This window comes from Lontra canadensis, unplaced genomic scaffold (assembly GCF_010015895.1).
Source record: "Lontra canadensis isolate GAN:19392208 unplaced genomic scaffold, GSC_riverotter_1.0 scaffold63, whole genome shotgun sequence".
Taxonomy (NCBI): domain Eukaryota; kingdom Metazoa; phylum Chordata; class Mammalia; order Carnivora; family Mustelidae; genus Lontra; species Lontra canadensis.
Window position 1 is genome coordinate 1,459,306 of NW_022631057.1, and position 141,775 is coordinate 1,601,080.

The following is a 141,775-nucleotide window of genomic DNA, read 5'->3' on the forward strand; positions in this document are numbered from 1 at the left end:
GAGGCTTGTGGAAAGGAAGTCTTTGGTCAGGATGGCCTGGCTCTGTGTCTTGGGGTGGAGTAGCTTTTCTTGCCCTCGGTCACCCGGAGTTCAGAGTGCCACAGGACTGTTCGAGGACAGTGTGAGGTCCCGAAGCACGCCCACTCAGCGGTCCCAGGGCAGCCAATCACAGCACAGGGAAAGACCCAGCACCGCGGACCTCTGACCTCGGCTCTCACCAGTGTGGGTCTTTTGAAACCCTCGGGTACCTGCTCAAGGGACATGTCAGTGTGCCCTCCCCTTTGGCTGCTGTTTCTGTACCGTCCTCCCAGAAACTCCTATCTCCAAAGCCTCTGCAACTCAAGCAGGTTGTTCATCTGGCACTTTCCTATTTTTTGAGAACTGATTTCCCTGCCCCTCCCTGTGGTTTTACCTTTTGCTCTAGGATCCTGTCTTCACCCGGTGGGTTCTGGATCTCTGCCGACTTAATTCTGCTTCTCCTGACTTTCATGCCTGTGGGCATTGGTGTCCTCAGTCCTGTTTGACCTTTGCGAAAATTCTCTCTTCTCATTTGCCTTTTCTTTTCACATTAGCTCTGTACCAACCTCTGTTCCCCCCCACACCCTCCTTAAAAACTAGGATTTAGACACATTCTAAGTCTACCTAGAAAACTTCTAACAACTAAGAGAAGTTAGGTTTTTAAGAATTGCTGAGGGGGGAGGAACTAGCATGTTGGGATAGCCTGATTTCCCTGAGCATTCCCCATGACCTGGTGACTGTGTGGCGTGTGATGGAGATCTGAGAGTACTGAGATGTTGATAGGGAAGCAGAGTTGCTGGAAACATCCCCAGACAGGATGAGCCCTGTATCAAGGTGGGCAATGTGTTTTTTTCTGTTCCCTTAATGCTGCAAATGAGTTTGGTTTACATACTTCTCAAGAAATTAAGGGATGCTTCTGGGACTTGATTAGCATACATTCTCCAGTGCTGGAGATGGGGCAGTGTGGAGACGAATGTGGGTCCTTGGCAAATTCCTTGGACAGCAGGCAATGGCAGGGAGGCGGGGGAAGGTGGAGAGGATGGATTCTACCCTACGTGTGGCCCCCTGAGAGGGTAATGGGTCACCCTGAGCCACGGGTGCCTGCTGATGCTCTCACTAATAAGGCCTGGCTAGAAGCATCACACATGCTGACTTCTTTCTCTTAACACAGTTTCAGAGCCGAGCTCTGCAGCAAGTCAAGGAGCTACTGGATGTGGGGAGATGTGGCAATTTCTATTTATTTTTTATCTTATCTTTTCACGATTTCTATTTTTGTCTATGCTTTATGTTACTAAATATTACATGCATATATTATATAAATAGTAACTGTATATCTGTTAGAAATCTGTACGCCTAATCATCTTTTAATAATGAAGTATGCGATCCCAAGTTTTGGCAGCCACAACTTGGGAGCATCTTTGAAGCTTGGGGGTGGGTTTGCGATGCTGGCCTAGAGCAGGCCAGCCAAGGAGAAAGGCCCAGCTTGTGTTAACAGATGTGGTGGCAAGGTGGGAATTAACTGTCCCTGAGAGGGAGCTCTCCAGGAACAGCAGATGGGATGAGTCACTGTCTCTGAGGTCACCCTGGGGCTCCCTGCTACCTCTTATCTAGGGTCTTCCATTATACTCTTAACTGAGTAGAGGGAATCATAGTTCCTCAGAGTGGAGTTTAGACAGGCAGGAGCCCAGGGTGCTCTTCAGCATGGGGGTGGGGAGGGGGTGGGGGGAGGGTGGGACTAAATTAGACCTTGGAGGTGGTCGGTGGAACTGGATCCTGTCACCAAGGTCAGGAACCTGGCATCTAAGGAACGGTGTCCTTCTGCTCTGATTGTGGATTTCTTTGTTTCTGTCGAGATTTACATTTGTGACAAACACTTCTGGTTGCCTCATAGACCCCAGTTTTGTTGGGGGTAAGTGTGGGCTCAGCTGAAAGTTCCATTTCTCAACCTCTCTTGAAGGGAGGGGTGGTCACACAACGTGACTCAAGCCCAGAGGATGTGAGCTGAAGTCCTTAGATGCGGCTTCCCAATTTGCCGTTTATCAGGGGGCAGATTCTGCTGGTGTGCCTCCTTCACCCTTCTCCTTTCCCTTCCCTGAAACAGCATGATGCTGAGTTAGAGCCACTCTCTTGTAACTCCACAGTGACAAGGAGGAGGATGGATAGTTGAGTGGAAAGAAGGAAGGAGCCTGGCTCCCTGAGGCCCTGGTCGGCCCCTCTTAGACTACTTGTTAGGGGAGGAAAAGTAATTTCTACTTGATTGAGCCACCTTCAGTGGGGTTTTCTGGTATTCCCAGGGAGGGCAGTGCTAGTGAATGTGCTAGTGAAAAGAGAGAGAGAGACTGAGAAAAGTCAATTTTGGGACTTGCACACAGTTTAGGCTGTTGACTTCATGCAAAATGCTGACTCCCTGAGAGTTCAAGAATGTGAGTATCCCCTGTCTTTGGGAGCCCTTGCTCCCGCAGCCTCCCCAGCAATGGTAGAAGCTGAGCTGTTACTTTCAAGTCCTTGGAGGAGGGAAGAGGCTTTGAGCTGGGCCTTTAAGAATAACTAATTCTGTCAAGAATGTGGAATGGGAAAGTCAGGACGGGGTGCTGGAGCAGGCTGTACAGGTTTGGGAGAGCTGACGGTGCATTTCTCTTCTATTACACATTCAGCGATATGACCCCGGGGCTTGAAATTGACCAGGGTGAGAGTATCTACATCAAGGAAGCAAGCAAATGCTTCTTTTCTCTCTCTTTCTTTTTCAGGAGAGCCAATTGTTAAACATTTACCAACACACCCTTGGAAAGACCAAAGGTTTAGTTTATTAGTTACATAAATATTGTTACATACCTCCTCTTGCTTTCCCCATAAGTGAACAGAATCAGGGAGCAGCTGATTTATACTAAACATAGGCTGAAGTGTGCCTTTAAGTCTAAGAGAACCCTGAAAGTTCAGGCTGAAGGCAAAACTAATTGGAAGCTGGCTCTGGCTATAAATTTGTCATCTGACCACGTTTCTGTCTCAATGCTTACCTCCTTTCCTCCTGATCAGCCTCCCACCCTCATCCTGTTGCAAACCTGGCTTCTTGCCCCATTTGTGACACATGCAGAGGCCCCTGATTCTGGGACTAGCATAACAGTTTACCACCCGCATCCAGACACTTGATGATCTTCTCTGATTCAGCACTAGTGTGCATATCCGTTGTGCTGTATGGTCAGAAATCTGACTTCACATTTTGGATTTCTTTTCTGGCACATAGGTGCAGTCAGGTCTTTCCTGTTCCCTTGCACTGAGCACAGTCTGGAAAGAATCTCTTTCTAAGAAAAGCCCAGCCATATTCACCCTCAGTGCTAGCTCCTTGTCCAGGTGGTTGGCAAGCTCAATGGATTCCAGTCTGTTCTGCTGCCTGGTCATTTAGATTAAGTGATGGGGAAAGGAAATTTCTCTGGTGCATTTAGTCCCATGTCTCGTGTCCTATTATCTCTTACCATGGAAACCCTGCATTTGGGGATGTTGAGTTCATGCTGGATATATCCCATCTATCCCTCCAGAACACTCTTCATTCTTTCCTACTGTGCTGTCCATGAGGAAGCTGACCTGTGTGGTTTATATCAGTCTGCTCCCTTGACCCTCTGGTTAGCTAAGAGAAAATATTAGCAAGAAATTGGAGGGAGGGAAGAGAATGAGGCTGGGGTGTTTATCCCCTCCACATCCTTCCTGCATAGTCCTAGCTGGGCTGGCGGCATCCGGTAACAATGTCGTAGCTCCTATTCTGTGATGCTCTGGGAATAGCTTCTATCTCTGGATTCTCATAACCGTTCTTTTTGTCCCTAAGCTGAGACTTACCACAAGACACTACCTTATCCCTTGTGATTGCACTAACCTTGTCCCCACTTTTGTAAGAAAACCCCTTTTTACTAAAGCCTACTAAAATTATCTAATTTGCCATCTTACCTGTTGGGGACCCAACCAATACAAGACTTTGCTGAGTTGTTAATATAGCTGATTTCTGTTTCCTGTTTGGTTGTAGTCAGGTGATGTCTGACAAGTGTTTGATAAATGTTTGCTGGATAAAGAAATGACGAAATGTGTAGTGGGAAGATGGAACTCCATTCCCTTCTCTCCAGATTTCTAACACACAGTGGAGAGTTCACACATAAAGTGGAGATGCCTGATGCAGTCTAAGGGCAATCAACATGTGTACGTTGTGTGGCTCAAGTTCCCAGGGACTTCCACTTCTGTGGTTTGCCCTAGTGATTTATACCCACCCAGGTATCCTCCCTCCCTGAGGAGCAATATAAAATAATATAAAAAGTATCTGAAATATACAATATGGTATGGACATGATGTCCATTAAATGGAGAACAGGGTGATTTCTTCAACTCAAGAACAATAAAAAGGTTCAGAACATGAGATACGAAATGAACACTGAAAATTTTCACTTGTGTGGTTTTAAAGGACCTTACTGAATGAGCTGAACTTAGAGCTATTAATCATGAATTTACAACATGGATATGACCTTTATTATAATTAATATTATATTGATCATAATATTATATATGAGGTAAATTTGATAGAACTACCTTTTAATTATACCTACGGTTACTATCTGTTTCACAACTGCAGGTTGCCGTGGTTCATGACATTCATTATAATTAGGTTTCTACTGTGCAAGTGTTAGAGGAACTCCTTCAAATTGTGAGATGTGATGTGTGATTTACGACTCTCTGGGACACCCATTTGTCTCTCTGGAGATGCCTTCCTGGATGGAGCTCAGATAGATATCAGGAAGAACAGTCCCAAAGCTCCCCTACCATGCTCCACCTGAAGGAAGTGCTTAGTTGTTGATAAATTTGTCCAAACTATAACTTCTTAAGGACAAGAATTCCAGGATCTTCCTCCCTGGATTTCCCAGCAGGAGATCTGTCCAGACTGAGTTGTCATAGTACACTTCCTCTTGACGCAGAGCTCCCCCTTTGATGATTTCCAGGGCACATTCTTCCTTTGGAGATGCATCAATGTTGATGATCCCCGAAACGGCCTTCATGGCTGTGTCTATAGAATGATGAGAGAAGAGTGGGGTTATCCAAGACCAGTAGAGTCTACAACATGGAAAGTCTGCAGACAGTAACAGCTTAAATCTGAGGGGCTGTTTGCCAGTGCTTGTTCTATAAGACCCACGGGGCCTCTCAGAAGACTGGGCCTGCATTTAGGGCCTGCTGTGCAAAGAGAGGCTTAGGGTTAATGTAGACCCTGTGTTCCTGGATGAAGATGTGGTGGGGGTGCGCAGTTAGAGGTGACTGAGAGAATTAAATCACGCTTCTCTCTTGAGTGTTTTAGTTGGGATGAGGGAGTAATATAGGGGAGCACAATGGGGATAGAAGTTATAGCAAGACCCAGTAGCTAATGGAAAATGTCAGTGGGCAAAGCCGAGTGCTGTATTTACGAATTACGATTTACGAATTTGTAAAAGGAAGAGATGGACAAGAATCCAGGCCTTTGCTTTCTGTCAACACGAACCACTTTCATTTTGGAAGGGAAGTTACTTTATCTCTTCCAAATTTCCATGTCCTTTTGGCATGGCTTCTTTTTCTCTTTCTATCCTCGTTTCACTGTGTGTGTGTGTTTTCTCTTGTTCAGTAACGACTCAACTTATTCGATTACTCTTTAAAGTTTTCTTATTGTACCTATTCTACATAAACTTGCATTTGGACTTACAGAAAAGTTGTAAAAATTGGGCAGAGTATCCCCTTATAGCCTTCACCGTGCTTCCCCTAATTATAACGTCATGCGTTACCACTGTACAAGTGTCCAGGTACGTTGTAATAAGGGCAATTTTACTAACTAAAACACAGACCTTATTTTTTTCACTAACATCCTTTTTATGTTCCAGGATCTTAGTCAGGATTAGACTTAGTAACCATTTCTTCTTTTCTCTCCAGTCTGTGGCAGTTCTTCATTCTTCCCTTGTCCCTCATGGCCTTGACACTTTTGAAAAGTATTGATCAATTGTTTTGTGGAATGGCAGTTTGGGTTAGTCCATTTTTCTCTCTTTTTTTAAAGAAAAAAAAAAAAGATTTTATTTTTCAGTGATCTCTGCACCCAGTGTGGGACTCAAACGTACAACCTTGAGAACAAGAGTCTTCATGCTCTACTGACTGAGCCAGCCAGGTGCCTCTGTCCATTTTTTTTTTTTTTCTGATGATGATTGGAGTGAGGTTATGCATTTTTGGCAAGAATATCACAAAAATGATGTTGTGTCCTCATTGCATTATATCAAAGGGTTTATGAGGGGCACCTGACTGGCTCAGTCAATAGAGCATGCAACTCTTGATCTTGGGGTTGTAAGTTTGAGCCCCATATTGGGTATAGAGATTACTTATGAAAAAAAAGAAGATTCAGGATATCAATAGTTCTTATTACTGGTGATGGTATTAAGAATAACAAACTTGTACTTAATAAGCCTCAGAGAGGACAGTAATGGCCATTGAGTGTTCCTGAGGACATAAAGGTTCAGAATAGGGTTAAGTGATGGGTCTCGTGTCACTCGGCACACTTGGTGGTCAGAATGGAAAGAAGTGTTGAAGGATAGTCAGAGGCTTCCCTGGTGACAAAGTGCTTCAGTAAGTGGAGACTGGTGCTCTTGCTGGCTTTTAGTCAATGACACATGAGTCAAGGACTTCAACGCTTCCTTTACTCACAGTGGTAAGGCAGGCTGTTTGTTCCACTGTCTTCACCTTACCTGTGTTTATGAGGCCGAGGATACAGAGAGTGATCGACACATTGACCTTGGTCACTGAATGTTCCATCCTGATAGAGGAGAAAAACCCATCCAGAGCAAACTTGCTTGCAGAATAGGGCGCAACAAGTGGGCTAGCCATTTTCCCTAAATAATAAGGAAATGGGTTAAGAAGGTGACCCATTTTGGCTTCTACAGAGAATGTCTTTGCTTTATCTGTAGTAGGACTTGTAACCCCTGTGGAGTCCTTTTACCCTCTGAGGCATAGTTTCTCTTTGCTCGTATAGAGGCTATCATGCTGTGTTGAATTTCTGAAAGAAAAAAGATTATTAAGATATCAAAGAAACTTCCCTTGAAGAGACTGGGGTGGAAGGTGGGGTGGGCTGCAGAAAAAGCTTCACTGAAGAAAGACGGGTTAGATTTTAGTAAGGGGAGTATATAAGTGGGACTACAAAAGAGCCATGTAATCCCACAGCCGCTAACTCTGCTACGTCTGACCCAAGACGGCAGAGATCTGAGGGTTTGGCAAGAGCTCTCTGCCAACACAGCAACCTATTATTGATTTTCTTTTCTAAACAAGGGAAATGAAAATCCTTGTCTTTACTTTTCTGCTTAAAACTGCTTTTCTTACTTTCATCACCCCGGTTCATTCTCAGTCAGTTTGGGGAGGGACATGTGGACATATGCCTGATAGGGTGACCTCTTCATTATACCCTATTCAAGAGGAGGGATTAGAAGGGGACTGAGACCTTGACTCTTTGCTGAGCAAAGAGTTATAACAGCTACTTTAAAATTTTTGTCTGCTAATTCTAAAATATGGGTCATTTAAGGATTGATCTCCATTGATTGCCTTTCCTCCTAAGTATCAGTCATATTTCTTATTCTTGTATGTGGAGTAATTTTGCAATGTGTTCTTGATGTTGTGAATGAAACATTATAGAGTCTCTGGATTCTGTCATATTCCTCCAAAAGTATTGATTTTTTACTTTTTTTTTTTTCAGGTGGAAATTTAACTTAGCTTACACCCCGTGTCTCTTGCAGTAGGTTCCAGCTAAAATCTCTGTTGAATTATTTAATCTTAATTGGTTTCTTGGTATCTACACAATCCATGAGTAATTCAGGGGATAAACAGAAGAGTTTATATATAAAATTTGGTACTGTTCCACTGTGGCTCTTTCCTTTCCAGTATGTTCCCCTATACTTTCTGGATGCTACAGAAACCCTAAACTCTTTTTTCTGGTTCTTCAAAGTAGTAAGATGGCAGTTGTCTATCCCAGATCAGATATGGTGTTAATTGTGGACTGCCCTTAGGCATAAGCTATAAAACTCATCTATTGTCAGTTCCCCGTTTCCCCCTTTCAAGTGTCAACAACTCTCCAGTTTTTGTCAGCTTTTGCTTTTTCTCTCCAGTGCTTTCAATGGTTGTTTTCTATATTTTGTCCAAATTTTGATCTGGAGCAGGCTGATCTGTTAGGTATCACTCTGCCATTATTGGAATTAGAAACTCTATAAGCTTACCAAATCAATGAAAGAAAATGACTTATTCAATAAAGATGCTAGGAAAGTTGGTTAACTCATTGGAAAATAATTATTAACTCCTTGTTCTATATCGTATATCCAAAAAATTCTAGATGGAAAGTATGGCAGACAGTGTTTTCCATTTCCCTCTTTTTAATAGTAGAATTTGATTTTTTTTTAAATCAGGACAGCAGTGTGTTCAGATAAAAATATTTATTTCCTCAAGATTCCCTTGATCTTTTGTATGGCAAATGATCTAGTTCTGGCCAGTGAGAAATCTAAGAGGGGGTTTCTGGAAAAGATATTAATTTCCTGATGAAATAGGTGGATTCAGGTTACATGCATTTTTAAAATTTTGCCTCTTTTCTTTCATCCTAAATGTACTTCAGATGTGATGCCTAGCATTGCAGTGGTCATTTGTGAACTTGAGGAAAAGCTACATATTAAGAATTATGGCACAGAAATGTAAAATGATTCTTAAAGATATAATAAGTCCATTAAACCAACCTTGAACTTATTCCCTGAGAAAAAGGAAGCCCTATTTAGTGATAAGTGATTATAAGTGGAGTTTTTGTTATATGTGCAGCAGAAAGCATCTTCTGACTGATAAAAAATAATTCAATCAGGAAAGAAGATAATATAGGTGGATATTTATCAGATCCTTGGTTATAAAAGATCATTCTAACAGAAAAGTAAAAAAAAAATGTAAAGGCAAAGAATATTTGATGATATAAAATGTAAAACTTCTATATGTGAAAGCAATAGCTATAATAACATCACTGTAAAGGTAAAGGGTAAATGAGAAACTAGAAAATAATTTAGAACAAAAGCTTAATATCTTTAATCTGAACTTCAATTCTTAATGTATTAACTCTTCAAAAAAATACAAACAAATCTCTCCAACTCCATTCTCAATCATGAGTTTTGGCTTGGAATTACTCTACAGTCAAGTTCCAGGAATGGGTGTGTGTGGCACAAGATGTCCAACCAGAGTATCTGATACCGCTTGGTTGTTGACTAGTCTAGGACTGGACCAAAGACTCCATCAGGGCTTCAGGACACATTGTTGGTTGCCTAACCAGAATTTAGTTCCCCTTTCTTCCTCTGTAACCGAACCCCAATTGATTTCATGTTTCTACCTGTTGTAGAGACTGCTAGCATGCTCTCAATATATCTTTTGTTCTTCTTCTTTAGTAGTGGAATCTCTGATGTGTGTCTGGGAAAATAATTATCTGGGATAAAATCCACATTTCTTAGCTTCTTTGAGCCAGATGTTGCCAAATGACTAAGTGCTGTCCAATGGGTTGTAAACAGAAATGTATCATGTGATTTCTGGAATATGTCCTTAAAAAAAGAAATCAGTCTCTCCCTTCCACTCCTTCCTCCTTCTTGGTGCCTAAAGGTAGATATGTTGGCTGTGGCTCCAGAATTACCTAAGATCATGAAGTAGAAGCCACATGTTGAGACTGGGAGAGCACTGAGAGAGGAGGGAAACTGGGCGACCATGGAGCCTCCCTCCTAGCCCTACCTCCAGGGTACTGCCTACCTCCAGACTGATTTACCTTTTGACTTACTTAATCTATTGCTGTTTTAAATTTTCTGCATTAGAGAGCTGAACCTAATCCTTACTGAGAGTCCTTACTTTTATGCTGCCCATGTTCCAAAGGAAAGTTGATAGCATCTCTAATGCTAGGGGTGGTATAATTGATTTAATCCAATCTCCTGGCCCATAATTGACACAGGAATGAGCATGTGCTCCATTTTCGACCAATGTCTTTTTTTTTTTTTTTTAAGATTTTATTTATTTGACACGCAGAGAGAGAAATCACAAATAGGCAGAGAGAGAGAGGGGAAGCAGGCTCTCTGCTGAGCAGAGAGCCCCATGCGGGACTTGATCCTAGGACCCTGAAGATCATTCCCGAGCCGAAGGCAGAGGCTTAACCCACTGAGCCAACCAGGTGCCCTCAACCAATGTTTTGAGGAGAATTTTGTTGGAGAGTCTGAGAAAATTTTTTATTCTTCTGGGAGAGTTTCTTAAAGTAGCCATTTTGTTTCTCTTCTACCAGACAATTTTGTGCATGGATATGGGGGCTAGAATTACTGCAGCTATCTCACTATCAGCCTAGGAATGAAGCCACACATGGAAGAGAGCGGAGTCAAGAGAATCTTGGGGATGTTGAGCTTGAGCCTCAACCTTCAATCTGGACTTCAGTTATGTCAAAAATGTTTTCTATTGTTTAAGCTAAAAATAGACCAAATTATTTATGAGAATAGCATAGTGGGGGCACCTGGGTGGCTCAGTTGGTGCTCAGTCAGTGGTCGACTGCCTGCAGCTCAGGTCATGATCCTGGAGTCCTGGGATCGAGTCCCGCAGCAGGCTCCTGGCTCCACAGGCGGTCTGTTTCTCCCTCTGACATTCCCCCTCATGCTCGCTCTCTCTCATTCTCTCTCTCTCTCAAAAAAATAAATAAAATATTTTAAAAAAGAAGAGAAAAGAGTAGCATAGTGGTTAAAAATATGAGTTCTACAATTAGATGATCTGAGTGTGAATCCCAAGTATGCCATTTCTTAGCTGTCATATGTGGATAATAATACTGCTAAGCTGAAATATAATATATTCAGCTCAAACTCTGGGATGTAGAAGTATTTAGTAAATGTGATCACTATTAGTATTCATATTTTAAATTGGTGAGAAAAGTATGAGTTATTCAAAAGATTATGTTGGGACAAATAGGCTATTTGGAGAAAAATACTCTTCTAATAAAAGAATTCAAATTAGAGAGTATATGTGGAAAGTAAAATAACAAAATGAGGGTCAATATGTGATCTCAAGGTAAGAGATACTTTTTTTAAAAAGACTATTTATTTATTTGACACAGAGAGAGAGAGAGAGAAAACAAAAGAAGGGGGAACAGCAGGCCAACTGAGAGGGAGAAGCGGGCTCCTAGCTGAGCAGGGAGCTCGATCATGACATGGGGCTCGATCCCAAAGCCCTGGGATCGTGACCTGAGCTGAAGGCAGATGCTTGACCAACTGAGCCACCCAGGTACCCCAAGAGATGCTTTTTAAAGCATGAAATCAAAGGCATACATTATGAAAGAATATATAAATAGGTTCAAATATATAAAATTTAAAAGGCTGTAGAGTTCTGGAAATGCTCACCATTGTCTTTTTTTTTTTTCTTTCACCATTACCTTTCTACACACATACCCTTCAAAAAGATTTTGCCTTCACAGTCATAGAAGAAGGTCAGGCCAGTGATAGCTAGCACGCACAATGGCTTGAACATCCATCATGGTCTCTCTCAAGATATTAAAATAAGTGATGCAAGGATTCTAATTAGCTGCTGTTGGATTTTGAACGAAAAAGTTGTGTAAGGTTGGGCCTGGGGTAGCCATTTCCAGCCTTGGAAAAGGATAAGCGAACAGACAAACAGCCATGTGGAGTAGACAAACAAAAAAATCACAAAAATGAAGATAATAGGAGCTAACACTTATTTAGCTCTTAGGTGCCCGTCTCAAGGCTGGACAATTGCCTGATGTTACAGAGTTAATGAGTAGGAGAACCAGGAGCCAAATCAGGATTCAAATTCGACTCTAGTGGCCCACAATTTCAAGCAGCAGGGGATAGTTCCTCAGAAGAAGCCACTGTTCTTTTTTATTTTATTTTAATCTCAGTAGAGTAAATGTATAGCTTTATATTAGTTTCAGGTGTCCAGTATAGTCATTCAAAATTCTATACATCACTGAGTCAGAAGCCACTGTTCTTTATCTGAGTATTTTTCCGAAGCCATTCCTGAGTTGGTGAAGATTCTCTCTGCTTGACAAGTAAGCCCCCAAATAGGCAAAATTTATGAATAGTGTTACTATTTTCCCTTCTAAGCTGACAGATGAGCTACCCATAGGGCTAGTCACTTCTAGTCCCTTTATGTTAGTTTCCTAGGGCTGCCATAATAAATTGCCACAAACTTGGAGGCTTGAGGCCACAAAAATTTATTTTCTCATAGTTCTGGAGACTACAAGTCCAAAACCAAGGTATCAGCAGGGCCATGTTCTCTCCAAAGTCTCAAGTGGAGAATTCTTCCTTGTTTCTGCAAGCTCCTGATGTTTGCTGCCAATCTTAGGTGTTCCTTGGCTTATCAATGCATCACTCTGATCTCTGCCTCCATTTTCACATGGCCTCTCCATTCTGTCTGTGTCTTACTTTTCTTATTAGGATACTTGCCATTGGATTTAAGCTCACCTATATAACCTGGGATGATCTCATCTTGAGATCCTTACCTTTATTACATCTGTAAAGACCTTTTTTCATATAAGGTCACAGGTTCCAGGTTGACATATCTGCTCGCTCTTCCCTTTGAGATGATAATAAAGATATTGACTGTATTATTTTATGTGTCTGTCCAGGTAGCAACAGGGATGCAGAAGCAAGAGACCATGTTAACCATAGTCTGAATTCCTATAACAGTGATTTTTGTCCCATTAAGGGAGCTTAGTGTATCCCACTTTCTGTCTTTAATTATGCCTTAGATTCTGCCAAAGCACAAAAATGATCTTAAATTGTTTTTCAGGAGAAAAGGAGAGATTTTTGGTGGTGGTGGTGGTGGTGGTGTTTTGTTTGTTTATTTGTTGTTCTCGAGAGGAGGATGAAAGAAAAGAGAAAGGGAAAGAGGAAGAGAGGAGAGAGGTAGAGAAACAGCCAGACATGGAAGAAAACCTCCTGGAAAATTCACCGGTAGAAGCATGGTTTAAAAAATTTTTTTAAAAAAAGACTTTATTTATTTGAGAGAGAGAGAGAGAGAGAGAGAGAACAAGAGCACACAAGTGGGGAGAGGGGCAGAGGAAGAGAGAGAAGCCGATGCCCCCACTGAGCAGGGATCCCGAGGCAGGGCTCAATCCCAGGACCCCAGGTTCATGACCTGAGCCGAAGGTAGACACTTCACTGACTGAGCCACCCAGGCGCCCCTAAAAAAATATTTTTAAATGATGAAGAAATATATTTAATTATTAGACAAGGGTTAAGATTGAACAAATTCTGTTGAAAACTCTTTAACCTTTACTAGGAAAACTACGCATGAGGTCAACTGCAACTGTCGTTCACAGTCATTATAACCAAATTTTATGTCTTAAATTTTGTGACCTGCTATTGATCTGCAAACCTTTAAACCAGTAATTCTCAAATTCATGGAGAGATGGGGCACCTGGGTGGTTCAGTTGGTAGAGTACACAACTCTTGATCTCAGGGTTGTAAGTTCAAGCCCCATGTTGGGTGTAGAGATTACCTAAAAATAATAAAATCTTACAAAAATATATGGAGAGAACCTACAGATTTGAGTCTACTCCCTTCTCAGAGTCTTCTAGTTTGTGTTCTGGAGTAGAGGACTGTGTTGACAGGTTCAGTAGGAAAGAAGGTCTTTATCCATAAAGCATATTTATGGTGGGCTTTAAGGGTGGGTGTGGGAGCAGGAGATGCATGGTGACATAAACTCATTGAACCTGATCTAGGAGCTCCCAGAAGAAGTGGAGAGGCAAGGTCTTTGGAAGGGGCTTCCTGAAATCTTATGACAGCAGCTGGGTAAACTATCATTAAATTATGAGTTACTGTGTCTCTTTAAAGCCCAAACTAGTGTGACCTGGCAAACCATGTGTCCCAAATCTAAACTGGATATTTATGTGAAGAAAGATATTGAACTAACCAGGAAAGTTCAAACTTCACCTTCAGGAGGTAGGCTGTGAATTCTGCTTTGATGAGAGAAGGTACAGAAGGGCCAGGGACACGTGGGAATGGCTTGTAGAAAGACTAGAGGTGGGGATGGGTCACTTATAAGAAGAAGCTGGTAGAACAAGAAAAATAATAACACAGTTCATTATATTTTCTTCTTTTCAAAAGTATAGGCTAATAAGCACTTGTCCAAAACCCATAGGGCCTGATGTGTTAAGGAATTCAGAATTATTTTTGGATTTTAGGAGGTGGTATGGGCTTTATGGTGTATACTACATAACACCCCCAGTAGTCTAAGGAGGCAGGTTATAAGTAAACACATGATTATTTCTGCACTAAAATATTTGAAAGTTTACACTGAGATAAAAGCTTTAAGTAGCTTCCCTTCAGTTCAAGTTAAACTAACTATAGATAATTAATTATAGGGGAAGATATCCTTAGTATTCAGAGCTCCTACCCCCCCCACCCCTAATCCTAACCCCCTACCCCTCACCCCCCAGCCCATACATTTTTTGGATTTTGGAGTTGCGGATAAAGGATTTTGTGAACCAGTCTAGGCTCACTAAAGAAAAGCTGAAACATATCAAAAAGTAGAAAAAAGAGAAAAGAAGGGAGAAAAATCTCCTAGGTGCTCACTATTCCAAAAACAACACTACTGCATTTCATTCAAGTCTGTTTTCTATTCACGGAGCTGTTCTTAAATTTTCCTGTATAACGCAGATACGCTTGTGTGAGGGAACCTCTGTGTTCTGCTATACGTGAAATATATTTAGAAGTTTCAGAAAGCTCAAAAGGGCAAGGCCCCTCTAAAAACCCAGATTTTTATTTTTTAGAAAGGTTCCATGAGTTAAGAGGCCCTGGCCAAGATGGAATAAATAACATGTAACAGGATGTTAAAAATTGACTTCTGTTCTAGTTTCAGCTGAGGTTCAAAGGCTGAGAGCAAACTGGCAAATGCCTTTGTCTTCTGAAGGAAGGTTCCAGACTACCTGTGCACTTACACAGCATGTGGTAACACAGATAAGCAAAAACCTGAAAAACCCCAAAACCAAAAATGTGTTTGCAGCATGTAGACCTTCATCCATCCTGAGGGAAGAAAGGGACTGAAGGCGCAGAGGCCAGAGGGCATGGAGTAGGAAGAGGATATTGAGCTGACTCGCAGTGACCTTCCAAGGAGAAGGGGTGGGACTTCCCCTCATGTCCATTCTTGTGAGAGAAGCTCCAAGGGCACCTCATGGAGAGCTTGTCCCAAGGAGTTTGAGGGGCATCAAGGACTGGGGTTTGACCCAACCCAAGAGGTCTGCTTACTATGGGCAAGGCCACTACAGAGCGGGTGCGAACTGTGTCATACAGAAGGGAAGGAAGGCTTCCTGTAGGAAGCTGGACATCCAGCCCCCCACTCGGCTTGCTGCCACCCTAGGGGCTTTGTCTTAACACTCATCCCTTCTTCCCCAGAGTCATTTCCAATCCTGCCCCAAAGAGCAGCCCCAAGTGGTGAGTGTATCCCCCTGTATTCCCACTGAACTCCCAGGGCCAGAGGGAAATACATCCCATAAGCACTCGCTGCCCAAATCACAAGAAGAACCAGCAGTGTTCCAGCAGGGGCTTCCTAAAGATACCCACAAAAACACCCCATGCAAGAGCCAGGTTTGGTCATGCTCCCAGCTCCGAGAGCATGAGCTTTGAACGTTTGCTGTGGCCAGAGCTCAGTGGTATATTAGCCAGGTGTCAGCCAAGGAAGGCCTTACCTATCCTGGACCTTCCTTCTTCCCTGTGCCCCCCTCTTTTCTTTTAAACTAGAGGGGCTAGAGGGAGCCTGGTAAGGGAGGAGGAGACAGGGAATAGGAGGAAAAACGGAACTCATCTCTCCTTGCTACAGCAGGCTCAAGCTCCATCAGGGGAGAAGCTTTAGTGAAATTACTCGTGACTGGACATTTTAATTACTGAAGTGAGACCTTTCTTGAGATTGGAGGCAGCCAGAGGATCTTTTATTAGCCTACAGCACTGCCCTCTGCCTGCCATCACACCCAGGTTCAGGGATGAGCTAACCCATAAGAATAAAGTTATTTTCTGATTGCAGACCACAAGATTCACTTGTTAACTACCAGTTAGAAAACAAAGTATGAGCTTAATGAAATCAAATGAACAAGTAAATAAATGTACTAATTTGCGTGAAACTGTCATGAAACTGAGGGGGTAGACGCCTGAGCCCTTCTGCCCAAGGGTAGGTTTCGTTTCCGGAGAGGGGAGAATGGATCCATCCGGGCAGAACAGATGTATGTTAGCTCGGTTTCTCTCCTGGGAAGTTTTAGACCGCTGAGAAACAGAGCTCTGGCGATCATATTTTCTGAAGAAAATATGGGACATGGAGTCTGACAAGTAAGAGTGCAGACTTTGTGATGAATGGGACATACTGTTTGCAATTAGCTCTGTCCCAGAAACGCTGGGACTTAGCCACCGTAGGAACAGCAAGAGCCAGAGGGCTGGCAGCTTAGCTATGTGCTGGAGCTTGTTAGTGGAGAAGAAGAGGTCAAAAGCAGGCCTCAGGGCTTTTGTTCATCCACTCCACACCCTCCATCCCCAACTGCCCCGCTGAGATTTTGAAATTACAGTATTTCCATTTCAAAGGCAGATTTTAAACTGAATTGAGAGCTCCAAAGAAAGTGTGCAGGATGGAAAAACTTCATTTCTGCCCGCCTTCAGACTCTCAGAGTGACCCCAGGCAAACGCGCCACATCTCCCACTGAGCGAACCCCAACACAGGGTTCACCATGCCTTGGTGGCTTCGAGGCTGGAACTCATCCCAGATCTGGCGCCTTTTATCCAGCTCTTCCTAAAAATATTTCCTGAGCTGGGCCCCTGAGGGTCTAACCTCTTTAGTTGTTTGGGTTGAGTTGGGCTATAAAGATAAATCCGTCTTTCTACTCCAGGCTTTGGAGAACCTGAGGTATCATTGTAAACATTGGGACGACCCACAGTCCCGTGGTAATTGAAGCAAAGGGAATGGATGGCGATGCCAGGGGGGTATGTTGAGTGAGAAGACAAGAGGGCTCAGAGTGGAAAGAATCTTAAGGAAACCAACAGTAAGACTTCAGGATAAAGAGAACTAAGCAAAGCATCCTGGGTGGCCAGGGGACACGACACCTGGGAGGCGGTGTGATTTGGCAGAACACAAAAGAGGAGTATATGGTATTGAAACAGTGCAAAATGTACCAGAGATAAGTAAGATAAAACCTGTTACCTAGGCTTTGCAAGAGGACTTTGGCAAGAGCTTTTCTGTGCAGGTACGGGGCCATGAAGCGTGGCTCCTCCTATTGTCCCGATCACATGAGCACATCTCCAGAGTAGATTTCAAGAGCTTGCACAGTTGCTATGCCCGACCATTTCCACTAGCATTACCTAATCACCCATATCTGGCCAAAATAGTTGTGCTTGGAGAAAGGAGAGTGATCATTGTCCTATGTGTTCCTCCACTGCGGATTAGGGAGGCATTTGCATTCCCATCATTAAGAGAGGCTTTAAGATTACTTGGAGAACTTTGCAAGCGTCCACTAGAGTTTGGGAACTAGTTGAGTGCATTGTGGGATCAAATGTACTGATGAGTATCTGGCTTCTCAAAAACCAAATATGGAGCCCGTGGAGGGGAGCTAGCCTGGGGGCACCTGCCCAGGGATGGTGGGGTGGACTGGGCCAAGAGGGATGGGCTGATCAAAGCCTTTGCGCTGACGAAGAAACCAAAAAGAGCAAGCTGCAGGAAACATTAGCACATCTCCTACAGGGGATCTCCAAGGAACCCACAAGAAGGCCCCACAAAATCCACTGTCATACCTCTTCCAAGTCACTAGATCCCTAGGATGGAGATTTTTTTTTTTTTTTTTTTAATAACTTCAAACTTAGAGTTGCAAGAACAGTACAAAGGACCTCTCCCTTCCCCTTCCTGAACCATTTGGGAGTAAATTGCTGTAATTGAGGTAATGCTGACCCAATGCCCCACGGCCCCTGAATATGTTAGTGTGCATTTCCTACACAGAGGGATATTCTGGGACTTAACCACAATGCAACTATCAAAATGTGGAAAGTAATTTATTGGTTTCCTAGACCTGCCGTAACAAATTACTACAAGCTAGCTGACTTAAGACAACAGAGGTTTATTCTTTCACAGTTCTGGAGACCAAAAGTCTGAAATCAAGGTGTTGGCAGGGCAGCACGCCCTTCAGAGGTTCTAGTGGAGAGAGAATCCTCCGTTGATTTTTCTAGCTTCTAGTGTCTGTCAGCATTCCTCATGGCTCTATCACTCCAGACTCTGCCTCTCTCTTCACACAGCTCTCTCCTTCCGGCCATGTCTTCTCATCTCTCTCTTATAAGGACACTTGCCATTGGATTTAGAGCCCAAACCAGGTCATCCAGGATGACCTTATCTCAAAATCCTTAACTTAATTACAGCTGCAATGACCCTTTTTTCAAGTAACATTACATATATAGGTTCAGGGCCTTAGGACATGGATGTATCTTTTTGAGGGTCACCATTCAACCTACTACAATATTTTGTAGGGTCGTACTTAAAATAAAAAACTTATTAATCAGTGTTAAGTGTACAGTCCAGTGGTATTGAGTACATTCATATTGCTGTGCCAATCATTACCAGCATCCATCTCCAGAGCTCTTTTCATCTTGCAACACTGAAACTGTGTGTATCCATTAACAATAATTCCCCATACCCCTCTCCTCCTAACCCCTGGCAACCACTATCCACTTTCTAATTTTATGATTTTGACTATTCTAAGTATCTGACTGTAATTATATAGTACTTGCCTTTTTGTGACTAGTTTATTTCACTTAACATAATGTCCTCAAGGTTCATCCACTTTGTAGGATATATCAGAATTTCCTTTCTTTTTAAGAATGAATTGAATAGGGGCGCCTGGGTGGCTCAGTGGGTTAAAGCCTCTGCCTTCGGCTCAGGTCATGATCCCAGGGTCCTGGGATTGAGCCCCACACTGGGCTCTGTGCTCTGCAGGGAGCCTGCTTCCTCCTCTCTCTCTCTCTCTGCCTGCCTATCTGCTTACTTGTGATCTCTGCCTGTCAAATAAATAAATAAAATCTTAAAAAAAAAAAAAGAATGAATTGAATATTTTCCTTTCTTTTTCTTCTTTTCTTTTCTTTTTTCTTTCCTTCCTCCTTTCCTTTCCTTTCCTTTCCTTTCCTTTCCTTTCCTTTCCTTTCCTTTCCTTTTTAAAAGATTTTATTTATCGTGGAAACTGGCTGGCTCTGTTGTTAAGCGTCTGCCTTTGGCTCAGGTCATGATCCCAGGGTCCTTCTCTGTCTCCCACTCCCCCTGCTTGTGTTCCCTCTCTCACTGTCACTCTCTGTGTATTTGACACAGACAGAAAGAGTATGAGCTGGCGGAGCAGCAGGCAGAGGGAGAGAGAGAAGCAGGCTGTCTGCTCAGCAAGGAGCCTGACAGGGGGCTCGATCCCAGGACCCTGGGATCAGGACCCAAGCTGAAGGCAAATGCCCAACTGACTGAGCGACCCAGGTGCCCCTGAACTGTATGTATGTACTACATTTTGCTCATCTACTCATCTGTTGGTGGACCCTTGGGCTGCTTCCATGATTTAGCTATTATGAATAATGTTCTATAAACACAAGTGTACAAGTATCTTTTGGGGTGTGCTTTCAGTTCTTTTGAGTATATACAAAGGAGTATAATTTCCAGATCATATGGTAATTCTATTTTTAATTTTTAATTTTTTGAGGAACCTCGATACTAGTTTCCATGGTGGCTGCACCATTCACCATTCCCACCAACAGTGCACAAAGGTTGCAATTTCTCTATATCCTCCCCAGGTCTTGTTGCTTCCTGTTTTTGTTTTTATTTTGTTTTGTTTTGTTTTATTTTTGATAATGACCACCCCAACAGTTGTTAGGTGGTATCTCATTGTGCTTGGATCTACATTTCTCTGATAATTAGTGATGTTGAGCATTTTTTCATATACAGTTGTTTATTCAGGTCCTTTTTTCATTTTTGAATATTATTTTTCTGTTGAGTAGGGTGGCACTTTAAGACTATGTAAATGCCGTGTTTCTTACTAAACTTTTACCCTCCAGTTTTGGCATCCATTGATGTTTTCTGGCTGAATTATTACTAATTTTTTTGAATTATTGCTACTTATTTCTAATTTCATCACTCCTCCTGTATTTCTCATTTAGCTTTCCACTATATGGAAATGCCTTCTCCACTCCCCATTTGTTTGTGTATTTATTTATCTCATCATGGAATTTAGTGCATCTTATGGGCTATAATCTGTTATTGTCATTATTTATTTGAACGTCCCAATGGTTCCAGGTTTGGCTAGTGGGAGCCTTTTAAAAGTTTCTGTGTCCTAGTAACATGTCCCTATTATTCTTTGGGTAGTTTTTTAATTGCTGGCACAAGATTTTCAGGTTCATCTTAAACCTTTCCTGGCACTGCCCTGGAATCAACCATTTCTCCAAGAATACTTGGCTTCTTTTAGTGGAGAATGATATTTAGAAACCAAGATCTGGACACTCAGTGTGCTCCCAGGTCCTCTCAGTAGACAGAGCTAGGGAATATATGCATGCATATATAGACATACACATCTGTATTTCCATATCTATTCATGGATTTTAAGAATGATTGTTTCATAGACACCTCCAGGACCAGTCCAATATCATAGGGTTCATTCGAATTTGTAACACTGACAGCAAGATCCATTATGTATTACTTCTTTGATGAATGCCCCTTGTATGTGATTATTCTGTAGCTATTTCTGAGCCCTCTGTGTGGATGCCCTCCTCATCCCATCTGGACTCTGGCACTTCCTACCAGGGCTCACGCGTGACCTCTATACTCCATGTTGGGCTGCCCTTAGCAGCACCTGTTGCAAATGTCCCCATTGCCTCTCTTACTTCTAACGCTCCATGCCAGGTGCCACACAGACACCCTTCTTGGCCCATCTGAACTCTGAAAGTTCTCACAAGGCTACCATTGCTGTCTCTCTTATGGATGCCCTCATCATCTCAGCTCAGTGTTGCTATCCCAAGTCAGGCTGCCACTGCCGCTCCCTGACACAGACCTGTCCGATCCTGCCCAAGTTGGACAACATGGGCTGGCAGAAGCAGTCTTAAAGGAAGATTACCCAAAGCCTATGCAAATGACTCAGACAGGTCAACCATCTTCCACCCTGCTTCTTTCCTAACTCTGTCCTCCCCGTGGCCTCACTGATTAAACCTGAGTCAATGATTGTGCCTCCAGGCTGGTAAAGTCACGAATAACTTCCGAGATTTACTTACAAAATTCAGGTGAACCAATCAGATGCCTCTTCTTTTGGGAGGGGGGCGGGAATTGGAGTTGGAGATTGAGTGACCGGGAGGTTTGGCCATGGGGCAGAAGTTCAAAGAATATTGAGAGCTGTTAGGCTGAGAAAGGGGCCATGGCAGCCAGGTTGAAGCAGGTGGCAAATGAAGCAGAGGCTAATGGAGAGAGGAGAAAGGGGAGCAGGTGTGCTGAGAAAAGCAGGTATGGCAGAGACACGCTATCTCCGGGAGATCTTGGCCTGGCCTTCATTCCAGGCAGCGTGTCTGCTACAATTGCCATAATGCCAGTGGTCTCCCCAGAGATGGGCTGAGACGGGTCTATGTCCAACGTGGGCCAGGGATCCGGCCCCCCTTCAAAATAATATTCTTTAAATATTGTTAACATTTAATGTTACTTTCTTTTCTGATGCTAGAAATAAAGGATTTATTATATGCACTTATCACATGGGAGTTCCTGAACCAGACAACTTTGTTGGAAAATAGCAAATAATTTAAAACCCATATAATAAAATGGACTACGCATTAATTGGATCCTGAACTTTCAGTCGATTGTGATGGCTGACTTGAGGCACACATGAGTGTTGGTAGCTTTGCTTGCAGATTGGTAGACAAGCTGAAAAAAATCCTCCAATACATGTTTTCCTGTGTACATCTGTGGCTGGATTGGTGGTTCTATCTTGAGAGATTCTCAACATTATGTCTGCTGAGTGAAATGACGGAAGAACTTCTGAGGCTACTGACACATTTTGCCAAATTGCTTTAGACAAAATGAACAATGAGGGACTAGACTTTTAAAGATCAGTGATGGAAACCACTTAAAAATAGTTTTTAAAAAATCATACTCTTCCCCACCAGGAGTATATGAGAGTGTCCAGTAGCTCCACAGCTACTCTGTGGAGGGAACAAAGTTCTCAGCAATTGACAGTTTTGTAGGCAAACAAACAAACAAAACAACAAAAATCAACCCTCCACTCCCACCATGGCATTTAGTGGTTTGAATTTGATAATGCAGTAGTTTTAAGTTACTTGAATTTGCTTATTTACCTGTGAAATGGAGCACAATCTCTATCCTACCCTTGCCCCAAATCCGCCATCATGGGAGGAGAGATATTTTGGTTCCACTTACCGTATAGGAGCCCAATCCCTTACTTTTATTTAAAAAAAAAAAAATTCTGATTTTTCTAATTATCCTAAAGCTCATTGTGCAAGAAACAGTTCTGAAGTCTGTAAAATGAAAGATGAAAGCCCTATCTTCTTTTTTTCTATAAAGATTTTTTTTAAATTTATTTGACAGAGAGACAGAGCATGAGTTGAGACAGAGGGAGAGGAAGAGGAAGAAGCAGGCTCCTCGCTGAACAGGGAGCCTGACGTGGGGCTCTATCCCAGGACCCCAGGATCATGACCTGAGCCAAAGGCAGATCCTCTTCACTGATGGGGAGCCACCATGCACTCAAAAAACCTCTTTAAACACAGTTGGGCTCATACTATATATAGTGTTCTCTAAATTACTTTTCTTTCAAGCACTATTTTTATAGTCAGTATGTATAAAAATTTACATAGTATTTCACTGCAATTTAGAAACCTGTCACTAGTGGTGAATATTCAGATTGCTTTCAGTTTTTAAATAACTATAAACAATGTAACGATCATTTACACTGAAGTGAGGGCTCTGCAGTGATGTCCCTAGCCTTGCTTTCCTTGTTCCCTATCAGAGCCCTGGCATCTGGCACTGTGTGTGGCTCAGAGTGGAGCTGCAATTCATATCCTTTTTTTTTTTTTTAAAGATTTTATTTATTTATTTGACAGAGATCACAAGTAGGCAGAGAGGCAAGCAGAGAGAGAGGTGGAGGCAGGCTCCCCGCCGAGCAGAGAGCCTGACTCGGGGCTCGATCCCAGGACCCTGGGATCATGACTTGAGCTGAAGGCAGAAGCTTAACCCAATGAGCCACCCAGGTGCCCCAATTCTTATCTTTTGAATAAATGAGAGAAAGTATTTTGTGAACACTTTTGCAAATGTGTGTAGAATAAATTTCTCAGATGTAAAGTTGTGCTCTCTCTCCCCAGACCTGTCTCATCTTGAAGTATCTTAAGTGGACTTCTACTTACTGAAATCAGTACTTGTTTCAGCAGGAATTCTCCTTGGGTCAAACCCAACTGTCTAAAGGTCTATATTCACACCATGTCAACTTCACTTTTCACTTTATTAATTTTATACTTAACTGAGTTTCAAAGATATGCCTTTGTCAACGTTTGCAACAAGAAGCTGCATATGAAATCAATTAGGTTATTTATTATTAGAAGAATTTTGCTAACATCTCGATGGGCAGAGGCATGGCAAAACAATTCACAGAATAGAAAATATAAATATCCTGTAAACACATGAAAATGTAATTAATTCACTATTGGCTGGACCTTTATTAAATATCCACTACATGCCATGTGCTGCTCTAGGAAATAAGATATAATGTAATAAAAAATGAACACCACTGCTCTCAAAGGGACAGGGACCTCACGTTTCATGTCAAATGAAACTTATCAGTACTAAACACCTTTTTCTTTTACCTACAAACTTGTCAATTGACAAAAATTTTGTGAACTCTGCAAAGTAGTTGTGAGAGGAATACTTGTGTCTATACTCGGGGTGGGAACGGGCCATGATGCTCATATTCATCTAAATTTGTTTTTATTTTTGTATATTTTAAAAGTCTAGTCTTTTATTTTTCCTTTCATCTAAAGCAGTTTGGAAAGAAGTACCAAAGGCCTTCAAAATGTTTCTATCATTTCATCCGGTAAATCTAGTACTAAGAATTTATTAAGGAAATAATCATCAGCTCAGTCACACGTTTACATAGAAGACATTTATTACAGGATTTTTAAAATAGCAAAACATTGGAAGGAACCTAAATGTTTGGCAATAGGAACATAATTGTTTTATATCTCTACCTTTATCTGGAAAGAAATTCTCCAAAATTTTGGGATGATTATGGATGATTTTTACTTTGAGTTTTACACTTTTCTTCTTTTTCCAGATATTCATAGAGTGTGTCTGTGTGTGTTTGATTTTTAAAATTATGAAAACATTTAAGAAAGTTGTTAGGGGCATTGCTCTTTTCATTACTTTCTGCATGTACTTTATGTCTTTTATGAGAAATTTATTTCAGATATTATTTGCTTCCTATAGTACCTCCTTCTTTTGAATATAATCTTATCTATATACTGACCCTCTTCTTTTTCTTTTTGTTAAGAAAATTCAAGAGGCAGGGGCATCTGAGTGGTTTAGTTGGTTAAGCGGCTGCCTTTAGCTCAGGTCATGATCCCGGGGTCCTGGGTTGGAGTCCTGCCTGCATTGGGCTTCCTGCTCAGCAGGAAGTCTGCTTTGCTTCTCCCTATTCTTTACCCCCTTCCTAACTTGTACTCTCTTTCTCCCTCTCAAATAAATAAATAAAATCTTTAAAAAAAAATTCAAGAGGCAAATTTGAAACTTAAGGACTGCATCTATGTAGAGTCTGATTTTGGCATTCTATTCTTTTCTTAAGATCTAGTTTTCTGTATGTATATTTTCAAGTAGGGTGTATTTGTTCTAAGCCTTCTCAAACTCCTCACAAGTAAATGTAAAGACACGATGGTAGAACTCTCCTCTTTTCACCAAGAGATGCACTGGAACAAAAATCAGTAGTCTAGCAGGCTTAAGTAGACACGAAGACTTAAGCTCTACCCAGCCTTTCAAGGGGGGAAAGGTGGACCAATGGTTGTCATGAATAGCATTATCTTGTTCACAACCTGTACTAAATTGTTAATGTCTTCAGCAAGAAATCATCTTTCCCCCTTGCAGATCTCGACTTGCCCCTTTTGCAGAGCTGGTACAATAATGAACCTGAGGACGAGTCCAACAGGTTCTGTCTCAGTCCTTCAGGTTTGCCTAAACACAACCTCTTGACTTTAGGCTAGCATGGCTCCAGAAATTTTTATGTCCAGGTTGTTGATTCTTTCTTGAATCTTTTTGGCCTTCCTCCAGACACTATAGATGACATATCTGTAAATGCACGTATCTCATTTCCCCCTGCCTCCCTCCAGTCTCCTCAACATAGTCCAAGTCTGCAGCACCACCTCCCTCCTGCCCACTTTACTACCTCTATTTGCATGTATAAACACTTCCACTCACCTTGGAAAGTGTGGTTCCTGAAAATTCTTTCTTTTTTTTTTTTTTTAAAGATTTTTATTTATTTATTTGACAGAGATCACAAGTAGGCAGAGAGGCAGGCAGAGATGGGGGGGGGAAGCAGGCTCCCCTCTGAGCAGAGAGCCCGATGCGGGGCTCGATCCCAGGACCGTGAGATCATGACCTGAACCGAAGGCAGAGGCTTAACCCACTGAGCCACCCAGGCGCCCCTGAAAATTATTTCTGAGGTAATTATTTAAGGGTAAAGATTCACCTTAGAAAAATATAAAATAATTGGGTGAGGGATAAATCACCCCTTACTACTCTAGTTCCTAGATCCCCTTTGCATCCCAAACCTTGACCTTGGCCTTCCTCTCCCCACCACACTCCAAGGCATATCCATACTATTTTGAAGCATCGCCTGCCTTTCAGGAAAAAGTGGGTATGCCGAGCTGAAGGCAGGGATGAGATTAACATCTGTATATTCTTGTCTTGATGCAAAACACCATTATGGGTATTCCAAATCCTGTTAGTTGATACATGTCATTGAGAAACCTGTTTTATTTTTTTCTTCCCTCTTTGTAATGTCGAATTCTTGAAGTAGTTTTAGACTACACAGGCAGCCCTTAACCCTCAAACAGGTTAAGGTCCAACAAGTGACTTCATACATTGGTTTGAGTTTTCCCACAAAAGCCTTGTCTTGTGAGGTATTTGCCCCTGCCTAGTCATCTCATAATATGCCTGAAATACTATACATCTATGTAAAAAAAAAAAAAAAAATATATATATATATATATATAAAGCAATGCTGGAAATGAGTAAACCAGAAAAGGAATAGATTTGAATAAGACTTTAAAAAGTAAATACAGAAAGTTAATTTTTTCAAAAGAGGATTTACTTGGAAAATAATGACTAGGTAACCAGAGACACTTAACAGAGCTGGCAAAGAGAGGTCTGAGCATTCAGGGGCCATTGGCAAGGTCCTCTTATTCCTTTAGTTTTCCATTTTGAATATTTAAAGAAACCCAGAATTGTATTATGTGCAGTTGCACTTCAAAATATGACTTACATTTTTCTTGATACAGAAGCATCAATATCCCTACACTTAATGTGGGCCTGGTGTGGTTAGCCTTGGTAGAATTTTAAAGCTAATTTTCCAAAATGTATTGGATAAGAGGAAGAGGAAAGGGTCTGGCGAGAACTGACAAGGATTTCATGGGAAGTGAGGTCCCTAGGAGGAGAAGGGGGCAGGAGGACTGCAGGATTTGTCTGTGAGTCCCGAGGGGCCGTAAAGGAGCGGCAGAGCAAGAGCCTTAGAAGCTGGATTCTGGCTGTCATGCGTGTGACTGATGTGAAGGGCCATTGTTAACAGGGTTCACAGAGCCAAGGGATATGAAAAGGCAGTGACCTTTACTTTTTGAAAATTGAACCTAAGTCAAGAAGACCCATTTTGATTAATGGCCGATAAACTTTTTCCAGATGTTTTCAACTGCTCTTTGCCCAATTCAGTGATTTCTTTTCCAGTCACATTGGAGTAGTAGTATCTCCATCTCCGTTTGCTTCACAAATACCATCTAGGCATTCTCCTTCTGTGCTTTCCCTTGCCCCACTGTGTCCCGCACTGCTGCCGGATGGAAGGGGTTTTGTCTTCATGACAGACCTCAAATCTGGAGAGATCAGGTCTGGAGTGTGAGTGTATAGTGTGCAGTAGACCCATGGGGTGGCCTGGAGGGACTCCCGCCTTCTGATCTTATATCAGATATAGATATGCCTTATCTTGGCATGGGTGATGAGGTGATGAGACACCCCTAGTTACTTGTCAACATCGGTGTGTTTTGTAGAACTAGAACCCCTGGTTTTCAGTTGGACACAAATCCACTTTGAATAAAGACCACAATGGCCGCCAGCTGTGGTAGAAGACTTTACAGACTTTCAGGTTGTGTCCTTCTCTCTCCATTTTCTGTAGCTAGAATTCTGATATGCTAATATCAGACCTGGACATACGGGTGAGGATAACGCCCTAGGGATGGCAGCTCTGAGACAGAGAGTTTCCTGGACAACTTTGTGGGACAGATCAACTGTATCAGTCTTAGACTGCTTACTGCAGGCTGTTCTATGAGAGGAAGGATAGATTTTGGTTTGTGTAAGCCAGTGTAAATGTGAGTATTTGTTATAGTAGCTCAACTCATCGCCAATCTAGCACGTGGTGGAAGGAGGGGAGACAAATCAATGTAACTAGATATTATATATATGTAAAAACTTGAGCAGTAGGTACCCCAAACATGGGTAGATGCGGACTGTAAGGAAATTCCCAGAGGCAGCAATAGTGTCTCGATGTTAAAGCACATATAAAGCTGAGGCTTTAAAGAATGTATTAAAAGTACAGGATTTCTAGGTAATGCAACACCTGGAAATGCCCTGGGGATAAAAAACAATCGCTTATCACCATAATTCAATAAATGATTGAATGCATTCCCTGGAAGGAGTGATTAAAAATCCATCCCAATACTCTTTGGCTGACCTTAGGATCAATTTGAGGATTAGCATCCCACATTTGTGGAATTCAGATTTTAAGGAGGAAGGATTAATGAATGTGTTTTCTGAATATTTAAAAAAAATACAGCATAGAACAGAAAAATTCTTCAGTTAGGAAGAGAAAGCAGTGTCTGTACTTTGCAAGTTCACAGACATGTTTCAAAGCAAACAGACTGAACTCTGAGCTATACAAACAGCAGATGTGAAGGGTAGTAGTTCCACTAGATTTCCATCTCTGAGTCCACACACTTTATGAAGCGACTTTTGGTAGGCATTGAAGATGTGTGGAAGCAGAAGTTATCAGACTTTCATCATGCCTTTGGACTTCTACAGGAATTCTTGCTCCTTCTGAGAACACTAAGACATTGTCTACGTTATAGAAAGTTCAATTTCTCTAGGCAAAGATGAAGCACACCCTTTGCCTAGAATGGGAATATTATTTAATCAACTTAAATCATTAAAGCCACCTAAACCATGACTGATGTGAGGGTTTTGGCCAATGCCCTCGGATGGATTGGGGATGTGCCCAGCACCCTCCCACTCAGTATGCATCCGGAAGCTCTCCTTCCTTTCAGCCTGGAGAGAGGCTGTGTCTGGGGAGGGGTGCGGAGTCTGTGTTGTCTGGGAAGCGCAGGGATGCATATCAATCCCTCCGTTTGGCGGGTAGCACAGACACACTGCCCTTTTATCCCGTCACTATGCGGGCCTTTCCTGTCCAGGAAATAAAATTCTTTACAACATCGATGGTGTTCTTAGTTACAGTAACAGCTCATAGTAGTTTGTGAAATACTTAAGAATTACAAAGTCTGCAGGTTATTTGTTTTTACTTTGCCAGGAACCACATTTAGAGTGCAGATTTTAATCCTGGTGTTTGCCACATCCTTCTGACTAATCAACAAGTAGGTGTGGGACTTCTCTCCTGGACTCGTGACAAAGCAAACTCCCGAAGCTGGAAAATCTCTAGCTCTTTATTGGGGATAACGTCTGATACTACCACCATCCAAAGAGTCAATGATCTTTCTTGATCATACAGTGTTCTCTTCATGAATATATCTCTGTACACACTCTCTCCCTACCCTCCTGGTGTTTCAATAGCACTCTTAAGGTAATAAGTTCAGATTCTGAAGAACACTCCCAATTTAGGCAGATCTGCTAATACAGTATTTGTTTCTGTTCTTCATTTCATTTTGCCTTAGCCTGACCCGCGTACCAACCACATGTATGTTAAAATATTCCACTTCTCAGTTTTACCTTTGTATCAACTAACTTCACCAGCCTATAGCTTTTGGTCATGGCAGAAGCAAAATCCTATCCATCGTGACCAGGTCTCTCCCTTAGGATCAAGATGAGCTGTATCTCCCCCAATCTCTCCATGTCCCTTTAGACTTCTGTTTGTAGATCACAAACCACCAAGTTTGTTTGAATTACTGCTCTTTCTCTGTTCCTTCCAGGAACCTTGTAGCCCATCTGCCTTGAACAGCCCCTTATTTCTTATGGTCCCACTTGTTCTTCACAGTGTCTCTTTCACTCAGCACACATGCTTCTCGCTGTATTGACACACTCAAGCCTCACACTCATATGCCTACGTCCTCATGCACAGGAGCAAGCCGTGAATCAGCTTTTGCTTAGTATCACTGAGAAGATTGATCGACTGGTTTATTGATTGATTTTGCACTGTGAACATTTAAAATTCTAGTTTATATAGTATTACTCCTCTGCATGGAAATGGATAACACTTCACATTCACTGCAGAGCCCCCAACACCACCACTGGCACGTCTCCCACTCCTGCCTTCCATACTGGTCTCAGCCCCACTCACCAGCCTTCGAGGAGACGACCACAATGCTTCCATTGCTCTGCTTCAGCATGGGCAAAGCAGCAACGCTCAGGACCACGTAACTGAGGAAGTTGACTTCCATGCTTCTGCGCACGAGGTGGATATCACCACTAAATAGATTCATAGAAGTGTTGGTGATGTGGTTGAGAATAAGCATGTCTAGTCCCCCTGCAAGAGATGGCTGTGTTGAGAGAAACCATCCGGGGGGATACCTTTCCTCCCATTCTCCCCCTCCCCAAAGCTCCCTGGTGACCCTTAGAACAGAGTCCAGAAGAGGAGGGAGGAGAAGCGGCCTCACCCATGAGCTTTCCAGCTTGGGCAACAAATTGCTCTGCAAAGGTCATGTTCTCCATGGAGCCAGCAATGTAGTGTGCAGAGGCTGCTCCAAGCTCCAGGCAGTGGGATACCACCTGCGGGGACATAGCAGCGATGGTGTCAGTCTTGGCTGCAGACTTTGGGGGCAATCTCTGAAGTAATGGGGGTTTAAATGGGAAGTTGCTCACAACCCTGTTTTGGTAAGAATGGTAGGGATATATGTGCACGAGTGTGAGTTCAGTGAGTGTGTGCGTTGCTAAGTGCCACCCGACACAATCTTGGCCCTCTGTCGGAAGTATTTCAGCGATGGTGTAAGTAAAGAAATCATCACTGTGCTGGAGTTTAAGTTCGTGACTTGTGCTTATGAGTTTCTGTGAATAGATGTATGTGAATCCATTCTTGGTGTGGATGCTAGTCTCCGTGTGAGTAGCCCTAAGTTTGTGAATGTTTATATCCTTGGGTAAGTCTGAGTATATGAGAAAGCATGTGTCTGAGAGTCTGAATGGGGATGAGAATATGAATTCATGAGTAGGTACTAGAATTTTGGTCTCTGAACACTTATCTATATATCCATGATCCCAAATGTAAATGTGTGTGCATAAGCATGTCTGTGAGAATAGATACATAAGTAGGTAGATAGATAGAGAGAGAGAGATGTGTTTGTGTGTGTGCATTGGAATCAAAGCTTAAATGCATTCTCTTTATATTCCTGTGGGTGTTTGAACCTGTGTATGTGTATGTTTGTTTGTAGGTGTGTCTGGCTGTGCCAGTTTCTGTGTGTTGGCATGTATATGTGACATGTGTCCGTGGGTGCAGAACCCTCACCTTCTTTAGTGTTTCTTTAGACCTTGCTGTCACCACCACATGGGCTCCCATCTTTGCCAGATGATAGGCCATCTGTTCTCCAATCCCCTTGCTGGCCCCTGTGACAATCACTTTCTTTCCTTGGAGCATCTCTGTGAAACCCAAAAGGAAGTGAGGGCCATACCCAAGCCAGCAGCAGTCTTCCTTCCACTCTGGATGTGGACAACCTTACCTCAACGTCTAAAGATTATGAGCCCAGACCAACTTTTCTCAAACTGCAAAATCAATGAAGGAACAGTTCAAGTTTTTCATAAACATGCTCTGAAACGGAGGCTTAGCTTGATTGCTCAAAACAAGCCTTCTTGCTGTCCTTCTTACAAATGTCCATAGACGGAGGCTTCAGCTAAGACACTGGAGTTCCAGACATTTCTGGACTACCCAATTTTACTCAATTGAAATAAGACTCAAAAAGTCATCAAAACACATGTGCTCATAGAAATTCCAGGGATTTTCCCCTCACTACTATTTAGTCATCAACTCCAGAGTCCTTTCTGGTCTTCCACTTATCAGTCCCTCCTTAGAGCCCGATTATCTGCCTGTGCTGTAAATTTTGGAATTACCCTCATTTTTTGTAGGGAATCTGAAATTGCTTTCCATGAAGGGTGCCAAATAAAGCATGGACTATTTGGCAGTCTGTTGGTGACATGCTTACCCCTCCCCACACTGCTGTTATCCATATCCTCCCATGTCTGGAAGACATAGAAATACAGTCCCACCTCAGGGTTCCTCTTGTTCAGCAACTTTGGGGTTCAGGAACTCATCCTGATCCTCAGAAACCCTCCAGCCACCCCTGTGTTTTTTATCTACTCCTCCCACATTAGATACATTGGTACTTACCTGGTCTGAATTCCTCATTCGCGGAATAATAGTAGTAGGCCAAGAAGAACCCCAGAATGGGGGGGAGATATTTTTTCATGAAAGCCATCAGACAGATACCTGGCCCGAGGAGCCCTGTAGGACACACAGAGAGAACCTACAGAGCTTTCTACAACCTCCTAGGCAGGCAGCAGCCTCCGAATTGTGACATCAGGGACGGGGGAGGCTGGAGTCGTCTCCGGCAGTGCTAGCCAATTTCCCTGTCAGAGCCGTGATTGGCTTTGGGTGGGTTCCCATTCGTCCCTGGCAGCCTGTGTGGTGGATTTCATAATGGACAATGTTTACTCCATTTCATTGAGCAAGAAGAGACTTCCAGATGGCCAAGCTCATGACTGTACAGAACTGGATTCCTGAACATCCCTACCCAGGGCCCATCTTCCTCTTAACACCATTTATGCCAAGAATCAACGGCTTTTCAAAAGTAGTATGTCAAAGGCAGAGAGAAAGTGTGTGCGGGGCTTCTGGGGAAATGTGAGTAATAGCAAATTCAAGCCAAATTCAAGCCCAATCTCACTCTTGGCCCCACCTCCCAGTCGGAAGCAATTAAAAATAACAGCACAAAACAGAAAAATAAGCTTAAGAAAAAAAATGTGCACATCTTGGGGGGGGGGGAAGCAAACAAGTCCTATAAGCCCCACACTCAAGTTCAATGAACAAGTATTACAACATCAAAGGGGAATGCAAGCCAGCCAGAACCCAGATGGCGGGAAACCCACGACCGGTTCAGGACTCTCAGGCAAGTGCAACGGAACGTACACTTATTACTTTAACAGCAAATAAAAGAAGAAATAACGAGTGCCAAAAACCAAAACAAAACAAAACAAAAAGGCACTACGCTATTAAATTGGGTCTTGTAAATGTTACAGAGGAACAATATACATGAAGATGTAAGGAAGAGGGGATCTGGCCCAGGAGCAAACAGAACTGGCACCGTTGAAGCAGAATTAGTCTGCAAAGCCCACATCCAGCTAAAGACTGATCTAGTAACAATCAAAGGGCCAGAGGGGGAAACCCTAGTAATTTAGAATTATAGAAATAACCACAGAAATATAGAAATAACCACTTTGGTATGTTTGTAGCAAGAATTCAGTAAGCAACTATCCTCCAAAAAGAGAATTTAAGATATATTATTGTTAAGTTTTTCAACTTCAAACCAACTAACCAACCATAAAAATTCCCCCATCACAGAGCAAATATAGAATTCTTCAAATTATAATTAGAGTTGAGAAAACCATGGTAGTGTTAGGATAAGAATGGGTACCCGCGTTTTGGGAGGAAGAATATGGGTTAAGGGTGGGGATCAGGGGATTCACACAAGATTAAGAGAAAGTGAGTTATAACCCCAAGTACAGTGTATGGAAACATGCACTGAGTTTTCACTTCAGAGTAAGGGAAAATAATTTAAGACCCAGAGGAGATGAAATAATTTGTCAACAAAGGCTCACAGCTGTGAAGTTCACTTCCTGAAAACAATGGAGATTTGACAACTGTTGAGGGCTAGCTAGAGCTCAAGGTTTATGGAGGACAAAATAGAAAAGAAAAAAAAGAAAGAAAATTCAAGTGGGAAATTACATTATATCCTGACAGAACTATAAGATATATATGCATAATTTTATAAAGGGCTTTATGCTGCCAAGACATGTTACAGACTAGACTCCATTTTCTTCTCCAGACGGAAGGAAATTTAAAGTTGTACTTTCTTAGTACTATCCTATTAATAGCAAAATTATAGAAAACAATGAAAAGTTACTTTAAAATATGATGCTGCTGAAATGGTGAGAAAGATAGACAGAGGGGTGCCTGGGTGGCTCAGTGTGGGTAAGCCTCTGCCTTTGGCTCAGGTCATGATCTCAGGGTCCCGAGATGGAGCCCCATGTCTGGCTCTCTGCTAAGCAGGGAGCCTGCTTCCCCCCCGCCCCCCTGCCTGCCTCTCTGCCTACTTGTGATCTCTCTCTGTCAAATAAATAAATAAAATTTAAAAAAAAAGAGAGAAAGTTGGACTGACGAGGGAAGTTTATTTTCTGATTAAAAAAAAAAAAAAAGGACTTTGGAGTGCCTGGGTGGCTCAGTCATTGGGCATCTGCCTTTGGCTCAGGTCATGATCCCAGGGTCCTGGGATCCAGCTCTGCCTCAGTGAGAACCCTGCTTCTCCCTCTCCCACTCCCCCTGCGGTCTTCCCTATCTCACTGTCTTTGTCTGTGGAATAAATAAATAAAATCTTAAAAAAAAAAAAGACTTTAAGATGCACTACAAGAAAGCATATTTAAGGAAAGCAAAAGTAAAGATAAAAGATAAAACTGCAGGGCGCTTGGGTGGCTCAGTTGGTTAAGCAACTGTCTTCAGCTCAGGTCAGGATCTTGGAGTCCTGGAATCGAGTCCCGCATCGGGCTCCCAGCTCCATGGGGAGTCTGCTTCTCTCTCTGACCTTCTCACCTCTCATGCTCTCTCTCAAATAAATAAATAAAGTCTTTTTTTTTTCAATAAAGATAAAACTGCAGGTGATAGAACATAAAACAAATCCATCAACTATTGCTGATTTTTGGCTGAACTAAAAAATGAAGTCCACATTGTGCTGCTCAAAAGACCCACGTAGATATAAACAGGCACAAAAGAAAACACAGTTTAATAATTAGTTATTCTGCTAGAGAATAAGGATACAGAGAAAGCATTCAATAAAGTAATTTTCATGAACTAGATGAAACAGGTTTTTGTTTGTTTGTTTGTTTTGTTTGTTTGTTTTTTAGATGAAACAGTTTTTATCCGGTAAAATGCATTTGTGAGAAACGAGGACACCATGTAACGGTAGATGATATATGAAGTCTTAGCAGTTCTCCAAATTTTGGGTCTTGGAATCCTTTTACAATCTTTAAAAATTACCGAGGCTCTCCATTTTTGTCTAGAGGCAGACCTTGGAGATACTACAGGTTCAATTCCAGACCCCCACCAAAAAGCAAGTATTACAATCAAGTGAGTCCAATGAGGTTTTTGGTTTCCCAGTACATGTAAAAGCTATGTTTACACTGTACCGTAATCTATTTAGCGTGCAATAGCATGACATCTTTAAAATATCTATACTTTAATTAAGTTCTTTATTGCAAAAAATGCTAACCATCCTCTGCGTTTTTCGCTAGTTTTCATCTTTTTTGCTGGTGGAGGGTCTTCCCTCAATGCGGATGGCCGCCGAGGGGTCAGGGTGGTAGTTGCTGGCGGTTGGCTGTGGCAATTTCTTCAAATAAGACAACTGTGAAGTTCGTCACGTTGATCGTTCCTCTTCTTGTGAATGACTTCTCTGTAGCACATAATACTACAGAAGGAAGTAGAACTTCCTTCAAAACTTGGTAGTCAAGACTCCGAAACCCTGCTGCTGCTTTGTCAACTAAGTTTATTTGTTGTTATTTCAAAGATCTTCACGGCACCGGGAATAGATTGCTTCTTAGGAGACCACTTTCTTTGCTCCCACATAACGAGCAACTCTTCCTCCATTAAGTATCCTCCTGAGATTGAAGCAGTTCACCCAGCCCTTCAGGCTCCACTGCTAATTCTGGTTCTCTTGCTGTTTCCACCACATCTGTTGTTACTTCCTCCACTAAAGTCTTGAACGCCTCAAAGTCATCCATGAGTGTCAGAATCGCCTTCTTCCAAATTCCTGTTAGTGTTAATATTTGAACCTCTCTCCATGAATCATGAGTGTTCTGAATGGTACTAGAATGGGGAGTTCTTTCCAGGAGGCTTTCAATTGACTTTGCCTAGATTCATCAGAGAAATCATTATCTGTGGCACTTATAACTTTGTGAAATGTATTTCTTTAAAAAATTATTTATTTAAGAGAGAGAGGGGGAGAGAGACAGAGACAGCATGGGCAGGGGGAGGGACAGAGGGAAAGGGAGAAGCAGGGAGCCCAATGTGGGGCTTGATTCTAGGACCCTACGATCATGATCTGAGCCGAAGGCAGATGCTTAAACAGACTGAGCCACCTAGGTATCCCAAAATGTATTTCTTAAATAAAAACACTTGAAGGTCAAAATTACTCCTTGATCCACGGGCTGCAGAATGGATGTCGTGTTAGCAAGCATGAAAACAGCATTAATCGAATTCTATGTCTCTATCAGAGCCCCTTGGGTGACAAGGTGTATTGTCAACGGACAGTAAGATTTTGAAAATCATTTCTTTTTTCTGAGTAGGAGGTTGCAACAGTGGACTTGAAATATTCTGTAAGTGGGTGGGCTGTCCTCCAGGCTTTGTTGTCCTGTCACCGGAGCACAGGCACAGTAGATTTAGCATCATTCTTAAGGACCCTAGGATTTTCAGAGTGGTAAATGAGCACTGGCTTCATCTTCAAGTCGCCAGCTGCATTAGCCCTTAACAAAAGAGTTAGCTTGTCCTTCGAAGCTTTGAAGCCAGGCATTGACTTTTCCTCTTTAGCTATGAAAGTCCTTAGGTGGAATCTATCTCTTCAGATAGAAAGCTGTTTTGTCTACACAGAAATCTGTTGTTTACTGTAGCCATCAGTAATTATCCTAGCTCAGTCTTCTGGGTAACTTGCTGCTTCCCCTTGAACTTTTAGGTTATAGAGATGGCTTCTTTCCTTAAACTTCATGAACTAACCTCTGCCTCTTCTGCAGCTTCCTCACCTCTCAGCCTTCATGGAATTGAAGAGTTTGAACTTCCATCCGGACCACTCATATCAGTAATAAGGCCGTTTCACTTTCTTAAGCAGCACCGTTCATTTCCTTCAAGAACTTTTCCTTTGAATTCACAACGGGACCAGCTGGCACGAGAACACCAGCTTTCAGCCTACCTTGGCTTTTGACTCACCTTCTTCACTAAGGTTAATCATTTCTAGCTTTTGATTTAGAGTGAGAGATGTGTAACTTTTCCTTTCACTTTTTCCTTTCACCTGAAAGGCCACTGTGGGGTGATTTGTTGGCCTAATTTCAATATTGTGTCTAAGGGAATAGGGTGGCCTGAGGGAAGGGAGAGAGATGAGGAAACAGCCAGTTGGTGAGGTGTCGGAACACTATTTATTAATTTCACCATCCTACATAGGCACAGTGTGTGGAGCCCCAAAACAGTTACAATAGTAACATGGAAGATCAGTTATCATAGACCACAATAAATATAATAATGAAAAAGTCTGAAACATTGTGAGAATTGTCCAAGTGTAACACAGAGACACAAAGTGAGCAATGTTGCTGGTAGACTTGCTTGATCCGGGGTTGATATAAACCTTCAGTTTATAAAAACACAATATCTAAAAATATAACACAACACAACACAACACAACACAGTACCTGCAAAGCAAATAAAGCAAAATGCAATAAGATGAAGTGTGCCTATATGTGGTTTTACTATTGATATTGATATATTAGAAATTGGGTCTGAGGGGGCACCTGGCTGGCTCAGTTGGTAGAGCATGTGACTTTTGATCTTGGGGTTGTGAGTTCAAGCCCCATGTTGGGTGTAGAGATTACTTAAACTTTTTTTTTTTTTTTTTTAATTACTGGAGGCTCCTTTAAAAGAAATTAGGACTGAGATTTTTTTTTTTTTAAAGTAAGCTCTGTGCCTAATATGGGGCTTGAACTCATAACCCTGAGATCAAGTATTCCATGCTCTACCAACTGAACTAGCCAGTCACCCAAGACTGAGAACTTTTTTCAACTCAAGAATATATAAGTGTACATGTATTATGCTTTGTATTATCACACATCCTGTAGCTTCTAGAAAACTTATGAAAGAATAAGAAAAAAAGCAAATGATGTCTTAACATATTATGAAAATAGTGGACCTTTCAAATCCCCAAAAGGGTCTCAGAGATGCATTACTGCCACACTTTGAACAGATTATGTAATAAACATTGATCCAAGGTATGTCCATATCTTCATGCCTGGTTCTCTTATTAGCTTATAAGCTCCTGGAGGATGTGGACTGGATCTTTTTGTCTTTGTTTCTTTCCATCTCCCCCTAACCCTGCTCCAAAATAGACATTCAATGAACTTTGCTGTTTTAGTATATCTGAGATGCTGCAGCAATGAGAAAATTGCTGTATTTCTGCAGCCTGATTTATCCAGGGAAATCACTGGGACTCAGCATTCTGGTTAGAATCTTTAGCCCCACTCCCTACTCCTTTTCTAGTGGTTCTCAACAAAATAACAATAAATAAATAAATAAAACAAAAGGAAATATGAATGTTTCACCTAGCAATTGTTTGGAGTCCTGTTTTCCCCATTCAAGTAAAATTCCTTTCACTGCCATGGCAACGAAGCTAGCTGTTCACTCCACTCCTTGATGCTGGCCCACATACACTTTAGAGCAGGCTTCCCATGAAATGCCTAAACACAACCTGGCAGTTTTAAAAAATGCAAAGTGGGTCCCTTTCAGCTGGAGGCACATGTCCCAGCCCAGCAAGGAATTCTGATTTGATCATTCTCACCTGAATATATGGGTCAAGAAGTAAGAAGGTGAGAAGAGCAGGACATTGAATGGGAAAGTAACTATAAGGAATGGGCCAGATCTGAAAGGACTAATATATTAGTGGGTGGTAGTACTGCGAGGAGAGGCAGCCAAAGAGGAATTTCCATGCATTTGGCACTTGGCATAAGATGTGGCTCATGAAAGGTGCACCTGTCATTTCTGAGGCAGCAGCAGCTATGGGGGCGTTTTCAGGACTGTTTAGGAGCTTTGTTAAGTGGCCTCTTCTTTTTGAAAACTAACCCCACCAGGGGAAGAGTGGGATGACTTCAGAGTAAAAGGTGGGTGAACCCTTTCATTTTCGAGATTCTCCCTTCCCTGGGAAAACACCGACAACATGCTGAAACAGGAAAGGAGCTTATCATATTAAAATGCATAAAATTCTCCCTTTCTCTTTACCTTTCCCACCCATCCAGTTTCTCAGGTCTGATTTTTTAGGAACTCAATCTGCGCATGGCTGCCACAATTTGTTCCAAGTTATGGACACAACCACCACTTTATATCATTTTATCTAATAACACAGTTTCCTTCTAATAGCACATTTCCCCCTTTCTTCCCCCCAACCTGCCCTGTATATCTAATGAGGTGTGGGGGAGAAGTTCTTTGTCAACCCTTCTGCATGACCCTGCTCCTAAGGGGCAGATTTTTCTCATCTTTTCTAACTAATGGCATCTCAAAGTCAAGGAAAATGAACTAGAGATGGGATAAACTGCCCTGTGTATGTTGTCCTGCCCTCACCTGTCACATATGGTCTGTGGCCAGGAGAATGTTGGGGCAGACTACCTGGAATCCATTTGTGTGGGAGAGCCAAGATCCTCTTGGGAAAGAACAGGTACCTGATGAGGCCTGAAGCGTGGTCTGATCCCTGTCCCTCAGTGGGAGTGGGGCAGAGACAATTCTAAACATGCTGTAGTTGCAGTTTTTCAGGTTTTTCCTTTGGCCTAACTCCCATGGATTTGCATCTGAGCATGGAGGAGAGATAGGGCCCACCTACAGTAAGTGAAAAAGTTATTCTCTGGCAACTTTGGTAAAGTCGTGGTAGCACATGAGGAGCAGTGGAAGAAGCCCACGCAGCTCACACTTTTGAGCTTTGGCCCATCTTGTGTTTTTTTCTTGGTCATTCAGTCCACCTTTCAGGAAGCACATCAAGGTGGCATGGCAGCCTCAGCTGGGTGGGTTTCTTTAGGGTTCACATGCCTTCAGCATTAGAGAGAAGCCACTTCCCTTTGGTGGGAAGCAGTTTTGCCAGATTAACAAATAGAAATACAGGACACCCAGTTAAAGTTGAACTGCAGAATATGTTTTTTAGGATATATATAATCAATAAATATATATAAACTATGGATATATGTATATATTTATACACACACAACAAATACATTTTGGGGCTATGTGTTAGAGAGGAAAATTTTTCCTCTGCTTTTTAAGGTTCTTCTAGCTGGTCTAAGAATCAAATCGACTTAAGACAGATTAACAGGAGAAAGTAAAAACTAAAGTTTAATAACATGTATGCCTCCTATATGCCTGGGAGAGATCCAGGGAAACTTAACACCCTGAAAAGGCTGAAGCTACCCCTGAAATACTATCTCCAGCTAAAGACAAAAGATGTTGTGTGTGGGGAGTCAGCTATAAGTTACCAGGAAAAGCATAGTAGTCAAGTGTAAGGTTATTATGCAGATTTAAGTCCCTGCTTTCTCCATTGATAACAGTTTCTAGAATATTTAGAGTCCTCTCCTTGCTCCTGGTACTGAAGGATACACCCTTACAAATCGAGATTTTTCCCTTATACGTGTAAATGTCTCTTACAAAAAGGTAACTTCTACTTGTTTTTCAGAGCTTCTCTTGTGCCCACAGTTTATTAAAAATAACCAAATTAGAATAATCAATGTGTGAAAAAGACATATCGTGGGGTGATACAATTTCCCTCCCTACAACAGAATGGGATATACTTATACTAAAACAGTATTCATTGTTTATCTGAAATTCAGGTTTAACTGGGCATTCTGTGTTTTATCTGGCAATCCCAGAAGTGGCACAGAGCTTTGGGAACACTGGGATACTGGGCCTTAGGTGTCAACAAAACATTCTTGACCATGGCTATTGATAGCAGAGGTCAGACTGCCTCATCCACTTTTACACAATGAAAACCAGCAGCCTGGCCATAGACAGCCCCCAAAAGGGCCCTAAGTAGGAAGGAGGAAAAAGGATATACATACCCTAAGGTGGCTGAAGGGAGATTTCACCTGCTAACATTTATTTAGTACTTACTATGGGTCAGGTCCTATGAATGAAAAGCAAATAAAATGCTTCCGAAGTCCCAGAAGAAGACAGACAGGGAAGTAAATGAAATGTATAAAGAGTTACTAGTGATATGATAGAAGTTTGTGGTGGAGGCTGTGGAGGACATGAAGAATTTCCTCTGCTCTTCAAAGTCATTCTAGCTGGACTCATCATCAAATTGAGAAAAGACAGATTAATGGGAGATTAATGTAACAGTTTTGTACATATGGGGAATCCACAAACATGGAATTCCAAAGACAGTGAGGCAACATGAGGCTTATTTGAGCTAAGGAGAGGGGTAGGAGTCTGAGGATACAAAAGATGGGGGGAATCATTAGCAGAAGGGTGAAAGGAGATGTTTGGAAAGCAAAGATTGCCCCATTATGAAGATAAATTTCTTAGGTAAAGAGGAATCTCCCCTCTAGCTCTCTTCTGGGTAGAAGCAGGGAGTTGAGGGGGAGATAAAGAACTTTTTCTGAATCTGCTGGGTTTTCACTGCTTTTAACTCAAAATAATGTTCAAGCCAAAGTGGCCCATCTTGGGGCAGTCCTCAGTTCCGTCCTCTGAAACTTTCCTGGCATTTCACACATTAAAAGTTGAGCCTATAGATTGTCTAAGCTCACTGAACCAGTCTCAGCAATAGGTCAGTTTAGTTAAAATCATTTCAGGAGGTGGTATTTGAGGTGTGTCCTCAAAGTTAGGCCTATGGTTCAAGCAATGAGGTATTAAATAAGAGGCATTTCGATGAAAACAAACAAGCAAAAAAAAATGGTTAATGACTGAATCAAGTTATAAACCAGTTTCTGAATTCTGAGGGAAAATTTCTCTGAGAGAAAATTTCTAGATGTCAAGCTTGAAGCATCTTCAAATAGTGTGACAGCAGCCAGTGACAGATTTTCCTGGTTTGTAGTTTGAATGTCTTCGGTGATATTTTTGCCCACAAAGCAGCAGGCATGAAGATTGCCTATATGTGAGCTGTTGTGGTGATTTCTCTGAAGTTTATATCAAGTTGTTTGTACTTGGTTTGCAGGACTTCAGGACAAACGGCATTTTAGTTCTGAAATGAATCTAACTCAGGATATGGGAGAAAAATAAAAAAACTTTACTTTGCAGGGTTGTAGCCAGGTATTGGAGGACACTGGAAGAAATCAGGTTCTGGTCTAGTTTATAGTGAACAGTATCAGAATCTATATTTGCTCAGGTCTGTTGTTGAAACCTATTTTCTCTCTACAGTCACCCCGATTTCTACCAAAGATAGCCAGACTAATAATTTGTTTACAAAATAAGTCTAATTTCAAAAACAAGCAAGCAAACAAACAAAAAACAATTGATCTGATTATTTACCTAAGTGCAGCAAGAATAGCAGTTGGCCACAAAGGCTTTTTAAAAACCTGCTTTGCGGGCACCTGGGGAACTCAGTGGGTTTAGCCTCTGCCTTTGGCTCAGGTCATGATCTCAAGGCCCTGGGATTGAGCCCCGATTCAGACTCCCTGCTTCCCCCTCTCTCTCTGCCTGCCTCTCTGCCTACTTGTGATCTCTCTATCGCTCTCTGTCAAATAAATAAATAAATCTTAAAAAAACAAAACAAAACCTGCTTTGGGGCACCTGGCTGGCTCAGTTGGTAAACTGTATAACTCTTGATCTCAGGATTATGGGTTTGAGTCCCATAGGGGTTGTAGAGATTACTTAAATAAATAAAACATAAAAAATAAAAACTTGCTTTGCTGAAAGTTTTCATGAGGTATCTAGATTGAATTCTTAATCTTTTGATGCCAGAGACTAAGTCAAATATTGTCATCAGACTTTGCCTGCAATACTTGTGGACTTGGGTTAATTCCTCTCTTCTTGAGGTCCCCCAAATATCCTGAGGTTCCTGTACCTGCCACAAAGTGACTTTACTCACCGAATAGCCTGCTGGGAACTCTGAAAGCAAGGTACCAGGCTGATATTTCCAAGGAACTTTATTGGCTCCATAAAGTCAGCCTTAGTTCCTTAAAGTTGTGGGGTCATATCTATGTCTGGTCTAAGTATGTCTCCCTAAAATATGAAATTTCAGTCAAAGTCTTGGAAATATAACCAATGTTTCCAATTTCCTTGTATCTTGTTACAAGGAGAACAGTTTCTTAGTAAACTTATGCAAGTAAATATATTGCCATGAAAATATAAAGAACACTCACTGAGAGCTTTTAAATTCTGGAGGGACAAGGTACGGAGGAAAAGATAAATGTTTCAATTCTGATTACAAATGTATAATTTCTCACACTGCTATAGGTGAGTCAGCTTAAGAGAAAAAGTTTCCTGAAATCTGGAAAAACAAAATATTTTAAAATGTCATCAATGGTGTAAACAAAAAGTCATAAAAATGATAGTTGTCTTCATTCAGTCCCCAAGTTGTTAACTCTTTGATTCCAGTTTTACCACTAGTTTTGGAAATTCTTACCTAGTTCAATTTTACGATCTTAAGGTTATCAGAAATGCGTACTCAGAATTTTTTTTCTCAGTCTCACTTAAGATGAAAAATACATTGGCAACAGCATTGAAATGAAACAGTAACTTTAAATGAAAAGACAAATGACCAGGGTTAAAGATCTGATTAGACTTCATTACAATGCAATGGACAGAGAAATTTGGTTATTTCTGTGACACACAACACTCCAAGAAGATAACATACCAGGACATCAGATTTCTAGGAGTTTCATACAATTTTTAGAACACTTAGTTTAATAAAATATCTATATAAATATAACCCAAGAGGGTTTAGTAACACTTATTTGACAATGCTTCCTATGTAATCTAACGTGCCAAATAAGCCTACTTAATTTAATTTCTTACAAAATCTTTGAAATGTTCCAGGAGTGCTCTGGTCAAAAGATTTCATTTTAGAATTTCATTTTGGGATCATAATTATTATGAAACATTATTTTATTATGTATTTAGCCAAATTGACAATAGAAGATTTCAAAGGAAAATACAAAAGGTTAAATAGTTGTAAGCAAAATTTAGCCTTTTAAATATTAAGACTCAGTTTTCTTAAGTAATCAGACTTGATAAATGTAGGAAATTATTTTGGGAAAACACAGAGTGCTTGTTTTCTAGGCAGGTAACTTTAAAGGTGAAGAAAAACTTTTGTTTGCCACTTCTTATTAAGAGCAGACCAATAGTTCAAGAAAACTTTGTCCTTTTACCAAAGAGAAAGACAAAATTTTAATTTTGCATCAGTGTGTTTTTAATATTAAAACTCATCTATTTACTTAAATCGACTCCAATCTTAGCCAGTACTAATCACACATACAATTCCTTTCCAGATTTCTTTTCCATAAACCTGCAACATTTTTACACTCGGATTTTGTCCTAAGTCTTCCCTCTTTAAATAACCAGCCTCACTTTAGGACAAAATTACTTTCTTTTCCCTCAACAAAAATGTGTTCCCATTCCTCATGCTTCTTCTTCTTCTTCTTTTTTTTTTTTATCCCCAGACACACATCTTACTTTCCTTGCATACAAAGTTATTTCCTTTATTATTTTCAGTAGTCTTAATTATATTTATTAAAAATTTTCTCTTAGAAACCTTAATTTCTAAAGAAATCTAAGTAGTAAGCAATTTGTGAACTGTTATACCAGTCTTCTTTAGGTTGGCAATTTTATGAACACATTTTAAAATTTTTAGAAGTGTGTGTTTTTCATAGTACAACCCTTCAATAAAGCACAAACCATGTTTACTAGCAGACCTGAATTTATCGTTAGTTTCTCTGTAATTAAGCAAAACTAAATAAACCAATGTTCAGTACTTAATCTTTTATTATTTTATCTTATTTGGAATTGATCTAGATATTTAACAAATTTAACAATGTATCATTTAACTTAGCAAAACTTTGTAAAGCTTCAGGTTATTAAAGATTTTGGAAGCTATTTAAAAGTTTACCTACAAACCTTTTCTCTTTTTACATCCATTTAATTTACTTGTTCTTAACAATTGTGTTTAGATTACCCACAAAACATCATGAGGCATTAAACAAAGTCAATGATTATTTGAAGATTTTTTTTCTTTTGACAAATTTTGCAATAGAGATGTAGCATGAACTTATTTGATTTTCAGTAAATATAGGCAGAATAAAAGTTTTACATTTAATGCTGATAACTCTAAAGATATGTTTATTTTAATTAGATAAACAACTTCAAATTAGCTTTTTAATACTGAATATTTTCCCAGATCATGTGAACCGGAAAAACATTTGGGTTAGTTTCTCTCTCTGAGTTTTAGAATGTCCAAGTTTTACAAATGCTTGCCTCCAAAACAACTAAAAGAGCTCTTTGGCAAATTAATTTTAGCAATACCACCTGGAGGTAGAGAAAATACCTCATATTTACAACACATATGGACACACATTCAGATGGAAACAAAATCTTAGAGCTTTTATTTTTACTAATATTTGTGGAGAGGACAGGAAGACCCAATTTTTAAATACCTCCATTTTTTTTTTTTTCCCTGATGAAAAACTCTCTTATGTTTGTATTTCAAAGAATGGCTCTTAGGTCCCAGGAAAGATGGGAGTAGAAGATTTGCATCACAAAGGCACAGAGTAAATATCCAAAATTTCCCCGAGGTAGAGATTGGGAGCATATCTGCCTATTATCAGAGATGCTGGAGGCTGGGCACAAAAGCCATTTTAGCAGTTTTTATTTTAAAAAGCCTTCCTCCCTCCCTTTTTTCCTTCAGTCTCAGGTGACAGTGGGCTGTATTTCCCTTACAAAGACATGATAATATTTACAATATTATTATTGTAATAATAATATTTGGACAGAGAAAGAATGAAAAATGTTTTCCCCCCTCAAATCTCAGGGTAATTGGTATCAAAAATTTACACCCCCCCCCCTTTTTTTTTTTAATACAGGGGAATTTTGTTCTGATATTGTGTCTATATCTACGATCCTTTTGAGAGGAATAATCGAGTTTTAGGGATTAGTAAAGATGGGTGGGCTTTGACTTTTATTTTTAGAGTTGCATTTCTGGTTTTGTAGAGCTTTGTAAGACAAAGACAGTTGTTTCTAATTCCCCCAAAGAACTGGATTACAGCCTGAATATCAAGGGACTGGCCTGCTTTTTAAACTAAATTTGCTTCTTTATATCAGGGGATTTTTAAGTAAAATGGGAACCAAAAGACTTATGCCTTTGTAGAGTCTATATAAAGCATTTCAACAAAAGCCTTTTTTCTGGGTACAAAATTTAACCTTGGCTTCTATTAATCCCTGAATATTAGCTTTTTGAGGTCATTTGTAGGAGGGCTGCAGAGAAATTTTGGTCCTGTTTCCCTCTGTGGAAGGGAGGTTATGAATAGTCATCAACCAATTCCTCTCTAACCTCGGTAGGATTTTCTGAGGAGGGGGTGGGGGGAAGTCTTTATAATTTAAAAGATCTGCTGCTGTCCAGGCAAAAAAATTCTTCTGCAGTGGGGGATCTAGGACACACCTGTAAAGGACATGGCACAGGAATGCCTAAAGCTGGCAGATCCTGCTTATAGATCTAGCCCGGGGATGTAGGATCAAAGCCAGCCTCACTGCCAACCTTGCGTGCTTTTATTAAGTTCATTTCCTGGCATTCAGCATTTATATAAGTAACTTGCATACCTTGAACCCAGAGAATAGGCTGGATGCTCCCTGGACATCTTGTAGGGAAAGGGAAGTTAAAACAGGCAGATTTTAGGAAAATGTGCATTGGATGTGGGCATTTATTTTTGTCCTAAGTCTAATTTCTGTTATTGCATCTTGTCAAAGGACTCCCTAAGGTTAGCTGTTATACTAATAAGACAATTGGGAACTCTCTATAAAAAATATTTTTCTTCTAAAGAGAGCCAATTTAAAGGATCCATCACCTGGCCATTGAGGAGTAGGATCTATTAATAGCAACTCAAACCAATAAACCTTTTAATGGCTTAACAAAAGACACAAGTGTCATTCGAAGAGGGCATAGATGATGCAGCTGCCATGATCCAAAATTTACTCCCAAGATTAGTCTGAGAAAGAAAAGGTCTTCACTGCACAGGCAGTAAGGATGGTGTCCTGCAAATGGTGTCTGGTCTCTTACGAAATCATAAGACTCCTCCAGTCACAGGCCACTCATTTGTGATACGAGGCAGGTGCTATTGAAATGGGACTTCCCAGCATTTATAAGCAATGAAGGTTGAGAGGATAAAGGTTCCTATGGTCTAGACATGCTCTCATGACAAACACCACTGAGAGGTGGCAAGGCCCAGGATGAAAGGTGGGGGGGAGAGAGTTAGTCGGAGTTAGAGCCCTAGTCTTTTCAACTAGCCACCAAGGTGTACCCTAGTAAACACATCCTCCAAATGATGGAGACCAAAGAGAATATTCTCACCGGTCACAAAGCCAAGCTCTTATGACACAGAACAAGAAAAAAGGAAAAATCTTATAGGCATCTTAACCACTTTAGCTAAAGCCTCGGGTCTCTTGTGGTGTGGAAATACAGGGGTTCAGAGCAAATTGTCAAGAGAGAATTCTTGAGAATGTCTTCAGTGCAAAAAGGTGGTTTTATTAAAGCACAGGGACTGGACCCATGGGCAGAAAGAGCTGCACTGGGGTCGTGATAAAGTGGCCAGTTCTATATTTTTAAGTTGGGAGGGGATTAGAGAAAGCACAAACCTCCAAGGTAGTTTGGAAACAAGGTTTCCAGGACCCTGAGTGAGCTAGCTGTTATTTGGAAAAGGTCATTTATTACTGTTAAGTAAAAACTCAATCATGAGATCCTTCAGATGTGTATCAGTGGGCCATATGGTTGGAGGATGATTGCTAACATGTCTCTTGGGTAGAGACAAAGTAAGTTTTCCAAAGGAATTTCTATATGTTTAAAGTAGACTCATAGGATCCTGGGGCAGGGGTGGGGAAGATTGGGTGGAGGGGGTGGAGGAGGGGTCAGGCAAAAATTTCCTTTTGCCCTTAGCAAAGTGTCAACATTGAGGCCATTGAGCTCCCAGAAGAAGGTCACTCTGCCTGTTTCAAGGACTTGTAAATGGGCTGTAAGTAGTAAGGAAATTTAATTTTTAAAAAGATTTTATTTATTTATTTGACAGAGAGTGAGATCACAAGTAGGCAGAGAGGCAGACAGAGAGAGAGGAGGAAGCAGGCTCCCTGCTGAGCAGAGAGCCAGACATGGGGCTCCATCCTAGGACCCTGAGATCATGACCTGAGCCGACGGCAGAGGCTTAATCCACTGAGCTACCTGGGTGCCCCAGGAAATTTAATTTTTCTTTTGCTTGTTTCCCACATCATTCCCCCCCTGAATAATTTTGACCCTTAAATCTTTAAGGTTTCTGAGGGTGGAAGGTCTTATCTTCTGTAGCTTTCTTCTGATGAATATGGGGATGGAGACGTCCCTATCTGTGGGTTAACATTGGTCAGTTGGGGGTTTATACATATAGGAGTTATGAAAGGCTGAATTCAAGGGAGACCACATGCTGGATCTTCCCAAGTGGAAAGGAATATCTGTTGGCTTGAGTTATGGCAGGAAAGGGGTCTCTGCACCAGGTGGAGAGACATGGGAGAAAACAGCAAACATGATTAAAATAACAAAAAGAAAAAAGAAGACCAAATAAAAGTCCTTTGATAGTTGACAAAAATCCTCTTGGAGTCCAGGAGTTCAACCAATCATTTAAAGAGAGGGAGCTTTTAAGTGCCAATTTTGTATTCATGTCAGTTAGAAACCCAGAAATGTTTTTGTGATAATCTGGAATGTTATTATGACAGCACAAGTTCCACCTTGTGCAGCAATTAAAACATCTAATGCCATTCTAGTTTGTAAATCTGCTTTATGCATTTGTGTTACTTCAGCATTTAATAGGGAAATGCTATTTTGAATGTCATTTAGGGCTTTGACTGTGTACTTATCAAGTGCTTCCATGTGCCAAATGACATCCTCCAGTATCAAAGAGGGAACAAAGATGGATACTAGATGTTCATACCAATGAAACAGAACATATCCACTGTTGTTTATCTTTTTTTTTTTTTTAAGATTTTTATTTATGTATTTGATAGACAGATCACAAGTAGGCAGAGGCAGGCAAAGAGAGAGAGGGGGAAGCAGGCTCCCCGCTGAGCAGAGAGCCTGATGCGGGGCTTGATCCCAGGACCCTGAGATCATGACCTGAGCCGAAGGAAGAGGCTTAACCCACTGAGCCACCCAGGCACCACCACCCCCCCGCCCGCCTGCCCTGCCGTGGTTTTAAATTTGGAAGGTTGGCTGGGTTTTAATAATATGTCTATGCATCCAGGCTAAACCCAGAGTACAGTGGCCTATCCAGCCTGGGGGAAGCCATTGCCATGAGTCAGAACCACATAGTCACTGGTTCCCATTAGGAGCCAGCCATCCAATTCTGGGCCTCCTTGAGCGGCAGTCAGGACACCAAGGGCTACTTGGTTTTGGATCCTCCTTTCCAGAGGACTCTGGATGCTAGGCCCAATGTAAATAGTAATCAGTTGTTAAGGCCTGCACTACTTGCTGAGTCATTTGTATGATAAAAGATGGTCCCTTATCACGTTGTAGGGACCGAGGGAGTCCAAATCTAGGGACAATTTCTTTTAGCAAAGTTTTTGTCACCTCAGTGGTCTTTCCTGTCTTATAAGGAAAGGCCTCAATCCATCCAGGAAAGGTGTCTACATAAACCAGTAAGTACTTATATTCTTTACAAGGTGGCATTTGCATAAAATCTAATTGCCATTCCTCTGCAGGATACATCCCCTGCCTTCCAACTGGCCCTAAAAGAGGGCCGGGGCGAGTCTCACTCTAGGATTTGCTTGCTGCAGATAGCACATGATTGACCTGTTTAATGGTAGTGGTTAAGCTAATTCCATCAGAGATATTTTAAACCATTTGTTCCAGGGCCTTTTTATTCAAATGGATAGCTTGGTATAAACCCTGTATTACCTTCTATTGGTTATTTGTGGGTATAAAGGATTTTCTCTCCTTATTAAGAAGCCAGTCCTGTGCTTATTTTGTATATCCTCATTCCTGGGCTATGTGAATTTCTTGGTCTCAGTAGACAGGAGTTATGGGCTTTATTGGAATTAAGACTGGCATAAGACTTCAGTTTGTTGATTTTGTGCTGCCTGCTTGGCTGTATGTCTGCTAAGTTGTTGCCTTTAGGTTCTAAGGTCATATCCTTTTGATGTCCTTTGAGGGGAATTACAGCTCTCTCCTTAGGTAGGCCTACAGTCTCAAGAAGAGTCATAATTTCAGGCCCATATTTGACTGGGGAGTTATGGCTTGGTAATAATCCTCTTTCCTTCCAAATTGCTCCATGGGCCTGTAGGACTAGGAAGGCATATTTAGAGTTAGTATAGATATTATTCGAGGCCCTTTGTTAATTGTAAAGCACGAGTAAGCACTCTTAACTCTGCTTTTTGGGCAGACACATATGATGGGAGGGCTTTGGCCTCAAAAATTTGGGTTAGACTGATTCATAGTGTACCCAGCTTTTCTTATCCCCTTTTCCATGAAACAACCGTCATCAGCAAACCAACTGTCATCGCATTTTCAATAGGGACTCTTTTAAATATGGTCTGCTGGAATAAACAAGATCAACAATCTCTGAACAGTCATGTTCTAACATGGAAATATGATGGTCAGGCCTGGGCATAAGAGTAGCTAGGCTTAAAGTCTGACAAATTTTAAGTATTATTTCAGGTGTATCTAAGAGCATAGCCTGATATTTAATAAGTCAGACTCCCATCATCCATTGGTGGTTTTTGGTCTCTAAGACACTCTGGATCTGATGTGGAGTCATCACTGTCAGGGACTGTCCCATAGTGGGGTCTGATGCTTCTTCTACCAGGAGGGCTGTTGTGTGCTTGGCTAAAGCCTCTTTTTGCAATTTTACCTCCATAGAGGTAGTTCCTAGGACAAATATGGCAGAGGGACAAAACCATCAAGAAGCCCTCTTTGTTTTAGGTCTAGTCTTAATAATAGCCTAATTATGAGAAATCACTGGGAAGTGGTAGAAGACTTGTATCAGGAGATAAGGGTATCTCCAAATGCATCATCCAATCCAATCATAAGGAAAGTGGGGTCATCCATTATTTTCACAAGTCCATAGTTAACCCCATAGTGTGGGTTACACTCTGACTTTAAGGGAACCATATTGTCATTCCAGCCATACAGAATTGGTTAAGGTGCTAGTTGAGTTTTACAGTTGTTGGGGAGTCAATTCCATTTTCCAGCTGCTCAAATAATCATATGCCTCTGAGATCCTGTTACTATCCCCACAGAATAACAAGCATGAGGATTGTCTATACATGAGCTATAGTGGCAATTTCTCTGAAGTTTACCTCAAGTTGTCTAGCTTCAGCAAACAGCAGTTAAAGACAATCAGAACTAGAATTTAACATCCACAAAGGTGTGTAATTGAAACATAATTCTTTCTCTCTATAATCACTCCTAATTCCAGAGATACCCAAATCAAGACTAATTTGTTTGAAAAGCAAGTCCAATTTTTTTTTTAAAGTGGCTTAATTATTTACCTAAGTTCAGCAACAATAGCAACTGGCTGTATAGATTTTTCAAAATCAGCTTTGCTAGAAAGTTTTCATAAGGAACTGAACTTTTAGTAGCCTCTCTAGGCCAGAAGCCAAGCCAATTACTTGCCATCAGACACACCTGCAATACCTGTAAATTTGGGTAAATTTCTCTTCTTGTGGTCCCCAAAGTATCCTGAGGTTCCTGTACCTGCCAGGAAGTGACATTCTTTACTCACCTGGTGAGGCTGCTGGGAACTCTGTATCAGGCCAGCATTTCCAAGGGGTTTTATGGCTCCATGTTTCATAAAGTCAACCTCAATTTCTCAAAGCTGTTTGGTCATATCTGAGTCTATGCATGTCTCTCAAATATGACATTCCAGTCAAAGCCTTGGTAAAATAACCAGTGTTTCCAATGGTGTCCTTTTACAAGGAGAACAGATTCTTATTGAACTTATGCAAATGAGTATGATTGCCACAGGAGAAAGAATACTTACTGAGACTTTTTGAATTTCAGAGGGTTCAGATAGAAAGAAAAGTTAATGCCTCAGTTTGTTCACAAAGGAATATTTTATCGTATTTTTCTAAGTCATAGATATCTTAAGAAAAATTTTCCTTAATCTAGAAGAACATTAGAGAACCAGCAATATTTTAAACAAGAGTCCAAAAACTATAATCATACTTCTCAATTCATTGAGTCCCTTCTTACTGATTCTTATTTAGTTTGAATGCAGCTTTTTAGTTCTGGAAATTCTTACCCATTTCAGTTTTATGATCTTAAAGATATCAAATACTCTATTTGCCCTAAAAATTTTTTTTATGAATCTCCTTGAAGATGAAACATGTTGTATAAGAGCATCAGAACACTTACAAATGACAAAAACTCAGAAATGGACATTGTTAATGAAATGATTTTGATGAGGAGTAGACGCCTGGCTAAAGACAAACCAACCCCCCTGCAACTCCCCCTCCCCTGCCCCATGGAACATGTGTGACATTTTTCCAGGGACCTCCCAACTATCTTAATGTTAATACCTTGCTAGAGGGGAAAACCACCTTAGACTTGACAATGCCAGGGCCTCAGAAATCTTGTAAGCATATGAAAGTCTTCTGAAACCTCCCTTTTCCTTACTTCCCCCAAATCCCCAAGTATATAATCACCACTCCTCAAGACCCCTCTGTAGCAGCTTCTACTGCCCATGGGTACTGTCTCTGTGTTTTAACGAAACCACCATTTTGCACCAAAGATGTCTCAAGAATTCTTTCTTGGTGGTTGGCTCCAGACCGCACCCCACAGAACTTCACCTAGATTCCAAAACCCCATCAATATGAGTTCATTAGGATGCAATTGACAAGCAAATACACTTATTTCTGCGATAGAGAACACTTCAGTAATCAGAATATCAAGTGATGACCTTATATTAGAATGTAACACACCAAATAAACAAGCCTAATTAGTCAGAGAGATTTTGTTTATGATGTAAATCTTGGGGAAGTTCATTAAAGCCTTAGAAAGTCTTAGGCACATGCCTAAATAGGATTATAGATCACCAAAGACCTTATAAAGACAAAACAGAGCCACTGGTCTTTCTGTGCAAAGAGAAAACAACTTTGTTCACATTTTCTCATCAAGAGCAGATCAACAATCCAGGGAAACTTGTCGTTTTAACAGAGAGAAAGCAGAATTCCAGACTTATACCTGTATATTTTTTAAAACATTTATGTATTTATTTCATAGAGAGAGAGAGCTTGAAAGCATGGGAGGGAGGGGGAAAGAACCCCAAGCGATTCCACTCTGAGTGTGGAGCCTGACAGGGAGCTCAGTCCCACCGCCCCAAGACCATGACCACCTGAGCCGAAACCAAGAGTCCAACGCTTAACTGACTTAGCCACCTCAGCACTCCACCAGTGCATTTTAAAAATCCATTTATGTCAACCTCAGTTCATCCTGACCACAGTTAAATTTCCTTTCCAAGGATTTCCTTTCACAAACCTTCTACAGCTTTCCTTTGCATTCAGATTTTTTCCCAATTGATTCCTCTCAAATTAGTCTCAGTTAGGGGGCCTGGGTAGCTCAGTCAGTTAAACATCTGCCTTCGTTCAGGTCATGATCCCGCAGTCCTGGAATCGAGTCCCGCATTGGGCTCCCTGCTCAGCAGGGAGGGTGCTTCTCTCTCTCTGCCTGCTGCTCCCTGTGCTTGTGCTCTCTCTCTCTCTCTTTTGTTAACTCTCTCTTTCTTGCTATCTCCCTCTCCCTGTCAAATAAATAAATAAAACCTTTTTTAAAAAGTCTCAGGACAAAATTACCTTATTTTACCTTCCACAAAAATATATTCCCATTTCTTAGATCATTCTTATACATACAGAATTGCTTCCCTTATTTCCATCAGTCTTAATTACATTTAGCCGAATTTTAACCCTTAGAAACCGTAGTCTCCAGTGAAAACTAAGTAGTAACAAATTGTGAACTGTTACACCAGAATTCTTTAGATGGCAAATTTACAGATACATTTAAGCACAAAGCAGGTTTTCCAACAGACCCAAATATCCTTAGTTTCTCTGCAATAAGAAGTCAAAAGCAGATAAACCTTATGTTTAGTAATCAATACTTTAGCACTTTATTCCATTTGGAAAATACCTAGATGTCCAGTGAATCCAATCCCAATTTAACAACCAAACAAAGCTTTAAAGCTTCAGGTTACCAAAGATTTTGAATGCTATCATAACAATTACCCATGAAAACTTTGAGATGGACAAAACTAGCTATCGTCTTAAGTCATCTTTTTTGCTAACATATGGCAACAGAGAAAACATGAGTTTGACTTTTAGTAAACCTTGGTAGAATCAAAGTTTTATACTTGGTGCCAAGAATGCTAAAGACCTATCTATCTTAAGACAACAAATTTAAATTAGTTTAAATATCAAAGTATGTTCCACCTGGGTCCACTTAAAAGCTAATCAATGTGTTCCCCATTGTTATTTTTACCTGGGGCACCGTGGGGCAATCTGAAGTAGGTGGTGTTAAGTCCAGGGGTGCTCTTCACTCCATGACAGTGAGGGGAGGAGGAGGAGCCAACAGCACCAGCGGCACTGAGAATGGTATAGGAACCAGTTATACAGGCCCTACCCAAGGTGCTGCAGAAATAGGAGGAGGGGGAGGGAAAGGTAAGAGGCCAGGAGCTGCCAGAAGGCAAAGAAAGAGGGTTCCTTGTTCTAAACCTCATTAGTTCACAGATGAGCAGAAATCATGTTATGGGTATTGTTTGTTTGTTTTCCCCACCAAAGCAGAAATACATAGTTGATGTTGGGGTGAAGAAGACAGGGCACTTCCCTGAAACAAAGGGAGTTTTGGCAGCTGCTTGGGAATATTCCTTAAAGTTCCCATCCTGAGGTACACTAACCACAGTTGGCTCCAATTGTAGCCATTAACCTGGGGAACGAATGAGGGAGAAGCTCCCACATCTATTTGGAGGAGGAATGGTGAGAGAGGGTCAGTGTCCCTTTCATCAGGGGTGGCTGGTTTCCTCCAGCAACCTGGGTTCTGGCAGGAGGAGACCTATTTAGATAATTATCACCCAGGATCTCAAGAGGGAGTTTACTGGCCTGTTTACTGACTAAACATGTTCTGGAAGAGGCTGTTAAATCCAGGTCCTGATTTAGAGCCATGAAGTCTTGTACCTAGGATATCTGTCCATTGCCCTGTTTCCTGTAGAAGAGATCTAACTGATAGATCCTACTGAGGCCATGCAGTGTTACAGGAGATCAGTCCTTTCTTAAATTTTGCAATCGGAATTGTGGGTTAAAAGGCATTAAACCCACTGAATTTACAGTGGGTTAAAAGCATTAAAAGGCATTAAAAGGGAGAGTCCTTAGGAACTGAAGAAGAGAGAAGGTCCATTACCAAGAAAATCCACCCCACCGCCCCACTCTCAGGTGGCAACCCATGCAGGATATGTCAGAGGTTCCAGGTGTCAATGTGACCCGCGGTGTCCCTCAAATGAAATCACTATGATCACTGCCTTGCCATTAAAGGCCCCATAGGAGGGATGCTAGCAGCCCCCAGCTTCCCCATTGCATTCTAGACTGCAAATGGGTGCCAGGTATCGATGAAGATACTGTGCCTTGCCTTGCCATGAAGAACTCATTGTTTTTAACCCATGGAAAACATTAGAAAAGTTTTACAAGGGGAAATTACCCAAATAACCTAAGTAGTTAATAGAGGACATTGATGGAAAATAGTAAAAATGGAAATTCATGATGGTCTAAGGGACATTCTAACATGTAGACTTTTACAACCAACTTCCCTAGGAAATGGTCCCTGTTTGGGTTTTAACTCAATCAGGTACTGGTTTTGGCCAGCTCTGAGTGGAGGTCTCCCAGCCAGAAGTGACTAGACCAGAGATGTGGAGGGGATCACATTGGACCAAAGAAGAGGAACTTCACATGGGAGTCCTAAAGATCGGCAGCCATCCTGGTGACTTAGGTGGCCATCTTGTGCCCAAGACAGACAGCTTTGTATAAGGACATGAGTAAAGAGAGGGCAAGTTTCTGGGTCTCATTACAATTCTGACCACGGTACTAAGTTTCAGCCAAAAGGCAGGCTTTCTCCTCCCCTTAGAGTAGCCACTGGAGGACTAGAGGATTGCAGCATGAACAATTGACATGAAAGTGTTCCAATAAGACCGTACTCCTTAAAAAGGCCTTGAAATCAAAGTAAAGAAAGAGAAGAGAAAGTACTCACCAAGTTTGCACCGAAGCTCAGAGTCCAAATGAGAAGACTCAAGCCACATGTTTGGACACCAAAATGATTTTGAAATGTTGGGGTTCAGAACAAATGGTCAAAAAAGAATTCTTGAGAATGTCTTTAGGGCAAAAAGCCCTATTAAAGCACAGGGCAGAACCCATGGGCAGAAAGAGTTGCACTGGAGTCATGAAGAAGTGGCTAATTCTATACTTTTAAGTTGGGAGTGGGTTAGGGAAAGCACAAACCTCCAAGGTAGTTTGGAAACAAGGTTTCCAGGATCCTGAGTGAGCTAGCTATTGTTTGGAAAAGGTCACTTCTTACTGTTTAGTTAAAAACTCAGTCATGAGACCTTTCAGATGTATATTGGTGGGCCATATGCTTAGAGGATGATTGTTAACAAGTATCTTGGGGGATAGAGATAAAGGAAGTTTCCAGAGGAATTTCTATATGTTTAAAGTAGACTCATAGGATCCTGGGACGTCAGGCTAAGAATTCCTTTTGCCCTTAGCCAAGTGTCAACATTGAGGCATCTGAGCTCCCAGAGGAAGGTCACTCTGCCTGTTTCAAGGACTCGTCAATGGGTTGTAAGTAAGTAGAAAAGAAATTTAATTTTTCTTATGCCTTCGTTTCCTACATCATTTTAGAACCACACAAATACCTAGGAGGGATGTGCCACAAGGCTGGGGACTGTATGCTGTTTTACTGTGTATGCATTGCAGGGAAATTAGTGGGCAACCCAGTGTCAACCTAACACATTCCATGACCAAAGACACAAAGGACACAGACAAAGAAAAACAAAAACCATCTCTGGAAAGAAATGGATCAGTAACCAACAAGTTGTCTTAGCATAGTTAACCAGAGTTGCTAGACTTAAGGAACTAGTTCCATGAATATTTTCTCCTGCTAATCTAAATTTAGATAGAGGGAAAAAGGACTCTCATCCCACTGAACTCTGCAGATAGAGATTCTGGGAGACTGACATGGTAAGAAATCTTACCTTCTGTCAGCTGTGTGTCAGATGTCCCAGGATCTTTGAGCAGCAGCTGTGTCTGGGGCAAGCAGTATCCAATGAGTTTAAGTATCCCGCTGACTACGTCAACTATTGGGGAGTGAGAATTTCCTTTCCCCTTCAAGGTCCTTCTGCTGGACTAAGAATCAAAGTGGCTTGAGAAATATTAACAGGAGAAAATCAAATTTACTTTCAGACGTACAGTGAATCCACACATACACAAAATTCCAAAGACAGTGCGGCAACATGAGACTTAATAAGAGCTAAGGATGAAGGGTAGAGTTCTGAAGAAACAAAGGGGAGAAAGACCATTAGCAGGAAGGTGAAAGGAGATATTTGGAAAACAAGGATTGCCCTGTTATGCAGATAAGGTAAAGAGGAGTCTCCTTTATAGCTCTCTTCCTGGTACAAGAAGGCAGTTGGGGGGGAGATAAAGAGCTTTTCCTGAATGTGCTGGGTTTGGATTGCTTTTAACTCAAAATAATATTCATGCCAAGGTAGCCTATCTTAGATTGACCTCCCCAGGGTGTAATGAAGGAAACAGGCTGTTCCATGTGGGGGACGGGCAAGTAGGCAGGGCCTTAGAGGCAAGGTTAACCTTGATCCATATTGAAACAAGAGCAGGAATGAAATGAAGAAGGGTAAGAGTGAGCACTGAGTTGGGTTCCAGGAGTGTGTGTGGGAGAGGGGAGGGTTGGTTTGTAGAACATTCCATGCAGAGGAAGCTGTGTGAGAAAATAGAAGGAGGTGTGAAAGAGAATGGCATGTTTGGGAAACTGCAAACAATTCCATATGGCAGGATCACTGAATTTAAGGGGGTGGGGTTATATCGTTAGTAATCTGCTTAGAGAAGTAAGCAGGAATCGCATCTTTAAGGGCCTTGTATATCCAAGGCTGCAATCTGCAGTTGTGGCCATTCACTTCCAGACTTGGAACCTCTGCCCTCTGGGGTCTCCATCCCTATTCCACAACTCTGACTGTTTTGACGTTTTGTCTTCTTCCCTCTTGCCTTGTATCAGAAATTCTGGGTCTCTGGTACTCCTCAGGCTCATCAATCCAGCCTCACTCTCTCCATCAACATTTCATTCCTTCTGTATGCTATGCCCGAGCCTCTGGAGGCTTCTGGCCTCCTGGAGCTATGCTCAACAGTGTTACTGGGCTCTCTTTCCTGTCCCAAAGCATCTTCTTCCCTTGGATTCTGTCCATTTATATTCTCTGGGCTTTTTTCCTAATTATCGGATTGCTTCTTCTCAGTGTTCTTTATAGATTTCCCTTCCCTTTTGGATTCCTTGGATGCTGGAGTTGGCCCTGATTCTGTTCTCACTCCTTTCTTCTTTCTCTTCCCTATGGGATTTCCCTCACTCCAATGGCTCCAATTACTATTTTTGTGTTGATGAAACTTAAAAATCTCTATCTCCTGTGCAGCATTGTCTCCTAAGTGTCAGATGGTGTAACCATTTGCTTACTCAACCTCACCTTTTTAATGCCTTTTTTTTTTCATGGTAGACATCTGTTGCATTATTTTATTATTTTTTACAAAATATTGTAAATATTTACAAAATATTTACAAAAATTTTTTTTACAAAAATTTATATCCATTCAATTTTTAAAATTTAGTTTATTTTTTTAAAAATTTCAGTGTTCCAGAATTCATTGTTTATGCACCACACCCAGTGCTCCATGCAATTCGTGCCCTCCTTAATACCCACAATCAGGCTCCCCCAACCTCCCAACCTACCCCCTCCAAAACCCTCAGTTTGTTTCTCAGAGTCCACAGTCTCTCATGGTTCGTCTCCTCCTCCAATTTCCCCCAAGTCACTTCTCTCCATCTCCCCATGTCCTCCGTATTATTCCTTATGCTCCACAAATGAGTGAAACCATATGATAATTGACTCTCTCTGCTTGACTTGTTTCACTTAGCGTCATCTGTTTCAGTCTCATCCATGTTGATACAAAAGTTGGGTACTCATCCTTTCTGATGGAGACATAATTCTCCATATATACTGGACTTTGGTATATATGGTATATATGGACCACATCTTCTTTATCCATTTGTCCATTGAAGGGCATCTTGGTTCTTTCCACAGTTTGGTGACTGTGGTCATTGCTGCTATGAACATTGGGATACAGATGGCCCTTCTTTTCACTACATCTGTATCTTTGCAGTAAATACCCAATAGTGCAATTGCAGGGTCATAGGGAAGCTCCTCCTAAACTTAACCTTAAACTCAACATGCTGAAACTAACCTGATTTTTTTTAAACAGCTTTTTTGAAGTATAATTTATATACTAGAAAATTATTTTGTTGTAAGTGTCCGATTCAATAGCTTTTAATAAATTTACAAAGTTGGGAAACCATTCCACAAGAGAATTTCAGGACATTTCCCTCACCCCCCAAAGATCTCTTACCCATTTACAAATATTCCCCGTTCCCATCCCCAGCCCCAGGCAGCCAATAATCTACTTTCTGTCTTGCGTATTAGTGGAATCACTGATATATGACCTTTTGTGTCTGACTTCTTTGACTATAACCTGATGCTTTTGAGCTTCACCCATATCGTAGCATGTATTGGTACTTTGTTCCTTTTCATTGCCAAATCATATTTCATTGTATGGATATACCATATTTTGTTTACCCATTCACCAATACACACACACATTTGGAATTTCCACTTTTTGGCTATTATGAACAGTGTTGCTATTTGCTATGAACAGTGTTGCTATCCACACAATGTGTGGACAGCCTTTGTCTACATGTTTTTATCTCTTGGGTTATATATAGGAGTGCATTGCTAGGTCATATGGAACATTTATGTTTAACTTTTTAAAGAAACAGCCAAAGTTTCTGTTAAGAAACAGCCAAACTGTTCTCCAGTGACCTTGCTATTTCTACTCATCATCTCCTAGGGATTTCTATTTCAATTAATGGCTATACCATTCATCCAATGAATACTCCAGAACCTTGGAACTCCTTTTTTATTCCTCCTTCTCCTTATCCCCAAATTCCATTACTCATCAAGTCTAGTCGATTCTACTTCCCAATTCTATCTCTAGACCCATCTCCTAATCTTCTAAATAAATTTATTCTAAAATAAACTCCCCAATTCTATCTCTAGACCCATCTCCTAATCTTTGCCTTCGCTATGACTATCCTAACTCACGCCACTGTTATTTTCTGCTTTAGGAATCTCCTCATTCTTCTGCCTATCTCACCTTCTATAATCCAGTCATTTAAAAAAAAAAAAAAAAGGCTGTGAAACATTTGATGTGTGCAAAAAAATCTGAACCATAAATAATTTATAAAGCATAACAATAGAGTGAAAGCCCTATGGGTCTACTACCATCCAGCATAACCATTGCTAACACTTGACCGTTGCCAACACTGCAGATGTGCCCCGTGAGCTCTACTCCACCCAATTCTTCTTCAGTGGCTCCTTATTGTTCTTAGGATAAAGTCCAGACTTGCTATTTTAGCTTTGTAAGTTCTTCATAAGTTTTGAAATCCTTTCCCAGGGACTAATTATCTACCCACGCCATTCTTTTCTTTCAGATTCTACCATTCAAAATCATCCTCCCTGCCCTCCCTTGGACCACTGGGCATTTTTCATATCACAGCTCCCATCACTTGGCATTCACAGTTGCTCATTTGTCTGTTTTTCCCAACACCTAGCTCTGGGACACAGAGGCCTGGTCTGTCTTGCCATTGTATCTCCAAGGTTTTGCACGGTGCTTGGCACACAGTAAGTACTCAGAGAGCATTTTTTGACTATTTAAAGGAAAGTGATTTCCATATATCCAGATAAAGATGGCTGGTAGATATTTGGAGCTCAAGAGAAAGATCTAGGCTAGAGATACCGATTTGGGAGAATTAAATCTTGTCAGTAAAATTAAAACTGTAGGAATAAATGAGACTGCCGGGGACAGGGTGAAGGGTACAAAGTGGGTATAGTACACTAACATTTATGGGTCAGGCAGAAGAGGAGAGCCAGCGAAGGAGGGCAAGAAGGAGCAGGAAGCAGGATGACTTGAGAAGACAGGGAATCTGGGGGGGAAAGAGACTCTCAATGAGATGGGGGAAGCACAGCCTTGAAGTTTTGGAAGGTCGAAGAGGATGATAAAGTGCCAAGGATAGGTTGGGTCTTGCATACAGGAGTCGTTAGAGACTGTGTCAGAAGGTTCTGAGGAGCTAAAGCCAGAAGGCTATGGGGTGGAGAATAAAGGCACATGAAGAGCAATGAGTTAAGCTTCCATTCAAATGTTTTTGAGCATCTTTTCTGTGCCAGACCCCATGCTAGGCTGAGCATTATGTTCAGCTCCTGGGAAAGATCCAAGAGTCCACAGACAGGTATGATGTACAAGCTCTGGAAAAGGGGACTCCAGAGGGTACAGAGAGCGTGGATATTGAACCCTTTGTCTTCCACTTCCAAATTCAGGGAGCTCCTCAGCCCAAGGTGTTCCTTTCCTTTGAGTTTTGGGAGGCAGATGGATGTGCAGCTCCCGTTCATCCATTTCTCTTGGCGGAGCGGGAGGAAGGAGGGGAGGGAAAACTCCTTAAGGTCTCCTTTTCCTCAGGCTTGACTACAGTATGTACCTCTCACTGTCATTTCTGCCTCGTCCTGCTCCCTCCTGATCTTTATATATTCACACACGTAAGGGAAGAAAGTCTTTCCCCCGTTGGTTGACTTTTCCATTGCCGATCTGACCCGGAGGGTTCAGGAAGTTCTGGAAGGGCTTGGAAACCACCCCAGGGGAAAATGACCTCATAGGAATGGAATGAGTTTTTAGGTTTGGGAAGCTAAGAGATTTAACAGGCTTCTGCCAGCAGAGGGAGCCCCAGGGTTGGGAGAGAAAGATCCGACCGCAGGGTTTAAAATGCGATGGGGACTCGTTTCGGGCGATGTTTTTAGCAGTCCAGAGGTATTTATGGGTTAAGTTCAGATAACAGGGAATGAAAGAGGGAGGGAGGGAGGAAGAGAGCCTCATAATACATTGACATGTACACAGAAGCGCGCGGGAGCGCGCGCGCGCGCGCGCGCGCACACACACACACACACACACACACACACACACACACACATCACATTTCCCGCCCCCTGACCCCTCCCTAGACGCACTCACAATTTCGGCTTCCAGTCCAGTGGTTGCTGCACCTTTGCTGTGCAACTGAATCATCTGGGGGAACTAGGGGCAGGTTTCCAGGCCCCCTCAAGGCCGGTGGAATCAGAACCAGCAAGGGCAGGACCTAGGCATCTGTATTTTTACAAAGCTCCTCAGGCGATTCTGAAGTGAATGTGGAGAGACTGGTGAGCTGCTCTGGGTAATTAGGTAAATACTTTAACTATAGCTTGTTCGAGACTTAATTTAATGGCTCCAGGCATCAACATGTTGACTGCTAGCTAGAATGGAATTCGAGGGAGACCGCTGTTAGGACTGAGCCATTTTCGCTCTTATTTTCTTTTTTTAATAATTTTTGTTTATTAATATAATACAAGAGGAGGGTTTAAAAAGTCACATGGCACCAAATGGGTTATAATGAATAACAGCGATCCTTGTTCCTCCCTTCCCCGTGCCCTAGTCTCATTCAAAGGCAATCACTGGTTTAAATCTTATTTTTTTCCTCCCTCTGGGAATCAACTCCATATTTTCAAACAATATCCTGTCATTGCTGTTTCTGGATTTTGCAATTTTAGAAATTGTGCATTTGATTACCTACTAAGGAATATTAGGACTTTGCTTTTTCTTACAAGGCTCACAGATGCTCATTTCTTGCCTTTTAGATTCCTAGAACCATAATAGCACACTTTTTAATTAAATCAATAGTCGGTGTTTATATTATTATGATCAATTGTTTACAGCACAGCAGTATAATGTACTGTGATTGCATTTCTTTTTTTCTCTCCCCTTTCCTCCCGAGAGTTAATAATCCCCCCATTTTTGTTTTCTTAGTGAGTCATCCGTATTTTCCAAATGCTCTGATAAGAGCTCTACAACTCAAATAAATTGGTCAATTTCATTGAATAATCTAATGTTTTTCTTTGGAGACATCCCTCCTGGAGCCCCAAGCTGTTCTGATCCAGTATGAACTGGGAGCTTGACAGGCTGTTTTCTAGGACTTTCCCTTTGCTGACCACCTGGGAACTCAGCCTTTTTTCTCTCTTGGCTCACTTCCTTATGAATGGTAGAGAAATGTTTTTGACACCTTGGAAGCAGGAGTGATATTTCGCGGTGAACATCTTTATGTGGCATGAATCCATCAGACGTTGGCCAGGTAAACCCCAGTGAGGCAGTTCTGTTTGCTTGTTTAGTTTATATTCCCCTCCACTCAGTTTGTCTGGGTAAGGATTTCAGACTGAAGGTGATTTTCTCTTGGAATTGGAAGACTGGGCTGTACTGCGTTTCAGTTTCTAGCTCCGGTATTGTTAACTGAGAAGTCCAATTGCTCTCTGGATTCCTAATCCTTGATTTGTGAAGTGTTTTTCTTCTCTTTAGAACTTCAGGGATCCCTTTATTCCTGGGGTTCTAGCATTTCTAAAAATGTACTTTGTGGAGAGGGGTGCTTTTTTCTTCCATTCATTGTTTTGGGCACCCAGTGGATCTTTTCAATGTGGAAATTCAAGTCTTTCATTATGGGAAATTTTGGAGAAATTATCTTTTTATTAATGTATTCCCCTCCACCTTCTCTTGTTCTCTTCTTGGAATTCTTATTAGAAGATGTCAGGGATCTTGGACTGATCCTGTAGGGTTTTATTGTTTTTGTCCTGTTTTTCATTTCCCTTTTTGTCTTACTTTCCAGGAGATTCTGTCAATTTTATCTTCCAGTGCTTCATTTTAATTTTGAAATTTCTAGTTGTATTTTTATTTTAAAAAGTTCTTTCTTGGAGCGCCTGGGTGGCTCAGGGGGTTAAGCCTCTGCTTTCAGCTCGGGTTGTGATCTCAGGGTCCTGGGATCAAGCCTCGGCATCGGCATCGGGCTCTCTGCTCAGTGGGGAGGCTGCTTCTGCCTCTCTGCCTGCCTCTCTGCCTACTTGTGATCTCTCTCTGTCAAATAAATAAATATAATCTTTAAAAAAACATAAGCTCTTTTTTGGGATGCCTGGATGGCATAGTTGGTTCAAGTGTCTGCCTCTTGTTTTTTGCTCAGGTCGTGCTCTCAGGATTGTGGGATCAAGCCCAGCATAGGGCTCCCCACTCAGCACAGAGTTTGCTTGTGATGTTCTCCCTCTCTTCTCTACCCCTCCCCTCCCACTCTCTCTTAAATAAATAACTGAATCTTAAAAATAAAATAAAATAAAGCTCTTTCTTGTTCTCCAGTAATTTTTCTTTCTTTTTTTTTTTTTTTTTGGAACAGTGGCTTCCTGATCTCTATGCATGGTTGCACTGTCTTCTTTTACCTCTGGGAAAATTTTAATGTTGCGTTGGCTTTTGTTGTTTTCCTCTGCTCTCTGGATTACTTGTGTTGGAGTCTCCATCTTCAATGCCAGAGACTTTCATTCCATGCTTGGTGACCCTCAGAGCCCATTCCTTGGCTGGAAGAATTGGGTGTGAGAGCAGGGCTTTTCAATTCTCTCAGGACTCTGCCAGAGGGTAATCCAGAGAGTGCTTGGCAGTGTCATCGAGGGACCCCCAAAGTCAGTGTCTGTGGTCTTCCTTTCTACAGGGCACTTTCTACAAGGAAGCATCTTGGATTCTTCTGCCCTAGTGCAGGCTTGAGTAGGATGAAGGATAAGCTCCGCTGTTCCTGGTCCGGGAGCTGAGCCAGGACAAGGGGCTGGGGAATCTCATCTTTCAGAACTGAATCTTTCTCTAATCCTTCTGTTTCTCCCTCTGTGCCTACCGCACCCCGTGCTGTGCCCGGTTTCCTTGAGCCTGGTGCCTCTGGCCAGTATTTCCAGAAAATCGATTTCCCTTTTTCACTGGGGGCCAAGAGAGGGACTCTGGAGTGTCTCCCATTTCCCCTACCCCCCCCCCATCTCTGGGGCTGTGTGCTGAGATGCCTGATACCCTGATCCCTGACACTCTCCTGCACTCTTTGGCCTCTCGTGGGCTTCCCATCATGGACCCTTGGGATTCAGCAGTCTCTTTGCAAAGCAGTCTCAGCTTTGCAAAGCCATTTATCACTCATCCATCCACTTTTCATCTTCCAAACAGTGTTGACATCTCTCATCTGCCGTTGTTTCTATTCCAGTTCTCCTTATCCTTGTGGTTTATAGCATGTAAATTCTTCTACTGTGCTCAGTGCATTTTATCAGGAAGCAGGAATTAATGTTTGTTCAACCGCCACATTTAATCCTAGATAGCTTTTTTGAGTAGCTGGTCAGGCTTGACATGATGGGAAGCTTATAATAGTCACATCTGTTTCCCCCGAGTTATTCGAGACTCAGGCACATGGAAATGAGATGTTCATTAAATCATTTTAATGGAAGAAAATGAGGGGAAATATTTCATTTGTTCATTCATCTATTCCCCCCCCCCAAACATTTACCGAGTAGAAGCATATGCCCAGACTGGTGCTAGGTGCCAGAAAATAAAATCTGAGCAATATTTGGTATCTTCCTTCAAAGAAATTATAGTTAATTATAGGGAAGGTAGGCAGGTAAATCAAAGGTCACAATAACATAATAATATGCTATCATAGGGGTGTTTGCAAAGGGTGCTCTGGGAATACAGAGTAGGGTGTTCAAATCAGTCCAAGATGCTGGGAAAGGCTCCTGGGAGGAGGTGGCCCTGAAGCTAAGTTTTAAAGGAGAAATACAACTAACCGAGATGAGGAAGATGGGCAAAGGGCAACCCCAATAGAGGGGACTGTGTGTGTTCAGGCAAGGAGTCTAGAAATAGCATGACATGGCAGAGGAACCTCAAGTAGGTTGAAATGGCTGGAGCAGGGTCCCTGCTGGGGAGTGGCCTGAGTAAGAGCCTAACGGTCACTGAACTATAAATATCTACCTTAGTCCAGAGCGTGAGCCTGGGCCGACTGATGAGAGATACAGAAATAATAATATCTTATTCCCTCTGTGAATTTGAGCCAATTTTGAAAAATGTTATTTGTAAAATGAGGATACTATGAAATTACATAAAGAAATTACACAAAATGCTGGGTCAGTGGCGGGAATTTAAAATATTCTAGTTGTCTTCTGACAAACCTGCCTTAAATCTTTCCTCTCTCTCTCTCTCTCTCTCTCTCTAGTCCCCTAACAGTTATAAAACAGATTCTGGAAAAGCTTAACTATTAGGAAAATCTTTCCTTCTCTCCCATTCTGCTAGGCAGGGGATTACTTAAGCATCTTTTAACTGAATATTTTTTTAATCAGCAGATGCAGTGTTTATGAGTTCTTGGGTGTCTGGGGCACCTTCCTGTAAAGTCTGGGTGTCTTTTTAAGGGCCCTAGGGTGAGACCCGGAGAAATGAATTCCAGTCTCCTCTCCACCACTAACATATATGTGACCTTGGGCAAGGCCCTTTCTCTGCCCTGGCTCTGATCCCCTCAGCTGGCAAACGAGAGGAATTAAATTAGATTACCTTTAAGGTTTATTCCAGCTCAGTAATTAAATGCAGGGAGCTTTTAGTTGTACCGATACTAATATAAAGAGCGAGGTAGGATTTTTGGATTTTTACTTTCATATCATCTATTTTTCATATCATGATATTTTCATATATCATGAAGAGGGAAAGGCAATTCTTTTCCAGTCTTGGCAAGCAGGCAGAAGTGGGATTCCTCACTCCTTACCTCTCCTACCCTCCTACCCTTTCAGCTTCTGACGGATTTACTCACACAAACCCCAAAAAGAAATGCTGGCACTAAAAAAACAAAACAAAACAAAAACACAAAAACCAAAAAAACCCCTCAAATGTGTCCTTCTGAATTGTTCTGCACTGTTGGGAAAGTTGGGGGAGCCGGGACTCTTAAAAGCCAACTGTTGTGAAAACACATCATCATCGTGTACAGTCACGGTCCAAAGCATGAGTCCAGCTGTTTTAATCGCCCCAAGTGACTGCATCGGCCAACGACAACCTTCTGGTCTATGGATGGCAAGTGAGGGTTTGGGTAAATGGTGGGAGGGGGGATGGCATTTCCTGTTCCCCTCGGGTTTCTCTAACTGACCAGAAGGAAGTGCCTTGGAATTCTCCCTGAACGGGCCCTTTTTAAGGCTCAGAGGGTCAGTATCCTGAGCAGTCAGCCTGGACTGGGGGTAAGGAACAGGCGAACAGCACATGCAGAATTTTGATTGACACCTTCCGGCCTCCCTTCGTCTATTGAACAAGACTTCTTGCGATAACATGGAGCCTTCCTCGAGGCTCCAGGTTTCAATACTAATAATATTGGCGGGGCCGATGACTGGCTGTAGCCTGCAGATATCGGCGTTCTCAGCAATTCCCAACACACAGCCTGGTGTTTGTGCTCGGTCATCGGTTTAAAGCCAATTTTTAAAAAAATGCTTACGACCTGCAGTCTTTGTACGATTTTAAAAGAACAGGAAGACCTTTTAGAACTATTTTTGCAACTTTTTGTTCCAACTTTACTTTCTGTCCCAAAATGATCAGAATGCTCCCAGTGCCAGTAACAGACATCTCGTTCCATCTGCGTCTTATCATATCTTCCCTCCTACACACTGCAAATCTCATCGGGCATTTTTTTTTTTTTTTGACCAGCATTGACATTGGAATCTCTCTTCAGCCCAGACCTCCAGTTTATTCCAATAGATGCATTATTTCAATAGCGGTTTTCTGGGGGCCTACTGTGTACTAGGCCCCGGAACAAATAGTGATGCTGTTATATATAATGTGATTTTAAAAAGTCTTACCTTGAGGTTTCAACCAAATTTGACTTCCTTTTATTGATCTCCTGTTTCCTTTTGCTTCTTTTCTCCCTTTCCCTCCTCCTCTGCCTTCCCTTCTGTTTCATCTCTCTCTTTCCCTGCGGTTTCCCACTCTTTGGGGAGGGGCAGGATTTCCTGCTCTGAAGTTGGTTGGTTTCTGGGAGGAGCCAGAAGACCTGCTTTGGGCCTGGAACCAGCTGGTCTGCCACCTGACACAAGAAGGTGAAACCCAGGCCAAGGAAGAAGGGCCTTCTGCTAGGACAGAGCTTGCGGCCAGGAGCTGCTGGGAGAGGAGCCCCAAAGGGAAGCCAGAGCGGACCAGTGGGTCAGTCCTGGCAAGCAGGCCCAGGGTCTCTCCCCAAGGGACAGAGCACCCCAGGGCTGGAAGTATTGAGAGGGGTCCTGGTTGCCCTGGAGACTTAGCCATTACTGTTGTTAGCTTTACACAGGCCAGAGGCACAAAGGCAGAGACCCTGTCCCATCCTCAGCAAAAGCTCTTTGCTCCAGCTCTGATCCCTGGCTTTGGCTCATGGGGAGATACTGAAACAAGAACTGGGTTTGAGCAGATTCTCCTGCCCCACCGGAAGAGACTTTAGGATCCAGTGTACTCCGTGAGACATGTGTATCTGCACATTTTTCAATTATGAACTCCTCAGGGAGTCATCTAAGTGACAAAAACAATTACGGTGATCACATCAACAGGAGCAGGGAGTAGACAGTGGAGGGGAAGATGGGAGCCTGCCACGAGATCCAGGTGGGGTAGGGGCTCCCAGTAATTCCAGCCTGATTCACACCAATTAATGATGGAAGCTCATTCCTCAGTTTAGAGGTTTCGTTCTTTTGGACTAAGGCATGGACAACAGTGTGCCCGTACAATGTTCACTGTCTTTATCCATTTATTTATTCACCATTCAACAGATATTTAATGAGCGCTTACTCCATGCCGGGCACTAGGGTAGAAGCTGGGAATAGAGGGTTAGCCAAGCTAGACATAGGCCCACCCTGAGGACGGGTATAATTGACATGGTCGCACAGTGGTGTCTGAGATTTGAGGACAGAAATTTAGAGGAAGGGCTGGAATTGTTGGGTGCTAATGTCTCCCTTGAAACTGCATCACTGGATAGATTTTGGCTCATCATCTTTCTCTTTCTTAGTCAAATGGGACATTGTTTCTTTCAACAGTGTTTGTCCTTGCAATAACTAACTGTAAGTATCCCTCTCTAGAGGCTCCCAGTTCTTAGAGGATAGACTTTTTAGTTCTGTTTTTCTTTCAAGGGACAGTTGTTTTATCTAGAGAACCATAATTCCTATTGATTTCTAGCTTATTTACTTTCTAAGTCTCTCTGAAAATGCCTAGCCACAAATCGGACATTCGGGGTTTCAATTATTTTTTTCCTCTCATTAAATCTCCTAATTTATATTTGAGCCCATTAAAAGAAAGAAAAAAAAACTGAAAAAGACTAGTCTCCTTTACTTCAACTGTTGGGTCTACTCCAGCATACTCTTTGAAAATTTCCTGAAGTCTGTTTTCATTTTTATTTAATTTATAATTTTGAATCCTTGTCCACTGTCCCTTTAAAAGAAAGGCTTCTGGAATTATCTTTTGTACTGTATTTTCTATTTTTTCTTGCTCTCTTAAGGCACTTTTTTCTTTCATTTTACATGGCTGAGTTATTTAAATTTCTCCCTTCTTCCATGCTGCTTTTATGTATTTTTTTTCCAGCTGTAGTACTAACGATTGATTGAACTACTTGGTACAAGTCTATAGCCCAGAGCAATAAGTACCTAATAAAATCCTATTTAACAAATGTCTACCCAACTTCTTTAGGTCTAGAAACATCTTTAATTATAACTCTTAATATGGCTCTAGACCAGGGCTTAAATTAGGTCTTTTTAAAAAAAAATTCAATTTATTTAAGTCGAGAAATGGAACAAACAAAAATCCCTCAAAACAGTTCACCCAGCTTCTCTACGACTGCTTTTTGGTTTAGCAAGGTTGCAATGTGATTGCTTTTTTTCCAGAGAAAATTCTGATGAAAGGATGGCTCATCTAAAAGATCAAGCAAAGATGAGTGGAAAGAGAGCAAAATGAAATAAGGGTGGGTTTCAGAAGGCATGAGTCCTTGAGAGAGACCATAGTGGAATTAGAATTTTGCTTTTTAGGCCTCAGCATATGAATTAAAGAAGCAAACTATTGATTCTTTAGATTTCTGGAGTCTTGCTTAACCTGTATTAGCTTATTCTGGGGTTTCTCTTAAATGAATTAATTTACTGATTTTGACATGTTGAAGTTCCTCCATGATGGCCATTGTTGTTCTAACTCAAAGGTTTTGTCCTTTATCAAAGTAAGCACAAGAGTTAGGATTATAGTGCAGCTTTACATGGGAAGGAGGAGTTCTTCTAAGAGGAGGTTGCAGTTTTGACATAGAAGAACCCAGAAAGACAAAAGAGGCTGTTTAGAAACAGTGTGTGCCTGCAAGTGGTATCTTGCATGCCTTTTCTAAGCAGAGGTTAGGAAAGGGCCATGCAATCCAATGACCTGACAATGTTTGACCCCGGAATACAGACTGAAAGTGTATTCCTTCACACATTGATAAGACAGAGCTTGCTTTCCTGAAAGTTTTGTAGGAGATCCAAAGCTAAGTTTGGCCAATTACCTTTTCCTGAATTGGGTACCAGTCTAATGGATCTCCAGCTATGATCCCCTAGGTCAACTTGGATTGGATTAGTGATTTATTGGGCCATTCCCTTTGGAACACTCCCTTATACATATATCAGAAATAAGGTATTCCAGAACAAAACAAAAACACAGAAGACAAGACATTACCATATAGACAAACAAAAACAAAAGTAAAGTGAGCAGCAGGGGAATAAGCAGTTTAATGACACAAATAGTTATCAAATGGTATACTTCCACACAAAGGGTCTAATGACATATATGAAACCAATGTCTAATTACTCAGTGATAGACCTCCTAAACAAAATGTCTAATGACCTTATACAAAGGGCTAGGTATGCTTATTTACCAGCATCTACACCTATCTACCAAAATACCTAGTTACTGTGTACAAAGACTGATGGTTTTATACAGAGGCCTACTTGGTTACAAATCACAGAAGTGGTGAGAAGTCAGTTGAAACCACTGGAGTTCAGACTGTCCTTGGGACTGACTTAGCTGGCAGCAGGTATGAAGGGCAAATAGAGTTTGGCACAAGGAACCTCGGAAGCATACTTGTTGGTTTTTGGGAAACACAAAATTCAGAGATTGGCATACTTTCCCAGGCTTAAGTGGGCTGACATTACCTGTAGATACATACTTATTGTTTGACTGCTTGGCACTCTGGAATGTATTTATGGGGTGTTTCAGTTCCTGGTTGGTTGGCCCTCAGTCGTGATGGTCTGTCACTGGTTGGTTGGCTTGTAAGAGTGTGTCCGCTGAGGTGAGTTGCCATTGATGGAGCCAGTGGGTTTAAACTAGTTCTGGAGATCATGGTTACAGAACAATCAGATTTGTCCTAAAGATGTGGCAACTTTTTAGTGTTCTCACAGTTGATACCAACTATATGCTTTCATTAAAACATAGTACAAGTTGGAATCTGATATAACACAAAATTACATATTTATCTATTTTAATAGATTAGAGTTTTATAAGGAACAAGGTGACTTCTAAGTGTTGCATGATGACAAAGTTTGAGAACCATTAGGTTCAATCACCAGGTTAAGATATTTTTAAAAAAATATTTTATTTATCTATTTTACAGAGAGAGAGAGAGATCACAAGGAGGCAGAGAGGCAGGCAGAGACTGGGGGAAGCAGGCTCCCAGCTGAGCAGGGAGCCCGATGTGGGGTTCCAATGCGGGGCTCGATCCCAGGACCCTGAGATTATGACCTGAGCCGAAGGCAGAGGTTTAATTCACTGAGCCACCCAGACGCCCCCAGGTTAAGGTATTTTCTAAGAGGCAAAAGCCTTTGTAGGATGAACTTAATTGGGAAATAGTTTTTTTTTTGGAATTAAATTCATTATTGTTATTATTATTTACATTATAGTTAGTTAACATATAAATTCATTATTTTTAATAATCATTTAGTAAGAAGGAAAATATTTGTCAACATGCTGAGAAAAAGAACAAAAAGGGGTTGGAAACACAGAGCAGGTGTGTGTGTTGGGGGCGGAGGGAAGGGTTCAGAGAAGCAGACTGGAATAGGAAATATACCCCCTCTTTGGTGGTTGTACCAAATAGAATCCCAGCATCTTATAATTGGGTGGGACCTCAGAGGTCATTAGCCCAATCTCCTTTCCAAGTTCAGAAATCTCCTTTCCAGTTTATTTCCAACTTCTGCTTGCATGTTTTTAGTAATGAGTTTACTGTACATCATAAGGAAATTCCTTAGCTTTTGAATGACTCTGATTTCTTAATGACCTAAGAACTGCTTCCTTGTACTTCTTTTGCGTTTTCAAGCCACATAAAATAAGTCTGTTTATTGGAATTTATTGGATCAATATGGCTGCCTTTCAACTATTTGGAGGTAAGGATGTGGCAGGATTTTATTGTAATTTCTCTATTCCTCTATTCAGTTGTTCCAAATGTGACAGGGTTCTTGGATTTTTATATGCCCAAGTCCCTCTGATCCAAGTAGTTTTTGTTTGTCAAGGTCTCTCTTGAAATATAACAACTATCATTGACCAAAAGCTTACTGTTTGTTAGGTACCTGCGTCAGCACTTTACATGCATTGTCTCAGTTAATTCGCAAAAATAATCACTAGGGAGGCACTATTTTATAGATGGTGCTTAACTTAATTAACCTGAGGCAGAGAGTTTATAAGTAACTTGTCCAAGGTCTTAAAGAGAGCAAATGGAGGAGTCAGAATGCAAACCTAAGCAAATCCTCGGGTTCTCTTAACTTTTTTGGTTTTCCACCTGCCAGATTGTAAAGTAAAATAAAATTACCTCCTTGTCCCCTTTTCTGGACATACCACTCCTAATACATGTTAGGAGTTTTTGTTTTTTTGGAAGACCCTTGTTTGCTTATATTGAGCTTGTAATCAGGGGAAACAGCTAGGTCTTTTTCATATGATCCGCTGCTAGAACAAGCGTTCATAATTCTGGGGCAATGCAAGTGGATTTTTGGAATTAATTCTGTACTGTATCTTCTTCTCCATTCAGTTTCAACTGTGCTTCCAATCTGTTGAGTCATTTTGAATCCTGACTCTACAACCTCAGCAACGGAAATGATACGTATACCTTCTGTCACTTCTCCTAGGTTGATGATAAAATTGCCACGCAGGATAGGGCCATTTTTGTCCCTGTGCAAGGAGAGGGCTGCTATTGATAACTACTACAGTCTCTGGAGACCGCCTCAAAACCTTGATTCTGAAACTCTTAAGCAAACCTTTTTCCTTCCTTTCCTTTAACCCAGGGCTTCTCGACCTCTGCCCTACTGATTGCCATTTGGACTGGGGAGTGCTGTGTTGTGGGTGGGTGTCCTGTGTATTAGAAGATGTTTTGCAGCATCCCTGGCTTCTACTCCCTAGGTGCTAGTAACAGTGCCCCTCTCCCCCTACCAGACAACTAGAAACGTCTCCAGACGTTTACAAATGTCTCCTGGGGGGACAAAATTGCTCCTCCTCTGAGAATCAGTCTCTGACTTCATAAATAGATTACCTGAGCCATCAAGTATTTACTAAGAACGGATTATTTGCCTGGGACTTAATAATTTCTGTGAACATTAAAGAGGAAGAGGAGGACAAGGAACTTGATCACAAGATTATACTCTATTCCTGGAGGAAGAGGACTCAGATGGGAGATAACCTGTCTTTTCTCCTTCTAACCTAGAGCTTCTTACTATGATTTGAGTTGAGGAGGAGGAAGGCTGGGTAGAGCCAGAGATCCATTTTGGGCATTCTTGGGACCTTGCCTTCTGTCTTCTGACCAGCTTGCTAGTTTTCTTTTTCTTTCCTCTCTCTCTCTGTTAAAATACAGTTAGGAAGAGGAGCATCTGGGTGGCTCAGTGGGTTAAGCCTCTGCTTTCTGCTCAGGAGATGATCTCAGAGTCCTGGGATCAAGCCTCACATCAGGCTCTCTGCTCAGCAGGGAGCCTGCTCTCCACAACCCCAGCCCCCCAGCCTACTTGTGATCTCTGTCAAATAAATAAATAAAATCTTAAAAAAAAAAAAAACAGGAAGAAAGAGGTATCAGTCAAAGGAGCCTCTCTGGTCAGGTGTGAAATGGCAGATAGGTTTTTTGCCTCGAATTAATCAGTATCTGCTATTAGTATACTGTGGCTCACAAGCTGATTTATCTTCTGATCCTAAAATGCTAAGCCTGGTGGGACTTAATAAAACTTTTTCTGCCTCCCCTAACATGAAACAAAAACGAATCCTCCATATACTTAGAAGCACGCAATAGGAGGATCAGAGTCCCTGACAGTGAAGCAAATGCTGCCTTCGGCTCAGGTACTGCTCCCCCCACATGGCTCAGCTAAGACTCCCTCTGCCACCCTCTCTGCTCACCCTCTCTGCTGTCCGCCCCGGGGAAACATCCTTAGGAATCAGATACTGAGACATAGTATAAAACGAGTTTTATTTCAAAACGCAAAATGGTGGTCACTGTAATAATTAATAATAATAACAACAAGAATATAAAAAGCATTCCCCGCCTTCCACCCTAGTGCAAAATGGTAGATGCACTCAGATAGCTCGAAGACACGTAATTTTGGACACGTTATCCTGCAATGCTGCACAGCAGCAACACTTAATCCCAAACTCCTTTTGGTGGATCCGGGTGGTAGTTCAGGTCTGGAAGCGGGTGGCTTCTCAGATCTAAGTCCAAACAGCCCAGGACTCCTGCTCTCTCCCCCTTGAGCCCGACCCCACACGCGCCCTCTTTCTCGCACTCAGGCTTTCTCTCCCCTCCCTCCGCGGGTTCCCAGGGGTCCTACGAGGCGTGCTGCCGGATGGAGAGCGCCCGGCTGCAGAGGACGGCCTCCTGCTGCTTGCTTTTCGCCCGCAGGGTCTGGGTCGCGAGGCTCTTCCGCCCTTGGGCCGCCTGGAGCTCGGCCACCGCCGCCTCCTCGTCCCGCAGGCGGCTAGCGGCGGTGAAGGGGCTACACACAGTTTCCACCAGGCCGATCACCACGCCGACGAAGGCCAGCACGCCGCCCAGCACGTACAGCTTCAGCACCTTCCGATTGGGCCTCTGGGCCATCAGCTCCCTGGCCAGCGGGATCAGCTCCTGCACCGTTTCCATCTCGGGGCCGGGGGTGACCTGCGGAAGGGGCGACGCAGGAAAGGGGACCGTCAGCCACGGAAGGATGGCTCCAGCCTGCCCGAGCTCCCCTCACTCGGCTGTCCCGCAGGAAGGGGGGCCCGCCCCGGACCCCGCCCCGCCGCGCTCTCTCCCGCGGGGTTCACCTTGGGGGCGCAGCGCGATCAGGAGGCAGCGCGAGCGGTCAGCGCGTGCGGGGGTCTGGCCGGCCTCCGCGTTCTCCTCCGACGCAGCCGCGGCTCTTCCAGGTGGAGACTCCGCAGCTGGCACCTCGGCGGTGCCCCGGGGCCGCTTATATCTTTTCCTCCGAGACCCGCCTCCCGGGCTCCCCTGGCCCGGGGCCAGCGCCGCTAGCGCCAGAGGAAGGAGGGGGAAGTAGGGGGCGGGGGAGGGGCGGGGAAGGACCTAGGTGGGGGCGGCCAGGAGCTGTGCACGCCTGGGTCTTGAAGCTGGGAGTCCCAAGCAGGGGAGACCGCGGCGGGCGTGCCGGGATGGGGGCTGCCGGGACGCAGGAGGTCCCCCTCCGGGTGCGCACCCCTGTGAGGACCCGGAGCCCTGGGAGGTAGCGCGGGCACACCCCATGTGACTCTTCTTTAGTGTTGTGGGTGGGTGGCCCAGCTTTCCTTGCCCTGGGTGGCCTGTGAGGGACCCCTAATGAGGACATCGCGGGAAGGGGGGCCTTCTACCTAACCGGAAGTTCTTTGGTTTTTATTCCTAAGTGTTGTCATTTTCCCACAGGTGTGGGGACCGGAGGGGAGAAGGCAAGGGGGAGGGATCCTGGAAGGAGCAGAACTAGGTTTCAGGGCTCTGTACGTGCCTGTGTTTCTTTCCAGCTTGACTGGTTTTACTCACAGGTGCTAGCCCTAATAGGGTCACTTGATAGATTACTACTTATTGAGGGTGACCTTTTACACAGGTGTGTGTGTGATGCCTCTCTGCTCTTGCGCCTGTTTGTATCTGTACTTCTGGGTATCATTAAATCCAAATTATCTCCACCCCTACTTGAGAAGTGCAGCTGGGGGTTACAGGGCAGAGAAGATGGAAGGGGACTGTCCATAACTTTCTTCTGCGGGTCTGGAATGCAAATAGCTCATGCTCTCAGTGAATGCTTGCCACTTCCCTGGATCTGGGGGTGCAACGCCACTGTGCTGGCTCCTAGAAACGGGCAGAAGGGTGAGAGCAGAGGGTTTGGGTAAGAGCTGGAGAGAGAACTCTTGTGGGGAGGGGCGCCTGGCTGGTTCAGTAGAAGAGCATGTGCCTCTTGATCTGGGGTCCTTAGTTCAAGCCCGGGTTAGGTGAGGAGATTATTTAAGTAGGACTTTAAAAAAAAAAAAAAAATCACTCTTGGAAGCAAGGGACGGTTGAAAGATGATTTTGGCTGGGATTAAAATCATCCCCATGGGGTGGAGGGTGCAATGATTTAGCTTTGGTTATCCATTTACCAGAGTTAACTAGCTAGAGGTGAAAAGCAGAGGCAAGTGACTAAAGGGCTGCTAGCGCTTAGGGGGAAGAGGGGGAAATCAGACTGGCCAGAAAATTGTGAAGGTCAGTGATGCAATCTTGCAACAGCCTCCTGTGGGGAGGGACAGGGAAAGGGGCTGTTTCAAAGATCAAGTGTTGGAGTCCTTGCATATTTTAACAGTAACCTTTTTGGGGGGTGGGGGCTGAGACAATTTAGTTAAAAAAGACAACCCTGCCAGCTACCCTTTGCCTTGGCTATTAGCATTTAAGGTAGTAAGATTTGTGTGGGCAAGGTTAGTTAAGCAGCTTTTGTAAAATTCTGCCTTTTAGTCTGCACCTAAGCAGTCAAGGTGACATGGAGCCAAATAGGGGTTATTCCTACAGGCTGGTGAACACTGCTTATTGTTCTTTTAATGTTGTCAGACAGGAAATTTCCGCAACAAAGGACCAAGTTGAGATTAATATCAATCTTGGAATTTTCTTTCTTTTTTTTTTAAGATTTTATTTATTTATTTGATAGAGAGAGAGCTCATACAAGAAGGGGAGAGGGGCAGAAGGAGAGGGAGAAACTGAGCAGGATCCTGATGAGGGGCTCAATTCCAGGACCCTGGGATCATGACCTGAACTGAAGGCAGAAACTTAACTGACTGAGCCACCCAGGTGCCCCAGTCTTGGCATTTTCTTTGAATCTTTCTTAAAAATTTGAAGAAGTCTCTAATAACCTGGCAGAAATGATATGCAAACCTCAAGATTTGTGAGTGTGCCAAATACTGTGGCTTCTGGAAGCGTATATAATATATACCTTATTATCGGGACTTTCACTTCGTTCCTTCTCTGAAGGTGAGTTAGCCCAGCATTGGCCGCAAAACTCCAAAGTTGACCTGAAATTGACTCCATCATAAGCATTTCCGGTATTTCTATAACTCAAAGAGGAAATCCACGTGCCTTCCACCGTCAGCAGATTGCAATTTATCCGGGGTTCCCCTTTTTTGTGATTTACTGTGGTAGAGCACGTTACTACCTGGATGAGTTCCCCTCTTTCCCTCTTTGATAATCTGACTTTGACCTTGACCCCCGACCCCACCAGCTCGCTGGCCAGGGCTGCGCAGACAGAGCAGCAGACAGAGCAGCAGGTGGTACAGATTGGGGGTGCCAGGGCATTTGGTGTTTCTGGTTTAGGTGGTAGCCGGAGCTGAGGAGGAGGTGGTGGGAATAGAAGGCTGAGGAATCCAGGATCAATTTGTGTTTAGGAATTTCTGATGGCTCCTCTGTCTAGGTGGGGAAAGAGAACCCAGCTTCTAGGATAGAGGGTCATGTAGGGCTTGGGAAACTAAGCATGTGCTTTAACAGTGCTGATGTCACTTTAGAGATGGAAAGCCTTATGTTTCATCATGCAGGTCAGACCAGCTGTAGGGTAATCAACCATTTCAGGGTGTCTAGGGCTGAGGGGTTTCCCTGAGTGCAGGACTCAACAGGGTTGAAACTGGGACAGCTCTGGGCTAATTGGGGTAACTGGTCACCCGACCCTTGAGTCTATCCTAACATTTAGTTGTGCCATTTCTAGGAAGGTAGGAAAGGCCAGTTTAAAATTTATTTTGCTTTCCAAATCCCTTTCTCCCAAACATTAAAACAAACACCCAGAGCCATCTGCAGAGGAGCAAAGGGGCAGTAGGTGGTCCTAGCAGTAAGTGCAGAAGAGAGAGAGAGCTGCCCCATAGCTGTGCCTTGGGGATTGAAGGAACAGGAGACAGAGGCCTTTTGGATGATTGGTTGTCTATGAGCCTCAACTAGTAGTAGCATTACTTTGTTACCAGCTCTTTGACGCCTACCAAAGTCACTGCCCACCCGGGTATAATAGGAGGCTGGAGGGAGAGGATCATCCATTATAGGAGACAAGATAAAATCATTTGTAAATCTTAAACTCCTCATTTTTTTTTTCTCGAATTGCTTTCATTTCATGTATACTACTTTTGGAGAGGTTTCTTATCTCTCAAATATCAGTGGATGATTTTTGAATCTACATGTCCAACTTTTGTCTGCTTCTGGATTAGAGTTCCAGAGTCTAGACATTTCTGTGTGGATCTGTTGCTTTTATCACAAGCTTAACACACTCTAATTAAGATGCCCCATATTCTCTGTACTCTTACAAACTAACTCATCTTCTCATGTGTCCTTATTGCTACCAGGAGCATCTCCACTGTACCTGTTCTCTGGGCTTGAAATACTGTGGCATTTTTTTTTGGCCTTTCCTGACCATTCTGTCTCACTGTGCCCTACCCAGTGCCTGCTTTATTTTTCTTCATAGCACTTAGTACCTGACTTTATATGGATAGAACTGTTGCTTTGCTTTTATTTCTTTTCCATGCTCATTGGAGCCACCAGTGAGGGCCGCCAAGCTTCATGAGGGCTGGAACTGTATTTTGCTTTTCACTGTGTCTTCAGAACCTCCTATGATCCTTGGCATATGGTAGGTCCTTAAGAGGTATCTATGGGATTAACGAATGTCTTCGCCATTGGACTGGCAGGAAGGGACCGTGTTTATTGGATTTGCATGCAGACATTTAGCAGATGCTCAAAGAAGCATTCAGGTTTTTTCTTTTTCATTTTTTCTTCTTAAGTAGGCCCTGTGTCCAGCATGGGGATTGAACTCAACAATCCCGAGATCAAGAGTTGCATGCTCTACCAACTGAGCCAGCCAGGAGTTCCATTGTTTTTGTTTTTCGATAGTTTTCTTTTCTCTTTTGTTGTTGTCGTGGTTGTTGTTGCTATTCTTCTTCTTCTTCTTCCTTTTTTTTTTTTTTTTGCCTTTAGTCCTCTTCTCTGTACTCTATTTCAGACACCACAACCAAATAAATCTTCTTAAAATTAAATTTTTATTCTTTTTCTTTGTTTTTTTAAAAAAATTTCTTATTAACATGTAATGTATTATTAGCCCCAGGGGTACAGGTCTGTGAATCGTCAGGCTTACACACTTCCCAGCACTCACCAAAGCACATACCCTCCCCAGTGTCCATAACCCAACCAACCACTCCCCACCCTCCTCCCTTCTGCAACCCTCAGTTTGTTTTGTGAGATTAAGAGTCTCTTATGGTTTGTCTCCCTCCTGATCCCATCTCATTTCATTTTTTCCTTCCCAACTCCCCAACCCCCCCCATGTTGCCTTACAAATTCCTCATATCAGGGAGATTATAGGATAATTGTCTTTCTCTGATTGATTTATTTTGATTAGATTAATACACTCTAATTCCATCCACGTCGTTGCAAATGGCAAGATTTCATTTCTTTTGATGGCTGCATAATGTTCCATCTTCTTTATCCATTCATCTGTTGATGGACATCTAGGTTCTTTCCATAGTTTGGCTATTGTGGACATTGCTGCTATAAACATTCGGGTGCACGTGCCCCTTCAGATCACTACGTTTGTATCTTTAGGGTAAATACCCAGTAGTGCAATTGCTGGGTCGTAGGATAGCTCTATTTTCAACTTTTTGAGGAACCTCCATGCTGTTCTCCAGAGTGGCTGCATCAGCTTGCATTCCCACCAACGTTGTAGGAGGGTTCCCCTTTCTCCACATCCTCACCAGCATCTGTCGTTTCCTGACTTGTTAATTTTAGCTATTCTGACTGGTGTGAGGTGGTATCTCATTGTGGTTTTGGTTTGCATTTCCCTGATGCTGAGTGATGTGGAGCACTTTTTCATGTGTCTGTTGGCCATCTGGATGTGTTCTTTGCAGAAATGTCTGTTCATGTCCTCTGCCCATTTCTTGGTTGGATTATTTGTTTTTTGGGTGTTGAGTTTGATAAGTTCTTTATAGATTTTGGAAATTACCCCTTTATCTGATATGTCATTTGCAAATATCTTCTCCCATTCTGTCATTTGTCTTTTGGTTTTGTTGACTGTTTCCTTTGCTGTGCAAAAGCTTTTGATCTTGATGAAGTCCCAATAGTTCATTTTTCCCCTTGCTTCCCTTGCCGTTGGCTGGCGATGTTTCTAAGAAGAAATCGCTGTGGCTGAGGTCAAAGACGTTGCTGCCTGTGTTCTCCTCAAGGATTTTGATGGCTTCCTTTCTCACATTGAGGTCTTTCATCCATTTGGAGTCTATTTTTGTGTGTAGTGTAAGGAAATAGTCCAGTTTCATTTTTCTGCATGTGGCTGTCCAATTTTCCCAACACCATTTGTTGAAGAGACTGTCTTTTTTCCATTGGACATTCTTTCCCACTTTGTCAAAGATTAGTTGACCATAGAGTTGAGGGTCTATTTCTGGGCTCTCTATTCTGTTCCACTGATCTATGTGTCTGTTTTTGTGCCAGTACCATGCTATCTTGATGATGACAACTTCATAATAGAGCTTGAAGTCTGGAACTGTGATGCCACCAACTTTGGCTTTCTTTTCAACATTCCTCTGGCTATTCGAGGTTTTTTCTGGTTCCATAAAAATTTTAGGATTGTTTGTTCTATTTCTTTGGAAAAAATGGGTAGTATTTTGATACGGATTGCATTAAGTGTGTAGATTGCTTTAGGTAGCATAGACATTTTCACAATATTTGTTCTTCCAATCCATAAGTATGGAACATTTTTCCATTTCTTTGTGTCTTCCTCCATTTCTTTTGTGAGTACTTTATAGTTTTCTGAGTACAGATTCTTTGCCTCTTTGGTTAGGTTTACTCCTAGGTATCTTATGGTTTTGGGTGCAATTATAAATGGGATTGATTCCTTAATTTCTCTTTCCTCTGTCTTGTTGTTGGTGTATAGAAATGCAACTGATTTCTGTGTATTGATTTTATATCCTGACACTTTTCTGAATTTCCATACAAGTTCTAAAAGATTTGGAGTGGAGTCTTTTGGGTTTTCCACATAAGTATCATATCATCTGCAAAAAGTGATAGTTTGACTTCTTCTTTGCCGATTCGGATGCCTTTTATTTCTCTTTGTTGTCTGATTGCTGAGGCTAGGACTTCTAGTACTATGGTTGAGTAGCAGTGGTGATAGTGGACATCCCTGCCGTGTTCCTGACCTTAGCAGAAAAGCTCTCAGTTTTTCTCCATTGAGAATGATATTTGCTGTGGGTTTTTCATAGATGGCTTTGATGATATTGAGGTAAGTACCCGCTATCCCTACACTTTGAAGAGTTTTGATGAAGAAAGGATGTCGTACCTTGTCAAATGCTTTTTCAGCATCTATTGAGAGTATCATATGGGTCTTATTCTTTCTTTTATTAATGTATTGTATCACATTGATTGATTTGTAGATGTTGAACCAAACTTGCAGCCCTGGAATAAATCCTACTTGGTCGTGGTGAATAATCCTTTTAATGTACTGTTGGATCCTATTGGCTAGTATTTGAAATGAAAATTCTCATCTGTGTTCATCAAGGATATTGGTCTGTAGTTCTCTTTTTTCATGGGGTCTTTGTCTGGCTTTGGGATCAAGGTAATGCTGGCCTCATAAAAGGAGTTTGGTTATGGACATTGGGGGGTGGGTATGTGCTATGGTGAGTGCTGTGAAGTGTGTAAACCTGGCGATTCACAGACCTGTATCCCTGGGGATAAAAATATATTATATGTTTATAAAAAATAAAATTAAAAAAATGAGTTTGGAAGTTTTCCTTCCATTTCTACTTTTTGGAACGTTTTCAGGAGAATAGGAATTAATTCTTCTTTAAATGCTCAGTAGAATTCTCCTGAGATGCCTAGATTTTTATCTTAATTGCCTGCTTAAAGCCTGGATCATTTTTTAAAAGATTTTATTTTGTATTTATTTATTTGAGAGAGAGAGATCACAAGTAGGCAGAGACACAGGCAGAGAGAGAGGGGGGAAGCAGGCTCCCTGCTGAGCAGAGAGTCCAATGTGGGGCTCAATCCCAGGACCCTGGGATCATGACCTGAGCTGAAGGCAGAGGCTTTAACCCACTGAGCCACCCAGGCACCCCAAGCCTGGATCATTTTTTATTGCCTCCATGGACTCCCGGATTCTGCAGATTGGATTTACTTGATTGGTATTCTTGGAATCTGAGACTTCTATGATCTGCTCTTCTCTACTTATCTGACTTTATATTCCATTCTTCTCCAACAAGAATCCTTTGCTCCACAGGTGGGTTTCTCATGGCCAGAGAAATAGCCCATTCTCATTTCAGCTGCCTCACCTTTGCTCATAATCTTCTTCCTACCTGAAATGCTGTTCTCATTCCACTCTGTCTTCCTCTCTCCCATTCATGTGCTCCAGGAAGCCAGTAGCACATCCTGATCTCTCCTTTCTGTGAATTTCAGCTGCCTTTATGGCTTTTCCTGCACAGGTCGGCACTGTGTTGTGTGCTGTTTATACAACTCTCTTACTGTTCCCTGTGGGCTTGCCCTGCCTCCAGGGAAGACCAGATATTTGTACCTTTCATGGTGTAGCGTATAATAGGGGCTTAATCAATACTAGTTCCATTGACCTGAAAGTCACTATTGAGATAGAGATTGCAAAATGATCAGATTCTCTGGGGAGGTTATTTTAGGCACAGTGGCTTGTCCTTGGCATGGAGCCTGGGGGTGAAGATTGCCCAAGACCTCATAGCTTGGCTTAGTTCCTTCCACTCTGGCTTCCTCACCTTTCACTTGCATTCCCAGCTTAGTGTCTGACATTGCAGCGATTGGCTTACTCTGGGGCTCCTCCAGCCTGCTCCTGGGACCCTGGGGCCTTGACAAATCCACACTGGTGAACAGACCCCTTGTAGACAGTTTGCTTTAGTCCCTCATGGCTTCTGGCCGAGCAGAGCCACCATCTGCTGAACCATGTGGCGTGTGCCCGGAACAGTAGCACCCTACAACCCCCGTCCCACTTCTGAATCTCACTACTGAATCTCACTACTCTAATCTAACTACTCGGCAGGTTAGAATCAGCAGAGAATTTTCCCGAAGCTCAAATGCCAGTGCAACTTAAGAGGATAGGGCTCTGGAGTCAGATAGACTTGGGTTCGTTCAAGACCTGGCTCCTCTTACCAGCGTCTGACCTTGGACAAGTGACTTATCTTCTCTAGTCTTGTTCATCATCCGTAAAGTGAGGGTGATGATCATACCTATTAAATGAGGTGTGGGGAAGCCTGAACGAACTTGAGCACTGGAAAGGGCTTAGCAGGCTGACACGAATGAAAGCAGTCATTATTCTGTTGATTGTTGATTGACATTATACTGTTGAATGATTCAGTCATTATTCTGTTGTCTTTGTCTCTTGCTCAGGTCAGCCATTCCTGTGGTCTTTTATCCCCGGGCCCAGGCCATTCACATTCCTTAAGTGACATACAGGCAGGGATAAGGTCCAAAAATATTTGTTAAAGTCCGCCATATATCTGATACTGTATTTAGTTACAGAAAGCAGAATACAACACTGTTTTTGCCCTTCTGAGGCTCATAGTCAAGTAGAGGTCTCAGACATTAAGTAAGTTATTACAGTATACTGAGATAAGCACAATAATAGAAATAGACACCAGGTAAACAAATAGAATAGAATGAGAAATATATTCACTGATTTAGTTCGGGGATTCCTTGACCAAGGAAGGCCTAAATGTGGGTGATGCCTGAGCACCTGAGGGTATTAAAGGATGGATAATGTTTACCAGGTGACTCTGGGAGGGAGTGGGAGTTCAGGGTTAGGGGAGGCCTGGAGTGAGAGAGGACTGCAAATAAAAAGGATGGGATGCATGAGAATATGTTGCATGGTCCAAGAGAAGTTAGGCAAGACTGGAGTCAGAGCATAAAGGATGGGTTTTGGGAAATGGCAGGAAATCAGGAGGAAGTAATAGGCAGGAGCCATAATGAACAATTACCTAAATGCCAACATATGTGGTGTCTAGGAACTATTGAACACTCCCTTCTTCTAGAAAGACATTCTCCTTGGCTTCTATGTCATCATATGCTAATTTTCCTCCTGTTCTATTCTGGACACCCCTTAGCTTTTTTCTTTTTTTCCCCCTCACTTTTGCCTTTAAAAAATTTTTTAAGTAGACTCCATGCCTAGCATGGAGCCCAGTGTGGGGCTTGAACTCATGACCCTGAGGTCAAGAACAGAGTTGAGATCAAGAATCAGACACTTAACTGAGCTACCCAGGTTCCTCATCCTTTTGCCTTGTATATGACCTCTAAATATCAGCAGTTGTCAGGACTCAGTCCTGGAACCTCTTTTTAAACTTTACATAGTCTCTTTAGGTGATTTAGTTTACTTGTGAGGCTTCCATTATGCCTCTGTGCAGATGACGTACATGTCAGAGCTCTAGACCTCTGTATCTTCCTGCCCAGGAAGGTATCTTCCTACATCTTGACTTGGAAAGCTATCAAACTTTCCATGTCTGAAGCCAAAGTCAGTATTTCCAACCCCCAAATTTGCACCACCGTCTTGCTTCATCTAGACTTCATCATCTATCTGGTAGACCAGGTCCTAAGCCTCGGAGCCATCCTTTTCTCCTTTCTCTGTCACCTCTCATATACAATCACCAAGACTTGTCATTCTGCATCTTAAATATCTCTTGACTTTATTTGCTTTCTATCCCCCTTGCCACCCTCCTAGTCTAAGCCCTCTTCATCTTCCTGGACTATTACTGTGGTCTCACAATTGGTCTCTCTGCCTTGGGTCTTGAATTATCCAATCCAATCCAATGTAAACTTAAAAAAAAAAAAAAGAAAGAAAAAAAGCAAACCTTGTCATTTCATTCTTCTCTTTAAAACCCTTCATTGGATCCCCATGTTGCCCTTTGGTTCATGGCCTGGATTCTTAGCATGGTGTATAAGTTTACCCATGGTTTTCTCCTTGTCTGTTTTTCCAGTTTCATTGTATGTCCCTCAACCCTTGCTCTCTTGATGCGAGCCACACTGTTTTGGATCTTTCACAAGATCCTTCCACATGTTGTTCTCTTTACCTGGAACACTTATCATTTTCCTTGATCTTATGAACTTATACTCATCCTTCAGGTGTCACTGTCCTCTCACTGCCTCAGGGAGGCCTTCCTTGATGCTTAGGTGAAGGAATCTCCCTGTGCTGCATTTTCCCACAGCCATCTCACTTTCCCTTTCATGACTCTATTGTGTGTCTCCATCGCCAGACTGTAAGCTCTGTGAGGGGGGGGACTATCTCTGTCTTGTGCAGTGTTCTTAGAGCTAGCACCATGCATCGTCTATTGAATTATCTAATCATAGCTATCACTTTGTCTTATATTGAATTGCTTATGCTCTAGGCAGTTGGAAAAATTGATGAATCTCAGGCAGCAGAATGGTTCAATAAGACTGAGTTTTAAGGAGATCACTATTGGCAGAATGAAGAATGCATGAGTGGATTGAGAGTAGAGGCAATGAATAGGATGTTGTTAGGGTAATTCAGGCAGTGAGGGACTGGGCTAAGACACAAGTAATGGGGATAGAGGGAGACAGATTTGAGTGATTCACTGTAGGTAAAACTGGAAGGCTTAGTGCTGTAGAGGAGAAAAGGAGTCAGAGATGACTCCCAGGTTTAGAGAAGGAAGAAGGAAGACATTTAGAGAAGAGGAAAATGAGTTCCATTTTGGGTATATTGAGTTTGGGCTGTTTATGAGACAAAGGTAGTCATTAAGGAGTTGTATATGAATCATGAATCTGGAGCTCTGGAGAGAGATTGGGTTGTGAGTTGAGGATTTGAGAGATTTCAGTGAGTTGGGGGTGGCTGATATCTTGGGAATGGGGGAGATAACCCATGAGGGGATAGAGAGAGGAAAGAAGGATGGAAATATGGGAACCAAGGAATCACTGATGCTTGCCTCAGGCTGGTGGTGAAGCAGAGCAATAGGTCTTATTTTCTGAATCAGCTTGCAGAGTAGTTCAGTTCTAAGAGTATTTAATCATAAAATCTGATTTTCTTCTTTCACATCCAGAATCTAGGCCAAGAGCCCTCTTGGACTAAAGGACTCATTTTTAATGTAGTAGGCAGAATTTTAAGATGGCCCCTGATGTACAAGCCCTATAAAGCCCCCCAGGATTTGCAAATATGATGGGATAGTCACTCCCATGATTAGGTTATATTATATGGACAGCTGATTTAATAAAATTAAAAATTCAGTTCATCAGTCACTTGAACCACATTTTGAGCACTCAACAGCCACGAGTAGTTAGTGGCTACCATATTGGACAGTGCAGATACAGAACATTTCCATTGTTGCAGAAAGTTCTAGAGGAGCGCACTGGGTCTTAATCCATGGAACTGTAGGAAACATCTGGGAAGTGGTTCTCAATTCTGGCTATAGATGCTGCCTGAATTCTTTGTTCCTCTTCATATCTAAATCTGTTCATTAACAGTTGTCTACAATCACTGTATCCATTTCTTCATCAACCATTCCCTCTTTGCCTACGTCCATCTGGCTTCCATTATCACCACCCCCACAAAAAGCTAATGGGATGTTTATTGAATGAACTGGATTTTATCATTCAACAGATGATAACTCTTTCTTCCTTCTAGAAACACCTTTTCTCTTTGCTTTTCTTTTTGCTAGATCAATTATATCAGAAATCTCTCCAAGTAGATCCCAAAGATCAGTAATGTTTAAAGCTGTAAAGGTGATTCTGCCACGGCAGTGAATTACTGTTCTTAAGGTTGGGGGTATTCTAGGGTCTTACTATGATCCCTCTTCTCCAGCTACATTATTTCCCTAGGTCAGTAGTTCTCAATCCTGGCTCCACTTTAGAATCATCCTTGAGGGTTTTAAAAGCCATCATTGCTAGGGAGTTCCCAAGATGGATCAACTCTGAATTCCTGGGGATGATTATATCTCCTGGGGCTGGAGAAAGACTTTAGAGGTCCTAAGCCCTGAAAAGATTGAGTTTTCTACCCCTCCCATAGAAATCAAAATAACAACATTATTAAATCTTAAAAATATATATAGGGCAGATGTGCAGCCTTCTAATTTTGCCTTAGGTGTTTGCTTCCATGTCTTAAAAAATATTAGATATAAAAATTTTCCAAAAAAATGTTGGTACTTCTACCTTGTTGGCACCTTAAATATATGTTTAGCCTGCCCTAGGAAGTCCGGGCCCAAATCTCATCCCAAGGTCACCTCCTAGGAGAGACTTCTCTTATCCATTACTTTTTTTTTTTTTTTTTAAGATTTTATTTATTTATTTGACAGACAGAGCACGCAAGAGAGCACAAGCAGGGGAAGAGAAAGAGGGAAAGGGAGGAGCAGACTCCCTGCTGAGCAGGGAGCCCAATGGATGTGGGGCTCCATCCTGGACCCTGGGATTGTGACCTGAGCTAAAGGCAGACACTTAACTGACTGAGCCACCCAGGTGCCCCTTATCCATCTTTTCTAAAAAGTGGCACTTTATGGGTCATCCCTTTAAAAAATATCTCATAGAAAGTATTGACATTTATAATTGTTAGATTTATTTTTTGGCTTGCTTGTTTATTGTTTGTTACCTCCATGAAGGCAGGGTCTTATCTTTTTTGCTGTTCATCTAGCACAATGCCTGGTACAAAGTAAGTGTTCAATGTATATTTCCAGAATGAATGAGTGAATGCACCTGATGTATGGCAAACAGCAGTGAGTAGAGGAATCCCAAGGCAGGTAGGCCACCTTGGGTTGTCACCCTGTAAAAGACTGTCTTCATGAGTTCATGAAGGGAGGTCCTTGTTTCCGGCAACCTGGTCAAGGCTTAGAGTAGCAGGCACATGCCATGATGTTGATGGATGCCAGCTAGTATTTATTTTTAGGATGTAATTTCTCTGTGTCACCTCCAAATTTTCAGTAAAATTTCTTCAACTCGAGCTATGTGTTTTGTTCTTAGGGGAATGGAGGAAGGACTATGTGTTCATGTTTGGGGTCAAAATAGGCTGGCAAGTTGCTTAAAAGGGAACTAGGAGTGTCTGAAGACAAACAGCAACAGGAATGAATTTGTATTAACTGCTAGCATCTCCCTAGAGTTGTCAGCATTATGGTTATTTGAATAATAGACAAAAGGGTGATTTGGATAGCTAAAAAGTTGAGGTCACTCTGGTTACATAATTAATAAATTATTTGGTAATTCCGTGTTCAGTGCCTGTGTCCTGTGAGACAATGGCTTGCCTCTGGGCAGTGATTCTGTTTGACTTGTTTATTCCTAGTCGCTGGATGCCTTGGCTTGATGGGTGCTCAGTAAATATTTGTTTTGCAAATGAATGGTTCTGGATGTTTCTGGGTCAAAAGTCAGAAGGGTCTGCTGACACATGATGGGGAGAACTGAAAGAAAAGCCCAGGCTCTGAGAATGAGGACGGGTAGAAGCTGGGGGTGGGGGTGGGGGTGTTCTGTATGGACTGGTTTGTTGGGAGGATTCGGATCCAAGCTCAGGCCCCCTGGGTGGCTGGAGGGAGAACAGGACACTATTGATCCCTAGTCAGTGGACTTGAGAACCAGGTATTCTGAGATCCTGCTGGGTTGTGGGAAGGGGTTTCTTAATGTCTTAGGCTTGGTGCTCATTGGCCCAGGGTTGGGATGGGCCTAAAATGACTGGTGGGACACATTATCTTAGATGGCACAAGGATAGGCAGGAACTGCCAGACTTTGGGCTGCATGTGTTCCCTGTTTCTCTGAGAGTGACAGAGAACCCTTAAAGATGTCGAGGAGTTCTTGTGTCCTAAGACCCTCTCTCCATTTGTGCCCTCCTCTCCCCTGACCCTACTTCCATCACCTCTGCAGGTTCTAAAGCTGGGTCTTGTATGCTTAGAGTGCCTAGGTTGATGGCCTGACCACAGAAGTATTTCAGTTCCCCAAACCAAAACTATTGTGATTTTAATTCCTGGCCTTTCTGTCCCCAAAGACCAGCCATGGTAGACGGAATAGGAGGCCTAACCTTGGGAGCCTGTTGATCAATGGATTGATTCGTCATGAGTTTTCCCAGGTTCTAGATTTCAGGAGAAAAAAAAACACGTTTATTTTTCTGTAGGATTTTCTCTGTATGTTATCTTGAGAGTTATGCAGTAATATTCATAGGATCATATTTTTCAACAGTTTTTGTTAGGTGTTCCCTTGCCCCATGGATCCATACTAATAAATCAATATTTGTTTATTGAGCAGCTACTATGTGCAAACACTGGGCTATATGCTCATCCGGGGGTAAAAAGAATGGTCAAAGGTTGCCCCTGTTCTCCAGGAGTTTATAATCTGGGTTTGGGGACAAATCACAAAATAACTAAAAAGTTGAATAACCATAAATATGTAAATTTGACATGGGAGGGACTTACAAACAGAACAGAACTGATTGGTACTTGAGTTGCATAAGGTCTGCTGCTGGAATTTGGGAAGAATCTATGAAGAATAACAGAGAAGTCATCACTGATCCAGGAACCTGATCTGAGTCTTGGATTTTGAACTTATCCAAGTGCACGAGAGGTGGAGACATCAGTGGAGACAGACAGAGCTGGATGAATTGAGCCTAAGTGTGGTGAAGGGAAAGGAATGGCTGGATCAGAGTACTGTGTGAATGGGGGGCTGTGTGAGATGAGGTCAAATGTGCCTCTTTGTAAACAGGACCCCGAGAGCCTAGCCTGGCTGTAGGTTTGGGATTTTAATCTGGATGATGGAAAGCGTACAGGTCAAAGTGCGTTACCAAATCCGACTCAGCAAATGAAGCACTAGGCCAATGCTAACAGGATGAAATGTACCTTGGAAGAAGTGCAAAGGCGTGTGTGTGCATCTGTGTGTGTATGTGTGTGTACGTGCATACACCTCTGAAGAGGGGCACAAATTTGAGACGGGGACAGCCTGTTTTAATAGTATTTGACTTGAAACAGATAGAGGTGTCTCTCTCTATGTCTCTCTCTATCTCTAGCTGATGTCTCTGTCAGCTCCGTTTGGGTCCTTGGTGTGATCTGGCCAGGAAAAGCCTCCTGAACTTTGGGCTTCAGCAACAGGAGTAGAATCTCCAGAACCAAAGTCATACTGACATGCTATTTTCTTTCCCCAAGTCCTTGAAGAGGACTACTTTGATAAGGCGGCCAATATTCATAGAGGAGCTTCCTGAGTTCTCTCCCGGGGGAGAGTCTTATTCTCGTGTGCTGTTTCCACTCAGGTTTCTCTACGACTCAGAGCCAACCTGACTCCTCAGACCACTGTGCCTCATCATGCAGAGTTCACTGGGCCACCTGAGGTGACACATTCACACCCTTCTGGGAGAAAAAGGATCAACATAGAATCTGGTGAGCAAGCATTTGTGTGGGACGAAATGGTTCTCTGAGATGTGGAACTTCTAGAGCTAAAACAGGGAGAATCCTGGAAAACTACAATGGTTGGTCACCTGACAACATACCAGAAACTTCTTGAAGATTTGCCCCCACACCCAGTGGTTATTCTCTCAGAAACTGGAGCAACACACCTGCCTCATAGATACTTATCCTCTAGGTACAACTCACAGAGAGCTCATGGTCTGTGTTTCTCAGGTTTTCTAAGGGGACAATCTTGTGATGCTTCATGTTTGCAAAGCTAAAATATTCACCAAGGCCATTTTTCTTGTCCATTTCCTTGAGGTGTCATATTCTACAAAGTGTGCCATATGACTTTCACTTTTTGTGAGAAACAGATTCCCTTAATCTTGGGAAGACCAGATATTGCAATGGAAAGACTATGGATTTTTGGTACTTGAAGATCTTCTGGAGGATTCTGGTTTTACCATATACTAGTTGTGGTAGACAGTGCTGTGTGTTCACACGTTCTACTGTGTTTTCCTCTTCTGGGCACATAGGAAGATCACTTAGGCACCCTTGAACAGTTCTGGCCAATAGGTTGTAAGCTGAATGACTGTGTCACTTTAGAGCTGAAGCATGGAATATGAGAGAGCGTCTCCATGCTCCTCTATCCTTGCTGTCATGAAGCCCATGTGTCCTTGTTGGTGGGGCTACAAGACGGCAGAAGTCACTGAGTGTAGAACAGAGGACCTCTCGCCTCATCATTGTCACCCATCTTACTCTGTGCCAGCAACAAATGAGTGTTTGTTGTGTTAAAGCTGATGAAATTTTGTGGTTATTAGTTTATTACTGAAGCATAACCTGACTTGAACACTAGTTCCGTGTCTTCCTCCCCTTGGGTTACCCTAATAAAATACCATGGATTGGGTGGCTTAAGCAACAGACATTTCTTTCTCATGGTTCTAGGGCGCTGGAAGGCCAAGATCAAGGTGCTGGTGAGAGCTGGCTTCCTGGCTTCAGACATGTAGCTCCTCGCTCTCTGTGGAGGCAGAGCCTAGGTGTCTTCTCCTCTTCTTCTAAGGGCAGTAATCCCATTATGAGGACTCCACCTGCATGACCTCATCTAAACCTAACTACCTCCCAAAGGCCCCATCTCCTAACATCACACTTGGGGAAGGGTTTCAAAATATGAATCTGGGGAGGACATATTCAGTCCCTAACACCTTGTAAGCTTGTCAAGCTACCTAATAATGCTGAGGTTATAAAAAAGGGAAATAATATCTCCTTCAAAGAACCATCTTGTGGGGCCTGGGGGCTTAGTCAGTTAAACCTCTGCCTTCTGCTCAGGTCATGATCCCGGGGTCCTGGGACAGAGCCTGCCTCAGGCTCCCTGTTCAGTGGGAAGTCTGCTTCTCCTTCTGCTCATCCCCCTGCTCGTGCTCTCTCATTCACTCACTCTCTCAAATAAATAAAATCTTTAAAAAAAAGAAAAAAAGAGCCATCTTATAGGGCTGCATCAATGAGATACTTTAGATGTGTTTAGAATAGTTCCTCCTGAATACCAAGAGCAGAAAAATATTTTGTTCCCTTCTTTTCTTTTAGCAAAATATACATAGGTGCTTCTTTCTGGAGTAATACTTAACCACAGGAGTGAAGACAACCTCTCCTGTCCGGGGAAGCACACAGTCTCCAGATGACGCAGGCAGGCCCTTCTCTGTACTAGTGTTTGGCTCTCAGTCTTTCACCTGGAGTGGTCTTTGATCCCATGCCACCATGATGTCAGACATTGGACACCAGGACTCCCCTCTGTTCACTTTTTTTTCTTTAAGGTTTTATTTATTTATTTGTCAGCACAAGTAGGGGGAGCGAGCAGCAGGGAGAACAGGCAGAGGGAGAAGCAGGCTTCCTGCCGAGCAAGGGCCTCAGTCCCAGGGCCCTGGGATCATGACCTGAGCCTTAGGTAGCTACTTAACCGACTGAGCCACCCAGGCGTCCACCCCCCTCCCCATTTCAATTCTAAGCATCATATTTTGGGGAAATTGTTGACAGGTGGGGAACTTCTAGAAGGGGAACAGGTTTGGAAAAGCCTGGAAGCCATGGGGATGTGTGGACCACCAACTACAAGTAAGGTTGTCAGATTTAGCAAATGAAGTATGAGAAACCCAGTAGCATTAGAATTTTAGATAAAGAGTGGGTCCCATTTTAGTATATAAGTGGCGTCATGCAATCTTGGGGGTCTCCTTATATGAACAAGGTATCCCTTGTTTATCTGAGATTCCAGTTTAACTGGGATCCCTGTGTTTTATCTGGCAGTGCTAGCTGCAAGGATTGTTGAGGACAGTGCACATACATCAGACAGAGATGCAACATCATACTTAGGAACACAAATGTGTATTTATACTTGGCTACTGGAAGCTGCTGGGTATGCAGATTTCTGAGCCAGCAAGGGGGAAGTTCAGAATTGGGTGTACTATTCTGGGAGAGCTGCATGGGAGAGGCAGATCTGGGTGAGGGTAGGAATTTTGGTCATCACCACTTCTTCCTTCCCCTCAAAATATAGATAGATACTGACTCTTGCTTTTGATTTACCCTAAGATATACAAACGGGAAGATAAGGTGCTGATAGTTACTTAGTACTTCTGCCTGCCCCCCTTTTGGTCTGTCCTTCCTTACACATTTATTAGTACATGCATTTACCTAGGAACTATGCTAAGGGCTTTCTTTCTTTCTTTCTTTCTTTTTTTTTTTAAGATTTTATTTATTTATTTGACAGAGAGAGAGAGATCATAAGTAGGCAGAACAGTAGGCAGAGAGAGAGGGGGAAGCAGGCTCCCCACTGAGCAGAGAGCCTGATGCAGGGCCCAATCCCAGGACCCCAAGACCATGACCTGAGCCTAAGGCAGAGGCTTAATCCACTGAGCCACACAGGTGCCCCTGCTAAGGGCTTTCTTGACAGAAGAAATCTAATAGCCCCAAAAGGCAGTATTTCTTAAGAAGGGGAAACCGTATCTTACAAAATCAACAATGATTTAGACAACTTTTAGTGAACTCCCCAGCAGACTGTGGGTCTAGTGGAAGGGGTTCAGGGCACAGGAGGGAGCAAAGAGAGGATGATTCACAACTTGTAGAGGAAATTACCACCCTTACCCTGACACTTTTAACTTCATGTTTACTGATTATTCTAGGAAAAAATTCTCATTATGGAAGACAAGGGCATGAAGAGAAATAGAAGGAGACAGGAACTATTAGTGTGTTAGATATTTTCTCCCTGTCTTTCTCTGAGTATTAGTTTTCTTTACAGTTAAGAAGATTTTATGTGCATTTATTTTCTAATTTTTGCCTCCCACTTAACAGTATCCCATAAACATGTCCCTCTTTATTGGTATTAGGTCTCTTCTCAATATTTTAGGTGAGCAGGGGGCCGGTTTTGACTCAGTTTTCAGGGGAAGGAATGAGATTGGATAAAGACTCATCACCCTTGTCTTCTAGGATATGGACCAGATATTGAAGCAAGACCCCAGGAAAAGTAGGTGCATTTTATCAAGAGCCCTCAGACTTGCAGGGCAAGTTAAGAACAAAACTTCTGTCCAGATTTGTGTAGAGTCCTATCTTTATCAAGTGTTGGACTCTGGTTTTACTAAATCTTGATGGCCATAAAATAATAAGTCTGTTTTGCTTATGCCTTTCCTCTGCAGTCTATCCTCTGTTTGTAAATACTCCCCACCCCCTACCGTCTGTCCTTCCCTCTCCAGGAATGCTGGGAGCATCGCCCTGCTCTTGGGAGCTTAGCTTTGTTGGCCCCCAGAGTGTCCCCTCATCCCTTCTGGTCCAGGTCATAGCTCCTGAGGGGTTTGCGGCCCCTAAGGAATAGAGGGGAGTGCCCAAACCATTCTCGATTGGGCCCTGGAGCCTCCACGGATGGATCACTTCCTGGTAAGTGAGCTATGGAATATTGGCGTGGGGGTGATATTTGTGTTTTGATAAGAACAACTGCAGATTCTGCTGATCAGAGTCCTTGACACCTGCGTGTGATGCACACATGGGTACAGATACTCTTTATGGAGGACACACCTAGCCGGGCCAGAAGTTTGCATTGTTTCCCTTAATCTTTACAAGGATCCATGACGTAAATGGCTAGTATCCCCCATGGAGGCAAGTAGCTTTGGTTGTCCAAAGGCATGCAGCCGGTGGGTAGAGAACCAAGACCTTCATCTTGACCACGCTCACTCTGAGGTCCAGGCTTTAACCACTGTCCATCTTGGAGAGCAGAACGTTCTGGAGCTGGAAAAGGCTTCAGAGGAGATTCAAAAACATTGAATCTCCCAGCCGCTCTATATGCCAGTTACATTTTTGAACGGGGCCTGGCTTAAGCGTACAATTTTGGAGGTTCTGCAAGTAATTCTCAGAGGCAGCCTGCATTAAGAATCAGTAAAATCCAACACCTTTATTTATAAATGATGAAAATGCAACCCAGTGAGGGGCTTGTTGAGGCTTTTATTGAATAGCAGGCCTGGAGCTAGGTCTAGGATTTCCAGGATGTCCAAGTCCATACGCGGACCTCATGTGACCGTAAGCACTGTAGGAAGGTGCTGATTAAAAGCCGTGGGGGGGGCGGGGGCTGATTCCAGACATGAAGCCAGATACACCCACGCTCCCTTTCCTCTCAAACCACAAGGTGTTCGTTGCCCCAGACTCCGACAACAGACGCTGATTTGAACATTTGGATAGTTTGTCATTCGACTGGTCCTTTCAGGGATCTCCTGGTGCAAGTGCCCACGTCCCTCACAGCCATTCCTCTGTCTTCTCCAGATGCTTCTGGCCTGCCGTGTGGCTGTAGGTTGTCCCCTTCAGGCACCTCTCTCTCACCTCTCAGGCTGGGCCACGGCCACAAGGCCAGCCTCACATGGCAACTCTGTGGCCAAAGGTCTCAGTGGTTGGACTTGGGTCCTGAGGGGAGAGAGGCAGAGGGGGTCAGGGCTGGAGGAGGGTGCATGAGAATGAGCTGGCCTATCTGCTGGAGGAAGGTCAGGAATCTGGGAGGGCAGTAAAGGTGGTAGAAATGCCAGCATGTTCTTCACTCTGCTCTGGGAAGCCAGCCAGCAATGGGCCAACCATGGGCCAGCATTCTCCTCCAGCAAGCCGCAGGGTACCCTGGGCTGCACCCCTCGGGAGGGAGGGGCTGGGGCATTCGGGGGTGTGCCGTGGGAGGTAGAACAGGAGGAGCTGAGGTTCCTGAGGTGACCTGGGAGGCTGACCTTGGGAGGGGATTCCCCCTTCCTGTGGTGAGGCAGAAGTTGTGTCATCCTGTCATCGACGCTTTGTTTAATCTTACTAGGTCACTGTGACGTTTGCCGGCTACCTTCTCTTTCCATTCCTTATGAGGCAGTCATGTCCTTAGAGCAGCTCCAGTCAGCGTGATGGGGAACCCTTGCCTGTAGGTTCCTGAGCCTCTGAGGTGGGGAATTCGGAGGCCAGCCCCTCCCCCATTTCTGCCCACACAAGAGAGACTGTCAATTTGAAAAACAAACTAGAAGACACCTAATGGTGTCTTCTGGATGTTCCTACAGCATTGATGTCTCCGCAGGAGTCCCCAGCTGACACCAGTCCTCCAAGAGTTGGAGCAAGAGCTCGAAGAGGCCTTTTCAGGGATTGGGCCTTGGTTAGGTTTGGGGAACATGAAGTTCAGAGTCTGGTGGGTTCGGGTCAAGGATTAGCAAAGGGAGAAAAGGGGACCTGGAGGCAACGTTAGTATCTAAGTGGTGGTTAAAAATATGAATGCTGGAGCAAACTGGTTTGGGTTCAGGTGACCCCTTCATAGCTGGAACCGAGTTACCGAAAATGTGCCTTATTTTCTTCAGTTGGAAAGTGAGGATATTTAAATGTTACCCCCCAGGGATGTAGTGAGTATTGATCGAGTCAGTACATACACAGTGGTGGAACGGTGCTGGGCACACCCCGGAGCACCAGGTAAAATGTGAGCTGTAGTTCATCCAGGCTGCCTGCCTCATTCCTCCTAGACCTCAGGCCCGAGCTGATGTGTGCCTTTGTCTGCTGGGCAGATGTTCAGGTTGAGGAGGGAAGGGTGGGGGGACAGAGAAGGGCACCGAATGGAGCCCCCCGATGATGGCAGGCCATGCTCCCCAGGCTCCCGTTCTGGTGGCTTCTGCCCCAGGCTGGGTTCCTGTCTGTGCTCAGTCACACAACAGATGCACTTTCCCCCTCTGGTTTTTGGAAAGGAGTGCGGAAGAGGGACCAGTGTCTGGGCTGCTGAGCTGTTGTGGAGGTGTGGAGGGCCACGCCAGCTTGAGTCAGGTGGCGAATTCCCGGGGATGTTCCTGGAGCCTACCCTGTCCCACAGACGCGGACTCAGGCATGACTCACAGTATGCAGGTGGTGCCTGGGCCTGAGTCACCTGGTGCCCCTTCCTCCAGCACCTGCGGTCTAGCCTGGACCTGGCTCTCCTGGCCTCCTTAAACTCTCCTCTCTGTTCCTCTCCCCTTCCCTCCTTTCCTTGTTCTCTACCCCTTGATCTCACTGATCAGATCTTGGCTGATCTCCCCAGCAAATGGGCAGATGGATGATGGAGACAGGAGCTCCTGATGCCGCTCCCACACCCTGTCACGGGTTGCCAGGAATGACTGAGAAGTGTATGGAATTCTGCATCTAGCAGCATGGTGGCTGTAATCCGAGGGTAGGTGTCTCCCAAAACGACCCCTCTCTGTGGCTGGCTGCTGCTGGAAATGCCGCTCTCAGCCACCCGTTCTGGGGACGGGACGCCCAGCCCGTCTCCTATGAGAACACAAGATCCCCCCGCAGTGCATGGGGATTCCTAAAACTACCTCAGTTATTTACCCCGCAGTGTGAACCTCTTTGCTGCATGAAGCGGGAGCACCTGCTATGTGCCCAGCGCTACTCCCAGCCTTGGAAAACAGTAGTGAACAAAATGGACAAGAGTCTCTACCTTCTTGGGCGTTAGATTCTGGAGGGAGGAGTCAGAAAGTAAACAGGATAAATAGGTAAGTTATACAGTTGGTTTACAGGTGGTTACGTGTTGCAAACAACAGCAAAAAAGATCCAGCCTACCCAGAATGAGGGTAGGTAGAGTTGGGAGTGGGATCTGGCAGGGAAGTGGGTCAGAGTCATTGAGAAAGTAGCATTTGGACAAAGACTTGGAAGAGGTAAGATAGTTAGCCTGGCAGAAGCAGATGCCCAGGCCCACTCCGGGTCCAGGGATACAGTGTACTGAGGTATCTGGGGCCAAAGCCCGAGGACAGAAGCAGCCCGGTGATTTGGAGGTTGTGCCTCTGGGGTGAAGGGAGCAAGGGGCAGAGACAGAGAAGTAATGGGGGTACTTGGGTCATACAGGGCCTCACGGACTCTCTCCGAGGGCTCTGGCATTGACCCTGACAGTAACGGGGAGCATGTGCAGGGTTCCAAGCAGGGGAAAGATATGACCTATTGTGTGGGGTCTGCTGGAGACCAGTTGGAGGCTGTTGCAGAGGTCCGGGGAAGAGAGACTTAGGTCCAGAGGGTGGAAGCTGCCTTGGGAAGAGAACTAACATTTCCTGTAGCATGAGGGGGTGCGAGAGAAGCAGGAGTCAAGGATAACTTGACTAGCCACTTCCCTGAGCACAAGTTCTGATGAGCCAGGTCTGGGGGCTGGTGGTGGTGACACTGAGGCTGAGGGCTCCACAATGGGGTGATGGGAAGGACCAGAGTGGGGGGTGGGCACTGTCGTGGTGCCCCCACCTGCCCTTTAGCCCTGGTCGGGTCCTAACCCAGCCTCCGGCTCTGTTTTAGGCTTCTTGTCTCTGAACAAATTAGGTTCTGAGGTTCAAAGCCTGTGTCTGGGGCCATGCCATCCCTGGGGGGTGTGGGATGTGTCTAGATCTCTCCCTCCCCTCCTGGGCAGTGCTCAGTGTCCCTGCAGAAGGGGGCTGACTGGGCTAGCCTTGGGGTCTGCTGTCACTGTCCCGGATTGGGCCCAGGGTGTGTGTGTGTGAGGCCCAGACACAGCAATTGCCATTTTCCTCTGTGAAGCCAGACCCCTGCTGGGATCTGCCTTGGCCTGTGAAGTCTGAGACACTACAGGCTTATTTACCTGGGCTCCTGGCCTCCTGAGAGAGGAGAAGGAGGGGGATTTGAAAGGCTCCAGCCAGTCAGTGTGCGGCCCACCACACACCAGGCCCCGCCTGGTCTGTGGATCTGGGATCGCCACACCTGCTCCTTCTGCTGGTTAACTATTAATGAGTTCTTTGTCACATCCTCTTTCCTGGTAGTGGGCTGGGGAGGGGGCCGTTCCAGGAGGGGGAAGGCTTCCTGGAAACCTTGAGTTCAGGGAGCTGGAGACGTGGAGAGAAATAAACCAGACTGGTGGGCTCAGAACCCCGGGGTTGGGGGTGGGTTTGGCAGCAGTGCTCTTTCTCTGGAGGCTGTGATGGAGGTCTCTCTGGGGTCTCGTTGCAGCGGCTGGCGGATGAAGGAAAGCTGCTCATGCTGATTGGGGCTGGCCAAGTTCAGCCAGATTTTGTTGGAATTCTTACAGGGGGTCTAGACACTAACATTTAGTGGCTTGTCCTTTCTGCATATAAACAACTTAATGCCCATTTGCTAATTACACTACTTCCTCTGCCCATCCAAACTTAGGGGACTAAATTAGAACCTAAGGATTAGAAATGCCCAGTTGAATCCGCAAAAATCCTCCATTTTCCTCTTAAGGGTTCTCAACCCATTTCTTGGACTTAACCCTCAAACCGTAGAGAACTTTCTGCTTGGGAGCCACTGAAGCCTGGACTGGGTAGTTAAGAGTCTCCCTTAAATAGAAACTTGGAGGCAGTGGTGTTTTAAAACCATGCCATGCAGGCTCTTCTGCTCTGCAGGGCCAAGACAGGGACTGGGGGACCTTCCAACCTCTCTCTAAAAGCCCCCTGATCCTAACCTGGGGACGAGTGTCCTCTGAGACCAGCCTCTTGTTCTAGGCCTGTTGCCGCCCTGGCCGGTGGCCCTCAGGCAGCTGTGCCCCGAGAGCCCCACATAGGGAGCTGTGTTTTCAGGCCTGGTGGGGGTGGGCAGAGGAAGTTGGTCTGGTTATGCTTCAGGTCAGGTCTGTTTTCTGGCCCTCTGGGCTAGCATTCCTGCCCGGCGAGGGCGGGGCTGGGAGACCAGCCCTTAGGAAGCTGGGGGCATGACTCACAGGTAGTTACCTGTCCCAGGGCTCCCTGCCAACCTGTGGAGGGATCTGGAGGGGAGACATTTAGAGTTTACTCCTGTTTATTCCTCTTAAGCTTTCCTTGAGTGAGTTGGGCTTTGACCCCTTCCCAATGAACCTAAAGCTCCTGCAAATTCCCCCAAAGCAGGGATTTTCCACTTTTTTAGTCTTGCCTCGGGAGGGGGTCTGGTGCTTTCCAAGACTTTGCAGCCCAGTGACAGGTCTGGAGCAGCCCAGTGACAGGTCTGGGCAGTAACAGCCTACATATGAGCTTTGTGTCCTCTGCTTAGTCTTCTGTCCAGGACTGCCCAGGACATAGGACGAAGCTGACCCCTGTGGGCCTTGGGGAAATGCCAAGTGCAGTGCCTGTGGCAAAAGTGGGTGCCCTTCCCTGGCCCCTGGGAGTCACTGACATTCAATGCCTGGGGCTTTCAGTTTGCAGTGGCTCCCTTTACCCCTACCCCCACCTCTGCCCACCCCCGCAGGCACCCACAGGCCGCTGGGACTGATGAGCTTGCTGTGAGGCCTCTGAGATGGACCCACCTGCCCAGTCCTGTCCTGGGGGGCGGCGGGCGGGGGTGCAGTGACGGCACATGGGCGTGCCAGACGCTGGATTCCTGAGACTCGCCCTGCAGTGGGTGACGCCCAGCCGGGGAGTCTCCAGAGGTGAGGCCTTTCTTTAAAAACTGGGAGCCAGGAGAAGAGACCCCACATTCAAGGGGTGCTCTTAGAGCCTACTTGGAGAACGAAGAGCAGCAGAACGGAGCAAGGTAGGGGGCGGCCTTCCCCTGCGCGGTGGGGGCCAGGTGCGGGAGCAGGGCTGTCTGCGTCTGGGGTGTCTGGGGCCTGGCTGCAGGGGCCCGATTCGATTCGTTCCTGATTCCTTCCTCCTCCGGGAGGGCCCTGAGCAGGCGCACTCACCTGCAAAGGCTAGGTTAAATGTCTGCCATTGTTTGGGTTGCTTTTTCACTTCTGGCAAGTGTTTCAGTGACTGGGGAGGAAGCAGCTCCAGATCTGGGCTGAGCACAAAGAGAAGTGGGAAAGTGTGGGCTGGCCGGGCTAGAGCTCTTCCCAGGGCCACCCGGTACCTGGTTGTGCGGGATTGCAGCCTGGGGGCAGGAGTGCAGAGATAGCACAGGATGAAAACCAAAAAGTGGGTCTTCCTCCTGGGCCAAGATTAGCTGTGCAACCTCAGCCACCTGTCTCTTCCCCGGGCCCATGATTCTTCCAGGAGGTTTGGAAGGCATGATTTCCAGGCACTAGCCTGTGGAATGTAGATGCCGGGAGGGCCCCAGCTCCCTCTCTGCTTCTGCTCCTGCACCCCCCCCCCGCACCCCCCCTCAGCCAGAGGGCTCTGTGGCTTTCTCTGGAGCAGAGCATGCGTCCTAACCGAGTCAGAGGTGGGCCCCCGAGTCAGAGGAGCGCAGGGGTGGGCCCTGCAGCGCAGGGGTGGGGCCTGCCTCCGCAGTCTAGTATCCAGACTCAGCTTCCAGAATCCCAGGTCTGCACAGCCCCAGGCCATAATGGGAGACATTTTGAGATGCTTCCAGTTCCGACGAAATCTTCACTCTCTTCTTAAATTCTGCCAGTCTCATCTTTCTCCCCATTGTGTCCCAGCGGCCTGCTTAGCTCTGAGTTGTCACCAGAGCCTCCCCACTCAGGGAGGCCCCGGGTGGTACTGGAGACCATGCCAGTGGCCAGGAGGCTTTGCCTCCAGGCCCTCAGCCACTCTGACCCACTCACCTTTGGGCCTGCAGGCCTGAGAAAGGCCAATTCTGGGGGCGGGGGGAGCAACAAGTCCTTGGACATCTTAATAGCTCCTCTCCTGCAAAGGGCCCAGCCCTTTTCTGCTCCCCACATTGTCCTTGCAAATGTATGGGCCAGAGAGGGCCAAAGCCTCTTTCCCTTCCATCTCCATGGGGGAAGATGAAGTCTGGGAGGGGATGGCATTTTCCTAGGGTACAGGGGTCCAGGGCTCTGGTATTTTGCAAGCTTTTGGTGACAAATGAACCTGCTGCTTATAAGTATCCTAGGTCAAGGCCCTAAGTAAAGGGGGTTGATGTCCCTTAGCGTTTGTATTGTTTTATCCAGGCTGCTTTGCTGTGTCCCGGGTGAGGTCCTCTGAGGGGAGTCCCCTGTTGGCTGAAGATGAGGCCACTGCTTCTCTTGTGCTTTGGTAAGTCTCCCTTCCCATCCTTCCAGGCCCTGTTGTGTGGCAAGGAGGGGACAGCTACGTGGGGAAGGAGAGTATACCAAAGTGTGGGTATCATCCCTTGGTCACCCCGTCATCCTTCAGTTTGGAACACTTGTCTCCTGGGGCCCCCGTGGCGTTTCCCCGCTCTTTGGGCCTTTGGGAAAGATGATGGCCTCTCTTGAGAGGCTCCCAAGTATCTTCTTACTCCTGTGTGAGGGTGGCTGTGGTTCCCCAGGTGCCCTGCATAGCTGATTGCCCAGCCTTTCACTCTCTTGTGGGTTCCAGAGCCATCACGGCTGGGTTTTACAGGGGACTGTCCCTGGGTATTCACAAAGTGTGGCTGGGTTCCCTTGGCGGGTAAAGGAGCAGCAGGAGTGCCAGCATCTCCCAGTGGTGCACGAGTGGTGAGCAGCCAGCCCCGCTCTGGCCGCTGACCAAGGTGGCTGCAGGTGAAGGGACAGAGGCATGTGTCCCAGTGGCCGAGCATGGGCCTGGGACATGATCCTCAAAGCCACATATGGAGGCCACATTTCAGGATCATCCAGGGGTTCCGGTAGCCAGTGCTTCTCCTCCTTTCCTTTTTAAATTACAGGTTACTGAACATGACATCAGCTTCTTTTTTTTTTTTAAACCAAACAGCATCAGGATTCCAGTCCTTAGAGCCACCACTGGGTGGGAGCATTAGGGAAAGGGTCTAGGCTTGCTGATTTGCTGATTTATGCTTCCCTGCGGGGGATACTAGGGTGGCCTGGGGGGCCCTCCTCTCGCTAGGCTATTCCCCAGCACCCCTGTGATTTCAGTCTGGCCCGGCCTCCTGTGTGCCCAGCAAACCTGCTCCCGTGGGGCCTGCTATCCACCTGTTGGGGACCTGCTCATTGGAAGAACCCGGTTTCTCCGAGCTTCATCCACCTGCGGACTGACCAAACCTGAGACCTACTGCACCCAGTATGGCGAGGTAGGTCCTAGCACCATGGCCTCCAGGGCTGGAGAAGATGAGGTGGGGTGGGGTGAGGGCGCCCTTTGTTCACAGAATGCCTGAAGTGTGTTTGGGATAGCCACAGCTCCATGTGCTGTGGAGAGTGCAAGAAAAGCCCAAGGCCAGATCTCTGCCTCCAAAATATTTTCTCCTTCACTGGGTGAGAGAAAACATCTTCAGAATCAGCTGAATGGCTCGATAAAGCTGGAGTCTTTCCTCAGTCCTTGGGTATGGGCAGGATGGTTTTTCAAGTCTTGGGAACAGACAATCAGATGAATGTTGATCTTTTAGAACTGAGAGCTGGCGTGTTGTCTGTGGGGGACGAAGTCAAGGCTGACAGAGCACAGGTGGTGGGATGGGTGCACTGGGTTGTGTTCTTGCCATGAGATGAACTGAGTGGTGCCATGGTCACTGTTGGCTACCATCTCTTTGGCCAGTGTTGGGAAGTGAGTGTAGACAGAGTTAGTGGCAGAATATTTGATTGTTGGCTGGAGTATGAAGAGCCAACTTACTTACCTCTCAGCCTCGTTGGTCCCCTTGGGCAAGTGGGAAACAGCCCAACTGTGGTTAGAGGACATAAATCAACAAGATAGATGTGGAAGTGATGAGGCCAGCGAGGGGGTTCAGTGACTCAGCTGATAAGTAAGAACTTGAGCTGAACAATCCAGAAACCTAAACACTTTGACCTAGGTCAGTTAACATTCCCTGTTTAGGCAATTGAGTTCTTCAAAGAGCTGTTGTGATTTTTCTTCTACACGCCTCTGGACCTATTTTGGAGGAACATTGACTTCCTTTCTTTTCTCTTCAACAAGGTGGGGGTCATTCTTGGTGCCTTGTGTTTACCAAAGTTGAAACCACTTAGTGTTAACTTGTTTTCCAACCGCATGTCTCATTTGGCCATTTTTCTGCCCTGAAACCAAAGGTTTGAACAAAGGAATGTGTGAGGGAGGCATGTTCCCCAAGTTGTCTAGTCTTTTCAGAAAAAGAAAGAAAGAGAGAAATACAGAAAAAAAAGGGGAGTAAGAGAGACTGACTGCATGAAGGAGATTTGGGTCCTCCGTGGTCCTCTTTTCAAACTGTCTTTGTCTTTGGGACAATGGAGGTGGCATCGGCTACTGCCGCTGGGCCCCACTGCCCTTCTAGTCCAGTGTTCTTTGGCTACTTGTAATAGCCAAAGACGGAGCTGAGTAGTGGCTTCGGAGGTGCAGAGCAGAGATGGCTGTGGTTCCTGCCTCTCACCCAGCTGGATGTGGGAAAGCCAGTCTGACAGTGTTGGGTCAGATGGCCAGTGTTAGGCCAGGCCTCCCTGTGGACCCAGATTTCTCCACAGGCATCAGGGGACGTGACCGTATTGAGCTTTCTAGGCAACGGACTGGTGTTCATTGCTCCCTTCCCACACATGCCCTACATCTGGTGCCACTGAGCCATGTCTAAACCTTGCAGGGAGGCTTCTGCTGATTTCCTTCCTTGAGCGGACCTGCCTACTGGGAGGGGAAGCAGGAGAGATTCAGAGCTCCAGTGCTGGGATGTCCCCTCAGGCCCTGCTCTGTTTGGACAGCCTCTTTCCCCAAAGCTTTGGCCTTTTGACTTCACCTTGGCCTGCCCTCTGCCTCTGTCAGAGGCCGCAGCCCACCGCCTCCCTTCCTTGCTTGTAAGCAGCCCCCTGAGGACAGAACGGTGCTTGCAAAAGAGAAGGCTAGACTTTTGCAACCCTGGGGATGGAGACATCCCAGCTATTCTGGCTGCTCTGAAACTTGGGACACATTGGCTTTTCCCCCTCTTTTCTATGAGGGGGAAGAAAGCCAGGCAGCCTCTTCTTGAGAGTAGAAGGTGGGGCATCTTGAATGCATGTGATCTTGGGCAACACAGTCCCCCTCTTTAAACCTTAACTTCCTCTTCCATGAGTGTCCGATGAAAGGGTCTGAAGGTTTGCTCTTGGCCTCAGGTTTCTCTGGGAATGAGCCGACTGCTGAGAGCCCCCCACCTTCCACCTCTCCCTTGTTCCTTTGCCCTTTCTCCCTCTTTTCCCTTTCTACTTCCTAGAGGCTATTGGTTGACAGCAAGGAAGACACACCCCCAAGACGCAGGGCTACACCCTCGCAGGCTGCAGTGGTGGCTGTGTGATGACAATTGGGAATCAATATTTTAACTCTGCTGGCTTCCAGTTTCAGTTTTTGAGTTTAATGTATTCTGTTCTCAAATGATAGGCATAGCAGCTAGAATTTATTAGGCACATGTTATGTGTCCCAGGCCTCATACTCAAGAGTTTCACAGAAATTATCTCAATTAATTTGCACACTGCTTCCTGTGGGGGTGCTTGTTACCTCTGTGTGCCTTTGGGAGGGTTTGGGTGTGTGCCAGGAACCCCATACTTCTTCTTTTTTTTTTTTTTTTAAAGTTTTTTTTTTTTTATTTGACAGAGAGAGATCACAAGTAGACAGAGAAGCAGGCAGAGAGAGAGAGGGAAGCAGACTCCCTGCTGAGCAGGGAGCCTGATGCGGGACTCCATCCCAGGACCCTGAGATCATGACCTGAGCCGAAGGCAGCGGCTTAACCCACTGAGCCACCCAGGCGCCCCCCCCATACTTCTGATGGAAACACAGGTGTGGAGTTTTCCGCGGAGTTAGAGACAGAGGGTGGGTGTAGCGGGGAGCCCCAGGCAGAGATGAGGCATGAGGCAGAACTACATTCCTGGTGCCTGCCCCTCTCTCGTCTCCCCTCACCCCTTCCTACCAGCTCCTGGCCCCATGTACACACCTTCTTTAAGTTGAAGCTTCTGGTTAGTGCCTCTGTTCTATTTCTGTGACATGGTGAGCACTGAGCCAAGCACGACTTCATCCTGCACCTGCCGTCTGCCCACGTACGTGGTGCGAATGCAAGTGCACCAGAGATTTACAACTCTTGGACATTCTGCACCGCTCATTCCTCCGCTCTTAACCCCAGAAGGACTCAGTGGAATGGGAGTTGCAGGAGCCATGGGGACTCCTTCCAGTTCCAAAATTGTCTCTCCCAGCTCCCGGTGTCAGAGTGTGGCTCCTGTTCACTTGCTATCTCCTCTGCCTGATTTGGTCTCAGTGGCTAAGTCCTATCAGCCTCGAGGACTTGCTTCTGTGGTTTTGGGGTCCAGGTTGCAACCCTTGCAATGATGTAGGACTTGGTCAGCTTTGCCTTGGGATACCCCACCCCCAACTTTGCCCTTTTTAGGACTGCCTGCCTTGACTGCCCTTTAACTATCCAAGCTTGGGCCCAAGCTGTTCTTTACCAAAATGGCCCTGTCTCCTTGTTCTCCTTCCTTTAGTCCCTAACTAACATCTGGGTAGACTCACTGTTCCCTAGAGCTTGAGGCATGTCTGTGTTGCCCTCTTGGCCTCGTCCTCTTCTGTATTTTCTCTCAGTGTTGGCTTCTTATTTGAAAACTGAGTCATAACAGCACCCAGCCTAGTGAGTCATTGTGAGGAGCGTGTAAAAGAATGAGCAGAGTGACCATGCAAGACGCTGAACGTACCCCCCCCCCCCCCCACACAGCCACCTCCTGGCACCGGTGTCTGCTTGTAGAGACCACCCCATCTGTGAATCACACTCCTGAGCATTTCTCCCCTGATTAGGACACGCACTTGCACACTTATCGAAATCAACCCATCCTTGGGCCAGCCCACTCTGCTCTCAAGGTGGCTGCTGCAAGTCTGGTCTGCAGTGGACTGTTGGAGAATCTGGAGGCAATCCCGGTCAGTGAGGTTGTCCTGCCTGGGGGTGGGGACTCTCTGGGTCTGATCCTGGTCTGACCCTTAGATGAGGGATGTGACCTTGCTAGCTCCTGGGTTCTCTCTAGACCACCGTGTCTCCATGTATGAAATGAAGGAGTTGGGTTAGTGGGCCCTTGTGTTTGCTCAGTTCTCGCATCTCTTCCTGCCTCTCAGAGATGGCTGGGTTGTGCGTGACCCCATGGGTTCAGCATGATCTCTGTCAGGCAGGGGCTTCTCCACTGGCAGGGGCTGAGCTGTGCCCTTCCGGTCATCTCTGGGCTGCTTCAGGCTCCCCAAGAAGCAGTGCGTTTTGCCCGGAAGCTTTCCAGTCCTGATTTCTGCTTCTGACAATGTGTCCTCCAATGTTGTGTTTGCTCCCCTAAGTGCTTTATTTATCACCCACTCCCTCCCTTTCTGGGGGAAAACTTAATTACCCAGCTGTCTTAATAATAGTTTTACACAGTGCATTCCTCAGGTTAATTAGCTGTGTAAATCCAACAGCTGTCATTTTTATCTCTTGGAAACAAGCTGAGGAGCAGTAGCCAGTTGCTATGCCCTCCACCCCAACACACACACACAGAGACAGATAGACAGACACACACACGCATGTCAGTGCACCCACATGTACATCCCCCAACAACCACTGTCTTTCTTTGTTCGATGGTTATCTGTTTTCTGGACCTTTGGCAGGGCTAATACGGAGGCAGAGGATGTGTGATCTCCTTATGTCTTTGTACTTTGAGACTATCTCTGACTAAATTGTCTGTCCCCCTGTTTCCCCAGAATTTCTCAGCAGTTCTGAAACTTCCAAAGCTCCTGCCATTGGCGGGCCACTCTTTTGGATGAAACATTGTTGTGTTCTTTGTTTGAAATACAAACACTCTTGAGAAAGACACCATATCAATCTATCATAGACCACTATATCTCAGCCAGGGTTTGCTTATCAGAAAACTAGCTGTGTTGGGGAGCCTGGATGGCTCAGTGGATTAAGCCTCTGCCTTTGGCTCAGGTCATGGTCCCAGGGTCCTGGGATCGAGCCCTGCATTGGGCTCTCTGTTCAGCAAGGGGCCTGCTTCCCCTCCTCTCTCTCTGCCTGCCTTTCTGCCTGCTTGTGATCTCTCTCTCTCTCTCTCTCTCTTTCTCTCTCTGTTAAATAAATAAATAAATAAAATCTTAAAGAAAGAAAACTAGCTGTGGCTTTTGTGAAGGGTTCCAAGAAAGTAAAGGCCAAGATGGGTAAGTTTTGAGGGATAGAAGGATATGGAGAGGGACATTGGGGGAAAGTGTTACCATCAAAAGGAAGCAAAACTTGGGTTGGTGGCATGTGAGAGTCTTGGGCCCTGGCTGTTATGGGCTGGAGGATACAGCTCATGGGGCTAAAAGGATCGAAGAGGGGGGAAAGCTGTATGGGAAGGCCTAGACAGACCCAAGTGGCCTCAAACTTTGCTGGCCCATTGCTTTTAGGGTTCAGGTCTCCAGAAGTCCTGGCAACATTTTGCAGACCTTCTTTGCTTCTTTGTCCTCGGGAGCTGTAGGAACCATTGTCACTGGCAGAGCCTGCAGAGGTCCAGACAAGCAAAGCAATTCTCTGCACTCAGGTCTAGGGAAATATCTCTGTTTCTGGAGAGGTCCAGGCTGGGGTGGAGGCTGTCCTTGTCAGGGAAGAAGGGAGGGAGCATCCTGATAACTGGCTCTGGTCTCTGCCAGGGGCTGCCAAGTGACCTCTGTGTCCTTTGAATTAGAACCAGCCAAGAAGGTTTAGGTGCAGACATCCTGGGACAGAAATCCCTGCTTTGTCTCTTCCCAGCTTTATGGACTTGGACATGTTTCTTAACTTCTCTAAGACTTGCTTTCCTATCTGTCAAATGAGTATATGCATATTTTAATGGAAAATACTGACCTCAGAGATTTGGGGAGGAGGCAGTGAGATAATGTATGCACAGTGCCCAGGAGAGAGCCTGGTGCAGTGTCATTTCTGGGTGCGTGGTGCCCATTGTCTCTGACCAGCTTCAGAGTCAGCCTCCTGAGCTTAGTTTGGATGGAAGAGGGCAGCACGGAGCGAAGGCTTTGGTGAACGTGTCACTTCATGACAAGAGAGAAGATGAAGTTGAAAGTGCCTGATAGCCCTGGGGCTTTCCTCCTCAGCACCCCAGTGGAACCCGACTTTTGACCTTTGCCACCAATATCCACTGACCTAGAAGGGCTGAGGCTTATGAATCCCAGTGGGGGCCAGTGGAGGTCTTGCTGACCGAGGGCCAGGGCCGTAAGGGCTCCTTCTTCTGCTCACTTAGCTGAGAGGCGCATTTTTCCAGTACGGCATCTGGGTAATGTTCTTTTGGTTTTTTTTCTTCCTTCCTTTGCATTCTTGTTTGGAGTGTTTTAAACTTCTGAGCCCATAAGCTGGAGTAGGGGAGAATTCGAATAGCGTGTTAGAGCAAGAAGGAACTTCATTATCTTATTCCACGCCTGCATATTACCAGTGAGGAAGCTGAAGTGGAGAGGATGCATTTTCTTGCAGGCAGCTGGATTTTATTTTTCTTTTTTTTTTTTTTTTGTTTTGGTCCTGGCTTCCTTTCTTTAGGCCCTGGCTGGCGGCCATGACCCTGATGCTATCTCCTTAGATAGACACAGTCTCTGGCTTGCTCATGGGAGGGAACTGGGCCGTGAAAACCAGAGGCTGTTTCCACTTCCCCTTCGAGTTAGCTCCGTGTTCTACAAAGGCACAGAGCTTCGATTCACATTTACCTACCTTTTCCCACTGATTTCCACTGTGATTCAGGTTCCTGCTCGCTCTTGCTCTCTTCTTTGCCCTCCCCCAGCTCTCTGGGAGGGTTTGTCTTTCGGCCAGACTGCTGAGCTTCTAGAAGGCTCCAGGATAAGGGAAGAGGCCCAGCCTTTCCAGATGGAGAGCAAGTAGGAGCCAAACTGGCTGGAGGCCTGACAGGCTGAATTGATAATAAGGCCACGTCTCTGAGGTAGCATGGCCGGGAGCACTGTTGGCCAGTGGACCCCAGAGACGGGGGCCGCCGCCGCCGAGGGCTTCCACCTCTGGGAAGGACAGAGGCACGAAGCCCGCGGGAGGGGAAGAGCCTCGTGTGGAGAGTCCCGCACACGCATTGATACACATCCTCACGCAGGCAAATGAGAATAAATAGAAAGGGAAACTGAGGCCCAGAGGGAAAGAGAAAGTTAGCAGCTTGTCTTCCCGTGGGCGCCTGCCGTAAGCCTCTCTGCTTCAGGTCTCCAGCCAGCTGGCTGGCTGACAAGCAGAGCCACTTAAAATACCTGTCCCCAGCCTGTGGGCTCAGCCTGTCTCTAAGGATGGCAGTAAATCCCTCCTTCAGCTGTGTTTCTATGATAAGCAGCACGTAGGTTTTAAGCCCACGAGGGCATCTGATCGTCCATCAGTGCCTGCACACGTGGAAGGAAGGTGGGGCGGGTGCGGGGCACCCCTGGGCTCACTGGGAAGCCTGAGCCAGAGGCAGGGTGAAAAGCCCATATGGACATTTTTTAGTTTTCTTTTCTTTATAATAATGTCTGTTTTCCTGAGTATAAAAGCGAGTATATATCCATGGTATTAAAGTTGAATATTATTAAAGAATAAGGAAAAAAAGCTCCCTGTCATCCTATTACCCAGAGATATTAGGGTCAGCTGCTGTGGCGGTCATTATTGTAGGTCAGATTGGCTGAATAGCAATCATTTCATATGGTTCAACCTAATCTTTTGGGGTGTTTCCTTCCAAACACTTTCTGTTCCTTTCAATTTACGTATTTGAGAACATGACAGATACATGTTTATGCCCAGCCTTTCTTTGTTCTTCATAAAATACTAGAATGTCAGCATTTTCCCCAAGTAATGAAAGGCTTTCTGTGAGCAGTCTTTTTAATAGTTACATAATATTTCATCCTTTGGGGACCATCAAGGTCATTTCCAGTTCCAGGTTGAGGCGTTCTAGGTCCGGTGCCCCAGGCCCAAGGAAAGAAAGAGCCTTGTTTCTGGCGCGGTCTTGGCCAGGGAACAGGCCGGGATCAGGTCCCAGCAGAGCTGGGGAGAGAGCTCTGGTGACAGGCGGCCGGAAGGCAGCTGGCCCTTGTCTCTCGGCGGGACATGTGCTGAGTGCATACAGAGGCTGGCAGTGGAAAAGTTTGCCCCCGAGAGGCTGTGCAGAGTGGGGAGAAGGGGACGCTCCCTGCCAGGGACCAAAATAGGATTCTGGAGGAGAGTCAGATTCCAGCAAAAGGCTTCTCTTGCCCAGAAAGGATTATTTTATGTGCTCAGGTATTTATTCCAGCACTGACACATCCACAGTTTCTGTGTTAACTGAGCTGGGTCAGCCTGAGAAGCCAGCTTTTTTTCCCAACGTGCTCTCTCCACCTCAGGCTCCCCCATGGTCAGCAGCGGGGTCAGGCCAAGCCCTTTGAGTGACACAGACATTGTCACCCTTTACCGTGCTTCCTGTGATATCTGTGCACCCACCTGGTTTCCTAGCAGAAGTGAGAGGATGACACGGAGGGAGAGGGAGAGAGAAGGCGGAGGTGGTAAGGGACCCTCTCTCGTGTTGGTTGGTGCTGGGGCTGACATGGCTGTCAGTCAGTAGAAGAGTCACTAACCTTTTGAGCCCCATCTTTTTGATTTGAGTTCACATATATAAAATGGGAATAATATTCCTTACCACATGGGGCTGTTGTGAGACTTAAATAGGTTTTCATATTCAAATTCCTAGAGCAGTACCTGGCCCATAATGGGCTCTCTGTCCTGTCATGTTGCTGTTTTGTTACCTCCCTCCCCAATCCCTCCTTTTAAACTCCCTGACTGCAGGAAGAGAAAGTCTAGGGATAATTAAAATGTTAGCACTTACTGAATTTGCTATTCATTCAATAAGTATTAAGGGCCTACTCTGTGCAAGGGACTTTTCTAAGCACTGAAGATACAGGAAAGGAAGCCGTCGTGGAGTATACTTTTGTGGCAGACAGAAAACAGATAATATAAGCAAATACATAGACAATAATCGCATGGTATTTCAAGTGGAGATATGTACTGTGAATAAAAATGTAGCAGGGCAAAGAATGGATGAGCAGGGTGGGAGGGGCAGTGAGCAGGGAGGGAGAGGCAGAGAGAGGGAGAGTGAAGGGGAGGGAGAGACAGTGGAAGGGAAGGGAGGAAGCGAGTGTTCCTTACAGGGCACGTGTGCTGGCCATTATTTGAACATTAAATATCATACAATTATTGTTTAATAAAGCACTTTTGGACCTGATGAGGAAATCTCCAAGCAGCAGGAAGGGTGACGATTCTCTTATTTTGGAGGTGAAAGCTGGAAAGTGGGGTGGGAAGCAGAGGCTCGAATGGCCAGGACTCTGGATTCTGCTCCTGCTTCTGCACTGCCCCAAGCTTTGTCAGCTGTGGAGAGGCACGATGGGTGTTGGGCAAGGAGTTTCCATCACCCCAGGCTCAGGCTCAGCATACCAACTCAATCCCTTTGGGACAAACCTGTCTGTTAATCAGTTCCGCAGACACTACCCTTTCTAAGACATTAGCCTTACTAGCTTATCACCTTCCCGGGACAGGGCAGAGGTTCAGGAGCTGGAAGGCCTTGGAGAGGCCGAGCTCTCCCCTGGTTCTGGTGAGTAGAGGCCTTAGAGGGAGGCAGAGGCTTGGGTATTTGGAGTACAGTTGTCCCCACCCTGAAGGAGCCGGGGGCCAGTGAGGTTCTTGTCCAGGCTTCTACTTGCGGGGGACTGTGGAGCCCTCTGAACAGTGTTCTTTACTTTGGGCACAAGATCTGGTAGCATGGTAACTCAGAGAAAACAGAATTTGTTTGTGTTGCATGGGGGAGCTGAGACAAGGTCATGCCGTCCCTGTGGGGGGTGTGGGCACAACACATACAAACTAAGAGAACAAGGGCCATGTACTCAGGCACTGTTCTTTTGCTTGGGGATCTCTGCCTGGTGTGGGGACCATGGGGTTCAGTTCTGTCTCTTGTCTCACTCCAGGGCATGGGCAGGGGAGCTGTGGTTTTGTGGGGAGCTCCCCATTGAGGTTGTTTCCTTTTCAGCTGCCTACCCTGGCCTTGATCTTCATGAAGGAGCTCTTGCTATCAGCCTCAGGGCTGTAGATTTCCTCTGTCCTATGCATTCCTGGCCTTGGGACCCCTTAACCACAAAGCTTCATTTGGTGGAGGACCCTCAGATTCTTTCCTGTGGGTAGGGAATGCCAAACCTGGGAAGCGTCCTCAAGTCCCAGATATTGGTGCTGGGAGGCCTTTGAGATCATCCAGATGTTACTGTAATGTTGACTCCCTAAGGGCAGGGTCTTTATTTTGTTCTCTGTTATAACTCCGGAGCCCAGAGCAGGGCCTGGCACATAGACACACTCCACAAATATTTGTTGTATGTTTGAATGAATGACTCTAGTCCAACCTCCACCTAATCTACAGAGGAGAAAACTGAGCCTAGAAAATGGGGTAACACAGAGCTAGAACTGGAACCCCAAATTCCCTTGTCTTTTTTTTTCTGTGCCCCATCTCCTTGATGCTCAAAAGCTCAGTTTACCCTGGAGTGACCAGGATGAGGTGAGATGAGATACAAAGCTCTCTAACATTTACCTAGCACATAGCAGATGCTAAATTAAAGTGAGTTCCTCATCTTTTCTTCTTTTGGCTCTTGATACCCTTTTCAGGTTTCTCTTTTTTAAAAGATTTTGTTTATTCATTTATTTGTTTGTTTGTTTAGAGAGCGAAAGCAAGCAAGGGGAGGGGCAGAAGGAGAGGGAGAGAGAGACTACCAAGCAGACTCTGTGCTGAGTGTGGAGCCTGATTTGGGGCTTGATCCCCCAACCCTGAGATCATGACCTGAGCCAAAACCAAGGGTCAGATTCTTTTTTTTTTTTTTTTAAAGAATTTATTGATTTATTTGACAGACAGAGATCACAGGTAGGCAGAGAGGCAGGCAGAGAGAGAGGAAGGGAAGCAGACTCTCTGCTGAGCAGAGAGCCCGATGCGGGGCTCGATCCAAGGACCCTGAGATCATGACCTGAGCTGAAGGCAGAGGTTTTAACCCACTGAACCACCCAGGCACCCCCAAGAGTCAGATTCTTAACTGACTGAGCCACCCAGGCCCAGGCACCCCTCAAGTTTCTCTTTGAGGCAATGTTCGGTACCAATGTTTTTCTGCCACCCAACACCTCTTTCCTGACAATAATGCCTATTCATTATTCACTTATCTATATGTTAGGAGGGACACAAAAGAATTATATTCAAAGATGACCAGTAGCCTTGTTTTAAGATGCTAATCCTTCCAATGGTGTGAATGAAACCTGTGGATCCCTGGGGGTAGGATTTTCACATAGGGGAAGTTCTAGGCTCTCAGGATGCAGGGGGGATTCCTGTCTGGACCCCTCTTACAAGACTCTGTCGACTCCCTCTCCCACAGTGGCAGATGAAATGCTGCAAGTGTGACTCTAGGTTGCCTCATAATTACAACGGTCACCGAGTGGAGAATGTGGTTTCGTCCTCTGGCCCCATGCGCTGGTGGCAGTCACAGAATGGTGAGCTCTGGCCACCTCCAGGGGCCTAAACTTGTGGGAGGTCCCACAATGTGGGAGGTGGTTGGGGGGTACCCGGGAGCCCTTTTGGGTGTCCCAAACATTTCTTATGGTGGTAGGACATGTGTGGTTGACAGACCTTCTGCCTCTATATTTGAGGTCTCTCAGATGTTGTAGGTAGAAGAATTTGCTAGAAGTTGAGGAAAAGGTAAGAAGAGTGAAGAATGCCTTTATTTCCCCCCACTCAGTTGCAGTGAGCTTGTTGTAGGAGTTGAGCTTGTAGAACAGACACGTTGAAATCCTTTAGTGTGTTAGGGTCATCAAGAGATGATGGGAAGGAAATTTGGCCAAGGACAGGTGGGATCTTGAGCAGGAAATACAGGGAGAAGCACGTTGGTACCACTCCTCTTGAGAGGGAAACCAGAGGATGGATGTTAGCATTTCTGACTTCCCAGAGCTAGTAGAGTCCAGAGCCTTTTTTGGGCTGGGAAGGTAGAATTTCTCTGGTCTAAAGTTTCTACTTTTGGTCCTTCCAGATGTGAACCCTGTCTCTCTGCAGTTGGACCTGGACAGGAGGTTCCAGCTTCAAGACATCATGATGGATTTTAAGGTTTGCTTCCCGGGGATGGGAGTGGGTAGGAGAGGGGGGACCCTGGGGCATGTGGGCTTGGGCTTAGGGAGAGCACAGTGTCCTTGTATCCCCAGGCTTGGGTGATGAGGAGGTGGGCTCCACTTCTCCAGGCTGCGGGGACGCTTAACCCTGAGTCTGGGTCGAGGTGACAGAAGAGGCCCACTGCTGGGAGCACAGTGGCACCTCCAGGCCCCCTGTCCTGGCCATGCCGTGGTTATGGATCTGTTCTCTCTCCGTATCCTCCATCCTCAGCCTATCTGATCCGCTCAGCTCTGCTAAGTACGAGTTCCACTGGGCCTGGTCAGTTATCACGCAGTTGTATACATATATTCTTGGTATGTTTAATGCTTTTGCTGATGAGATCGAGTTTAACAAACAGCCAGTGACTGGCCCATCCTTGTGAAAGATGTGCTTTGGGAGCAGCACCCTTGGTGGGCCATTCACTGCTGTCACGTCTCAGAGTAACTTTCGGATTCTGCTTTTAGACCAACCTCCTGAGATACTCCTTTGGGAGGGAACATGTTTGTTCATTTGTCATAGCACCCCCCCCTTCTTTTTTGAGGAAATTTGATTTTATTCTTTCTCCAGAAATAGTCAAATCTTTAAGGATCAAGCTCAGTTAATAAGATTGGGTGAGCACGAAGGGTGATATCATTTTCAGGAGCTAAAATGAGCTGTGCATAAAAAGCAATAGGATCTGATTTCTTCCTTGGCTCCGAAAGTTAGCGCTGAGATCCTCTCTTCAAGAAAAGGTCAAAAGTATTTTGAGAAATGGCAGTATCACTTGAATAAATGCCATGTCTAAAGGGGACACCTTTGAAGGGCAGCATTCGTCTGGATGGATATTGTTAGTTACACTGCATGTGCATTACTCACTCATTCATTTACTTGTCCGTTCTTGCTACGCATACACTGAGCACTGGTTGTATGTTAGGTCGGGGGACAAATGCCAGTGGTGGAAAGATGAACAAAGCTAAGTCATGGTTCTCACATTGCTCTAGTTTATATTGGGAAGACAGGACTGATGAGGAGGTATGACAGGTGCTCTGATATTGTAGGAAATGGTGCTGGGAACACAGAGGGGTGTCCAACTTGGTCTGTCTTTGGCGGGGGGAGTCGCAGAATGCCCAGGAAAAGGCGAGCCTTTGTAGGACACTGATAGTCAGGCAAAGGGTGAAGTTCATTCTTGGCAAAAAGAGAACAACCCATAAAGAGGGAAGACCTGGAGGGGAGAAGCAAGAGGCAAGAAGGTATGTAATGGTAGGGGGGTGGGCTTGGTCAAAGGAATGCATATATAGGGTCTGGAGGGGGAAATGTGTATATGGTGGTGAGAAGTAGGGACGTGGAAAGCTGCAGGCTGGTGAGAGATGAGTTTACAGACATAAATGGGGAGGAGGGAAGTGGACTAAAGCTTCGTGCCTTCATTCAATGTATGACTGAGTGCCTCGTGTGTGCCAGATGTTGGGGTGCACCTGGAGCAAGACAGACAGGGGGACCTGTGATTTACTATAGTGGCTCTCAAACAGGGTATTTGGCAATTTCTGGAAATATTCTTTGTTGTCACAACTATGGGTATGCTATTGACATCTCCTGTGTAGAGGTCAGGGTTGCTACTAATTGTCCTGTGATGATTGGGACGGCCCCACAGGAATTAGCCAGCTCCAAATATTAACAGAGCCAAAGGCTGGGAAATCCTGGTCTAGGGGGAGAGGAATCAGAAGCAGCAAGCCAGATGATTGCAAATTGTGGTGACATTTGTGAAGGAAACAAACAAAATGCTGGGATGGGGTAAGGTGGGCAGAGTGTGGGCAGAAGAATGTGTGCTAGATATGTATGAAAAATCTTGGGAGGAGGCGACATTTAAGCTGAGAACAGAAAATGAGAAGGAGCCCACAAGGGGGAAGAGCATTCCAGGCAGAAGAAACAACCTGAATGAAGTCTCTGAGGAGGGAAGGAGCATGGTGCAGCTGAGGGCTTGGAAAGGTGGAGGTGCAAAGGGCCTGAGGTTTGCTGGGGAGACAGGCCCACATAGCACAGGACCCGGTCAGGAGTTCAGACTTATTCAAGAACGGGCAGGGGATTTGAATAGACATCTCGCCCAAGAAGGCATACCGATGGCCAGCAGGCCGATGAAAAGATGCTCAACACCATTAATCATCAGAAAAATGCAAATCAAAACTGCATGGGTCTATCACCTCATCCTTGTTAGAATGGCTACGATCCAAAAGACACAAGTATGTGTTGGTGAGGATGTGGGGAAAAAGGAGCCCTTGCGTACTATGGGTGGGAACGTAAATTGATGTAGCCACCAATGAAAATAATGAAATAATACAGAGGTTTCTCCACAAACCTATAATCTGACAATTCCACCTGGGTATATGTCAGAAGGAAATGAAATCCCTGTCTCGAGGAGGAATCTGTACCCTCCTGTTTATTGTCACACCATTCACAATAGCCCGAGACATGGCAACAAGCTAAGTGTCCACCAGCAGATGAACGGACAAAGAAAATGTAAGCCCTATCCATACGTCTGTCCATAATGGGATAGTCAACTATAAAAAAGGAGGAAATCCTGGCTTTTGTGACAACATACGTGGACTTTGAGGGTATCCCACTAAGAGAAGTCAAAGAAAGACAAACATCAGGTGTTCTCACTTATATGTGGGATCTAAAGAAACTGAACCCACACAGAGACTAGAAGGGTGGGTGCCAGGGGCTGGGGGGCAAGGGGCAGGGGATGGGGAGATGTTGGTCAAAGGGTACGAACTGCCAGCTGTAACACGAATAAGTCCTGGAGATCTAGTGTATAGCGTGGGGACTGTACTGAACAGTGTCTTAGAAAACTGGAAATCTTACATGTTACCATCACACACCCAAAATGGGGATTACGAGAGGGGATGGATGTGTAACTATGACAATAATCATTTTGCGGTACGTACATGGGGCAAATCATCACACTGTACCTCTGAAACTTACATATATGTCAATACTCTCTCAATAAAGCTAGAGAAAGGAGAGCAGTGGGAAGCTGGTCTAGGTTTTTTCTCAGAGGGGTGACGCCGTCCATGTGGTGTGTGGAGGTGGGTGTGACCAAGGTGAGAGTGAACACCAGGGAGGTGGGGGGGGCACCTGCCAGAGAGAGGTGAGGGGGATGGGCCGTGAAGCTGGAGACAGGGCCTGGTGTGGGATCTGTTTGGAGGCTGGGTTTCCGAACTTGGGAGCCATCAGCATAGAGACAGCATTGAGAGCCCCAGACATGGGTGGTGTCCCCCGGTGGGGGGGAAGGACCCCATGCGTCTTGTTGAGAGGCTTGTCCTTCATCTTTAGGTAATGCAGACCTGGGGGGGGTGTGGCGTGGGGGCCAGACAGTTAGCTAGGAAACCCTGTCAGTTGAGGTGGGCAGAGAGGGTTGGAGGGCCCGGACCTTTGGCTGTGGGATAATTTTCTGGCCTGACCGCTGGGTGGTGGGCTGAGCAAGGATCACATTCTTGTGGAGTGTAGATCACCTTTCTCTTGGTGTCCACGGTTCCCATGGGGGAAATCAGAGGGGGCCAGTGTTTGTCAGGAGAATTGGACCCAGACACCCTGAAGCCCACTTGCCCCTCTCACGCCCCTTCTCCCTCCCTCACTGTGATTCTTTTGGGGGAACCACCTGTGCATTTCCCTGCCCATTTTGGTGACCCCTTCTCTGGTGGCCCCTTCCGGCCAGTCCGCAAGGCCCCTACCTGGTCTTTGTCTCTGCAGGGGCCCATGCCCTCTGGGATGCTGATCGAGCGCTCCTCGGACTTCGGAAACACCTGGAAGGTGTACCAGTACCTGGCGGCCGACTGCACCTCCGCCTTCCCCCGGGTCCGCCAGGGCCAGCCCCAGAGCTGGCACGATGTCCGGTGCCAGTCCTTGCCCGAGAGGCCCAGCGGGCGCCTGGATGGGGGGAAGGTAGGTAGAGAGGACTCTGAAAAACAGGCACATGGTTGTGTGTGTGGCGGGGGTGGAGGGGGGTCCCTGACACCACATTACTCCCACAGTCCCCCAGCCCCTGGAGAAGAGATGGCCCCTCGGGGCGCCTTGCTGTCTCCTGTGCTTCCTGGCCACTCCCAGAATATTTGCTGTTTGTCCCCTTTGGTGCTCAGGAGGAATATTTCAAAAACATGTCGAGGGCACTGCATCACCCAACCCTGCCCTCTTCCTTAGCCGCTGCCCCCAGCTCCTTGGCATGGCCCATCATGGAAAGGGTAAAATCTATTCTGCTGCAGTGGGAGGACTTTGAGATGGTTAGTTTAGATTCAGGTGAGCAAATTACACAAATTGAGTTCGAGCTCTGATTTCACCTGGATAGGGTTGAACATAAGAAGGCTCTTTCTCAGTTTAATCCCTCCATCTGGCCCTTGGGGAAATTCAGGTACAAGCCATAGGTCCGGGTCACTGGAACTTAAGCCCCAAGCGAGAAAGAGAGAACTTGCCTCTAGAAGCAGCTCAGAACTGTCTCCCTGACACCTCGCACCTGGGGTAGGATTCTTTCCTAGCTGCCTTTCCCCTCCCCAGCCCCTGAGGGAGGCTGCAGGTTCTGTCTTCCCTTCACTGGTTCAGGCTCTCTCCCCGCACCCAGTGCTCAGCTCCCTGTGGAAGGTGCCTCTTGAGTTACAGCCCAGCCCACAATCATGTTAACTAACCACATTCCCTAGACTCCAGAGCGGAACACAGGACTTTTTCCCGATTTGTGGAGGGCTGTCATAAAGACTCTGGAGTCCCACAGAATGAGCTGTTTTTATGAAAAAGGGAAAGCATCGTGGAAATCGGGGTTGTTTGGAGAGTGGTGGTGACCACATCCATGAATCCTTGGGTCCTGGGCCTTCTCATTCATCCGAGGCGTTTGCAAAATTAGTTTCCCCTAAACCATCATGTGTACACTGTACATCTTACTATTATTTCTGACCCAAGGAAATCAGGAAATTCTTGGGATATCGCTTTTTTCCAGTGGACAGAAGTTTATCTACACTTGTGTGCATGCACACATGCACACACACACATACTTAGGGCCCAGTGACCATCTCACTCCCTCAGGGTGCTCAGCACGCCTCACATCCATGGTCTGTTCAGGGTTCCAGGCAAGGAGGATCTTTGAGGCAAGGATCTTTGAGACAGGGATGGAGTATTGGTGGGAAGGGAGACCTCCTCTGAGCTTGGGGTATCCCAAGTTTACCTCTTCCCCAGATCTTCCCTCCCCCTTTCTCTGTAGGTTCAACTAAACATTATGGATTTAGCATCTGGGATTCCAGCCACTCAAAGTCAAAAAATGCAAGGTCAGTGTGATTACTCCTCCTGCTTGTGGTGGGACTAAGGGTAGGGAGCAAAACTTGAAACTTGGGACTTGAGACGGTTGGTTGGTTGGAACTTGGATCGCAGAAATTTGCTGGTCTTTCTTATTTCTGTCACATGGTTGGATGTAATACTCACCTGGCTTATTCCATTGAGCAGATGGGGTGGTGAAATCAGAATTCCTTTCCTTATTCATCCTGCCCTAGGAGACTTGATTTTGCATCTAACTTCCTTTGTTTACTTTCCCTTGCCCAACCCCTCCCCCTCCACTGTTTGCCCCCTCTCAGAGCTGGGGGAGATCACCAACTTGAGAGTCAACTTCACCAGGCTGGCCCCTGTGCCCCAGAGAGGCTACTACCCCCCCAGCGCCTACTATGCCGTGGCCCAGCTGCGTCTGCTAGGCAGCTGCTTCTGCCACGGCCACGCCGCCCGCTGCGCCCCTCAGCCCGGAGCCTCCTCTGGCCCTTCCGCTGCAGAGCAGGTGACAGCCCCTGGCGGGAACGGCTGAGGGAGAAAGCCAGACCACAGCGGACATTCTGGGGGCCCCTATAAAAGAGGGGAGGGTGCTCAATTTAAGGCGTGGGTCCTTAACATTTTAGTGAGCGTGGAAAAGAGTCTAAGTAATGATTCCTTCAAAGAGCAGAGTTTTGTAGCTCTTCCAAAGCCTGCCGTCTGGCTTGGGATGGTTTGATTTTCAGTCACCTGTAAGCACATCTGTGGGTCTCGCGGGGAGCTTAAGGCGATGCTGCTCAGTCCTGGCTACACGCTATAATTTCCTGGGGAGCCTCTGTCCTTAGATATTCCTTTTTTTTTTTTAATTGTTTTTTTAAAGCTTCCAGGGTATTCTCAGCGCTGCCAGGGTGGAGAGGCACTGATTTGGGGACTCTAGTCCCACCTAGTGGCGAGGTCTGGGGCTGGGTGAGAGAAGAGAGTCTCCCATCTTGCTAAGTCTATCCCAGAGCCGCTGACTCAGATGCGGTGGCGATGGGAAGGGAAGCTCTAGCTTCACCAGCAACCCTGGTGCTTTTGCTAGGAAAGGAAATTTAAGAACCGTCAGGAGAGAGGAGAGAACCTTGGGCCCCGAGGCAGAGGAAGATGTCTTTTCGCTTTTCTGGAGCATGGGTCTTCGTTCTTCAGTTAACATCGAGAGCTCATTTGCCCTGGGGGTAGAGGGGCACGAGGCAGTCGTAGTAAAATGGCCTGCGAGGGAAACACAGGTGCTGGGAGCCCTGGGCAGCTTCGTCCTTCCCATGGCTGGGCCAGCCCCTGCCCAGGGCTGCAGAGGAGGCCAGAAGGGGACCAGCTCCAGGAATGTGTCATCCGTTAGGGCCTGGAGAGGAAGGAGCAGAACACAGGCAGCAGAGGACTCAGTGCGGACGGATGAGGAATACAGTGTTTAGGGGGCTGCGGGAGGCGGGACGGGGCACACCCAGCCCCAGGGGCTCTCGAATCTGGCCGCACCCCCATCCCTTGAATCACCGCTTTAAAATGTTCCGATGTCTGGGCTTTGTCCCTGAGATGTGGATCTGAATTGGGCCTGACAATGGTATTTTTTCAAAAGCTTCCCCCATGACTCTGGAGTTAAATCCAGGGTTGAGAGCCACGGAAGTGGAGGAACCAGGGAGGCCCAGTAGAGAAGGTGCCCTTCCAGCTGGCAGGATCTCACTGGTGAGGGGAGGAAGAAGGGAATTCCGGGTGGGAAGAAAAACATCAGTAAAGGCCAAGAGGTGGGGAAACATGGCTTGCACGGGGTACAGCTGGAGGTGCAGCTCGGCCCTGCTGTTCCAAGGGCAAGTGACAATGGGGCAGACGCCATCCAAGTCCTTCCTGTCAGGCTGAGGGTGTCGGGCTTAATTCAGAAGACAGTGAGCACGTAATAGCTATTCTGTCTTTATATCTTAATGAGTCTAGTAACAATTGATCATAACAGACCCATTAGCCAAGCAGCTGTGGTCAAAGATTGTTAGAACATAAATCTCCAGAGGGCCCACAAAGTTCTGGAATCAGAGTTTGCCAATAAGGGTGTCTGGGCACCTTCCAGGTGCTGCTTTGGACTGGGCATCAGGGGGACGTCCAAAGGCAAGGAGTGAGCTTTTGTTTATTTTTTTAAAAGACGTATTTATTTATTTGAGAGAGAGAGAGAGAGAGTGAGCACAGGGGGAGGGTCAGAGGGAGAAGGGGAGAGATTCCCAGGCAGACTCCGCCCGGAGCGCAGAGCCCAATGTGGAGCTGATCCCACGACCTTGAGATCAGGACCTGAGCCAAAACCAAGAGTCAGAGGCTCAACTGACTGCACTATCCAGGTGCCCCAGGAATGAGCTTTAAAAAGCCTAGTTAGAGGGGCACCTGGGTGGCTCAGTGGGTTGAGCCTCTGCCTTCAGCTCAGGTCCTGATCGCAGGGTCCTGGGATCGAGCCCTGCATCTGGCTCTCTGCTCAGCATGGAGCCTGCTTCCTCCTCTCTCTCTGTCTGCCTCTCTGCCTACTTGTGATCTCTGTCTGTCAAATAAATAAATAAAATCTTAAAAAAAAAAAAAAAAGCCTAGTTAGAGTACAAGGGCAGGTACATGCATGTACACATGTGTGCACACACACACACAGCCACACATACACAACAGCACACAGGAAGGCAGCTGGGAATGTTCTTGGAGCTGAGTGAAGACTGGAGGAGGTGGGGAGTCTGGACCCTGAGTGGTGGGGCGTAGAGGGGGAGGGGAGCTGGCTGGGATATTCCCATGTCCCATGGCTGGGACATTCCTTTGAGAATGATTCTTGCTAACTGGTGGCCCCTTTCCCAGGTCCATGATGTCTGTGTCTGCCAGCACAACACTGCCGGCCCCAACTGCGAACGCTGTGCACCCTTCTACAACGATCAGCCCTGGAGACCCGCAGAAGACCAGGAGCCCCATGAATGCCAGCGTAGGGTCCCGGACTCACCTCTGCCCCTGTAGTGGCTGGGGGGGGTGCTGGCCCTTCTGGGCCTCAGTGATCTCACCCGGACACTGGGAGAAACCGTTCTTTACTATTTAAATCTAACCTTGATCACACGCCTGTAAGGGAAGCTCTCCTTATTCTGTAGGGATGGAGAGTTTGGGTTGCAGCCACTCTCTGCCTCCCCAAACCTTCTCAGCCAGGCCCAGAGGGACCACGGCTGGTCCGTGCTCCCGATGCCACACGGCCTTCATGGTATCCCCAGATCCTCCCTCTTCTGTCCCCTACACTTGCCTTGGCCTGTGTAGGACATATCTGGTTCCTTACTTCAGAGGGCCTCCTGGAGTCAGGGCCTTTCTCTGCGTAATTGGGAGAAATAAGGGTCCCTAGCCCAGAGAGAGGCTGTGATCCAGCAGGAGATCCGTGGTGGCGGTGGTGGTTGGGGGTTGGGATGGATCATTCAAAGGGCTCCCTTTTTGGCCCCACATGGGTGTTATTCTTGGGTTGATCCCCACAATGGGAGTTAGGAGGCCTGGGTTTTTACTCTAGTCTGCTTTTTTACTGGGCATATAATCTTAAATGCATTACACAAGCCTCCCTAGGCCTCAGTTTCCCCATTTTCTAGACCTGAACATCTTGCAGAGTTGCAAGAGATAGATGCCAGTGTGTTAGTGTGGAACGTGCTTTGTGGACGGAAGCAGGGCTGCTCTGTGGGTCAGCCCCGGAAATCTCCTTTTTCAGGGTGCGACTGCAACGGGCACTCGGAGACCTGTCACTTCGACCCAGCTGTGTTTGCCGCGAGCCAGGGGACACATGGAGGTGTGTGTGACAACTGCCGGGACCACACTGAGGGCAAGAACTGTGAGCGTTGTCAGCTGCACTATTTCCGCAACCGACGTCCTGGTGTGCCCATTCAGGAGGCCTGCATCCGTGAGTAGGGGCTCTGGGGACCCAGGTATTATCCATCCACACTCTCCCTGGGAACACATGAGCCCTCAGGAAGCAAGAAGCCTTGCTTGTTTGTCAGGACTTGGGGACAGTTGTTTTGACGTAGCTGTGCACTTCTAAGCAAATCACTTAGCCTCTCTGGGTCGTCAGTCAGTCCATTGATAATTAGGTAGCTCTTATCTTGGACATAGGAGAGACAAAAGTAAATAGAAGAGATAGTTCCTGCTGTCAGGAAACACACACACTGTTTGGCAATGGAAACCACATACGACAAAGGCAGACGAAGCCCTTTGTCCGCATTTATGTGACTGCTTTTGCCATATAGTAGTGTGGTTTGCTCTGTAGTTTTCTCCCCACCTCCCCCCAATATTGAGAACTCCTCTGGGGCAGGGATTACATCCTCTATCCTCAGGGTCTAGCACCATGACAGTCACATAGCGGATGCTGAAGAAATGTTTCCCGAAGGAACGTGGAACAGCCAGGAGTGACTTAGCATGTCCACAAGGCCGGTGTGTTCACACAGAGAGCAGAGTAGACCTAACTGATCGGAATCAGGCGAGGTTAATCACAAAGGACTTTTTTGATAGAAGAAGAATCTGCATTTTGAAAGGCCTGCAAGAGGTCTGGGTGTGGGGGAGGAAGAGCGCTGGCTCGCTTCTGTTGCCGTCGCTGGGGTATGGAAAGAGTGAGAAAGGCAAGCCGACTTCTGTTTCCCGCAGTTACTTGCTGTGTGACTTGTCCCCACCTTTCCGGGCTGTCATAAGGGTTACACAGAGCAACAGGCAAGCGTGCCCAGCTCAGCACTTGGCACACAGCAGTCATTTGGGAAAGAACTTCAATAGTATTTAACATGCGCCAAACACTGCTCTACCTGCTTTTCATTTACTCATTTATTCCTCAGCGGGAATCTCTGAGAGTTGTATCATTGTGCCCATTTTAGAGATGTGGTAACTGAGGCCCAGAGGCGTTAAGTAACCTGACCAAGGTTGTAAGCTTGTAAGTGGTGCAATAAAGATCTGAACCAGGCAGTTTGGCTTCTACAGTCTGCTCTTCACGTTCTGCTTTTCCTCTTTATGTTCACTGTGGTGGATGCTTTTGTCTCTCAGCCTGTGAGTGTGACCCTGATGGGGCGGTGCCAGGAGCTCCCTGTGACCCAGGGACCGGGCAGTGCATGTGCAAGGAGCACGTGCAGGGGGAGCGTTGTGACCTGTGCAAGCCAGGATTTACAGGACTCACCTATGCCAACCCGCAGGGCTGTCACCGTGAGTAGGGGGACCCAGCCTGTGATAGCAAGGGGAGGATGAGGTGGGCCCCCAGCCACCAGACTTAGCTCACAAGGCTGTATGCTGGGGGCCGGGTGCCGTGTCCTGGACGTCCAGCAGATGGCAGCGCAGGACAGGTTTGGAAGGTGGTACTAAGTCAGCTGGAGGGAGGGAGGGAGGGCTGGTGGTCAGGTGTCAGGCAGGCCTCCTGAGTCAGCCAGGTTATCTGGAAAGAACAACCCTGCCTGGTTCTTTCCCCAGGCCGGGTCCTCTCCCTGATGTGTGTCCCCTAGTGGTGTGTTTTGGTGGTTTTGTGACCTGAGTAACCCTTTGTCCTGCAGGCTGTGACTGCAGCGTCCTGGGGTCTCGTCGGGACATGCCATGCGATGAGGAGAGTGGGCAATGCCTGTGTCTGCCCCACGTGGTGGGCCCCAAATGTGACCAGTGTGCTCCCTACCACTGGAAGCTGGCCAGTGGTCGGGGCTGTGAGCCGTGTGCCTGTGACCCTCACAACTCCCTCGGCCCCCAGTGCAACCAGGTACAAGAGGGGGTGGTCCCCTAGGTCCCTCCACGGGAAAGGGGGCCTGCCCACCTGCCTCTGTCTCCCGTGCATGCTGCCCAGAGTCAGACTGGGCTGCTTCTGCCCCATTCTCCTTGGGGAGGCCACCGGATTTCCCTCCTGGTGTGGATCTGAGCCTTCCTCGAGCCATTTGGGGCTTTGACATCCCAGCCCATCCCTGAATAGGTGTCCTTGTTTTGGGGGCACACCTTCTCTGCGGGTGGTCAGCGTGTCCTGGACCCTGTGTGCTGACCAGGGATCTGGGACCCAGGCCCTGATACCAGGACACGGCCGGGCCTGCAAGGGACGCTCCCTTACGGTGCTCTCCCCCACAGTTCACAGGGCAGTGCCCCTGTCGAGAAGGGTTTGGTGGCCTGACGTGCAGCGCTGCAGCCATACGCCAGTGTCCCGACCGGACGTACGGAGATGCTGGCACAACGTGCCGTGGTGGGTGCCTTACTGAGTGGGGGGGACGCGGGGGCTCCGGGGGCGAGCGCATGGATGGGCAGTGCATAGAGGGCGTGCGGCAGGGTCTGTGGTGGGAGGACATCCTGTATTGGAGCGTGTGGGGTGGGCCCTGGCAGCCCCCTGAGAGCGTGTGCTCCCCGCCACTGCTCCAGCCAGCCCTAGGGCCCCCTGGCGTCAGGCCAAACGAACCCTGTCCTCCTGACTGGAGGGTGGGGGGTGGCTTTACTCCCTGTTTCCCTGAGAGAGCACTTCCCAGAAGCCATCTCTGGGGCAGCAGCAGGGAGGGGAGGAGTTTCCTCCTAGATGGAGAAAGTGAGTCCTGAGGGGAGAGGTGTGGTTTCCCCAGAGTCTGTTTGACAAGCAGCCCGAGGAGCATGGGACCTGGAGCGTGCAGACCCGGTCTGGTCTTAGCGTGGCCTCTCTCTTGCCAAGTGGCTGGGGCCAGCAGCTGTGCACATGGCCTCGGGTTCCTGAGGGCCCGTAGCACTTAATATCCCTGTGCCTGTCGCCGTCTACACGTGTTGGGGAAGGAGCGTGGTTAACTCTGTCACAGAGCGGCTGTGCGAGCGGGGGGGTGTCTAGCTGAGGGCGGTGCCTGGCACACAGTAGGTGCTAAGCGAGGGCATGCTTTCGTTGCTGCCCTTGCCGTGATTTTGCTCTGGCCTTGACTGTCTGCTGTTCCAAGTCCTATCAATGGGCCCTGAGGTCAGGCCTTGCTTCAGGCTCTCCCCACCACATGCTTTTGGTTTCTGACTCCCCACCCTGACCACCATCTTTTCCCACTTTAGCCTGTGACTGTGACTTCCGGGGAACCGAGGGCCCAGGCTGTGATAAGGCCTCAGGCCGCTGCCTCTGCCGCCCTGGCTTGACCGGACCCCGCTGTGACCAGTGCCAGCGAGGCTACTGTGACCGCTACCCGGTGTGCGTGGCCTGCCACCCTTGCTTCCAGATCTACGATGCCGACCTCCGGGGCCAGGCCCTGCGCCTCAGTGGCGTCCGCAATGCCACCGCCGGCCTGTGGCCGGGGCAGGGCCTGGAGGATCTTGGCCTCACCTCCTGGATCACGGATGCGAAGAGCCAGATGGAGCGGATCCAAGCCATCCTCTCCCGTCCTTCAGTCACCGAGCAGGAGGTGTCCCAGGTGGCCAACACCATTTTCTCTATCAGGTAAATTTCCCCTTCCCTGCCCAGCATCCAGAAGAATTCCGTCATGCGGGTTCACATAAGTGGCGCATGCTGGTCCTTCGTTCCCTGGCATAGCCCTTTACGGTTTACAGAACATTGTCACATGCACACTCTCTTTGAACTATCACAGCAGTCCTATGAGGTTGGTGTGCTGGGTGTCATTACTTCTGTTTTGCAGGTGGGGAAACAGGCACAGACAGGTGTGGGACAGTCACTCGGCCACTAAGGGGCAGAGCTGGGACTCGGAGTGCAGGCGGGAGTCCCAGTGTTCTTTCAAGTGCCCGGTGCTGCCCGTGGGAGAGAGTCAGCTTGGGATTAGTCACCCTGGTGCAGGGCATCTGAGAGGCAGGGGCTCTAAAAATAACTTGTATTTGCCTTTGGAATGGGAGCGGTCCCACCCACGCCTCCTTCCTACCAGCAGAGGCGCCTTCTTAGGTTTGGTTCTGGAAGTTTCTATAATTAGTTTGCATTCCCCACACATTAGCTGATTTTTCAGTGCCCAGAACCATCCAGGTGTGGGATCGACCTTAGTCTTAGAACTGAGTTGGTGTTTGGTAGGCTGAAAAAGCAGGCATGGAAGGGTGTCCATGGAGGGACATTCTGTGCCAGAGCAAAGCCTGTGGGTAAAGAATGCAAAGCTTGTGGGAGGGAGTTGGCGGTTGGTAGACCAGCAAAGGGGATGGGGAGAGAGGAGAGCTGAATGGTTGTGGGCCAGGGCTGGTGGATCCTGACCCCATTTGGGTGGAGACCCCCCCAACAGCTGTGGGTGCTCATGGGGAGGTGTGGGCTGCAGAGGAGAGACCTAGGAGCCTGGCAAGCAGGTGGTATGGGGGGAAAGCCGATGTCAGGCTGCAGCGACTCAAGGAGGAGGGGCTCATGGAAGCCAGCTCTGGGAAGGTGCGGCAGGCTCAGGATGGTCGAGTCACACAAGTCGGGGAAGGAGAGGTTTTTGTGATCTGCCCACCGAGGGCTGGAGGGAACCTGGGCCAGCTCTGTTGGCCTTTGTCCGGCAGAATCCTCCTCAGCTTGTGGAGTCTACGCTCTGTGGCCTTTGCTGAAGACTTCTCTCTTTCCCGACTCAGAGAGCTTTCTCCAGGGGCTGGCAGGTTCTGGGGAACCAGCCCCTCTCCCAAATTTTTGTGAAATCTCTTCTCCTATCATAGGCAGACTCTCAAGGGCCTGCAGCCTGATCTGTCTGGAGAAGAGGAGGCCTTGTCCCTCTCAGAAGACGTGAAGAATCTGGACAGAAGCTTCAATCGTCTCCTCATTATGTATCAGAGCAAGAAGGACCAGTTTGAGAGGATAAGCGGCGAGAATCCTTTGGGTGAGGAGGGCTGCTCAGGTGCCTGGGAGGCTGAGCCCCGCCTCAGCCCTGCACCTGCTGCTTCTCCATCTCCAGGCCTGGGGGGCCAGGGCGGCTCAGTTCCCTTCTTGTCTTCCCCCAGGGGCCTTCCGGGTGCTGAATGCAGCCTACCAGCGGTCCTCCCAGGCTGACCAGCAGGTCTCCGACAGCTTCCAGCTGCTCTTACAGCTCAGGGACAGCTGGAGAGAGGCAGAGAGGCTGGAGGGTCAGCTAGGAGGAGGAGCCGGAGTCAGCGGTTCCCAACTTGTGGCCCTGAGGCTGGAGATGGCTTCCTTGCCTGATCTGACACCCACCATCAACAAGGTGACTCAAAGCGTGGAACCCCACGTCCCGGGTCTCCCTGCTCCAGCTTGTCACAAGCCAGCTGCTGCTGTGCCTCCTCCTGGGGCAGTGTGAACCTGCCCCACGCCCCCACCCATCCTGATCTTTGGCCCCTTACCGTGTGCTCAGTGGTTGCTAAGGAAACACGTTTTTTTGGTGCCTGGTTGCCATGGAGACGTCTGGCTGTTTGTTCCCTGGGTGTGGGCTGGAAATGGTTGTTGAAGAGCCTTGGGTACCCTCTTTGACGCCCCCTTCTCTCCACAGCTCTGCGGGGGCTCCAGGCAGGCGGCCTGTACCCCAGGAGCGTGCCCTGGAGAGCTGTGTCCTCAAGACAATGGCACAGCATGTGGCCCTCACTGCAGAGGTGCCCTCCCCAGAGCGGGTGGGGCCTTCCGGATGGCGGGGCAGGTGGCCCAGCAACTGCAGGGTTTCAACGCCCAGCTCCAGCAGACCCGGCACATGGTGGGTGAAGCCACGGCAGGGCCGGCACACGTCGGTCAAGGCTAAGGTGATAGAGCCCCCAGGGCAAGTCAGTGTTTATTTCACAAGTCAGGAGACTGAAGTCCAGAGAGGTTAAGTAACTTGTCTGAGGCCCCACAGCAAGTGAGAGGTCGAGGAGGGGGGCCAGTGATTTGGGCTTTTGAACCTGACTCCACATCATTGCTTCCAGAGCCAAACCAGGTTAGCGCCCCGTGTTTCCCAGGTAGATTGCGGGTAGCGGGTGTCCACAGAATCCCTGAGGGCTGCTGGGAGGCGCTTTCGGGGCCTTGACCACAGCTGACCTATGGCATGTGCTGGCAGATCAAGGCCGCTGAGATAGCCGCCTCGAAGGTGCAGTCAGACGCTCAGAACCTGGAGACCCAGGTCAGCGCCAGCCGCTCCCAGATGGAGGAGGACGTCAGACGCTTGCGGCTCCTCATCCAGCAGGTCCGGGACTTCCTGTCAGGTGAGCCTGGCCCTTACCCTCCTTTGGCCTGATGTCTGGACTCCTGCCTGGCGCTGGACCCTCCGGTCCCTCCATCGAGCTCCCGTTGCCTCCAGGCCACCTGGCCAGGCCCTCCCCGCCCCCCTCACCTGGTTGGCTGCCAGAGCCTTTCAGGTGTTCTCGCTCCTCATCCAGCTCCTGCTCCGAACCCCTCCCTGCCTTTCCCTCGTTCTTGGAGTTACTGTGGCCTCTGTGCCCCTCCTGGGTGTGGCCTTGTGTCTTCCTGCCCATTCTTGACCAAGCTGACTCTTACCAGCCTCAGAGACAGGACACGTACTTTCTCGGCCTGGAATCCTCGTTCCAAGGACGCTGATTTCTTACCCTCATGGCTCCATTGGAAGGCCATCTCCCCAGAGAGGCCTTTCCCAACCACCCCATCTGGTCCTCCTCCTCCCCTCCGCCCCCCCAGAATCTGACCCACATGGTCTAATCTTCGTGACACTGCTCCAAGCCTGTGGTTGTTGAATCTGTTTGTGTACGAGTGTATCGTTAGTCTCTGCACTAGATTCTAAAGTCCAGGGGGAAAGGGATGGCTGTCTGCCTGGTTCACTGTGTCCCTGGCACCCAGCATAAGCCAGACACAGAAAAGCACCCCATCTTGTTGAAGGGATGAATGAAGCAGATCCCCTCTCTTGCTGGCCCAGGAGCGGAAAGCTCCCTGGACAGGACTCAGGGTGGGTTGCTTTCCTCTTGGCCTCATCTTTTGCTTCTGCAAACTGGGATGGTAGTATTTCACGGTACTTCTGGGGACCTAGTAACTGATGTAAAGCGTGTTTTGAAAAATTAAAGTTTCCTCAGGAATATGAGCTGATATTATTAGATTTCTGGTCCCTGCCCGGGAATTTACTTGGCCGGGAGCTCAGTTCCTAGGAGCCGAGGCCTTGGTGTGACAACAAGGCTCTTCTTTGCTACTATTGTGGTGCCTTTGCTCCCAGCAAGCCCCAGTTCCTGCCTGGGTGTTGGGGGGCAGGTTAGAGAGGGGTGGGGAGGGTCTGCAGCAGTGGCTTGTCCGAGGCCAGGCTGGAGTCAGCCTCCCGGTGAGCCCCAGAATGGGGGAGACTGGATGCAGGGAGATGGTGCTCTGGAAACAAGGATGAAGGGGCAGGCCCAAGTCTGGGGCTTGGACTCACAGATAAGGAAATCCTCCCCGATGCAGAGCCTAGTGATGCTGAATGGCATCATCGTTGATCGGGGGTGGGAGGCAGGTTAGGAAGTCTCTGGGCTCACGTGGATCCGCGGGGAGTCCCTCTTGTCCTCTAAACTGTATGTGTGTCTCAGGTCATGTCCTTTGACGGGGCCAGGGGCAGGGAGAAGGAGCAGGGTCTGAGAGAGGCCTGATGCCTGCGAAGGGCCCAGGACAGTTCTGGCAGTCTCCACGGCAGTGGGTTTTGGTGTGCAGAGAACTGTGCAGGGGCACAGGTACTAACCAGATGCTGCCGTGCACAGGGTCAGTATGGGGGTATATGTGGGAGGACTGTGGGGGAAGGACACGTGGTCTTTCCCAGGTCCTCAAATGGAGTTCACAGAATCATCACTCAGGCTCATTGAGTTCTCCCTAAGTGCCCAGCACCGCTCTAAGTGCTTTACGGGTATTACATGACGTAGTCCTGGTTGCGTACCACTTTGCAGAGGAGGGTTTCGAGCACAGGGAGGTTAAGGAACCTGCCGAAGGGCATCCAGCTTGGAGGGAATACGGGTAGGAGTCTTCTCACTCTGCTGTCCACACTCTAGATGATTGTACTATTGGATGGATACACACACACACACACACACACACACACAATTTTTGCTTAAGTTTTCCCTCTCTCTGGATTGCTCCCCTGCCTCACCTCTCCAGACCTGCCTAAGTCCTATTCCCCCTCTAAGAATCCTCTAGATGACCCATTCTCTAGGACCCCCGCCAACCCTCCCATCAGACTGGGTTAGGGCGCCTCTCCAGTAGTCCTCTGAGCCCCTGTGCTCGCTGTTGGCACTCAGGCTGGCCGTCCTTGGTTATGTGCCTGTCTGTTTTGAGCTCTGTGAGGACAGTGATTGAGTCTGTTTTGATTTTCAGTCTCAGTTCCCCACGTGCTGGCCTCAAGTCCCAGGACAAACCATCCAGGTGGTCAGGCGCCCCCTTCCCCTACCACATCAGTCCCTTGATCTGTAAAAGTGAATGGGAGAGATAGGGAGGAGATGCCACATCTGTACTTCTGACCTTGCTCTCTGAGCTGGAGTTGGCTTATAAAATCCTTGCTGACCGGTTGTTTGATTTTGTCCTTTCGGGTTGAGGACCATTACCCATTTCACAGGTCTGAAAAGTGAGCTCAGAGAAGCCATTTGACTTGAAGCCAGTTTGCTTGAAGAGTAGAGGGGAAGCCTGGGTGTGGAGGTCTTTGAATCATTCATTCGCTCTACAAACACCAAGTGCCTCTGAGGGTCAGGCATTGCGGCCGGGGCCGAGGATATGGAGGACACCCAGTTCCTGCCATCACAGGGCTTCTGGCGGGGTAACAGACAGATATGCGAGCAAGGGTTCGGCATGTGGGAGGCAACAACTGCTAGGGAGAAGACAGGAGAGTAAGGGGTATCGGCATGGGGAAGGTTGTCATTCTAGATCGCGTGGCCAGGCTTGGCCTCTCTGAGAGGTGACACTGGAGCAAAGACCTGGTGTTCTTTCTCTGCCTTTGCAAAAAGGAGCACACTGGCCTGAGGAGGGGTGTGTGGAAGGAGTCTTCTTGCCAAGGAAGCAGTTCGGCTCTGGCCACTCTCCCCAGCGTAGGGCTGCTGCTGTTTGCGCTGTAGGCATTGTTCAGTCCCAGCTGCCTGGCAGCTCCTCCTTCTCTCCAGCCAGCAGTTTCCTGTGGCGTCAGACACTTAGCTGCCACAGCTGTGCCCACAGACCCTCCCCCACAACCCCCGCCGCCTCCACAACGTTCCCGAAAGTTCTGAGAACAGGCCCCTGAGTGTCCCTGCAAGGGTGCGGCAGCTCCTCGGGTGGCTGGGGGCAGAGAGGCACGCAGGTGCTTCCCATGGAGCTGCTCAGCTCGGAGAAGCCTCCGATCTTTGGGGAGGTGGCGAGGCTCCGGGATCTGATGGACGGCTGTCTTCCAGACTCAGACACTGATGCGGCCACCATCCAGGAGGTCAGCGAGGCCGTGTTGGCTCTGTGGCTGCCCACAGACTCGGCCACCGTCCTGCGCAAGATGAATGAGATCCAGGCCATTGCCGCCAGGCTACCCAACGTGGACCTGGTGCTGTCTCAGACCAAGCAGGACATTGCTCGGGCCCAGAGGCTCCAGATGAAGGCTGAGCAGGCCAGGTATGGCCCGGGGCCCTGGGCCTGCGCTTCTCCCTGCCCAGGGCTGGACTGGGGTTTTGCTCCCTGACTCCTTGGGTTGCTGGCAGAGGGTAAAGAATCTGTACATGTCAGATGGGTGTGGAGGGCTGGGGGACGGGAGAGGTGCTTACCATGGTGGGGGTGGTGAAGTGAGAAACGGTGTCCAGGGTCACCCTGTCTTCCATATTGGTGACGCCAAAGGGTGTCTCTGACATAACGCTCCCACTGCCCAGGTCTGCTTGGTGAGATCCTGGGATGGAAAAGCTACTGTGTTAGGGCTCCCTTTTTAGTCTTGGCTGGGAAGGATAGTCTCTTGAGCTCGTTGGTGAGTGGAGCCGTGCATCTCTTCATTCACTGGTCTCTCATTCCCTCATCTCTGCTTCCCTCCCCCCGCTGCCACAGGAGCCGAGCCCACGCGGTAGAGGGCCAGGTGGAAGATGTGGTGGGGAACCTCCGGCAGGGCACAGTGGCGCTCCAGGAAGCTCAGGACACCATGCAAGGCACCAGCCGTTCCCTTCGGCTTATTCAGGAGAGGGTTGCGGAGGTGAGGGGGTGTGGCTTCCTTCCACTGGATTTGGGGATGACCAGACAGATTCAGGCCCAAGATACAGAAAATGCCGGAAAGTGACCTGGAAGGGGACCTAAAGAGGGAAGACTATGAGCTATGGGCCTATGGGTGTGGCTTTGAGCCCTTGGTTTTCTGGTTGTGAGGCTTGATGGAAAAGGCCAGGGGTGGGCTCTGGGCTGCAGCGGGGTGTGTGTGTGTGTGTGTGTGTGTGTGTGTGTGTGTGTGTGTATTGGCTGAGCTGGGAGGGAGGGGGCTGCCTGGATGCCAGGGGACAGAGAGAGAGGGGATCAGCAAGGGGACAATAGTGGTATCCTGCTTGGAGAGAGTTTTTGCCACCCGATGAGCTGGGCCAGAGAAAGACAAGGCCCCTGCTTAGGAGATCTGCCACAAGCCAGGTCTCTCTCCCCACCAAGGTTCAGCAGGTCCTGGGGCCGGCCGAAGGACTGGTGGCCGGAATGACGTCGCAGCTGGGAGACTTCCGGGCGCGGATGGAGGAGCTCGGCCGCAGGGCCAGGCAGCAGCGGGAGCAGGCAGCGAGGGCCCAGCAGCTCACGGAGGGTGCTGAGCAGCGGGCACTGAGCGCCCAGGAGGTGAGGGCGGGTGGAGGTCATCCTGGGCAGAACCAGCCAGGGTGAGGGTCCTGAGCAGCAGAGGACTCTGTATGCTATCTGAGACCCTGGGCTCAAAAGCCATTGGAACATGTTATTCTAGAATCATCAGAAAGGGCTTCAGGACTCACCCTGACCTGGCCTGGCATCTGGACCCCACCTCGGGCCACCTCTGGGGAGTCAGTTCAGTGGTGTTGCAAATGATCTAGTCCAGTCCCTCTCTGTTTACAGAGGGAGGGGTCACATTGTCTGGCCCCAAACTCACCTACAGAGCAGGTCCCTTGACATCCAATCCAGAGCCTGTCCCCTGCTGTGGCTTCCCAGCCCAGAGGCAGTCATGACTTAACCTAACCTGGGCCCCACCATTGTCAGAATTGTGTCAGAGAGGCTATCAGAGGGCCCTCCTCTGGGTCTCCAATGTACCAGGAACTTTGGCATTCATGGTCAGTGCCAGTAGCGGCCCGGCTGCCGAGTACACTGCTGAGTGACCACTAGGTGCCCGGCGCTGGGTGGGAAAGGACAGGAGCAGATGGAGGGACGGACGTGCAGATGAAGTAAGATACGGCGTGGGGTCTCGGGGTTTTCACAGGCCAGAGCCACCCCCTGGCATGTGGATTTGAGTGCTGTAGAGTGCTTTAGCCAAAGGTCTTTAGGACTTTGGGTGCTGCTGCTTATGACCCTGAGATGGTCTTCCCTTTTTCAGGGATTCGACAGACTAAAGCAAAAATATGCTGAGTTGAAGGACCAGTTGGGTCGAAGCCCCATGCTGGGGGCGCAGGGCAGCCGGATCCTGAGCGTCAAGACAGAGGCCGAGGAGCTGTTTGGGGAGACCATGGAGATGATGGACAGGATGAAAGGTGAAGGGACGCTGCTGGGGCATGGACTCCTGGCATCCCGGGCGGCAGGTCCCAGCCCAGGCTTCTGAGGCCCGGCCTTGTCAGAGCTGGCCGTGCTGAGGGGGCGAGAGCAGTGGGGCTTCCCCAAGTGCCCAGGGAGTAGGAGGCACGATGATGGGGCTGTGGGGACTGAGGAGATGCTCGTAAGATTTGTGCTGCCCTCAGGAGCTTGCGGTCTAGATGGGGCCATTTTCCTGGTCCCCTGCAAGATGCCTGGAACTACCCAGCAGCACAAGGGGGTTTGTGACGGGAGCTCGCATGATAAGCACTCTGTGAACGGACGTTTCTGTCCAAGAGAAATGCTCGGTGAAGGTAATATTCAGAAGAGATAAGACTTGACATAGGCCTGGGGGAGGCTGTGAGGAAAAGTAGGGACTTTAAGACAGGGTGATGGGGAAGCAACAAGACATGTTGTGGGGCTGAGGGGCAGGAGCACCCCGCAGGAGAGGAGGGGTGAAGAGGGTCAGAATGGCTGGGAGAGAAGCAGCATGGGGTCAGTGTGGCCGGGTCCACAGGGCTGGCCTCAGGGCCAGCACGAGAGGGGAGAGAGCAGAGAACCATCCAAAGGTTTTGAATACAGCAGAGACAATAAAAAATGTTGTCAAACGGGTTCTGAGGTTCTTCTGATGTGAGAGCAGGGATTTCCAGGAACTGGGCTCAGTCTCTAAGATGTGATGACGGGTCACTGCCCTGGTGTGCCCAGCAAACGCCACAAACAGAATTTCTCCAAATTTCAGAGAAAACAGACAAGAATCTGTTTGGCCGGCAGGTGGACACCCTGGGGAAGGTTGGGTGGGTGAGTTGACGAGGTAGGCTGGAGGCTGCGGCCAGCCGTCCCAGAAGGGTGAGCTGCTGAGCCTGACGGGGTTGCCGAGGCTTGCGTCAGTGCCCCCCCTGCACGCATCCATCAGTGTTTTATGCAAAGATAAAGAATTTGTTCATCAAACCTGGGGACAACAGGTCGTTAATCCTTTAGGTAAGAGAACCAGTCATTCTAAGGCTATCTCAGAAGGCTTAGAGGATGCACTGAACCGAGCAGGGTAACATGAAAGAGAAGTGTTACCTTCCACTCTGGCCTTATTTGGGCCCAGGCTCACAAGTACAGCTCAGGTGAGGCCTGGCTTCTTAGTGGCTCACGCACCTGAAAACATTTTATAAGTGCTCAAATGATAAAACGTTTCAAAATTGGTGAGTGAGAAGGAAATATGAATTGTTAGTCGCCTGGAAAAAACCCAGGGGTTCCGAGTGATTTTAAGCTCCATGGAAGTCGGGGGTGTCTTGCTACCGCCCAAAGGGCAGACACATACAAAGCTTGTGAAATCTTTAGTAACTGGTGTGTCACAGGCCTATGAATCAGAAAAGGCTCAGATTGTAGCAATGGAACAGGCATTTACCTGTTGGCAGGAGTTTACCTTTCATTGTAGGATTTTGGGGAAGATCGTGTGTGGGGGTTGGGGGTCCTGGGGATGGGGACCAGGGAACACAACAGTAGCTGTGAAAATTTCAATATTTGATCAGCCCGCAGGCCCGGAGAGATGGCCAGTGGCTGAATGTCTGGCCAGCAGCACCACTGTTCCCAGTGCCTGTGGGACCTCACCTGGCAGGTGGTGTTCCGCGGGGGGATAGACAAGTCTGTGCCTATCGGGGGAGCGCCACCAGGGCTGGGAGGTCGAGAGACTTCGTAGTGACATCAAGTGAAGAATGGGTGAAGGAACTAGGGAGATTTCATCTGAGAAGTTGTGGCCTCAGACATCTCTAAGACTTCCACGTGGGAGACAGAAGAGCTATATTCCCCATTTACTCCTAGGAGACGGACCTGAGACAACTGAGTGGAAGCGGAAATGGTCAGATTCTGGCTTCATGAGACTCTGAGCAGCTACAGCTGCCTAAAGTTGGAGCCTTGTGAGGCCGCACGCTCCCTCCCTATTCCTGGGGGAGTTCGGGCTGAGGCTGGTACCAGTCCCCGTGAGTGAGGCAGAGAGGCCTCTCGCCTAGGCTGACAGGAGGGTCCGGCTGCACTCGGTCACTTTGGAGTCTCCCACATCCCCCGTGCATAATCTAGTGGTGGCATACGGAATGGACCAGAGTGGGGGCGTGGGGGGGACTAGATTTATCTGGAGGAGTAATTAGGGAAGGGAAAGTGCAGGGGAATTCTGGTGCTCCAGCTGGCTCTGTGGTCGTGGTGCCTGCTGGAGGATCCCTGGTGGGACGGCAGCTGAGTCCAGCAGTCATAGGTTGCTAATCTTGATGCCAGTGGTTTGCTTCGTCAGTCTAGGACAACTGAGAGAGCGTAGAGCAGAGGAGAAGGGTAGGGGCTTCCTGGGTCTGGTTTCCGTAAGAGTGGCGTAGGGGTGGAGATCCAAGAGCTGCCTCAGTGTCCAGCTGTCCCCCCACCAAGCAGGTGATTTCTCCTGCAGGTGCTGCCTCTGGGTGGGTGGGAGAAGAAGGAAGGGTGGGGAGGCTCTGGGTGTCTCACCAGCTCCTCCACCCACCTCCCTTGCCCTCCATCTGCCCTCAGACATGGAGTCCGAGCTGCTTCGGGGGAGCCAGACCATCAAGCTCCGCTCGGCAGACCTGACGGGGCTGGAGAAGCGCGTGGAGCAGATCCGCGACCACATCAATGGGCGTGTGCTCTACTATGCCACCTGTAAGTGACGTGCCAGCCTCCAGCCCCTGGCCACTGCTCATCTGCCCTCTTTACTTGGGCTGGATTCCATCCCGGCTCCAGGAGACTTTTCTACAGCCTTGAAGCACAGCCCGAATCCCCTGTGTGGAGCTGGTAAGATCTTTCTGGGCTGCTGCTGAGCCTGAGCTGATGGGAAACTGTATTCGAGAGACAGAGAGGGTGGAGGCGGGCCGTGGCCTTGGGACAAGGAGCTCTAAGTGGAGGTGCACTTGGCCGGCCGGCGTCCTTGCCCTTCAGCTTCCATGGAGGCTGAAGCCTGGATGAACACAAAAACTGAACCAAAAAATGACATACAAATGAAAAGCCCAATAAAAACCTTTGGCAAGAAGTCTGGAGGCTGAAAGAGAGAAATTGGTCTGTGTCCCATAAGTAAAACTGTCACTTGTTCCTGTCTCCCACCTGGGGTTCCGGGGCGCTCCTCTGCTCAAGCCCAAGGCCCAGTGGTGTAGGGAGCACAGGCTGCCCCACGTGGCTCAGTACAGCTTGCTTGTCACCCAAACTTAGAGGGACTGGACCCCTTTGTCCCAGGACTTAATGGAACCCATCCTTGAGAGACCCGATGATTTTCATCTTTGAGCAGTGACCCAGTTGCTCCTTCACAGATGAGGAAATAGAAATCCAGAGAAAGGAGGGCTTGTGTCCACATTTCCACAGCTCCAGAGGCAGAATCTGTGTCTCTTGGGATCTCAAAGAGAAGCTGCAGATGGATGTGCGTTTGTGTGTGCAGCAGGTAGGGAAACGGCATGGGTGTGTGTGCTAACCACAGCCTGTGCCATGTGCTAGGCGTTTTCAAAATTAAAAAAAAAATTTTGTCTTAAAGGTTTTACTTATTTATTCGAGAGAGAGAGAGACAGAGACAGAGAGAAACAAAACAAAAACAGGTGGAGAGACAGAGAGAGAGGAAGAAGCAGACTCCCTGCTGAGCAGGGAGCCTATTGTGGAACTCTATCCCAGGACCCTGGGATCATGACCTGAGTGGAAGGCAGGCGCTTAACCAACGGAGCCCCCCAGGAGCCCCATGCTAGGCATTTCACCTACATTTTCTTGACATTATTAATCATGTTGATTATTTACTGAGCACTGTGCAAGATGTTGTCTGCGTTATCTCATGATGCTGGTTCCATTTGACAAGTGAGGAAACCAAGGCACAGATGGTTGTGTCCCTCCCCGAAGGTCACATATGTGGCAGGGCCAAGGGCAGGGCAGGGCTTCAAATCACCATCATCTAGATCATCTAATATCGTTGTTAGGAGACTGGACTGTGTGAGCTCTGACAGAGCTACCCTGGGAGCGGTGGTGAGGAGGGAATGTGTCACCAGCGGTATCTCATGTCAAGTACTAGCGGGCACACACTATGCACTCAGTCTGTGTCTGCCTCTACACTGCCAGGTTCCTCCGGACCCCAAGGCCCCAGCACACTCTCTACTCCGCAGAGGTGCCGAAGTCCCAGAGCCACATCTGACTTTACGAATAACCAAATGAAGTCTCATAGAGAAAAATATGTCCATTTTATTGAGCACAACACCAAACGTGAAGCTGGAGGGGACGGGGGTACAAGAAAACAAGGGAGGGACAAGAATGTTTCTGATTTTCTGGGAGAGAAGAGCAGAAGCAGGATGAGAATTACCAGCTGAAATGGAAACAGTCAACTTCCAACTTTTACTTAATTGGGTGTGGGTGAGGCATCCAGCCAGGATGAGAATTCCTTACAGACCCTAATCACTGATTTCTTTCTTTTCCATCTGGAAGGCTGTGGTACTGCTTTTGGCCTGGGGCAGGGAGGGAGGTGTGCTGGGCCAGTTGGAGCTGATCATGGAGTCAAGGACTGGAACTTGAGAGCTCACAGGCAGAGCAGGAGCCCCTGGCCATTCATGCAGATGGGCAGGCGACTACATTAATGAGCCCGTGCTGGCCACGGGCATCAAGGCCTCGAGGCAGGAGCATGTGCTGAGCAGGAGTCGGGGGTTGAGGCTCCATATGGCTTTGCTCAGAGAAGGTGACACAGCCTGGCCAGCCCAGGAAGCTTTTCATCACAACACAGACCCGGGCGAGAGCTACCTAGTTCACTGCACAGAGCCACGGCACGTAGGGTGTGGGGGCACAGAGCAGGCAGGCCAGGGAGACCCCGGGGGCGGGTGGCCGCCGGCTCCTCCTGCCCACAGCTTCAACGAGGCCTCCGCGCCTTGGGGGCTCGCTCCTGGGCCTTCTGGAAGGGTCTGCCCCAGGCGGCAGCAGCCTGCTGCTTCTCACTGTCACCCACTCACTCCAGGCCCTGCTCTGTCAGCTCCGCCTTCCTCCCGTTGCAGGGTGGACGCCGGGCTGGGAAGGCAGAGAAGAGTCGCGCGCCTCTCCTGCCGAGGAAAGGGGTTCAGGGTGGCTGTGGGCCTGTGGCTCCCGGGGGCCCTCAGACCCATTCATTCAGCCGGTGATGGGGCTGGAGTTCTGGGACAGCAGCTCTCCCTGAGCCCCCTGCCTTGGCCCTCCCACCTGCGTTGCCTCACCTGAAAATCGACCCAGACGCGGGCTCCAGGGATCACATAATGAGACAGACTCCAGTCTGCCCCGCCCGGCAGTGGGAACCGCCACCCGCTTTAACTGGCACCATGACCTCTGATTTGTAGTTCCTGGAAAGCAAGCGCGGTGGGGGCTGTGACGTGTTTGGGGAAGGGACAAGAGCTGGGGGAACTCTCCGAGCCTGTGGCCTCCGCTCGGCCCTCCCTCCCTCAGGTTCACAAAGTACAAGCCCTTGCAGAGAGGATGGAGATGACAATGGAGCCCCACTTCCCCCTGCCACCCAAAACACAATGGTTCTAGAAACTTGAGAAATCGACTGCCCACCACGGACACGTACACAGTTTTCTGCAGACATTTGTAATTCCCGTTGCTCCACTAAGCTTTTAGGTAGCTCTGTGAGGTGGGCTGAGCAGGCGAGCGTGCTCTCACAGATGAGCAAACCAGAGACAGGGACATCCACTGATCCGACAGCAGCCACACAGCTAGGGGCAGGGACAGGACTGCGGGCACTGCCCTCACCCCCGGCCCAGAGCTCTTGCCGCCCTGCGGAGCCGGCTCCCTTCAGCCCCAGCACCCGAGCAGGGCGAGGCCTCTGTCTCTGGCGGAGGATACGTACTGTTTCTTGTTGGCTTTTTTGAGCAGCGCGGGCTCGGAGCTGTAGGAGGACTTCCCTTTGCCCCCGATGCTCAGGCAGCTGGAGCAGCAGCCGCAGGGCCCGGCGGCCAGGGGCCCCTGCTGCATGGGCACCAGGCTGCTGCTGATGCGGAGCGAGCCGTTGACCAGGCAGTTGAGGGACCGGCCCCCGGGGGCCGCCGGCCGGGCGCCAAGCTGGCAGGGCAGCCGTGTCAGGGCGGGAAGGGCCGCGCTCTGATCCAGGGCCGGGGTCTCGGGGACGGTGATCTCGGAGGAGCCGGATCTCGAGGCTTCTGAGACTGGGGT

At 46.2% G+C, this 141,775-nt stretch overlaps 4 protein-coding genes across 7 annotated transcripts in view; 1 reads left to right on the forward strand and 3 right to left on the reverse strand.

Moving 5' to 3' along the window:
* Positions 1 to 4,496: 4,496 nt before the first annotated feature.
* HSD11B1 (hydroxysteroid 11-beta dehydrogenase 1) lies at positions 4,497 to 67,821 on the reverse strand. 3 transcript variants are annotated; one of them, XM_032878119.1, is made up of 7 exons: positions 67,724 to 67,821; positions 31,864 to 31,977; positions 30,988 to 31,118; positions 30,146 to 30,257; positions 29,830 to 30,015; positions 6,743 to 6,886; positions 4,497 to 5,055 (listed from the first exon to the last, which is right to left on the reverse strand). In XM_032878119.1, exons 2-7 carry the CDS (start codon positions 31,949 to 31,951, stop codon positions 4,838 to 4,840), a joined length of 879 nt encoding a protein of 292 aa, XP_032734010.1. In that variant the 5' UTR covers positions 31,952 to 31,977; positions 67,724 to 67,821; the 3' UTR covers positions 4,497 to 4,837. The 3 variants fall into 3 exon arrangements, with proteins under 3 accessions (XP_032734010.1, XP_032734011.1, XP_032734009.1); XM_032878120.1 differs by lacking the exon at positions 67,724 to 67,821 and adding an exon at positions 62,043 to 62,149; XM_032878118.1 differs by lacking the exon at positions 67,724 to 67,821 and adding an exon at positions 54,158 to 54,410.
* A 6,479-nt stretch (positions 67,822 to 74,300) lies between these two features.
* G0S2 (G0/G1 switch 2) lies at positions 74,301 to 75,282 on the reverse strand. The gene is made up of 2 exons (XM_032878121.1): positions 75,150 to 75,282; positions 74,301 to 75,003 (listed from the first exon to the last, which is right to left on the reverse strand). Exon 2 carries the CDS (start codon positions 74,983 to 74,985, stop codon positions 74,674 to 74,676), a length of 312 nt encoding a protein of 103 aa, XP_032734012.1. The 5' UTR covers positions 74,986 to 75,003; positions 75,150 to 75,282; the 3' UTR covers positions 74,301 to 74,673.
* Positions 75,283 to 97,514: 22,232 nt separating this feature from the next.
* LAMB3 (laminin subunit beta 3) lies at positions 97,515 to 138,669 on the forward strand. Its single transcript, XM_032878116.1, has 25 exons — positions 97,515 to 97,633; positions 100,116 to 100,202; positions 100,311 to 100,595; positions 101,917 to 102,001; positions 102,820 to 102,974; positions 114,167 to 114,281; positions 114,815 to 114,888; positions 118,654 to 118,845; positions 120,146 to 120,209; positions 120,513 to 120,706; positions 123,022 to 123,142; positions 123,896 to 124,084; positions 125,209 to 125,364; positions 125,706 to 125,902; positions 126,259 to 126,370; positions 127,180 to 127,558; positions 128,740 to 128,900; positions 129,022 to 129,242; positions 129,525 to 129,722; positions 130,062 to 130,206; positions 133,339 to 133,546; positions 133,967 to 134,108; positions 134,546 to 134,722; positions 135,444 to 135,597; positions 138,155 to 138,669. Exons 4-25 carry the CDS (start codon positions 101,974 to 101,976, stop codon positions 138,289 to 138,291), a joined length of 3,519 nt encoding a protein of 1,172 aa, XP_032734007.1. The 5' UTR covers positions 97,515 to 97,633; positions 100,116 to 100,202; positions 100,311 to 100,595; positions 101,917 to 101,973; the 3' UTR covers positions 138,292 to 138,669.
* A 1,139-nt stretch (positions 138,670 to 139,808) lies between these two features.
* The window catches only part of CAMK1G (calcium/calmodulin dependent protein kinase IG), a 28,293-nt gene continuing 26,326 nt past the window's right edge, over positions 139,809 to 141,775 (reverse strand). For both annotated transcript variants that reach the window (XM_032878123.1, XM_032878122.1), the window contains exons 11-13: positions 141,453 to 141,775; positions 140,824 to 140,946; positions 139,809 to 140,673 (exon numbers count right to left, since the gene is read on the reverse strand). The exon at positions 141,453 to 141,775 is cut by the window's right edge and continues 102 nt beyond it. In XM_032878123.1, coding sequence (XP_032734014.1) covers positions 140,856 to 140,946; positions 141,453 to 141,775 — 414 coding nt within the window. In that variant the 3' untranslated portion in view covers positions 139,809 to 140,673; positions 140,824 to 140,855. The remainder of the gene's footprint in view (positions 140,674 to 140,823; positions 140,947 to 141,452) is intronic.

Excerpts from the sequence above, each read along its gene's own strand:
- HSD11B1 (XM_032878118.1), bottom strand. The coding sequence starts at position 54,395 with ATGAGGTTTAGAACAAGGAACCCTCTTTCTTTGCCTTCTGGCAGCTCC. Across the intron at positions 30,016-30,145 it reads CCAAGCTGGAAAGCTCATGG|GGGGACTAGACATGCTTATT; the intron begins GTGAGGCCGCTT and ends CATCTCTTGCAG. Across the intron at positions 5,056-6,742 it reads CCTCGGCCTCATAAACACAG|ACACAGCCATGAAGGCCGTT; the intron begins GTAAGGTGAAGA and ends ATCATTCTATAG.
- G0S2 (XM_032878121.1), bottom strand. The coding sequence starts at position 74,985 with ATGGAAACGGTGCAGGAGCTGATCCCGCTGGCCAGGGAGCTGATGGCC.
- LAMB3 (XM_032878116.1), top strand. The coding sequence starts at position 101,974 with ATGAGGCCACTGCTTCTCTTGTGCTTTG. Across the intron at positions 120,707-123,021 it reads GCCCTTCCGCTGCAGAGCAG|GTCCATGATGTCTGTGTCTG; the intron begins GTGACAGCCCCT and ends CCCCTTTCCCAG. Across the intron at positions 129,243-129,524 it reads TGACACCCACCATCAACAAG|CTCTGCGGGGGCTCCAGGCA; the intron begins GTGACTCAAAGC and ends TTCTCTCCACAG.